The following is a 138,320-nucleotide window of genomic DNA, read 5'->3' as shown; positions in this document are numbered from 1 at the left end:
ATGGACGCATTTTGGTGTAAAAAGTCAAGATAAGCGCTGCTTTAACACATGGCTAGCTAGCTAGTGTTTTTTGCTACTTCTAAACGCTAAATGGTCCCTAGTGTGTGGATGTCGTCCGTCTATCCGTGTTGGCCCTGCGATGAGGTGGAGACTTGTCCAGGGTGTACGCCGCCTTCCGCCCGATTGCAGCTGAGATAAAAACCAGCAACCCCCGCGACTCCAAAGGGAATACGCGGTAGAAAATGGATGGATAAATCACTAATCCTGGCCTCCATGGCGACAAATACAAGTATTCCAAGTATTATTATCACTGGAGGAGGAGGAATAGCTAAACATGCTTCACTACACAGCGTAGGAGGATACAGTAGCTCACCGCCGTCACAATGTAAACAAATGTCATGGGTGGATCTACACCTGAGATCCACTGTAATGATACCAAGTTCCGGAGCGTAATCAGGCTGACCTAAGCCTGGATAACATCTCCAGGATTAAGATCACGGGTTCAACTAAGTTGGTTAAATATTTTTATTGAATAGGAGTACAAATCAAGAGTAAGATGACTACTGTAGTGTTAATGTGAGTGTGGGCCCCGGCCCCTGCTGTAGTGGAGAAGTTGTGTCAAAAAGGGGAGGAGCTTCTTGTCCAGTCAACCCTCTTTTGTTTGCTTTTGTAAACTTAAACAACTTAAAGTCTTGCATGCTTTTGTGTTCCTGGTTTTGGGTCATTTCTCGGTTCGGACGTTTGTTGGACCCTGGCCACAAGTATCAGTGCCTTTATCAGACTGTCCGCAGGTACCGGTATCAGACTGTCCACAAGTAGCAGTATCAGAAGGTTCGCAAGTAGCAAAATCAGACAAATCGCAGGAACCGGTAACAGACTGCTGCAGCTACCGGTATCAGACGGTTCGCAAGTAGCAGTATCAGACAGATCGCAAGTAGCAGTATCAGACGGTTCCAAGTAGCAGTATCAGACAGTTCGCAGGAACCGGTATCAGACTGCCGCGAGTAGCGGTATTAGACTGTCTGCCAGTACCGGTATCAGACGGTTAGCAAGTAGCAGTAACAGACGATTCCAAGTAGCAGTATCAGACAATTTGCAGGAACCGGTATCAGACTGCCGCAAGTACCGATATCAGACTGTCCGCAAGTAGCGGTATCATACTGTTTGCAGGTACCGATATCAGACGGTTAGCAGGTAGCAGTATCAGACGGTTCGCAAGTAGCAGTATCAGACGGTTAGCGAGTAGCAGTAACAGACGATTCCAAGTAGCAGTATCAGACAATTTGCAGGAACCGGTATCAGACTGCCGCAAGTACCGATATCAGACTGTCCGCAAGTAGCGGCATCATACTGTTTGCAGGTACCGATATCAGACGGTTAGCAGGTAGCAGTATCAGACGGTTCGCAAGTAGCAGTATCAGACGGTCCGCAGGTACCGGTATCAGACTGTCCGCAAGTAGCGGTATCAGACTGTCCGCAGGTACCGATATTAGACGGTTAGCAAGTAGCAGTATCAGACGGTTCCAAGTAGCAGTATCAGACGGTTTGCAGGAACCGGAATCAGACTGCCGCAAGTACCGATATCAGACTGTCAGCAGGTACCGGTATCAGACTGTCCGCAGGTACCGATATCAGACGGTTAGCAAGTAGCAGTATCAGACGGTTCGCAAGTAGCAGTATCAGACGGTTCCAAGCAGTAGTATCAGACAGTTTGCAGGAACCGGTATCAGACTGCCGCAAGTACTGAAATCAGACTGTCCGCAAGTAGCAGTATCAGACGGTTCGCAAGTAGCAATATCAGACTGTCCGCAGGTACCGATATCAGACAGTTAGCAAGTAGCAGTATCAGACGGTTTGCAAGTAGCAGTATCAGACGGTCTGCTAGTACCGGTATCAGACGGTCTGCAAGTAGAAGTATCAGACTGTCCGCAAGTAGCAGTATCAGACTGTCCGCAAGTAGCAGTATCAGACTGATTGCAAGTAGCAGTATCAGACGGTTCGCAAGTAGCGGTATCAGATGGTCCGCTGGTACCGGTATCAGACAGTCTGCAAGTAGAAGTATCAGACTGTCCGCAAGTAGCAGTATCAGATGGTTCGCAAGTAGCAGTATCAGACTGTCCGCAGATACTGGTATCAGACGGTCCGCTGGTACCGGTATCAGACAGTCAGCAAGAAGAAGTATCAAACTGTCCGCAAGTAGCAGTATCAGACGGTTCGCAAGTAGCAGCATCAGACTGTCCGCAAGTACCGGTATCACACTGTCCGCAGGTACCGGTATCAGACTGTCCGCAAGTACAGGTACCAGACTGTTCGGAAGTAGCAGTATCAGACGGTTAGCAAGTAGCAGTATCAGACGGTTAGCAAGTAGCAGTGTCAGACGGTTCGCAAGTAGCAGTATCAGACGGTTAGCAAGTAGCAGTATCAGACGGTTAGGAAGTAGCAGTATCAGACGGTTCGCAAGTAGCAGCATCAGACTGTCCGCAGGTACCAGTATCAGACTGTCTGCAAGTAGCAGTATCAGACTGTCCGCAAGTAGCAGCATCAGACTGTCCGCAAGTACCGGTATCAGACTGTCCGCAAGTACAGGTACCAGACTGTTCGCAAGTAGCAGCATCAGACTGTCCGCAAGTACCGGTATCAGACTGTCCGCAAGTACAGGTACCAGACTGTTCGCAAGTAGCAGTATCAGACGGTTAGCAAGTAGCAGTATCAGACGGTTCGCAAGTAGCAGTATCAGACGGTTAGCAAGTAGCAGTATCAGACGGTTAGGAAGTAGCAGTATCAGACTGTACGCAAGTACCGGTATCGGACTGTCCGCAGGTACCAGTATCAGACTGTCTGCAAGTAGCAGTATCACAGTGTCTGCAGGTATCAGTATCAAGACGGTTCGCGAGTAGCAGTATCAGACGGTCCGTAAGTAGCAGTATCAGAATATCTGCAGGTACCGGTATCAGACTGTCCGCAAGTAGCAGTATTTGTCTGCAAGTAACGGTATCCAACCGTCTGTAAGTAGCAGTATCAGACCGTCCGCAAGTAGCAGTATCAGACCGTTAGGTACCAGTATCAGACTATCCGCTGTTTTTTGATATTTATCTGTTTCTATATATATTTATTGTGAGAAATCATTAAGATGATCATTGTTTCCACAAAGATAAACATAATTAATTATTAATAATAACAAAGTTAGAGGTAAATTGAGCAAATTGGTTGTTTCTGGCAATTTATTGAAGTGTGTATCAAACTGGTAGCCCTTGGCATTAATCAGTACCCAAGAAGTAGTTCTTGCTTTCAAAAAGGTTGCTGACTCCTGATATAGATCGACTCCTGCAACATATGAGCCGAAAGAAGCGACTCGCGGACGAAAGACACATCAGCTCTGTTATTGTTCTTAAAGTGACACACACACACACTGAGTGTCACTGCTTGTGTTCTATAAGTCATGGATGCTTCCGGATGGTTTCAGGCCCCCTTTTATCTCCAAAGTGTCTAAAAGGAGGCGGTGCTGGGCTCTGGATTTGGACACCCCCGATGTAAACAGGAGAGCAGAACGCGTAAGGCAACTGGAGTTGTGTCGTCAACGTGTGTCGACTCTTTCTGATCCATATTTGTTGACATCTTGTCCACCGACACCTCATGTGAGCCCGGGTGGCAGAACAAACTATAGTAGGAACAAGGTGATAGTACAAACTATAGTAGGAACAAGGTGATAGTACAAACTATAGTAGGAACAAGGTGATAGTACAAACTATAGTAGGAACAAGGTGATAGTACAAACTATAGTAGGAACAAGGTGGCAGTACAAACTATAGTAGGAACAAGGTGGCAGAACAAACTATAGTAGGAACAAGGTGATAGTACAAACTATAGTAGGAACAAGGTGATAGTACAAACTATAGTAGGAACAAGGTGGCAGAACAAACTATAATAGGAACAAGGTGATAGTACAAACTATAGTAGGAACAAAGTGATAGTACAAACTATAGTAGGAACAAGGTGATAGTACAAACTATAGTAGGAACAAAGTGATAGTACAAACTATAGTAGGAACAAGGTGGCAGAACAAACTATAATAGGAACAAGGTGATAGTACAAACTATAGTAGGAACAAAGTGATAGTACAAACTATAGTAGGAACAAGGTGATAGTACAAACTATAGTAGGAACAAGGTGATAGTACAAACTATAGTAGGAACAAGGTGGCAGTACAAACTATAGTAGGAACAAGGTGATAGTACAAACTATAGTAGGAACAAGGGGATAGTACAAACTATAGTAGGAACAAAGTGATAGTACAAACTATAGTAGGAACAAGGTGACAGTACAAACTATAGTAGGAACAAGGTGGCAGTACAAACTATAGTAGGAACAAGGTGATAGTACAAACTATAGTAGGAACAAGGTGATAGTACAAACTATAGTAGGAACAAGGTGGCAGAACAAACTATAGTAGGAACAAGGTGATAGTACAAACTATAGTAGGAACAAAGTGATAGTACAAACTATAGTAGGAACAAGGTGATAGTACAAACTATAGTAAGAACAAAGTGATAGTACAAACTATAGTAGGAACAAGGTGATAGTACAAACTATAGTAGGAACAAGGTGGCAGAACAAACTATAGTAGGAACAAGGTGATAGTACAAACTATAGTAGGAACAAAGTGATAGTACAAACTATAGTAGGAACAAGGTGATAGCACAAACTATAGTAGGAACAAGGTGATAGCACAAACTATAGTAGGAACAAGGTGGCAGAACAAACTATAGTAGGAACAAGGTGATAGCACAAACTATAGTAAGAACAAGGTGATAGTACAAACTATAGTAGGAACAAGGTGATAGTACAAACTATAGTAGGAACAAGGTGATAGTACAAACTATAGTAGGAACAAGGTGATAGTACAAACTATAGTAGGAACAAGGTGATAGTACAAACTATAGTAGGAACAAGGTGGCAGTACAAACTATAGTAGGAACAAGGTGGCAGAACAAACTATAGTAGGAACAAGGTGATAGTACAAACTATAGTAGGAACAAGGTGATAGTACAAACTATAGTAGGAACAAGGTGGCAGTACAAACTATAGTAGGAACAAGGTGATAGTACAAACTATAGTAGGAACAAGGGGATAGTACAAACTATAGTAGGAACAAAGTGATAGTACAAACTATAGTAGGAACAAGGTGACAGTACAAACTATAGTAGGAACAAGGTGGCAGTACAAACTATAGTAGGAACAAGGTGATAGTACAAACTATAGTAGGAACAAGGTGATAGTACAAACTATAGTAGGAACAAGGTGGCAGAACAAACTATAGTAGGAACAAGGTGATAGTACAAACTATAGTAGGAACAAGGGGATAGTACGAACTATAGTAGGAACAAGGTGATAGTACAAACTATAGTAGGAACAAGGTTATAGTACAAACTATAGTAGGAACAAGGTGATAGTACAAACTATAGTAGGAACAAGGTGGCAGTACTAACTATAGTAGGAACAAGGTGATAGTACAAACTATAGTAGGAATAAGGTGATAGTACAAACTATAGTAGGAGCAAGGTGATAGTACAAACTATAGCAGGTGCAAGGTGATACTACAAACTATAGTAGGAACAAGGTGATAGTACAAACTATAGTAGTAACAAGGTGATAGTACAAACTATAGTAGGAACAAGGTGATAGTACAAACTATAGTAGGAGCAAGGTGATAGTACAAACTATAGTAGGAACAAGGTGATAGTACAAACTATAGTAGGAACAAGGTGATAGTACAAACTATAGTAGGAACAAGGTGATAGTACAAACTATAGTAGGAACAAGGTGGCAGAACAAACTATAGTAGGAACAAGGTGATAGTACAAACTATAGTAGGAACAAGGTGGCAGAACAAACTATAGTAGGAACAAGGTGGCAGTACAAACTATAGTAGGAACAAGGTGATAGTACAAACTATAGTAGGAACAAGGTGATAGTACAAACTACAGTAGGAACAAAGTGATAGTACAAACTATAGTAGGAACAAGGTGACAGTACAAACTATAGTAGGAACAAGGTGGCAGTACAAACTATAGTAGGAACAAGGTGATAGTACAAACTACAGTAGGAACAAGGTGATAGTACAAACTATAGTAGGAACAAAGTGATAGTACAAACTATAGTAGGAACAAGGTGACAGTACAAACTATAGTAGGAACAAGGTGGCAGTACAAACTATAGTAGGAACAAGGTGATAGTACAAACTATAGTAGGAACAAGGTGATAGTACAAACTATAGTAGGAACAAGGTGGCAGAACAAACTATAGTAGGAACAAGGTGATAGTACAAACTATAGTAGGAACAAACTGATAGTACAAACTATAGTAGGAACAAGGTGGCAGAACAAACTATAGTAGGAACAAGGTGATAGTACAAACTATAGTAGGAACAAAGTGGCAGAACAAACTATAGTAGGAACAAGGTGATAGTACAAACTATAGTAGGAAGAAGGTGGCAGTACAAACTATAGTAGTAACAAGGTGATAGTACAAACTATAGTAGGAACAAAGTGATAGTACAAACTATAGTAGGAACAAGGTGACAGTACAAACTATAGTAGGAACAAGGTGGCAGTACAAACTATAGTAGGAACAAGGTGATAGTACAAACTATAGTAGGAACAAGGTGATAGTACAAACTATAGTAGGAACAAGGTGGCAGAACAAACTATAGTAGGAACAAGGTGATAGTACAAACTATAGTAGGAACAAAGTGATAGTACAAACTATAGTAGGAACAAGGTGATAGTACAAACTATAGTAGGAACAAGGTGATAGTACAAACTATAGTAGGAACAAAGTGATAGTACAAACTATAGTAGGAACAAGGTGATAGTACAAACTATAGTAGGAACAAGGTGGCAGAACAAACTATAGTAGGAACAAGGTGGCAGAACAAACTATAGTAGGAACAAGGTGGCAGAACAAACTATAGTAGGAACAAGGTGATAGTACAAACTATAGTAGGAACAAGGTGATAGTGATAGTACAAACTATAGTAGGAACAAGGTGATAATACAAACTATAGTAGGAACAAGGTGGCAGAACAAACTATAGTAGGAACAAGGTGATAGTACAAACTATAGTAGGAACAAGGTGATAGTGATAGTACAAACTATAGTAGGAACAAGGTGATAATACAAACTATAGTAGGAAAAAGGTGATAGTACAAACTATAGTAGGAACAAGGTGATAGTACAAACTATAGTAGGAACAAGGTGATAGTACAAACCATAGTAGGAACAAGGTGATAGTACAAACTATAGTAGGAACAAGGTGATAGTACAAACTATAGTAGGAACAAGGTTATAGTACAAACTATAGTAGGAACAAGGTGATAGTACAAACTATAGTAGGAACAAGGTGATAGTACAAACTATAGTAGGAACAAGGTGATAGTACAAACTATAGTAGGAACAAGGTGGCAGAACGAACTATAGTAGGAACAAGGTGATAGTACAAACTATAGTAGGAACAAGGTGATAGTACAAACTACAGTAGGAACAAGGTGATAGTACGAACTATAGTAGGAACAAGGTGGCAGAACAGACTATAGTAGGAACAAGGTGATAGTGCAAACTATAGTAGGAACAAGGTGATAGTACAATCTACAGTAGGAACAAGGTGATAGTACAAACTATAGTAGGAACAAAGTGATAGTACAAACTATAGTAGGAACAAGGTGACAGTACAAACTATAGTAGGAACAAGGTGGCAGTACAAACTATAGTAGGAACAAGGTGATAGTACAAACTATAGTAGGAACAAGGTGGCAGAACAAACTATAGTAGGAACAAGGTGATAGTACAAACTATAGTAGGAACAAAGTGATAGTACAAACTATAGTAGGAACAAGGTGATAGTACAAACTATAGTAGGAACAAAGTGATAGTACAAACTATAGTAGGAACAAGGTGATAGTACAAACTATAGTAGGAACAAGGTGATAGTACAAACTATAGTAGGAACAAAGTGATAGTACAAACTATAGTAGGAACAAGGTGATAGTACAAACTATAGTAGGAACAAAGTGATAGTACAAACTATAGTAGGAACAAGGTGATAGTACAAACTATAGTAGGAACAAGGTGGCAGAACAAACTATAGTAGGAACAAGGTGGCAGAACAAACTATAGTAGGAACAAGGTGGCAGAACAAACTATAGTAGGAACAAGGTGATAGTACAAACTATAGTAGGAACAAGGTGATAGTGATAGTACAAACTATAGTAGGAACAAGGTGATAATACAAACTATAGTAGGAACAAGGTGGCAGAACAAACTATAGTAGGAACAAGGTGATAGTACAAACTATAGTAGGAACAAGGTGATAGTGATAGTACAAACTATAGTAGGAACAAGGTGATAATACAAACTATAGTAGGAACAAGGTGATAGTACAAACTATAGTAGGAACAAGGTGGCAGTACAAACTATAGTAGGAACAAGGTGATAGTACAAACTATAGTAGGAACAAGGTGATAGTACAAACTATAGTAGGAACAAGGTGATAGTACAAACTATAGTAGGAACAAGGTGATAGTACAAACTATAGTAGGAACAAGGTGGCAGAACAAACTATAGTAGGAACAAGGTGATAGTACAAACTATAGTAGGAACAAGGTGATAGTACAAACTATAGTAGGAACAAGGTGATAGTACAAACTATAGTAGGAAGAACTACAAGATGGGCAAGAATTCTTTTGGATTCCAAAAAGGCATGATGATGAAACATTTAGTCACATGCTTAGAACCTCCAGGGTGGTTCTAACCACACGTTCTAGCAAACAATGCATCTGGTAAACCACTAGGGGGCACTAGAGAACAGCAGGCAAGTACAACAGAAAAAAACATGATTTTTTTGTTGTTTTTTTAGTGTAACCCTTTAGAAGCCAGATCAATTTCCCTATGTGAGACAAGAACACATCTTTTTATTTTGTTTTAAATTGTAATATAAGGCTAACAATGTTGTGTCCAAAATCAATATGTGATGGGAAATATTCAACAAGTACTGGCGACTTTGTTATTGACAGGCGTTAACGTCGAGGAACTACTTTTAGCGGAAAAACAGTAATCGCAGAGCAAAGGGTGGCTATTTTGTAGAAACTAGAATATAAAAAGTGTTTTCTGTTATTTCATAACTCCACATGTGTTCATTCATAGTTTTGATGTGACTATCTACAATGTAAATAGTCATGAAAATAAAGAAAACACATTGAATATGGAGAAGGTGTATTTATGTTATTCACATGTGAATAAAACTGTATAATAGACTATTTATATGATTGAATAATGCTGTACAATAGACTGTATTTATGTTATTCACATGTGAATAATGCTGTATAATAGACTGTATTTATATTATTTACATGTGAATAATGCTGTATAATAGACTGTATTTATATTATTGAATAATGCTGTATAATAGACTGTATTTATGTTATTCACATGTGAATAATGCTGTATAATAGACTGTATTTTTGTTATTCACGCGTGAATAATGCTGTATAATAGACTGTATTTTTGTTATTCACGCGTGAATAATGCTGTATAATAGACTGTATTTATGTTATTCACATGTGAATAATGCTGTATAATAGACTGTATTTATATTATTTACATGTGAATAATGCTGTATAATAGACTGTATTTATATTATTGAATAATGCTATATAATAGACTGTATTTATATTATTGAATAATGCTGTATAATAGACTGTATTTATGTTATTCACATGTGAATAATGCTGTATAATAGACTGTATTTTTGTTATTCACGCGTGAATAATGCTGTATAATACTGTATTTATATTATTCACATGTGAATAATGCTGTATAATAGACTGTATTTATATTATTCACATGTGAATAATGCTGTATAATAGACTGTATTTATATTATTGAATAATGCTATATAATAGACTGTATTTATATTATTGAATAATGCTGTACAATAGACTGTATTTTTGTTATTCACACGTGAATAATGCTGTATAATAGACTGTATTTATATTATTGAATAATGCTGTACAATAGACTGTATTTTTGTTATTCACATGTGAATAATGCTGTATAATAGACTGTATTTATGTTATTCACATGTGAATAATGCTGTATAATAGACTGTATTTATATTATTGAGTAATGCTATATAATAGACTGTATTTATATTATTGAATAATGCTGTACAATAGGCTGTATTTTTGTTATTCACATGTGAATAATGCTGTATAACAGACTGTATTTTTGTTATTCACGCGTGAATAATGCTGTACAATAGACTGTATTTTTGTTATTCACACGTGAATAATGCTGTATAATAGACTGTATTTATATTATTGAATAATGCTGTACAATAGACTGTATTTTTGTTATTCACATGTGAATAATGCTGTATAATAGACTGTATTTATGTTATTCACATGTGAATAATGCTGTATAATAGACTGTATTTATATTATTCACATGTGAATAACGTTGACGTGACCAAATTAAGCACTAATGTAATAAAATATAATGCAAGTAACAATTTCAAATGCAGTATTTTCATGACAGTATTTTTAAACTATGGTAATTAGACAGTTGACTCAATATTTGTTGGCAAAAACTGCACTTTGACAAAAAAAAAACTGAACATGTCGAAGTGGGGTGGTTTGTTTTGTTGTCTTTTTGTTGGCAGTTGTCTGCTATTTTTTAATACCGCTGAACAATCTATTAAATGCTTTTTTAATGCCATTTTAAGGCCTTCAATTTGGCAAAATCAATGTAACGACTTTGAATGTTTTGGAAGGACTTGCAGACATGGAATAGTTCTTTGGGAGGATTGACTGACCAAAGGACTGGGAGTCTTTTATCCGAACCTGGTACGTATTTTTGTTTCTATTCTAATTGAAGAAATAGTTTTAATTGAACCAAAGGATGTGTGTCTCACTGGTAAATGCATCTTGGACTAAACTAACCCTGCATGGCCGAGAATCTTACTGACTTGCATGTATTGATCATGAATAGGGAAATGATGTACGATGACACGATTACGAACAATTGAAAAAAAAAAATGGTGAGGACACTTTTCGAGACCGACAACAGTGAGGCGACAACCAGCACATGAACATTAGCAACTCCACGTCACCGACATTAAAACGAAATCACGGCAGAGGCTTTGAATCAGTTCCTTCTCTTCCATTTTTCCACTTTTATAGAATATTTTCTTGCACGTACAGTACAGGCCGAAAGTTTGGACACGCCTTCTCCTCATTTAATGTGTGTCCTTTCATTTCGTGACTATTTACATTGTAGATTGTCACATCAAAACTATGAATGAACACATGTGGAGTTGTGTACTTAACACAAAAAAAAGGTGAAATAACTGAAAACAGGTTTTATATTCTAGTTACTTCAAAATAGCCACCCTTTGCTCTGATTACTGCTTTGCACACTCTTGGCATTCTCTCCACGGGCTTCAAGAAATGGTTTTCACTTTCACCCAAAACCGTTCTCATGGTGAGGGTGAGTGCATAATGCGCTAAATGGCTCAATGATTGTTATTTCTTTGTTAAATACTGTAGCTAAGTCGATCGTTTTCGTGAGATGAGGGTGAGTGCATAATGCGCTAAATGGCTCAGTGAATTTTATTTCCTTGTTAAATAGCTAAGTTGATCGTTTTTGCGAGATGAGGGTGAGTGCATAATGCGCTAAATGGCTCAATGACTGTTATTTCCTTGTTAAATAGCTAAGTTGATCATTTTCATGAGATGAGGGTGAGTGCATAAAGCGCTAAATGGCTCAGTGAATTTTATTTCCTTGTTAAATAGCTAAGTCGATCGTTTTCGTGAGATGAGGGTGAGTGCATAATGCGCTAAATGGCTCAGTGAATGTTATTTCCTTGTTAAATAGCTATGTTGATCATTTTCGTGAGCTGAGGGTGAGTGCATAATGCGCTAAATGGCTCAGTTAATTTTATTTCCTTGTTAAATAGCTAAGTCGATCGTTTTCTTGAGATGAGGGTGAGTGCATAATGCGCTAAATGGCTCAATGACAGTTATTTCCTTGTTAAATAGCTAAGTTGATAGTTTTCGTGAAATGAGGGTGAGTGCATAATGTGCTAAATGGCTCAATGACTGTTATTTCCTTGTTAAATAGCTAAGTTGATCATTTTCATGATGAGGGTGAGTGCATAATGCGCTAAATGGCTCAATGATTGTTACTTCTTTGTTAAATAGCTAAGTCAATCGTTTTCGTGAGATGAGGGTGAGTGCATAATGCGCTAAATGGCTCAGTGACTGTTATTTCCTTGTTAAATAGCTAAGTTGATCGTTTTCGTGAGATGAGGGTGAGTGCATAATGCGCTAAATGGCTCAGTGAATTTTATTTCCTTGTTAAATATCCAAGTTGATCGTTTTCATGAGATGAGGGTGAGTGCATAATGCGCTAAATGGCTCAATGACTGTTATTTCCTTGTTAAATAGCCAAGTTGATAATTTTCGTGAGATGAGGGTGAGTGCATAATGCGCTAAATGGCTCAGTGAATTTTATTTCCTTGTTAAATAGCTAAGTTGATCGTTTTCGTGAGATGAGGGTGAGTGCATAATGCGCTAAATGGCTCAATGATTGTTATTTCCTTGTTAAATAGCTAAGTTGATCGTTTTCGTGAGATGAGGGTGAGTGCATAAAGCGCTAAATGGCTCAGTGAATTTTATTTCCTTGTTAAATAGCTAAGTTGATCATTTTCGTGAGATGAGGGTGAGTGCATAATGCGCTAAATGGCTCAATGACTGTTATTTCCTTGTTAAATAGCTAAGTTTATCGTTTTTTTGAGATGAGGGTGAGTGCATAATGCGCTAAATGGCTCAATGACTGTTATTTCCTTGTTAAATAGCCAAGTTGATAATTTTCGTGAGATGAGGGTGAGTGCATAATGCGCTAAATGGCTCAGTGAATTTTATTTCCTTGTTAAATAGCTAAGTTGATCGTTTTCGTGAGATGAGGGTGAGTGCATAATGCGCTAAATGGCTCAATGACTGTTATTTCCTTGTTAAATAGCTAAGTTGATCGTTTTCGTGAGATGATGGTGAGTGCATAATGCGCTAAATGGCTCAATGATTGTTATTTCCTTGTTAAATAGCTAAGTTGATCATTTTCGTGAGCCGAGGGTGAGTGCATAAAGCGCTAAATGGCTCAGTGAATTTTATTTCCTTGTTAAATAGCTAAGTTGATCGTTTTCGTGAGATGAGGGTGAGTGCATAATGCGCTAAATGGCTCAATGATTGTTATTTCCTTGTTAAATGGCTAAGTTGATCGTTTTCGTGAGCCGAGGGTGAGTGCATAAAGCGCTAAATGGCTCAGTGAATGTTATTTCCTTGTTAAATAGCTAAGTTGATCCTTTTCGTGAGATGAGGGTGAGTGCATAATGCGCTAAATGGCTCAATGACTGTTATTTCCTTGTTAAATAGCTAAGTCGATCGTTTTCGTGAGCTGAGGGTGAGTGCATAATGCGCTAAATGGCTCAATGAATTTTATTTCCTTGTTAAATAGCTAAGTCAATCGTTTTCGTGAGATGAGGGCGAGTGCATAATGCGCTAAATGGCTCAATGACTGTTATTTCCTTGTTAAGAAAACTAAGTTGATCGTTTTTGTGGGATGAGGGTGAGTGCATAATGCGCTAAATGGCTCAATGACTGTTATTTCCTTGTTAAGTAGCTAAGTTGATCGTTTTCGTGAGATGAGGGTGAGTGCATAATGCGCTAAATGGCTCAATGATTGTTATTTCCTTGTTAAATAGCTAAGTTGATCGTTTTTGTGGGATGATCGTGAGTGCATAATGCGCTAAATGGCTCAATGATTGTTATTTCCTTGTTAAATAGCTAAGTTGATCCTTTTCGTGAGATGAGGGCGAGTGCATAATGCGCTAAATGGCTCAATGACTGTTATTTCCTTGTTAAGAAAACTAAGTTGATCGTTTTTGTGGGATGAGGGTGAGTGCATAATGCGCTAAATGGCTCAGTGAATGTTATTTCCTTGTTAAATAGCTATGTTGATCGTTTTCGTGAGATGAGGGTGAGTGCATAATGCGCTAAATGGCTCAATGACTGTTATTTCCTTGTTAAATAGCTAAGTTTATCGTTTTTTTTAGATGAGGGTGAGTGCATAATGCGCTAAATGGCTCAATGATTGTTATTTCCTTGTTAAATAGCTAAGTTTATCGTTTTTTTGAGATGATCGTGAGTGCATAATGCGCTAAATGGCTCAATGACTGTTATTTCCTTGTTAAATAGCTAAGTTGATCGTTTTCGTGAGATGAGGGTGAGTGCATAATGCGCTAAATGGCTCAATGACTGTTATTTCCTTGTTAAATAGCTAAGTTGATCGTTTTCGTGAGATGATGGTGAGTGCATAATGCGCTAAATGGCTCAGTGAATTTTATTTCCTTGTTAAATAGCTAAGTCGATCGTTTTCGTGAGTTGAGGGTGAGTGCATAATGCGCTAAATGGCTCAGTGATTGTTATTTCCTTGTTAAATAGCTAAGTTGATCGTTTTCGTGAGATGATGGTGAGTGCATAATGCGCTAAATGGCTCAATGAGTGTTATTTCCTTGTTAAATAGTTAAGTTTATCGTTTTTTTGAGATGAGGGTGAGTGCATAATGCGCTAAATGGCTCAATGAGTGTTATTTCCTTGTTAAATAGTTAAGTTTATCGTTTTTTGAGATGAGGGTGAGTGCATAATGCGCTAAATGGCTCAATGACTGTTATTTCCTTGTTAAATAGCTAAGTTTATCGTTTTTGTGAGATGAGGGTGAGTGCATAATGCGCTAAATGGCTCAATGACTGTTATTTTCTTGTTAAATAGCTAAGTTGATCGTTTTCGTGAGATGAGGGTGAGTGCATAAAGCGCTAAATGGCTCAGTGAATTTTATTTCCTTGTTAAATAGCTAAGTTGATCGTTTTCATGAGATGAGGGTGAGTGCATAATGCGCTAAATGGCTCAGTGAATTTTATTTCCTTGTTAAATAGCTAAGTTGATCGTTTTCGTGAGATGAGGGTGAGTGCATAATGCGCTAAAAGGCTCAGTGAATGTTATTTCCTTGTTAAGAAAACTAAGTTGATCGTTTTTGTGAGATGAGGGTGAGTGCATAAAGCGCTAAATGGCTCAGTGAATTGTATTTCCTTGTTAAATAGGTAAATTGATCGTTTTCATGAGATGAGGGTGAGTGCATAATGCGCTAAATGGCTCAGTGAATTTTTTTTCCTTGTTAAATAGCTAAGTTGATCGTTTTCGTGAGATGAGGGTGAGTGCATAAAGCGCTAAATGGCTCAATGACTGTTATTTCCTTGTTAAATAGCTAAGTTTATCGTTTTTTTTAGATGAGGGTGAGTACATAATGCACTAAATGGCTCAATGACTATTATTTCCTTGTTAAATAGCTAAGTCGATCGTTTTCGTGAGTTGAGGGTGAGTGCATAATGCGCTAAATGGCTCAATGAGTGTTATTTCCTTGTTAAATAGTTAAGTTTATCGTTTTTTTGAGATGATGGTGAGTGCATAATGCGCTAAATGGCTCAATGACTGTTATTTCCTTGTTAAATAGCTAAGGTGATCGTTTTTGTGAGATGAGGGTGAGTGCATAATGCGCTAAATGGCTCAATGACTGTTATTTCCTTGTTAAATAGCTAAGTTGATCGTTTTTGTGAGATGAGGGTGAGTGCATAATGCGCTAAATGGCTCAATGACTTATTTCCTTGTTAAATAGCTAAGTTGATCGTTTTTGTGAGATGAGGGTGAGTGCATAATGCGCTAAATGGCTCAATGACTTATTTCCTTGTTAAATAGCTAAGTTGATCGTTTTTGTGAGTTGAGGGTGAGTGCATAATGCGCTAAATGGCTCAATGATTGTTATTTCCTTGTTAAATAGCTAAGTTGATCGTTTTCGTGAGCCGAGGGTGAGTGCATAAAGCGCTAAATGGCTCAGTTAATTTTATTTCCTTGTTAAATAGCTAAGTTGATCGTTTTCGTGAGATGATGGTGAGTGCATAATGCACTAAATGGCTCAATGATTGTTATTTCTTTGTTAAATAGCTAAGTTGATCGTTTTCGTGAGATGAGGGTGAGTGCATAATGCGCTAAATGGCTCAATGATTATTTCCTTGTTAAATAGCTAAGTTGATCGTTTTCGTGAGATGAGGGTGAGTGCATAAAGCGCTAAATGGCTCAGTGAATTTTATTTCCTTGTTAAATAGCTAAGTTGATCGTTTTCGTGAGATGATGGTGAGTGCATAATGCGCTAAATGGCTCAATGGTTATTTCTTTGTTAAATACTGTAGCTGAGTCGATCATTTTCGTGAGATGAGGGTGAGTGCATAATGCGCTAAATGGCTCAATGACTTATTTCCTTGTTAAATAGCTAAGTTGATCCTTTTCGTGAGATGAGGGCGAGTGCATAATGCGCTAAATGGCTCAATGACTGTTATTTCCTTGTTAAGAAAACTAAGTTGATCGTTTTTGTGGGATGAGGGTGAGTGCGTAATGCGCTAAATGGCTCAATGAATTTTATTTCCTTGTTAAATAGCTAAGTCAATCGTTTTCGTGAGATGAGGGTGAGTGCATAATGCGCTAAATGGCTCAATGACTGTTATTTCCTTGTTAAATAGCTAAGTCGATCGTTTTTGTGAGATGAAGGTGAGTGCATAATGCGCTAAATGGCTCAGTGAATTTTATTTCCTTGTTAAATAGCTACGTTTTCATGGTAAATAAAAAGAGAATACAATGATTTGCAAATCCTTTTCAACTTATATTCAATCGACAAGATATTTCATGTTCACACTGAGATATTTTTGTTGTTGTTGTTGCAAATAATCATTCATTTTGAATTTAACGGCAGCGACATTGCAAACAAGTTGGCACATTTTTACCAGTGTGTTACATGGACTTTGGGAACTAAGGGAATTCAATGTTGGTTCTCAGCCTTGCCGCTTACGTGCAGAGAATTCTCTGAATATTTTGATGATATTACGGAGTGTAGATGTTGAAATCCCTAAATTCCCTGCAATAGCTGCTCAAAGCGGTGACCCTCGCCCCGTTCTTGTTTGTGAACGAGTGAGCATTTCACGGAAGCTGCTTTTGTGAAGTGAATTATATTTATATAGCGCTTTTCTCTCGTGACTCAAAGCGCTTTACATAGTGGAACCCAATATCTAAGTTACATTTAAACCAGTGTGGGTGGCACCGGGAGCAGGTGGGTAAAGTGTCTTGCCCAAGGACACAACGGCAGTGACTAGGATGACGGAAGCGGGAATCGAACCTGCAACCCTCAAGTTGCTGGCACGGCCGCTCTACCAACCGAGCCAATCACGGCACCCACCTGTTCCCAATCAGCCCGTTCACCAGTGGGATTTTCCAAACAATTCTTTGACGGGCATCCCTCAACTTTCTCCCTCTTTTTTGCCACTTGTGCCAACTTTCTTGAAACACGTCGCAGGCATCAAATTCCAAATGAGCTATTATTTGCAATAAAAAATAAACCAGTTCGAACGTGAAATATCTCGTCTTTGCAGTCTATTCAATTGAATTTAAGTTGTATTCTCTTTTTAATTAACATTTACACAACGTGACAACTTCACTGCTTTTGGGGTTTTGTAAATAGTCATGAAAAAAAAAAAGAACTTGCTATAAATGAGGAGAAGGTGTGTCCAAAATTTAGGACTGTACTGTCGGTCAATCGTCACTAGAAAAATAACCCACATGACACATTTTGTACCGGACTTGACGTCAGAGAAGAGCTACCCCTGCTCTTCAGACCGAGGACAGATCAGGAAGGTCTGTGCAAAGTGCTACTTTATGGTCTTGTCTTTGGAGATTAAAAAGAGATATTTTAAAAAGTACCACAACTTGGAACCCAACAGTTGAAATAACTTAATTATTGCAGTGCCCCACTTTTACTCACTGGCGTGGGATTCTCCCCAAATCAGGTTTAGTTGCGGACGTCTGAGCAAACGGCGCTTTAATGGGACGGCCGTCCAGGTTGCCCATGGTCTAGGTGCCCAGAGAGAGGACTAGAGGGCCGTCTCCGCCACGCTGTGAGCGGTCAGCTGACACAAGGGTCGACTCGCTCTGCTCTCCTCATCCTGGGCGCTGTCACTTTCCATTTCTTTGTCCTCCGTGACCGTGTCCTCTTTGCAGTACGCAGCGCCGTTCTCCCCGGTCTTGTCCCGCTCGTAAGGTGTGTTGACTTCTTTGGGCTGGTGAAGGAAGGAGAGAAAGACTTGAAAGGCAGTTTGGAACTTTAATGGCGAAGGGTGGAAACCTTTTTATGTCTCCAAAGGGATTTGTTGTTATTGGTATTTCCTTGTTAAATAGCTATTAGGATGTGGGTGAGTGCATAGCTTGCTAAATGGCTCCATCCATCCATTTTCTACCACTTATCCCTTTTGTGGGTCGCGGGAATGATAGCTATTTAACAAGGAAATAATCATTGAGCCATTTAGCGCACTATGCACTCACCCACATTGTGAAAACAATTGACTTAGCGATTTAACAAGGAAATAAAGTCGGTCGTTTTCATGTTGAGGGTGAGTGCATAGCGCACTAAATGGCTCAATGATTGTTATTTCTTTGGTAAATACTGTAGCTAAGTCGATTGTTTTTGTGAGATGAGGGTGAGTGCATAATGTGCTAAATGGCTGAATGATTAATTCCTTGTTAAATAGCTAAGTCGATAGTTTTCATGATGAGGGTGAGCGCATATTGCGCTAAATGGCTCACTGATTGTTATTTCCTTGTTAAATAGCTAAGTTGATCGTTTTCATGATGAGGGTGAGTGCATAAAGCGCTAAATGGCTCAATGATTGTTATTTCCTTGTTAAATAGCTAAGTTGATCGTTTTCATGGTGAGGGTGAGTGCATAGCGCGATAAATGGCTCAATGATTGTTATTTCCTTGTTAAATAGCTAAGTCGATCGTTTTCATGTTGAGGGTGAGTGCATAGCGTGCTAAATGGCTCAATGATTGTTATTTCTTTGTTAAATACTGTAGCTAAGTCGATCATTTTTGTGAGATGAGGGTGAGTGCATAATGCGCTAAATGGCTGAATGATTATTTCCTTGTTAAATAGCTAAGTCGATCGTTTTCATGATGAGGGTAAGTGCATAGTGCGCTAAATGGCTCAATAAATATTGATTTGTTAAATATCTAAGTCGATCGTTTATGGTGAGGGTGAGTGCATAATGCGCTAAATGAGTCGATTGTTTTCATGATGAGGGTAAGTGCATAGTGTGGTAAATGGCTCAATAAATATTGCTTTGTTAAATAGCGAAGTCAATCGTTTTCATAATGAGGGTGAGTGCATAATGCGCTAAATGGCTCACTGATTGTTATTTCCTTGTTAAATAGCTAAGTCGATCGTTTTCATGTTGAGGGTGAGTGCATAGCGCGCTAAATGGCTCAATTATTTATTTCCTTGTTAAATAGCTAAGTCGATCGTTTTCATGATGAGGGTGAGTGCATAGTGCGCTAAATGGCTCAATGATTGTTATTTCCTTGTTAAATACTGTAGCTAAGTCGATCATTTTTGTGAGATGAGGGTGAGTGCATAATGCGCTAAATGGCTGAATGATTGATTCCTTGTTAAATATATATAAGTCGATCGTTTATGGTGAGGGTGAGTGCATAATGCGCTAAATGAGTCGATCGTTTTCATGATGAGGCTTAGGTGCATAGTGTGCTAAATGTCTCAATAAATATTTATTTGTTAAATAGCGAAGTCGATCGTTTTCATGACAAGGGTGAGTGCATAATGCGCTAAATGGCTCAATTACTTATTTTCTTGTTAAATAGCTAAGTCGATCAATCGTTTTCGTGAGATGAGGGTGAGTGCATAGAAGGCTAAATGGCTCAATGATTGTTATTTCCTTGTTAAATAGCTAAGTTGATCGTTTTCATGATGAGGGCGAGTGCATATTGCGCTAAACGTCTCAATGATTGTTATTTCCTTGTTAGATAGCTAAGTCGATCGTTTTCGTGAGATGAGGGTGAGTGCCTAATGCGCTAAATGGCTCAATGATTATTTCCTTGTTAAATAGCTAAGTCGATCGTTTTCATGGTGAGGGTGAGTGCATAGTGCGCTAAATGGCTCAATTATTTATTTCCTTGTTAAATAGCTAAGTCGATCGTTTTCATGGTGAGGGTGAGTGCATAGTGCGCTAAATGGCTCAATTATTTATTTCCATGTTAAATAGTTAAGTCGATCGTTTTCATGATGAGGGTGAGTGCATAATGCGCTAAATGGCTCAATTATTATTTCCTTGTTAAATAGTTAAGTCGATCGTTTTCATGATGAGGGTGAGTGCATAGTGCGCTAAACGGCTCAATGATTGTTATTTCCTTGTTAAAAAGCCAAGTCGATCATTTTCATGATGAGGGTGAGTGCATAGCAGGCTAAATGGCTCAATGATTGTTATTTCCTTGTTGAATAGTTAAATCGATCGGGACGCCGTGGCGCAGTGGAAGAGTGGCCGTGCGCAACCCGAGGGTCCCTGGTTCAATCCCCACCTAGTACCGACCTCGTCACGTCTGTTGCGTCCTTGAGCAATACACTTCACCCTTGCTCCTGATGGGTGCTGGTTAGCGCCTTGCATGGCAGCTCCCTCCATCAGTGTGTGAATGTGTGTGTGAATGGGTAAATGTGGAAGTAGTGTCAAAGCGCTTTGAGTACCTTGAAGGTAGAAAAGCGCTATACAAGTACAACCCATTTATCATTTATGTCATGATGAGGGTGAGTGCATACTGCGCTAAATGGCTCAATGATTGAGTGCATTCGACTGAATTTCAACAATTTCATTGGTCCGCTTTGACCCGTTTGGTCGTTTCATCGGTGTGATGTGCAGAGCCTAAATTTATTGGCGAGCCTAGAAAAAAAAATCCGTAAATCAGACACGGCATTGTATTAGCCGCAGGGGTCAAAGCGTGGGGGAAAAGTTGCGGTTAATAGACGGTGTTTCATTTGAAGTTAAGTGATGGTATCGTGCAGAATGAGCTCCTCTAATGAATCTGTGTCCACTTTGTAAACATGTCAACGAGGCGGGCGATACCTCTGTAGTTCACTATTGTCACCGCAGCATGTCCTGTAGTCCTAGAACCGCACGGTGGATTAAAGGCAGGGTGTCAAAGAAACATACCTTTTGTGGCAGCGGGGTGACGCAGCACAGCTTCTCTTTGTATCGCTCAGACAGGAAGAAGAGCAGATTACCCAAAACCGGATAGACCGTTCCTGGGGTGAGCTGCTTCTCCTTCATCGGTCCTGTATGAAGGACGGTTTAGACGTGCAGGAAATAAAGCAGGATAAAAACAACAAAAACAAGAAATGAGTGTTAAGCCTTAAAGCATATTTTGAGTAAAATATGCTTGAAACTATTTTTGTCCAAGTGTCCAAAACACACCCAGCAATGGTGCACAGAAAAGCGGGGAAAAAGTCGGCCAAAATGTTCAAAAGTCCCAATTGTGTCCAAAATAGTTCCAGTCCCACGAGTCCCACACAAATCCCGGGATACAAAAAATGTCCAAAACGCACCCAGCAAAGTCCCACGGGAAGTAGGGGGGAAAAATGAGAAAAGTCGGCAAAAGTCCCCCCAAAATTTTCAAAATACCTACCCAGGTTCGAGTCCCAACCGGGTTCGAGTTTGAGTTTGAGTGCACACTCGGACCCAGGTGGGACTTTTGAACATTTCCCCGACTTTTCCCCCCACCTTCCCGTGGGACTTTGCAGGGCGCGTTTTGGACATTCTGGCATCCCGGCCGGCGACGGAACGTGTGGGACTTGAACCTGTGTAGGTATTTTGAACATTTTTGGGACTTTTACTGACTTTTCCAACTTTCATCCCCCCCCCGCCACATGGGACTCGGCTGGGTGTGTTATGGACATTTTGGGCATCCCGGGACTTGCGCGGCCATACATAAGATTTTATGTTAGAGTCTTTTACTTGTTTTAAGGGTTTTGCTCCTAAATGATCTCAGTAAGATACTACAGCTTGTTTCCGACATTTTATGACCTATTTTGAGTAAAATATGCTTGAAACTATTTTTGTCCAAGTGTCCAAAACACACCCAGCAATGGTGCACAGAAAAGCGGGGAAAAAGAGAGGGCCAAAATGTTCAAAAGTCCCAATTGTGTCCAAAATACCTCCCCGGGGTTCCAGTCCCACGAGTCCCACCGCCGGCCACACAAATCCCGGGATACAAAAAATGTCCAAAGCGCACCCAGCAAAGTCCCACGGGAAGTAGGGGGGAAAAAGGAGAAAAGTCGGCAAAAGTCCCCCCAAAATTTTCAAAATACCTACCCAGGTTCGAGTCCCAACCGGGTTCGAGTTTGAGTTTGAGTGCACACTCGGACCCTGGTGGGACTTTTGAACATTTCCCCGACATTTCTCCCCACCTTCCCGTGGGACTTTGCAGGGCGCGTTTTGGACATTCTGGGCATCCCGGCCGGCGGCGGAACTTGTGGGACTCGAACCTGTGTAGGTATTTTGAACATTTTTGGGACTTTTGCTGACTTTTCCAACTTTCATCCCCCCCCCGCCACATGGGACTCGGCTGGGTGTGTTATGGACATTTTGGGCATCCCGGGACTTGTGCGGCCATACATAAGATTTTATGTTAGAGTGTTTTACTTGTTTTAAGGGTTTTGCTCCTAAATGATCTCAGTAAGATATTACTGCTTGTTTCCGACATTTTATGACCTATTTTGAGTAAAATATGCTTGAAACTATTTTTGTCCAAGTGTCCAAAACACACCCAGCAATGGTGCACAGAAAAGCGGGGGAAAAGGCGGCCAAAATGTTCAAAAGTCCCAATTGTGTCCAAAATACCTCCCCGGGGTTCCAGTCCCACGAGTCCCACCGCCGGCCACACAAATCCCGGGATACAAAAAATGTCCAAAGCGCACCCAGCAAAGTCCCACGGGAAGTAGGGGGGAAAAATGAGAAAAGTCGGCAAAAGTCCCCCCAAAATTTTCAAAATACCTACCCAGGTTCGAGTCCCAACCGGGTTCGAGTTTGAGTTTGAGTGCACACTCGGACCCGGGTGGGACTTTTGAACATTTCCCCGACTTTTCCCCCCACCTTCCCGTGGGACTTTGCAGGGCGCGTTTTGGACATTCTGGGCATCCCGGCCGGCGGCGGGACTTGTGGGACTCGAACCTGTGTAGGTATTTTGAACATTTTTGGGACTTTTGCTGACTTTTCCAACTTTCATCCCCCCCGCCACATGGGACTCGGCTGGGTGTGTTATGGACATTTTGGGCATCCTGGGACTTGCGCGGCCATACATAAGATTTTATGTTAGAGTCTTTTACTTGTTTTAAGGGTTTTGCTGCTAAATGATCTCAGTAAGATACTACTGCTTGTTTCCGACATTTTATGACCTATTTTGAGTAAAATATGCTTGAAACTATTTTTGTCCAAGTGTCCAAAACACACCCAGCAATGGTGCACAGAAAAGCGGGGAAAAAGAGGGGGAAAAGTCGGCCAAAATGTTCAAAAGTCCCAATTGTGTCCAAAATAGTTCCAGTCCCACGAGTCCCACACAAATCCCGGGATACAAAAAATGTCCAAAGCGCACCCAGCAAAGTCCCACGGGAAGTAGGGGGGAAAATGAGAAAAGTCGGCAAAAGTCCCCCCAAAATTTTCAAAATACCTACCCAGGTTCGAGTCCCAACCGGGTTCGAGTTTGAGTTTGAGTGCACACTCGGACCCGGGTGGGACTTTTGAACATTTCCCCGACTTTTCTCCCCACCTTCCCGTGGGACTTTGCAGGGCGCGTTTTGGACATTCTAGGCATCCCGGCCGGCGGCGGGACTTGTGGGACTCGAACCTGTGTAGGTATTTTGAACATTTTTGGGACTTTTGCTGACTTTTCCAACTTTCATCCCCCCCCCGCCACATGGGACTCGGCTGGGTGTGTTATGGACATTTTGGGCATCCTGGGACTTGCGAGGCCATACATAAGATTTTATGTTAGAGTCTTTTACTTGTTTTAAGGGTTTTGCTGCTAAATGATCTCAGTAAGATACTACTGCTTGTTTCCGACATTTTATTACCTATTTTGAGTAAAATATGCTTGAAACTATTTTTTTCCAAGTGTCCAAAACACACCCAGCAATGGTGCACAGAAAAGCGGGGAAAAAGAGGGGGAAAAGTCGGCCAAAATGTTCAAAAGTCCCAATTGTGTCCAAAATAGTTCCAGTCCCACGAGTCCCACACAAATCCCGGGATACAAAAAATGTCCAAAGCGCACCCAGCAAAGTCCCACGGGAAGTAGGGGGGAAAATGAGAAAAGTCGGCAATAGTCCCCCCAAAATTTTCAAAATACCTACCCAGGTTCGAGTCCCAACCGGGTTCGAGTTTGAGTTTGAGTGCACACTCGGACCCGGGTGGGACTTTTGAACATTTCCCCGACTTTTCTCCCCACCTTCCCGTGGGACTTTGCAGGGCGCGTTTTGGACATTCTAGGCATCCCGGCCGGCGGCGGAACTTGTGGGACTCGAACCTGTGTAGGTATTTTGAACATTTTTGGGACTTTTGCTGACTTTTCCAACTTTCATCCCCCCCCGCCACATGGGACTCGGCTGGGTGTGTTATGAAAATTTTGGGCATCCCGGGACTTGCGCGGCCATACATAAGATTTTATGTTAGAGTCTTTTACTTGTTTTAAGGGTTTTGCTGCTAAATGATCTCAGTAAGATATTACAGCTTGTAGCTGAGATTTGATGACCTATATTGAGTAAAACATGCTTGAAACGAGAATATCAACACTCACAAGTATAAAACTACTTTTTAAAGTAATAATTTATTATTTCAAGAATTTAAAACAAAATCGTGACTTTGACAAAGGCCACGCCCACTCCAGCTCCGTTAGAACCTGACTCAATGTTGTGACGCTCTTAAACAGGACAATACTGCCATCTACTGTACATAGAATAGAATGTAAATATATTCTACATTTAAGTGCAGTCAAGGAACATGCATTAGGGAGTCTGTTCTGAAGCCCACAGTAAAGAGACGTAACTTCATCACGTCGCCTGGTTATTGACTCCAAACAGATATATTACACCGTCAACGAGCAAAATGAAGAAATACGCTTGCAAGTTCCAGAACGATTGGAAACAAGAATTTCAGTTTATCCAGGAGAGTTCGAAGGGGAAGGGGTATGTTGCCTGTAAATGTTGTAGAACAGACCTCTTCATTGAACACGGCGGCCGAACGGATATACTCAGTCATGAACGGTCAGCGAAGCACAAAGCGTCCGCAGCGCAGCATCGTTCACAACCCAGTATTATGGGCCGCCTCGCAAGATGGAGACCCGATGGCGATATATGTTCCCGGATTCGGAGATCGCTCGCCAATACGCAAATGGCAGAACAAAGGTTACTCAACTAGTGAAAGGTAAGTGTTGTTGTTGTTTTTTTAGTAACCAGCAAGCACAGTACAGTTAGTAGAAGAACTGTGTTTTTATTACTGTGTATTTGACAGGTGCCATCTGAAATTCAACTTTTTCTTTTATTTATATATATAATAAAATAAATATATATAGCAAGAATTCACTTAAAGTCAAGTATATCATTCATATATATATTTATATATATGAAATACTCAAGTTGGTGAATTATACGCCACCCCGCTTAACCACGCCCCCTGCCCCAACCACGCCTCCAATACGCAAATGGCAGAACAAAGGTTACTCAAATAGTGAAAGGTAAGTGTTGTTGTTGTTTTTTTAGTAACCAGCAAGCACAGTACAGTTAGTAGAACAACTGTGTTTTTATTACTGTGTATTTGACAGGTGCCGTCTGAAATTCAACTATTTCTTTTATTTATATATATAATCAAATAAATATATATAGCAAGAATTCACTTAAAGTCAAGTATATCATTCATATATATATTTATATATATGTATATGAAATATGTATGAAATACTCGAGTTGGTGAATTATACGCCACCCCGCTTAACCACGCCCCCTGCCCCAACCACGCCTCCAATACGCAAATGGCAGAACAAAGGTTACTCAAATAGTGAAAGGTAAGTGTTGTTGTTGTTCTTTAGTAACCAGCAAGCACAGTACAGTTAGTAGAACAACTGTGTTTTTATTACTGTGTATTTGACAGGTGCCGTCTGAAATTCAACTATTTCTTTTATTTATATATACAATAAAATAAATATATATAGCAAGAATTCACTTAAAGTCAAGTATATCATTCATATATATATATATATATGAAATACTCGAGTTGGTGAATTATACGCCACCCCGCTTAACCACGCCCCCTGCCCCAACCACGCCTCCAATACGCAAATGGCAGAACAAAGGTTACTCAAATAGTGAAAGGTAAGTGTTGTTGTTGTTTTTTTAGTAACCAGCAAGCACAGTACAGTTAGTAGAACAACTGTGTTTTTATTACTGTGTATTTGACAGATGCCGTCTGAAATTCAACTATTTCTTTTCTTTATATATATAATAAAATAAATATATATAGCAATAATTCACTTAAAGTCAAGTATTTCATTCATATATATATGAAATATATATGAAATACTAGAGTTGGTGAATTATACGCCACCCCACTTAACCACGCCCCCTGCCCCAACCACGCCTCCAATACGCAAATGGCAGAACAAAAGTTACTCAAATAGTGAAAAGTATGTGTTGTTTTTTTTTTTTTTGTAACCAGCAAGCAGAGTACAGTTAGTAGAACCACTGTGTTTTTATTACTGTGTATTTGACAGGTGCCGTCTGAAATTCAACTATTTCTTTTATTTATATATATAATAAAATAAATATATATAGCAAGAATTCACTTAAAGTCAAGTATATCATTAATATATATATTTATATATATATACATCTATGAAATATATATGAACCACTCGAGTTGGTGAATTATACGCCACCCCGCTTAACCACGCCCCCTGCCCCAACCACGCCTCCAATACGCAAATGGCAGAACAAAGGTTACTCAAATAGTGAAAGGTAAGTGTTGTTGTTGTTTTTTTAGTAACCAGCAAGCACAGTACAGTTAGTAGAACAACTGTGTTTTTATTACTGTGTATTTGACAGGTGCCGTCTGAAATTCAACTATTTATTTTATTTATATATATAATAAAATAAATATATATAGCAAGAATTCACTTAAAGTCAAGTATATCATTAATATATATATATATATATGTATGAAATACTTGAGTTGGTGAATTATACACCACCCCGCTTAACCACGCCCCCTGCCCCAACCACGCCTCCAATACGCAAATGGCAGAACAAAGGTTACTCAAATAGTGAAAGGTAAGTGTTGTTGTTGTTTTTTTAGTAACCAGCAAGCACAGTACAGTTAGTAGAACAACTGTGTTTTTATTACTGTGTATTTGACAGATGCCGTCTGAAATTCAACTATTTCTTTTATTTATATATATAATAAAATAAATATGTATAGCAAGAATTCACTTAAAGTCAAGTATATCATTCATATATATGTATATATATATATATGAAATACTCGAGTTGGTGAATTATACGCCACCCCGCTTAACCACGCCCCCTGCCCCAACCACGCCTCCAATACGCAAATGGCAGAACAAAGGTTACTCAAATAGTGAAAGGTAAGTGTTGTTGTTGTTTTTTTAGTAACCAGCAAGCACAGTACAGTTAGTAGAACAACTGTGTTTTTATTACTGTGTATTTGACAGATGCCGTCTGAAATTCAACTATTTCTTTTATTTATATATATAATAAAATAAATATATATAGCAAGAATTCACTTAAAGTCAAGTATATCATTAATATATATATTTATATATATATATATCTATGAAATATATATGAACCACTCGAGTTGGTGAATTATACGCCACCCCGCTTAACCACGCCCCCTGCCCCAACCACGCCTCCAATACGCAAATGGCAGAACAAAGGTTACTCAAATAGTGAAAGGTAAGTGTTGTTGTTTTTTTAGTAACCAGCAAGCACAGTACAGTTAGTAGAACAACTGTGTTTTTATTACTGTGTATTTGACAGGTGCCGTCTGAAATTCAACTATTTCTTTTATTTATATATATAATAAAATAAATATATATAGCAAGAATTCACTTAAAGTCAAGTATGTCATTCATATATATATGAAATATATATGAAATACTAGAGTTGGTGAATTATACGCCACCCCACTTAACCACGCCCCCTGCCCCAACCACACCTCCAATACGCAAATGGCAGAACAAAAGTTACTCAAATAGTGAAAGGTAAGTGTTGTTGTTTTTTTTAGTAACCAGCAAGCACAGTACAGTTAGTAGAACAACTGTGTTTTTATTACTGTGTATTTGACAGGTGCTGTCTGAAATTCAACTATTTCTTTTATTTATATATATAATAAAATAAATATGTATAGCAAGAATTCACTTAAAGTCAAGTATATCATTCATATATATATATATATATATATATGAAATACTCGAGTTGGTGAATTATACGCCACCCCGCTTAACCACGCCCCCTGCCCCAACCACGCCTCCAATACGCAAATGGCAGAACAAAGGTTACTCAAATAGTGAAAAGTATGTGTTGTTGTTTTTTTTTTAGTAAACTTAGGTCTCAAGGTTGGCAAGTATGCCTTTGGTAAGCGCCCTGAGTGAGAAGAAAATGCGGTAATAATGTGTTCATTCCACGACTGCATATATCGGTATCGGTTGGTATCGGAATCGGTAATTAAGAGTTGGACAATATCGGCAAAAAAGCCATTATGGGACATCTCTAATAATGTGTATTTTACCTGTGAGCAGGCTGACAATCAGACCCACCACCACCACAACGGTGGAGTTGTGAGCACTGTACCACATGTAGGACAAGGAATAAAGTGCTTCTACGCCTGAGGGCCTGACAGGTGAGAGGAGGAGAGAGAAAAAAAAAAGGGGGGATATTGACATATTAGTGATGTTCCGGCACAAGGTAGAGTGTTGGGATGCAGTACCTGGGTCTGGGGGTGGTAGCGTTGACCAGCGAGGTCAAGACCGCAGTGGTCACGTTCTCAAAAGAGGGCGGAGCCACGGTGCCGAGCGGCGAGACCGAGGTCGGCGCGCGCGTCAGGAAACTGCCGATGCCGACCCAGAAAGCCATGGTGAGGCCCGCTGCCAGTCCCACCAGCGCCCCCTGGAGGGGGAGGAGAAGGCGGACACATGTCTAGCATTAAAAGATTACAGTTGGTACAAAATGCGGCTGCTAGACTTTTGACAAGAACAAGAAAGTTTGATCACATTACGCCTGTACTGGCTTCCTGTGCACTTAAGATGTGACTTTAAGGTTTTACTACTTACGTATAAAATACTACACGGTCTAGCTCCATCCTATCTTGCAGATTGTATTGTACCATATGTCCCGGCAAGAAATCTGCCTTCAAAGGACTCCGGCTTATTAGTGATTCCTAGAGCCCAAAAAAAGTCTGCGGGCTATAGAGCGTTTTCATTTCAGGCTCCAGTACTCTGGAATGCCCTCCCGGTAACAGTTTGAGATGCTACCTCAGTAGAAGCATTTAAGTCTCACCTTAAAACTCATTTCTATACTCTAGCCTTTAAATAGACCTCCTTTTTAGACCAGTTGATCTGCCGCTTCTTTTCTTTTTTCCTCCTATGTCCCCCCCCCTCCCTTGTGGAGGGGGTCCGGTCCGATGACCATGGATGAAGTACTGGCTGTCCAGAGTCGAGACCCAGGATGGACCGCTCGCCTGTATCGGTTGGGGACATCTCTATGCCGCTGATCCGCCTCCGCTTGAGATGGTTTCCTGTGGACGGGACTCTCGCTGCCGTCTTGGATCCGCTTTGAACTGAACTCTCGCGGCTGTGTTGGAGCCACTATGGATTGAACTTTCACAGTATCATGTTAGACCCGCTCGACATCCATTGCTTTCGGTCCCCTAGGGGGGGGGGGGGGGGGGGGGTTGCCCACATCTGAGGTCCTCTCCAAGGTTTCTCATAGTCAGCATTGTCACTGGCGTCCCACTGGATGTGAATTCTCCCTGCCCACTGGGTGTGAGTTTTCCTTGCCCTTTTGTGGGTTGTAGTCGTAATGATTTGTGCAGTCCTTTGAGACATTTGTGATTTGGGGCTATATAAATAAACATTGATTGATTGACTGACCACGCTGACTGACATGGTGGGACGGAGACTTGCCGACTTACCGTTGGGTTGGCCCAGGGGAAGAACATCCCCAGACAGAAGACACCCAGCAGGGGGCCGCCCACCATCCCAAAGATGCTCAAGGCGGCCTGAGAGTGGAGAGGAGGGTAAGTCACAAGTGTCTCATACAACAATGAGTGCTTTTTTCAAATAAAATCCATCCATCCATCCATCCATCTTCTTCCGTCTGAGGCCGGGTCGTGGGGGCAGCAGCCTAAGCAGAGAAGCCCAAAGCCACATTGTCCAGCTCTTCCCGGGGGATCCCGAGGCGTTCCCCGTGACCTCCTACCGGTCGGACGTGTTGCATCCTGACCAGATGCCCGTACCATTCGGCTCCTCTCCATGTACAAAATAAAATCTATTATTATCATTGTCCGGCTTCCATACTCCTTTTTATGCACTTTACAAGAAATACATTGGGGGTAAACTTGCTAGCTTTCTGAGACTCTTATTTTGTTAGCGCCGGCAGGGTGGATGGAGCAGGGCTTTTATTGTGAAGACAGGAACTGTGCAGTTGGTCTTTAGAGTTTTGACAGAGTCCGTTGAAATAAAAAAAGTGTTTCTGGCCTTCCTGTCGGTCATTTTTTCTTAATAATGATCCGGCAGCGGCCGGCGTCATCTCTCAAGACCCTCGGGTGCCGTGAATGTCTATCAAGTGACGTCTTGGTGAAGACTCATGAGCCATCATTTTTAACTTTATTTTTTATTGCCTGGCTCGCAATCGATGTAATGGGAACCCCAAAGATTGTTATTTCCTTGTTAAGTAGCTAAATCGATCGTTTTTTAATGAGGGTGAGTGCATAGCGTGCTAAATGGCTCAACGATTGTTATTTCCTTGTTAAATACTGTAGCTAAATCGATCCTTTTTGTGAGATGAGGATGAGTGCATAATGTGCTAAGAAATGAGTCGATCGTTTTCATGATGAGGGTTAAGTGTATAGTCATGTGTCCTGTACGGTGCAGAATGTATACTGTGATGGGGGATATAATCCTGAACTTCTCATATGGATTAAAGATACCTAATTTGGAAACGAATGCCCTCTAGTAGGTTTATATTGCAGGGCAAAGCCCAAAAGCGCAGGATTTAAGGCCGAACAAGATGGTGTGACTTTTCATGAGATGGTGTGACTTTTCATGAGGGTGAGTGCATAGCGTGCTAAATGGCTCAACGATTGTTATTTCCTTGTTAAATACTGTAGCTAAATCAATCCTTTTTGTGAGATGAGGGTGAGTGCATAATGTGCTAAGAAATGAGTCGATCGTTTTCATGATGAGGGTTAAGTGTATAGTCATGTGTCCTGTACGGTGCAGAATGTATACTGTGATGGGGGATATAATCCTGAACTTCTCATATGGATTAAAGATACCTAATTTGGAAACGAATGCCCTCTAGTAGGTTTATATTGCAGGGCAAAGCCCAAAAGCGCAGGATTTAAGGCCGAACAAGATGGTGTGACTTTTCATGAGATGGTGTGACTTTTCATGAGGGTGAGTGCATAGCGTGCTAAATGGCTCAACGATTGTTATTTCCTTGTTAAATACTGTAGCTGAATCGATCCTTTTTGGGAGATGAGGGTGAGTGCATAATGCGCTAAATGGCTCAATGATTTGTATTCCCTTGTTAAATAACTTAAGTCAATCGTTTTCATGATGAGGGTAAGTGCATAGTGTGCTAAATGGTTCAATAAATATTGATTTGTTAAATAGCGAAGTCGATGGTTTATGGTGAGGGCGAGTGCATAATGTGCTAAGAAATGAGTGGATCGTTTTCACGATGAGGGTTAAGTGTATAGTCATGTGTCCTGTACGGTGCAGAATGTATACTGTGATGGGGGATATAATCCTGAACTTCTCATACGGATTAAAGATACCTAATTTGGAAACGAATGCCCTCTAGTAGGTTTATATTGCGGGGCGAAGCCCAAAAGCCCAGGATTTAAGGCCAAAAAAGATGGTGTGACTTTTCATGAGATGGTGTGACTTTTCACGAGGGCGAGTGCATAGCGTGCTAAATGGCTCAATGATTGTTATTTCCTTGTTAAATACTGTAACTGAATCGATCCTTTTTGTGAGAGGAGGGTGAGTGCATAATGCGCTAAATGGGTCAATGATTTGTATTCCCTTGTTAAGTAACTTAAGTCAATCGTTTTCATGATGAGGGTAAGTGCATAGTGTGCTAAATGGCTCAATAAATATTGGTTTGTTAAATAGCGAAGTCGATTTTTTATGGTGAGGGCGAGTGCATAATGTGCTAAGAAATGAGTCGATTGTTTTCATGATGAGGGTTAAGTGTATAGTCATGTGTCCTGTACGGTGCAGAATGTATACTGTGATGGAGGATATAATCCTGAACTTCTCATGTGGATTAAAGATACTTAATTTGGAAACGAATGCCCTCTCGTAGGTTTATATTGCAGGGCGAAGCCAAAAGCGCAGGATTTAAGGCCAAAAAAGATGGTGTGACTTTTCATGAGATGGTGTGACTTTTCATGAGGGTGAGTGCATAGCGTGCTAAATGGCTCAACGATTGTTATTTCCTTGTTAAATACTGTAGCTGAATCGATCCTTTTTGGGAGATGAGGGTGAGTGCATAATGCGCTAAATGGGTCAATGATTTGTATTCCCTTGTTAAATAACTAAGTCAACCGTTTTCATGATGAGGGTAAGTGCATAGTGTGCTAAATGGCTCAATAAATATTGATTTGTTAAATAGCGAAGTCGATTGTTTATGGTGAGGGCGAGTGCATAATGTGCTAAGAAATGAGTGGATCGTTTTCACGATGAGGGTTAAGTGTATAGTCATGTGTCCTGTACGGTGCAGAATGTATACTGTGATGGGGGATATAATCCTGAACTTCTCATACGGATTAAAGATACTTAATTTGGAAACGAATGCCCTCTCGTAGCTTTATATTGCGGGCGAAGCCAAAAGCGCAGGATTTAAGGCCAAAAAAAGATGGTGTGCGGAAATGTTGCAGGCTTTATGATAATGAGCTTTGGGTCATGACCGAAAGGATAAGATCACGGGTACTAGCGGCCGAAATGAGTTTTCTCCCTTAGAGATAGGGTGAGAAGCTCTGCCATCCGGGAGGAACTCAAAGTAAAGCCGCTGCTCCTCCACATGGAGAGGAGCCAGATGAGGTGGTTCGGGCATCTGGTCAGGATGCCACCCCAACGCCTCACTAGGAAGGTTTTTAGGGCACGTCCAGCTGGTAGGAGGCCACGGGGAAGACCCAGGACACGTTGGGAAGACTATGTCTCCCGGCTGGCCTGGGAACGCCTCGGGATCCCCCGGGAAGAGCTAGACGAAGTGGCTGGGGAGAGGGAAGTCTGGGCTTCCCTGCTTAGGCTGCTGCCCCCGCGACCCGACCTCGGATAAGCGGAAGATGATGGATGGAAAATTCCGATCTCCACAAGGAGTTATAAAAACTAATAATGTAGTGAAGTGAAGTGAATTATATCTATAGCGCTTTTCTTTAGTGACTCAAAGCCAATATCTAAGTTACATTTTTTTCTTTAAAGCCGTGTGGGTGGCACTGGGAAGGTGGGTAAAGTGTCTTGCCCAAGGACACAACGGCAGTGACTACGATGGCGAAAGCGGGGATTGAACCTGCAAAACTGAAGTTGCTGGCACAGGCGCTCTACCAACCGAGCTATACCGCTTTATTCCTACTATGTAGTTGTTACACCTGTCCTGCTGTTCGGTCCGGTGCAGACTGTAGTGGAGGACCACAGTGGAGACATTCCCTTCAGGGTCGATACCATTTCAATTTCTTTTAATTTGTGGGGCGGTAAACGTTGATTAGGTGGCAGATATATATTTGCAAGGCCATTTTCAAGAGGGATATTTAAAGAGAAACTACATCTTGTGAGACCATGTCGGTCATGAAATGGGGAAATGATTGCCATTTCCACTTGAACTTGGGGCGGTTTGGTAGGGTGGCCGTGCCAGCAACTTGAGGGTTGCAGGTTCGATCCCCGTTTCCGCCATCCTAGTCACTGCCGTTGTGTCCTTGGGCAAGACACTTTACCCACCTACTCCCAGTGCCACCCACACTGGTTTGAACGTAACTTAGATATTGGGTTTCACTATGTAAAGCGCTTTGAGTCACTAGAGAAAAAGCGCTATATAAATATCATTCACTTCACTTAGTTTCCATTTTAACCTTGTAAAATTGTCCGTTGACTGTGAGTGTTTAAAGTAGTGATATTTTCTATGAAAATTAAGCCAATATTGACATTTTTCGCATTTCGAAAAGTAACGATATACATTTTGGTATTGGTACTAAAATATTGGTATCAGAATAACCGTAGCTCGTAGTTATACAAGATACATGTGATGACGTACATCTCCAGCCAAAAAGCATGTTTTTTTTGCCCCGACTCTAAAATAAATTCTCTAAAAGCTCGGATTTTATTGACAAAAACCTAAGGACCAAAGAAAAAATTTATATTTGTAATGGCCTTAAAGTACTTTTATTAGCAATGTCCACTCCTGCTTGCATTGGAGAGAAGTGTGAATAATGTTACCTGCAACACGGAGCCCATCAGGGAGGCAAGGTAGGCCATGGCCAGACATACGAGACCATAGGCCAGAGCTGTGGGGGGCATGAAGCATACATTAAAACACATCAGGCAAAAATGGAACAAAAACATGCAATCAAAATCATTAAACCTATACAGCAGACCAGGGCTAATTAAGGCTCGTTAGGCTTTTCAATCTGGCCCTGCCGGACATTCCCAAATCATTTTTCTAGATGTTTAAGATGGAAAATGTATGATGTGCACTCATCTATTCTAACTTGAACGATACAAATTATTTCAATGGTTGGAATCTGTGTTTTTGCATGATAAACTACTCGTTACTAAAATCACAGTGGGGTTAAAAAGTACCTAGTCAGCCACGGATTGTGCAAGTTCTCCCACTTCAAAGGATGACAGAGATCTGTAATTTTCATCATAGGTACACTTCAACTGTGAGAGACAGAATGTGAGAAAAAAAATCCAGGAATTCACATTGTCGGAATTTTAAATAATTTATTTGTGAATTATGGTGGAAAACAAGTATTCGGTCAATAACAAAAAATCATATAAAACCTTTGTTGGCAATAACAAAGGTCAAATGACTACTATAGGTCTTTCCCAGGTTTGCACACACAGTAGCTGGTATTTTGGCCCATTCCTCTATGCAGATCTTCTCGAGAGCAGTGATGTTTTGGAGCTGTCGCCGAGAAACATGGACTTTCAACTCCCTCCACAGATTTTCTATGGCAGAGGTGCTCACACTTTTTCTGCAGGCGAGCTACTTTTCAATTGACCAAGTCGAGGAGATCTACCTCATTTATATTTATGCCCGATTGTAGCTGAGATAGGCGCCAGCGCCCCCCGCGACCCCGAAAGGGAATAAGCGGTAGAAAATGGATGGATGGATATTTATGAAAGAGACATTTTTGTTAACAAGTTAATGGTGTTTAATGATAATACAAGCATGTTTAACACACATAGATTCCTTTCTTTCATGAAGACAAGAATATAAGTTGGTGTATTACCTGATTCTGATGACTTGCATTGATTGGAATCAGACAGTGGTGCTGATAACGTCCGCATTTTCAAATGGAGGAAAAAAAAAAAGTCCTCCTTTCTGTCCAATACCACATGAAAGTGGTTGGATTTGGCATCTCATTTGTCCAACTTGCATACTGGTTTTAAACACTTTGTTATGAGAGTAGCATATGTGTGTGGCCCTTTAATGTCTGGCAGCAGGTGAGTGACGTCAGTGACTGTGCGGGTGGGCAAGCAAGTGAGAAAGCGGTCGCTGAGGGCGGGGGGAGAAATACATTGGCATCAAACTCCGTAGCTTGCTAGCTTTCTGAGACTCTTATTTTGTTAGCACCGGCAGGATGAAACAGGTCTTTTATGGTGAAGACAGGAACTGTGCAGTCGGTCTTTAGAGTTTTGACAGCAGGTACGGAGTCTCTAGAAATAAAATGTGTTTCTCTGCGTCCGCCCTGTTAGTGATTTTTTTTCTTAAATATGAGCTCGCAGCAGCCAGCGTCATCTCACAAGATCCTCGGGTGCCGAGAATGTCAAACAACTGACGAAAGTGAAGTCTTGGTATGATTGCTCATTTTTATGTCTATTTTTTAATGCCTGGCTTGAGATCGACTGACACACCCTCCGAGATCGACCAGTCGATCGCGATCGACGTAATGGGCACCCCTGTTCTATGGGGTTGAGGTTTGGAGACTGGCTAGGCCACTCCAGGACTTTGGGATCATTGTCATGCTGGAAGACCCCAGCCACGTTTCATCTTCGAAGTTCTCACTGATGGAAGGAGGTTTTGGCTCAAAATCTCACGATACATTCATTCTTTCCTTAACACGGATCAATCGTCCTGTCCCCTTAGCAGAAAAAACGCCCCAAAGCATGATGTTTCCACCCCCATGCTTCACAGTAGGTATGGTGTTCTTGGGATGCAACTCAGTATTCTTCTTCCTCCAAACAGTTGAGTTTATACCAAAAAGTTGTATTTTGCTTTCATCTGACCACATGACATTCTCCCAATCCCCTGCTGTATCATCCATGTATCCATTTTGGTATCAACTCAACTGGTGGTGTTTGGAGGAAGAAGAATACTGAGTTGCATCCCAAGAACACCATACCTACTGTGAAGCATGGGGGTGGAAACATCATGCTTTGGGGCGGTTTTTCTGCTAAGGGGACAGGACGACTGATCCGTGTTAAGGAAAGAATGAATGGGGCCATGTATCGTGAGATTTGGAGCCAAAACCTCCTTTGAATGGTTGACCAAATACTTATTTTCCACCATAATTTACAAATAAATTATTTTAAATTCCTACAATGTGAATTCCAGGATTTTTTTTTTCACATGGCCCCATTCATTCTTTCCTTAACACGGATCAATCGTCCTGTCCCCTTAGCAGAAAAACAGCCCCAAAGCATGATGTTTCCACCCCCATGCTTCACAGTAGGTATGGTGTTCTTGGGATGCAACTTCCTCCAAACAGTTGAGTTTATACCAAAAAGTTGTATTTTGGTTTCATCTGACCACATGACATTCTCCCAATCCTCTGCTGTATCATCCATGTATCCATTTTGGTATAAACTCAACTTGTCGTGTTTGGAGGAAGAAGAATACTGAGTTGCATCCCAAGAACACCATACCTACTGTGAAGCATGGGGGTGGAAACATCATGCTTTGGGGCTGTTTTTCTGCTAAGGGGACAGGACGATTGATCCGTGTTAATGAAAGAATGAATGGGGCCATGTATCATGAGATTTGGAGCCAAAACCTCCTTTGAGTGGTTGACCAAATACTTATTTTCCACAATAATTTACAAATAAATTCTTTAAAATTCCTACAATGTGAATTCCTGGATTTTTTTTTCCACATTCTGTCTCTCACAGTTGAAGTGTACCTATGATGAAAATTACAGACCTCTTTCATCCTTTGAAGTGGGAGAACTTGCACAATCGGTGGCTGACTGAATACTTTAGACCTGCCCTATAGTGACTAACATCTATTCTCAAAAATAACAACTTTCAACTAAAACAGGGGTCCCCAAACTACGGCCTGCGGGCCAAATCCGGCCCGCCAGCGTTCGAAATCTGGCCCGCGGGAAGTCCCAAGTTAAAAATGTGTTTTTATTTTTTTAGGGTCCTTGGCCCATGGCAAAGGACTCCACGGGAGTCCTTTGCCATGGGCCAAGGACCCTATTGAAACTGCTGTGTTTTATTATTATTCCGCACCTACGCGCCGTAATTTGACCCCCTTAACATGCTTCAAAACTCACCAAATTTGACACACACGTCGGTATAGCAAACCTTCCCAACATATTAAGCAACCAATCCCCCAAAATGAAAATTGCACTCTAGCGCCCCCTAGGAAAAAATTACAGACAAGACTGCATGTAACTTCTGTTAGGAATGTCATAGCGACATGAAACAAAAACTCCTATGTAGGTCTGACTTAGACCCAATTTTCATACACTCACTTCTTTCAGCAAAAATCTACAGGAAGTTGGCAAAAACCCCTTCAACATAAAATTTTCGCCAAAAATGCCATTTTTGCCTCTTTGCGCTGTAATTTGACCCCTTTAAAATGCTTCAAAAGTCACCAAACTTGGCGCACACATAAGGACTGGCGAATATTGCGATCTAATGAAAAAACCAAAACCCAAAACTCAAAAATTGCGCTCTAGCGCTATTTTTGAATAAAACACTGAAAAAACTGCTCCTAGGAAGAAAACACAGACAAAACTGCTTGTAACTTCCGGTAAGAATGTCAGAGAGACATGAAACAAAAACCTCTATGTAGGTCTCGCCTAGACCTACATTTCCTAGATTGACAACCCCCAACAAAAATCAACAGGAAGTTTGCAATCCCCCCTTCAAAACAAAAGTTTTGTAAAAACCGGTCACCTTTCTTCAAACATTATCTCCTCTGAGTGCGTTTGTTGTTTTGGCTTCAAACTCGCACAGGAGAGAGATTGAACCCTTCTGATTAAAAGTATAGAACAGAGTTTTGATAAGTTCTCAGGTTTTGATTTTATGCGCCGTCAAAGAACCCCTGTGCAAAGTCTCCTAAAAAATGTCATTTTTGCCTCTTTGAGCTGTTATTTGACCCCCTTAAAATGCTTCTAAACTCACCAAACTTGACACACACATCAGGTCTGGCAAAAATTGCGATCTGATGAAAAAACCTAACCTCAAAACTCAAAAATGCGCTCTACCGCCCCCCTAGGAATACAACACGGACAAACTGCTCCTAGGAAGAAAACACAGACAAAACTGCTTGTAACTTCCGGTAGGAATGTCAGAGAGACATGAAACAAAAAACACTATGTAGGTCTCACTTAGACCTACATTTTAATAATCAACATACTTTAGCAAAAATCAACAGGAAGTTTGATAATTTCACTTCAATACAACAACTGCATTACTTTCACAATGCATTAGATTCTCAAAATAGTGGCTCCAAGGCGTCTTCTAACGCTTATCCGGCCGTGGGTCTCGGGGGCAGCAGCCAAAGGCGGACCCGACCAACGCTGCTTGCAGCTTTAATTTTTGTCTAATCTTTCTTTTTTTTTGGAACCTTTTTAAAGTCCAACTGTGCCATTTTTCCACTGGTCTTAAAACGTCAAACAAGAGTGGTATTAAATGTGAACTTAAACTTCATTGGATCATTCAGAGAGCAATTCCGATCATACAGATGTTCGTATTTACCAAGTCCTTTGGACAGAAACGTGGCTTTGGACTCGGTCATGTTTGGAAAATGCGGTTTAATGAGGTCCTCCATGGTTACTGTTGCCAGGGAGTTGAAGGCTGATGAGATGGTGCTGGGAAGGAAATGAGACACATGAATGATAGCACTTCACAATATCTGCAACCAGAGTCAATAATGCAGTAGAACTTCCATTTACAAACCCTCGTTGTGCAAACTTTAATCTTTACAAACTGTGGTCCGAATAAAAAATATGCTATTAAAAGTGAAGGTTTTGATTAGAAACTGAGTGCACCACAGGACTAGTGACCGTGTGTCTGTGTGTAAAGATAAGTAACAAAAGTTACTTCAATGTGTGTTTTTTTTGGCTTTGTTACTTAATAAAATAGTTTTTTTGATATACAGTACTGTGTATGATTTATATTGTGTTCAAAGTGTGCCAACTTTTACAAAAAATTTGACTTTTTGTTGATACCATAACCCACGATTAATAATGACATTGTTATGGAGAAATGTGCTTAAATTTTTTGAACGTTTCGGGTTTGTAAATTGAGATTTCAAACAAACCAACAAGGTAAAGTTATTTTGTAATTCCTCTTAAATGTAGCGAATTCGCTATTAAAAGAAAAGTAGTTTTGTGATTTGAAACTGAGTGCACCACAGGACTAGTGACAGTGTGTTTGTGTGTAAAGATAAGTAACACAAGTTACTTCAATGTGTTGTTTTTTTGGCTTTGTTACTTAATAAAATAGGTTTTTTGATATACAGTACTGCGTATGATATATAGTGTTCAAAGTGTGTCAACTTTTACGAAAAATTGTACTTTTGTTAAGGCTGAAACCCATTATTAATAATGACATTGTTTCTTATGGAGAAATGTGCCTTAATTTATGAATGTTTCGGTTTAAGAACCTTGTTCAATTGAGATTGTAAATTGAGATTTCAAACACACAGGTAAAATTATTTTATATTCCTCATAAATGTAGCGACCTAGCTATTAAAAGTGAAGGAGTTTTTTGATTAGAAACTGAGTGCACCACAGGACTAGTGACAGTGTGTCTGTGTGTAAAGCTAAGTAACAAAAGTTACTTCAATGTGTTGTTTTTTTTGGCTTTGTTACTTAATAAAATAGGTTTGTTTGATATACAGTACTGGATTTGATTTATATCGTGTTCAAAGTGTACAAACTTTTACAAAAATTTGGAATTTCGTCGAGGCTGGAACCCATTATTATGGAGAAATGTGCTTCAACTTACAAACTCCGTTTCCTTATGAGTTGGGAAATTGTGTTAGATGTAAATATAAACAGGAATACAATGATTTGCAAATCATTTTCAACCCATATTCAGTTGAATATGCTACAAAGACAACATATTTGATGTTAAAACTGATAAAAAAATTTTTTTGCTGCAAATAATCATTAACTTTAGAATTTGATGCCAGCAACACGTGACAAAGAAGTTGGGAAAAGTGGAAATAAATACTAAAAAAGTTGAGGAATGCTCATCAAACACTTATTTGGAACATCCCACAGGTGTGCAGGCTAATTGGGAACAGGTGGGTGCCATGATTGGGTATAAAAGCAGCTTCCATGAAATGCTAAGTCATTCACAAACATGGATGGGGCGAGGGTCACAAATTAGTAAGCAAATTGTCGGACAGTTTTAGAACAACATTTCTCAACGAGCTATTGCAAGGAATTTAGGGATTTTACCATCTACGGACTGTAAAATCATCAAAAAGTTCAGAAAATCTGGAGAAATCACTGCAAGTAAGCGATAATATTACGGACTTTTGATCCTTCAGGACAAACAGACAAAAGTTAGTTCAATATGTAGTTTTTTTGGCTTTGTTACTTAATAAAATAGGTTTGTTTGATATACAGTACTGTGTATGATTTATATTGTGTTCAAAGTGCACCAACGTTTACGAAAAATTTTACTTTTGTCGAGGCTGAAACCCATTATTAATAATTACATTGTTTCTAATGGAGAAATGTGCTTCAATTTATGAACGTTTTGCTTTACAAACCTTGTTCAAGAACCAATTGAGTTGGTAAATCAACCAAAGTCACAATGATTTATTTATATTGTGTTCAAAGTGTACCAACTTTTACAAAAAATTGGACTTTTGTCGAGGGTGGAACCCATTATTAATAATTACATTGTTTATGGAGAAATGTGCTTCAATTTATGAACGTTTCGGTTTAAGAACCTTGTTCCAAGAACCAATTGAGTTGGTAAATCAACCAAAGTCACAATGATTTATATTGTGTTCAAAGTGTACCAACTTTTACAAAAAATTGGATTTTTGTTGAGGGTGGAACCCATTATTAATAATTACATTGTTTATGGAGAAGTGTGCTTCAATTTATGAACGTTTCGGTTTACAAACCTTGTTCAAGAACCAATTGGGTTGGTAAATCAACCAAAGTCACAATGATTTGTATTGTGTTCAAAGTGTACCAACTTTTACAAAAAATTGGACTTTTGTCAATGGTGGAACCCATTATTAATAATTACATTGTTTATGGAGAAGTGTGCTTCAATTTAAGAACGTTTCGGTTTACAAACCTTGTTCAAGAACCAATTGAATTTGGAAATCAACCAAAGTCACAATGATTTATATTGTGTTCAAAGTGTACCAACTTTTATAAAAAAATTGACTTTTTTCGAGGGTGGAACCCATTATTAATAATTACATTGTTTATGGAGAAGTGTGCTTCAATTTATGAATGTTTCGGTTTACAAACCTTGTTCAAGAACCAATTGAGTTGGTAAATCAACCAAAGTCACAATGATTTATATTGTGTTCAAAGTGTACCAACTTTTACGAAAAATTGGACTTTGTCGAGGGTGGAACCCATTATTAATAATTACATTGTTTATGGAGAAGTGTGCTTCAATTTATGAACGTTTCGGTTTGCAAACCTTGTTCAAGAACCAATTGAGTTTGGAAATCAACCAAAGTCACAATGATTTATTTATATTGTGTTCAAAGGTTACCAACTTTTATAAAAAATTGGACTTTTGTCGAGTGTGGAACCCATTATTAATAATTACATTGTTTCTAATGAAGAAATGTGCTTCAATTTATGAACATTTTGCTTTACAAATCTTGTTAACGAACCAATTGAGTTGGTAAATCAACCAAAGTAACAATGATTTATATTGTGTTCAAAGTGTACTAACTTTTATAAAAAAAAATTGACTTTTGTCGAGGGTGGAACCCATTATTAATAATTACATTGTTTATGGAGAAATGTGCTTCAATTTATGAACGTTTCGGTTTACAAACCTTGTTCAAGAACCAATTGGGTTGGTAAATCAACCAAAGTCACAATGATTTATATTGTGTTCAAAGTGTACCAACTTTTACGAAAAATTGGACTTTAGTCGAGGGTGGAACCCATTATTAATAATTACATTGTTTATGGAGAAGTGTGCTTCAATTTATGAATGTTTCGGTTTACAAACCTTGTTCAAGAACCAATTGAGTTGGTAAATCAACCAAAGTCACAATGATTTATTTATATTGTGTTCAAAGTGTACCAACTTTTACAAAAAATTTGACTTTTGTCGAGGGTGGAACCCATTATTAATAATTACATTGTTTATGGAGAAGTGTGCTTCAATTTAAGAACGTTTCGGTTTACAAACCTTGTTCAAGAACCAATTGAGTTGGTAAATCAACCAAAGTCACAATGATTTATATTGTGTTCAAAGTGTACCAACTTTTACAAAAAATTTGACTTTTGTCGAGGGTGGAAACCGTCATTAATAATTACATTGTTTATGGAGAAATGTGCTCCAATTTATGAACATTTCGGTTTACAAACCTTGTTCAAGAACCAATTGAGTTGGGAAATCAACCAAAGTCACAATGATTTGTGTTCAAAGTGTACCAACTTTTACAAAAAATTGGACTTTTGTCGAGGGTGGAACCCATTATTAATAATGACATTGTTTATGGAGAAGTGTGCTTCAATTTATGAACGTTTCGGTTTACAAAGAACCAATTGCGTCTGTAAATCAACCTGAAGAGCTGCAGCCCGCCACCATAGCCCCCCCACTCCCTCCCCTCTGTTGCAAGTCTGGAGATGTATGTTGTGATACGTATATATGCTTTGCTCTGGAGTTTGTTTTTTTTTCTCCCCATAGCTGTTCTGTGACCCTTAAACACTGTTTGTTTGTCTAATCAAATCAATCAGTCAATCAACAAAGTTGTGTTGTACTTGGGCAATAACAATACTTAACTACGTCCATAATTACACTGGTAATCAAAATATACCGCACCTGTTCAAGAAGTCGCATTCATGATAAGAAGTATCTACCTCAGTAGAAGCATTAAAACTCATCTGTATACTCTAGCCTTTAAATAGACCTCCTTTTTAGACCAGTTGATCTGCCGCTTCTTTTCTTTCTCCTATGTCCCCCCCCCTCCCTTGTGGAGGGGGTCCGGTCCGATGACCATGGATGAAGTACCGGCTGTCCAGAGTCGAGACCCAGGATGGACCGCTCGCCTGTGTATCGGTTGGGGACATCTCTACGCTGCTGATCTGCCTCCGCTTGAGATGGTTTCCTGCGGACGGGGACTCTCGCTGCCGTCTTGGATTCGCTTTGAACTGAACTCTCGCGGCTGTGTCGGAGCCACTACGGATTGAACTTTCACAGTATCATGTTAGACCCGCTCGACATCCATTGCTTTCGGTCCCCTAGAGGGGGGGGGGTTGCCCACATCTGAGGTCCTCTCCAAGGTTTCTCATAGTCAGCATTGTCACTGGCGTCCCACTGGGTGTGAGTTTTCCTTGCCCTTTTGTGTGGTTCTTGCCAGGATGTCGTAGTCGTAATGATTTGTGCAGTCCTTTGAGACATTTGTGATTTGGGGCTATATAAATAAACATTGATGGATTGATTGATTGATATTTGATTTATTATTGGTTAGCTTCAGTCAATCAATCAATCAATGTTTATTTATATAGCCCCAAATCACAAATGTCTCAAAGGACTGGCTGTCCAGAGTCGAGACCCAGGATGGACCGCTCGCCTGTGTATCGGTTGGGGACATCTCTACGCTGCTGATCCGCCTCCGCTTGAGATGGTTTCCTGCGGACGGGGACTCTCGCTGCCGTCTTGGATCCGCTTTGAACTGAACTCTCGCGGCTGTGTCGGAGCCACTACGGATTGAACTTTCCCAGTATCATGTTAGACCCGCTCGACATCCATTGCTTTCGGTCCCCTAGAGGGGAGGGGGTTGCCCACATCTGAGGTCCTCTCCAAGGTTTCTCATAGTCAGCATTGTCACTGGCGTCCCACTGGATGTGAGTTTTCCTTGCCCTTTTGTGGGTTCTTCCGAGGATGTCGTAGTCGTAATGGTTTGTGCAGTCCTTTGAGACATTTGTGATTTGGGGCTATATAAATAAACATTGATTGATTGATTGATTGATATTTGATTTATTATTGGTTAGCTTCAGTCAATCAATCAATCAATGTTTATTTATATAGCCCCAAATCACAAATGTCTCAAAGGACTGGCTGTCCAGAGTCGAGACCCAGGATGGACCGCTCGCCTGTGTATCGGTTGGGGACATCTCTACGCTGCTGATCCGCCTCCGCTTGAGATGGTTTCCTGCGGACGGGGACTCTCGCTGCCGTCTTGGATTCGCTTTGAACTGAACTCTCGCGGCTGTGTCGGAGCCACTACGGATTGAACTTTCCCAGTATCATGTTAGACCCGCTCGACATCCATTGCTTTCGGTCCCCTAGAGGGGGGGGGTTGCCCACATCTGAGGTCCTCTCCAAGGTTTCTCATAGTCAGCATTGTCACTGGCGTCCCACCGGGTGTGAGTTTTCCTTGCCCTTTTGTGGGTTCTTCCGAGGATGTCGTAGTCGTAATGGTTTGTGCAGTCCTTTGAGACATTTGTGATTTGGGGCTATATAAATAAACATTGATTGATTGATATTTGATTTATTATTGGTTAGCTTCAGTCAATCAATCAATCAATGTTTATTTATATAGCCCCAAATCACAAATGTCTCAAAGGACTGGCTGTCCAGAGTCGAGACCCAGGATGGACCGCTCGCCTGTGTATCGGTTGGGGACATCTCTACGCTGCTGATCCGCCTCCGCTTGAGATGGTTTCCTGCGGACGGGGACTCTCGCTGCCGTCTTGGATCCGCTTTGAACTGAACTCTCGCGGCTGTGTCGGAGCCACTACGGATTGAACTTTCACAGTATCATGTTAGACCCGCTCGACATCCATTGCTTTCGGTCCCCTAGAGGGGGGGGGGGGGTTGCCCACATCTGAGGTCCTCTCCAAGGTTTCTCATAGTCAGCATTGTCACTGGCGTCCCACCGGGTGTGAGTTTTCCTTGCCCTTTTGTGTGGTTCTTGCCAGGATGTCGTAGTCGTAATGATTTGTGCAGTCCTTTGAGACATTTGTGATTTGGGGCTATATAAATAAACATTGATTGATTGATATTTGATTTATTATTGGTTAGCTTCAGTCAATCAATCAATCAATGTTTATTTATATAGCCCCAAATCACAAATGTCTCAAAGGACTGGCTGTCCAGAGTCGAGACCCAGGATGGACCGCTCGCCTGTGTATCGGTTGGGGACATCTCTACGCTGCTGATCCGCCTCCGCTTGAGATGGTTTCCTGCGGACGGGGACTCTCGCTGCCGTCTTGGATCCGCTTTGAACTGAACTCTCGCGGCTGTGTTGGAGCCACTACGGATTGAACTTTCACAGTATCATGTTAGACCCGCTCGACATCCATTGCTTTCGGTCCCCTAGAGGGGGGGGGGGGTTGCCCACATCTGAGGTCCTCTCCAAGGTTTCTCATAGTCAGCATTGTCACTGGCGTCCCACCGGGTGTGAGTTTTCCTTGCCCTTTTGTGTGGTTCTTGCCAGGATGTCGTAGTCGTAATGATTTGTGCAGTCCTTTGAGACATTTGTGATTTGGGGCTATATAAATAAACATTGATTGATTGATTGATTGATTGATATTTGATTTATTATTGGTTAGCTTCAGAATAACATAAATAAAATAAAAAAATGCATTATATTATATGGCTCGCACGGAAGTACATTTTCAAATATTTGGCTTTAATGGCTCTCTCAGCCCAAAAAAAGGATCCTGAGTGGTTTACCTTAGGGCTCCACTGAAGAGACAGGCCACAAACAGGCCAGGAAGCCCGGGAAGATCCTGGAACACATCCATCACAAAGTACAACACCATCTGTGCCCAAACACACACATGATGATGTATCTTTTACTCTGCTGCAAAGACTTCTTTTTTTTTTTGATCAATAAATAAATAAATAAGAGGTCACCTGATCATTGGTTTTGACGTAGCCTTTATCTAAAGGACTGTCTTCTCCATAGCGGGCAAACATGACCAGACCCATCAGACACCCTAAACATAGGACTATCTGCTGGCACGGGAAAACCACATAGCAGGACCTGCGGGAAGACCGTAAGTTGAATGCAATAAAGATTAAAAAAAAAAAAGAGGCAACATGGCACTCACATGACAGCCTCTTTCTCCGTGCGGGAACTGAGGTACCGCTGGACTTGGGCCTGGTTGACCCCGTACAGGGCCAGCATCAGGAAGACCCCACCCACGCCCAGCGTCCAAAAGGTGTGGCGCTCCAAAGGATCGGGATTCAGGCTGCAAAGAAAGCACACCAATGGGTTGAAAAAAAACGTGCAAACGAGACATTTAGCTGAATTTTGTGGTGAAAAATGTAAACAGAAGCTTGTGGATGGCTACCAAAAGTACCTTTTTGCAGGTAAACTTGCCAAAGGGTCATGTAAGCAAATATGAACATTGCTGTACGTATACTTTTGATTGCTCTGCGACTTTTCCTTTCTCTCGACGTGTCTCTCTCTCGCTCCCACTCCCACCACGTGTCTCGTGCCGGCTGCTGCTAATAAAGGTAAACTTGCCAAAGGGACATGTAAGCAAATATGAACATTGCTGTACGTATACTTTTGATTGCTCTGCGACTTTTCAGTCCTTCTCTCGGCGTGTCTCTCTCTCGCTCCCACTCCCACCACGTGTCTCGTGCCGGCTGCTGCTAATAAAGGTAAACTTGCCAAAGGGTCATGTAAGCAAATATGAACATTGCTGTACGTATACTTTTGATTGCTCTGCGACTTTTCCTTTCTCTCGACGTGTCTCTCTCTCGCTCCCACTCCCACCACGTGTCTCGTGCCGGCTGCTGCTATTGCAGGTAAACTTGCCAAAGGGTCATGTAAGCAAATATGAACATTGCTGTACGTATACTTTTGATTGCTCTGCGACTTTTCCTTTCTCTCGACGTGTCTCTCTCTCGCTCCCACTCCCACCACGTGTCTCGTGCCGGCTGCTGCTAATAAAGGTAAACTTGCCAAAGGGTCATGTAAGCAAATATGAACATTGCTGTACGTATACTTTTGATTGCTCTGCGACTTTTCAGTCTTTCTCTCGGCGTGTCTCTCTCTCGCTCCCACTCCCACCACGTGTCTCGTGCCGGCTGCTGCTGATAAAGGTAAACTTGCCAAAGGGTCATGTAAGCAAATATGAACATTGCTGTACGTATACTTTTGATTACTCAGATAATAAATTCATTAAAATAAGCATGAATGTTATGATTTTTTTTGTTTTGTTTTTCCCGTCCTGTCCAGTTTCTCAGGCAAATCATGAGCCCGGTAGTCAGGTTTGAGCATTGTTTTATCCGATCACAGGCCACAGCCCAGTTCTGCGACTTTTCCGTTTTTCTCTCGGCGTGTCTCTCTCTCGCTCCCACTCCCACCACGTGTCTCGTGCCGGCTGCTGCTAATAAAGGTAAACTTGCCAAGGGTCATGTAAGCAAATATGAACATTGCTGTACGTATACTTTTGATTGCTCGGATAATAAATTCATTAAAATAAGCAAACTTCATGAATGTTATGATTTTTTTTTGTTTGGTTTTTACCGTCCTGTCCAGTTTCTCAGGCAAATCATGAGCCCGGTAGTCAGGTTTGAGCATTGTTTTATTCGCTCGCAGGCCACGGCCCGGTTCTGCGACTTTTCAGTCTTTCTCTCGGCGTGTCTCTCTCTCGCTCCCACTCCCACCACGTGTCTCGTGCCGGCTGCTGCTATTGCAGGTAAACTTGCCAAGGGTCATGTAAGCAAATATGAACATTGCTGTACGTATACTTTTGATTGCTCGGATAATAAATTCATTAAAATAAGCATGAATGTTATGATTTTTGTTTTGTTTTGTTTTTTCCGTCCTGTCCAGTTTCTCAGGCAAATCATGTCAGGTTTGAGCATTGTTTTATTCGCTCGCAGGCCACGGCCCAGTTCTGCGACTTTTCAGTCTTTCTCTCGGCGTGTCTCTCTCTCGCTCCAACTCCCACCACGTGTCTCGTGCCGGCTGCTGCCAATAAAGGTAAACTTGCCAAGGGTCATGTAAGCAAATATGAACATTGCTGTACGTATACTTTTGATTGCTCGGATAATAAATTCATTAAAATAAGCATGAATGTTATGATTTTTTTGGTTTAGTTTTTCCCGTCCTGTCCAGTTTCTCAGGCAAATCATGCTCAGGTTTGAGCATTGTTTTATTCGCTCACAGGCTACAGCCCAGTTCTGCGACTTTTCAGTCTTTCTCTCGGCGTGTCTCTCTCTCGCTCCCACTCCCACCATGTGTCTCGTGCCGGCTGCTGCTAATAAAGGTAAACTTGCCAAGGGGTCATGTAAGCAAATATGAACATTGCTGTACCTATACTTTTGATTGCTCGGATAATAAATTCATTAAAATAAGCATGAATGTTATGATTTTTTTTTTTTTTGGTTTTTTCCGTCCTGTCCAGTTTCTCAGGCAAATCGTGTCAGGTTTGAGCATTGTTTTATTCGCTCGCAGGCCACAGCCCGGTTCTGCGACTTTTCCGTCTTTCTCTCGGCGTGTCTCTCTCTCGCTCCCACTCCCACCACGTGTCTCGTGCCGGCTGCTGCTAATAAAGGTAAACTTGCCAAAGGGACATGTAAGCAAATATGAACATTGCTGTACGTATACTTTTGATTGCTCAGATAATAAATTCATTAAAATAAGCATGAATGTTGTGATTTTTTTTGTTTTGTTTTTTCCGTCCTGTCCAGTTTCTCAGGCAAATCATGAGCCCGGTAGTCAGGTTTGAGCATTGTTTTATTCGCTCACAGCCCACAGCCCAGTTCTGCGACTTTTCCGTCTTTCTCTCGGCGTGTCTCTCTCTCGCTCCCACTCCCACCACGTGTCTCGTGCCGGCTGCTGCTATTGCAGGTAAACTTGCCAAAGGGTCATGTAAGCAAATATGAACATTGCTGTACGTATACTTTTGATTGCTCGGATAATAAATTCATTAAAATAAGCATGAATGTTATGATTTTTTTTTGTTTTGTTTAGTTTTTCCCGTCCTGTCCAGTTTCTCAGGCAAATCATGTCAGGTTTGAGCATTGTTTTATTCGCTCGCAGGCCACAGCCCTGTTCTGTGACTTTTCCGTCTTTCTCTCGGCGTGTCTCTCTCTCGCTCCCACTCCCACCACGTGTCTCGTGCCGGCTGCTGCTATTGCAGGTTAACTTGCCAAAGGGACATGTAAGCAAATATGAACATTGCTGTACGTATACTTTTGATTGCTCGGATAATAAATTCATTAAAATAAGCATGAATGTTATGATTTTTTTTGTTTTGTTTTTCCCGTCCTGTCCAGTTTCTCAGGCAAATCGTGTCAGGTTTGAGCATTGTTTTATTCGCTCGCAGGCCGAAGCCCAGTTCTGCGACTTTTCCGTCTTTCTCTCGGCGTGTCTCTCTCTCGCTCCCACTCCCACCACGTGTCTCGTGCCGGCTGCTGCTATTGCAGGTAAACTTGCCAAAGGATCATGTAAGAAAATATGAACATTGCTGTACGTATACTTTTGATTGCTCGGATATTAAATTCATTAAAATAAGCAAACTTCATGAATGTTATGATTTTTTTTTGTTTGGTTTTTTCCGGCCTGTCCAGTTTCTCAGGCAAATCATGAGCCCGGTAGTCAGGTTTGAGCATTGTTTTATTCGCTCGCAGGCCACAGCCCAGTTCTGCGACTTTTCAGTCTTTCTCTCGGCGTGTCTCTCTCTCGCTCCCACCACGTGTCTCGTGCCGGCTGCTGCTATTGCAGGTAAACTTGCCAAAGGGTCATGTAAGCAAATATGAACATTGCTGTACGTATACTTTTGATTGCTCGGATAATAAATTCATTAAAATAAGCATGAATGTTGTGATTTTTTTTTTGTTTTGTTTTTTCCGTCCTGTCCAGTTTCTCAGGCAAATCATGTCAGGTTTGAGAATTGTTTTATTCGCTCGCAGGCCGAAGCCCAGTTCTGCGACTTTTCAGTCTTTCTCTCGACGTGTCTCTCTCTCGCTCCCACTCCCACCACGTGTCTCGTGCCGGCTGCTGCTATTGCAGGTAAACTTGCCAAAGGGTCATGTAAGCAAATATGAACATTGCTGTACGTATAATTTTGATTACTCGGAGAATAAATTCATTAAAATAAGCATGAATGTTATGATTTTTTTTGTTTTGTTTTTCCCGTCCTGTCCAGTTTCTCAGGCAAATCATGAGCCCGGTAGTCAGGTTTGAGCATTGTTTTATTCGCTCGCAGGCCACGGCCCAGTTCTGCGACTTTTCAGTCTTTCTCTCGGCGTGTCTCTCTCTCGCTCCCACTCCCACCACGTGTCTCGTGCCGGCTGCTGCTAATAAAGGTAAACTTGCCAAGGGTCATGTAAGCAAATATGAACATTGCTGTACGTATACTTTTGATTGCTCGGATAATAAATTCATTAAAATAAGCATGAATGTTATGATTTTTTTTGTTTTGTTTTTCCCGTCCTGTCCAGTTTCTCAGGCAAATCATGTCAGGTTTGAGCATTGTTTTATTCGCTCGCAGGCCACAGCCCAGTTCTGCGACTTTTCCGTCTTTCTCTCGGCGTGTCTCTCTCTCGCTCCCACTCCCACCACGTGTCTCGTGCCGGCTGCTGCTATTGCAGGTAAACTTGCCAAAGGGTCATGTAAGCAAATATGAACATTGCTGTACATATACTTTTGATTACTCATATAATAAATTCATTAAAATAAGCATGAATCTTATGATTTTTTTTTTGTTTTGTTTTTTCCGTCCTGTCCAGTTTCTCAGGCAAATCATGTCAGGTTTGAGCATTGTTTTATTCGCTCGCAGGCCACGGCCCAGTTCTGCGACTTTTCCGTCTTCTCTCGGCGTGTCTCTCTCTCGCTCCCACTCCCACCACGTGTCTCGTGCAGGCTGCTGCTAATAAAGGTAAACTTGCCAAGGGGTCATGTAAGCAAATATGAACATTGCTGTACGTATACTTTTGATTGCTCGGATAATAAATTCATTAAAATAAGCATGAATGTTATGATTTTTTTTGTTTGGTTTTTCCCGTCCTGTCCAGTTTCTCAGGCAAATCATGAGCCCGGTAGTCAGGTTTCAGTTCTGCGACTTTTCCGTCTTTCTCTCGGCGTGTCTCTCTCTCGCTCCCACTCCCACCACGTGTCTCGTGCCGGCTGCTGCTAATAAAGGTAAACTTGCCAAGGGTCATGTAAGCAAATATGAACATTGCTGTACGTATACTTTTGATTGCTCGGATAATAAATTCATTAAAATAAGCATGAATGTTATGATTTTTTTTGTTTTGTTTTTCCCGTCCTGTCCAGTTTCTCAGGCAAATCATGAGCCCGGTAGTCAGGTTTCAGTTCTGCGACTTTTCCGTCTTTCTCTCGGCGTGTCTCTCTCTCGCTCCCACTCCCACCACGTGTCTCGTGCCGGCTGCTGCTAATAAAGGTAAACTTGCCAAGGGTCATGTAAGCAAATATGAACATTGCTGTACGTATACTTTTGATTGCTCGGATAATAAATTCATTAAAATAAGCATGAATGTTATGATTTTTTTTGTTTTGTTTTTCCCGTCCTGTCCAGTTTCTCAGGCAAATCATGAGCCCGGTAGTCAGGTTTGAGCATTGTTTTATTCGCTCGCAGGCCACAGCCCGGTTCTGCGACTTTTCCGTCTTTCTCTCGGCGTGTCTCTCTCTCGCTCCCACTCCCTCCACGTGTCTCGTGCCGGCTGCTGCTATTGCAGGTAAACTTGCCAAGGGTCATGTAAGCAAATATGAACATTGCTGTACGTATACTTTTGATTGCTCGGATAATAAATTCATTAAAATAAGTATGAATGTTATGATTTTTTTTGTTTTGTTTTTCCCGTCCTGTCCAGTTTCTCAGGCAAATCATGAGCCCGGTAGTCAGGTTTGAGCATTGTTTTATTCGCTCGCAGGCCACGGCCCAGTTCTGCGACTTTTCAGTCTTTCTCTCGGCGTGTCTCTCTCTCGCTCCCACTCCCACCATGTGTCTCGTGCCGGCTGCTGCTAATAAAGGTAAACTTGCCAAGGGTCATGTAAGCAAATATGAACATTGCTGTACGTATACTTTTGATTACTCAGATAATAAATTCATTAAAATAAGCATGAATGTTGTGATTTTTTTTGTTTAGTTTTTCCCGTCCTGTCCAGTTTCTCAGGAAAATCATGCTCAGGTTTGAGCATTGTTTTATTCGCTCGCAGGCCACGGACCAGTTCTGCGACTTTTCCGTCTTTCTCTCGGCGTGTCTCTCTCTCTCGCTCCCACTCCCACCACGTGTCTCGTGCCGGCTGCTGCTATTGCAGGTAAACTTGCCAAAGGGTCATGTAAGCAAATATGAACATTGCTGTACGTATACTTTTGATTGCTCTGCGACTTTTCAGTCTTTCTCTCGGCGTGTCTCTCTCTCGCTCCCACTCCCACCACGTGTCTCGTGCCGGCTGCTGCTATTGCAGGTAAACTTGCCAAAGGGTCATGTAAGCAAATATGAACATTGCTGTACGTATACTTTTGATTGCTCTGCGACTTTTCAGTCTTTCTCTCGGCGTGTCTCTCTCTCGCTCCCACTCCCACCACGTGTCTCGTGCCGGCTGCTGCTATTGCAGGTAAACTTGCCAAAGGGTCATGTAAGAAAATATGAACATTGCTGTACCTATACTTTTGATTGTTCGGATAATAAATTCATTAAAATAAGCAAACTTCATGAATGTTATGATTTTTTTTTGTTTTGTTTTTTCCGTCCTGTCCAGTTTCTCAGGCAAATCATGTCAGGTTTGAGCATTGTTTTATTCGCTCACAGGCCACAGCCCAGTTCTGCGACTTTTCCGTCTTTCTCTCGGCGTGTCTCTCTCTCGCTCCCACTCCCACCACGTGTCTCGTGCCGGCTGCTGCTAATAAAGGTAAACTTGCCAAGGGTCATGTAAGCAAATATGAACATTGCTGTACGTATACTTTTGATTGCTCGGATAATAAATTCATTAAAATAAGCATGAATGTTATGATTTTTTGTTTTGTTTTGTTTTTTCCGTCCTGTCCAGTTTCTCAGGCAAATCATGAGCCCGGTAGTCAGGTTTGAGCATTGTTTTATTTGCTCGCAGGCCACAGCCCAGTTCTGCGACTTTTCAGTCTTTCTCTCGGCGTGTCTCTCTCTCGCTCCCGCTCCCACCACGTGTCTCGTGCCGGCTGCTGCTATTGCAGGTAAACTTGCCAAGGGTCATGTAAGCAAATATGAACATTGCTGTACGTATACTTTTGATTGCTCGGATAATAAATTCATTAAAATAAGCAAACTTCATGAATGTTATGATTTATTTTGTTTAGTTTTTCCCGTCCTGTCCAGTTTCTCAGGCAAATCATGAGCCCGGTAGTCAGGTTTGAGCATTGTTTTATTCGCTCACAGGCCACGGCCCGGTTCTGCGACTTTTCAGTCTTTCTCTCGGCGTGTCTCTCTCTCGCTCCCACTCCCACCACGTGTCTCGTGCCGGCTGCTGCTAATAAAGGCGACGTGATTACCATGAATTGGGACAGCATGGCGCAGTGGGAGAGTAGCCGTGCGCAACCCGAGGGTCCCTGGTTTAATTCCCACCTAATACCAACCTCGTCACGTCCTTTTGTGTCCTGAGCAAGACACTTCACCGTTGCTCCTGATGGGTGCTGGTTAGCGCCTTGCATGCCAGCTCCCTCCATCAGTGTGTGAATGTATGTGTGAATGGGTAAATGTGGAAGTAGTGTCAAAGCACTTTGAGTACCTTGAAGGTAGAAAAGCGCTATACAAGTACAACCCATTTATTTATCATTTAATTGATTAACGTGGACCCCGACTTAAACAAGTTGAAAAACTTATTGGGGTGTTACCATTTAGTGGTCAATTGTACGGAATATGTACTGAACTGTGCAATCTACTAATAAAAGTATCAATCAATCAATCAATTAGATGATCAGTCCCAGCTGGGCAATCTACTCACCTGCCGCTGGTGAGTAGATTGCCCAACCCGCTCCGCGGCAGGCCCACAGACCACGCCACCCTCCACAATAATTATATATATTAATATGTATGTATATATTTTCTCTTGTTGCCTTATTTGTATTTGACTTTACTAAATGTTTGGCGACAATTTTATTAAAAAAAAAAAACAGTTGTCTCTTAAGTAATATAGAAATGGATCTATTTCATGGAGGAATATAGTTAAATAAGTTATATAACTAGTACCCAATGTCATTAAAAAAAATTATTGATTTTGAATAGAGAATCGTTTTGAATAGAGATTCGATTCCAAAATTAATCGAATCTTTACCCCCCGAGAATCGAACCGAATTGTGTGGTTTCCAAATATTCGCAGCCATACCCGCTTTATTTTCTTTCCTTCCCTCCTACGCTTTCAGATATAAATTAGTGACTAGAAATCTAACGTGGACTAGTGTTAGTAGAAAGAAGAACACAGTAAGAATGATGTTTTACTCACTCCAGTCCAGCGATGCGGCTTCCGTTCACCGCTTTCCTCCAGACCTCGGCGATGCCCCCGGCCTGGTGAGCCCCGACAATGATGACGGACAGCTGTCCGGCAAACATGACCACGGTCTGGAACACATCGGTCCACATCACCGCCTTCAGGCCGCCCTGATCACACGGAATTAATTTTCATATCTTTAATTCCGCCGGACAACTTCACCGCTTTTTGTACATTCGGTAAGCGTTTAGCCTTTGCTGACTCACCAGAGCGGTATAGAGGGTGCACACGAGTCCCATGGCAAGAACTGCTCCCCACAGGTCAAAACCAGTGACTGCAAGGCAAGGAAACAACACCATAGAACACATGTGTCAGAATAATTCTATAGAAGTTATCACACAACTTGTTTGCGATGAGTTCAGGTTGCCAAGCATGAAGACAAAAACTGTCTCTGATCTTATCAAGCATTGTAAACCTCAACTGTGTGCCATGGAATGCGCCATAGAGGTGTCGGTTTCTCAGATCTTGGACAAGGACCCTAGCCGGAAATCTACAGTTGTTCTAAAGCAACAATACATATATGTAATGATAACTAGCGATACTAAAGAATGCAGAAAAATGGAGGGGAAGAAAGAGAAGCAACCTATTTTAACCTTGTAGATTGTTATAGTAACAATAGGCTAACCTGACGTTAACCAGACTGTGATTGTCACTCCAAAGTGAGTATCCAATCACAAGTTGCAATTTCCTGAAGCAGGAATTGTTGCGGGGTAGCCAGAAAAAATCACTTTTTTAACCCACAAAGTAGGAGAACAAAACGTTGATTAGGTGGCAGATATATATTTGCGAGGCCGTTTTCAAGAGGGATATTTAAAGAGAAACTACATCTTGTGAGACCATGTCGGCCATGAAATGGGGAAATGATTGCCATTTCCACTGGAACTTGGGGCGGTTTAGCCCGGTTGGTAGAGTGGCCGTGCCAGCAACTTGAGGGTTGCAGGTTCGATTCCTGCTTTCGCCGTCCTAGTCACTGCCGTTGTGTCCTTGGGCAAGACACTTTACCCACCTGCTCCCAGGGCCACCCACACTGGTTTGAATGTAACTTAGATATTGGGTTTCACTATGTAAAGCGCTTTGAGTCACTAGAGAAAAGCGCTATATAAATATAATTCACAAGTTGCAATTTCCTGAAGCAGGAATTGTTGCGGGGTAGCCAGAAAAAATCACTTTTTTAACCCACAAAGTAGGAGAACAAAACGTTGATTAGGTGGCAGATATATATTTGCAAGGCCATTTTCAAGAGGGATATTTAAAGAGAAACTACATCTTGTGAGACCATGTCGGCCATGAAATGGGGAAATGATTGCCATTTCCACTGGAACTTGGGGCGGTTTAGTTGGTAGAGTGGCCGTGCCAGCAACTTGAGGGTTGCAGGTTTGATTCCCGCTTCTGCCAACCTAGTCACTGCCGTTGTGTGCTTGGGCAAGACACTTTACCCACCTGCTCCCAGTGCCACCCACACTGGTTTAAATGTAACTTAGATATTGGGTTTTACTATGTAAAGCGCTTTGAGTCACTAGAGAAAAGCGCTATATAAATATAATTCACAATTCACGAGTTGCAATTTCCTGAAGCAGGAATTGTTGCGGGGTAGCCAGAAAAATCACTTTTTTAACCCACAAAGTAGGAGAACAAATCGTTGATTAGGTGGCAGATATAGATATTTGCAAGGCCATTTTCAAGAGGGATATTTAAAGAGAAACTACATCTTGTGAGACTATGTCGGCCATGAAATGGGGAAATGATTGTCATTTCCACTGGAACTTGGGGCGGTTTAGCCCGGTTGGTAGAGTGGCCGTGTCAGCAACTTGAGGGTTGCAGGTTTGATTCCCGCTTCTGCCAACCTAGTCACTGCCGTTGTGTCCTTGGGCAAGACACTTTACCCACCTGCTCCCAGTGCCACCCACACTGGTTTGATTGGAACTTAGATATTGGGTTTCCCTATGTAAAGCGCTTTGAGTCACTAGAGAAAAGCGCTATATAAATATAATTCACAATTCACAAGTTGCAATTTCCTGAAGCAGGAATTGTGGCGGGATAGCCAGAAAAAATCACTTTTTTAACCCACAAAGTAGGAGAACAAAACGTTGATTAGGTGGCAGATATATATATTTGCAAGGCCATTTTCAAGAGGGATATTTAAAGAGAAACTACATCTTGTGAGACCATGTCGGCCATGAAATGGGGAAATGATTGCCATTTCCACTGGAACTTGGGGCGGTTTAGCTCGGTTTGTAGAGTGGCCGTGCCAGCAACTTGAGGGTTGCAGGTTCGATTCCCGCTTCTGCCAACCTAGTCACTGCCGTTGTGTCCTTGGGCAAGACACTTTACCCACCTGCTCCCAGTGCCACCCACACTGGTTTGAATGTAACTTAGATATTGGGTTTCACTATGTAAAGCGCTTTGAGTCACTAGAGAAAAAGCGCTATATAAATATAATTCACAAGTTGCAATTTCCTGAAGCAGGAATTGTTGCGGGGTAGCCAGAAAAATCACTTTTTTAACCCACAAAGTAGGAGAACAAATCGTTGATTAGGTGGCAGATATATATATTTGCAAGGCCATTTTCAAGAGGGATATTTAAAGACAAACTACATCTTGTGAGACCATGTCGGCCATGAAATGGGGAAATGATTGCCATTTCCACTGGAACTTGGGGCGGTTTAGCTCGGTTTGTAGAGTGGCCGTGCCAGCAACTTGAGGGTTGCAGGTTCGATTCCCGCTTCTGCCAACCTAGTCACTGCCGTTGTGTCCTTGGGCAAGACACTTTACCCACCTGCTCCCAGTGCCACCCACACTGGTTTGAATGTAACTAAGATATTGGGTTTCACTATGTAAAGCGCTTTGAGTAACTACAGAAAAGCGCTATATAAATATAATTCACAATTCACAAGTTGCAATTTCCTGAAGCAGAAATTGTTGCGGGGTAGCCAGAAAAATCCCTTTTTTAACCCACAAAGTAGGAGAACAAATCGTTGATTAGGTGGCAGATATATATTTGCAAGGCCATTTTCAAGAGGGATATTTAAAGAGAAACTACATCTTGTGAGACCATGTCGGCCATGAAATGGAGAAATGATTGCCATTTCCACTGGAACTTGGGGCGGTTTAGCTCGGTTTGTAGAGTGGCCGTGCCAGCAACTTGAGGGTTGCAGGTTCGATTCCCGCTTCTGCCAACCTAGTCACTGCCGTTGTGTCCTTGGGCAAGACACTTTACCCACCTGCTCCCAGTGCCACCCACACTGGTTTGAATGTAACTTAGATATTGGGTTTCACTATGTAAAGCGATTTGAGTCACTAGAGAAAAAGCGCTATATAAATATAATTCACAAGTTGCAATTTCCTGAAGCAGGAATTGTTGCGGGGTAGCCAGAAAAATCACTTTTTTTAAACCACAAAGTAGGAGAACAAAACGTTGATTAGGTGGCAGATATATATTTGCAAGGCCATTTTCAAGAGGGATATTTAAAGAGAAACTACATCTTGTGAGACCATGTCGGCCATGAAATGGGGAAATGATTGCCATTTCCACTGGAACTTGGGGCGGTTTAGCTCGGTTGTTAGAGTGGCCGTGTCAGCAACTTGAGGGTTGCAGGTTCGATTCCCGCTTTTGCCGTCCTAGTCACTGCCGTTGTGTCCTTGGGCAAGACACTTTACCCACCTGCTCCCAGTGCCACCCACACTGGTTTAAATGTAACTTAGATACTGGGTTTCACTATGTAAAGCGCTTTGAGTCACTAGAGAAAAAGCGCTATATAAATATAATTCACAATTCACAAGTTGCAATTTCCTGAAGCAGGAACTGTTGCGGGGTAGCCAGAAAAATCACTTTTTTAACCCACAAAGTAGGAGAACAAATCGTTGACTAGGTGGCAGATATATATATTTGCAAGGCCTTTTTCAAGAGGGATATTTAAAGAGAAACTACATCGTGTGAGACCACGTCGGCCATGAAATGGGGAAATTATTGCCTTTTCCACTGGAACCAAGTGACTACGAGGGGTACCACTGGAATGGGTCCTACAAATTGTGAGTTCAAATGTTTTTTGTTTCTTTATTTTTTCACATTTAATATGCTTTGAGCAGTTTTAATTTTGACAGAACCACATAATGTTTTAATCGCTGATGCGGGTTTACTGATTTTTAAATGCGTCAGAAAATAACTCGTTTTGTACACTGTTGATGTTCTTCAATGCGCAGTAAATATATTTCTGTATACTATTTCTCCAGCAATAGTGAGATCAATTGTGATATTTTGAGAGGTCATCATTGAAGTGGGACATCACTGAAGGCCTAGGTGGGAAACGCACGGTTCAAAACCCATTCTAACCAACTACGATCCACTTTGAGGTTTTTTATAAGAGTGTTAAGGTAAATGTGTTGATTCATTATTATGAAGAAGTGTACTGTAGTTCCATCTGTGATTACTTGCAAGAAAAAAGGACAGGTGTGTCTCACCTGCATTGAGGGCCAAAGCAGGAGCATAAAGGACCACGCCCATATAGATGACCTACAGGTGCAGGGGAAACATGTTAGCGCATGAAGTTAAGTGTTTTGTCTAAGTCAGGGGTCACCAACCTTTTTGAAACCAAGAGCTACTTCTTGGGTACTGATTAATGCGAAGGGCTACCAGTGTGATACACACTTAAATACATTGCCAGAAATAGCCAATCTGCTAAATTTACCTTTAATAAATAAATCTATTTATATATATATATATATATAAAAAAATGGGTATTTCTGTCTGTCGTTCCGTCGTACATTTTTTTTTCCTTTTACGGAAGTTTTTTTGTCGAGAATAGATGATGAAATAAACACTTAATTGAACGGTTTAAAAGAGGAGAAAACACGAAAAAAATGACAATTAAATTTTGAAACATAGTTTATCTTCAATTTCGACTCTTTAAAATTCTAAATTTAAACGAAAAAAATTAAGAGAAAAACTAGCTAATTTGAATCTTTTTTTTGGAAAAAAATAAAAAAAGAATTTATGGAACATCATTGGTAATTTTTTCTGGTTAAGATTAATTTTAGAATTTTGATGACATGTTTTAAATAAGTTAAAATCCAATCTGCACTTTGTTAGAATATATAACAAATTGGACCAAGTTATATTTCTAACAAAGACAAATCATTATTTCTTCTAGATTTTCCATAACAAAAATATTTAAAAGAAATTCAAAAGACTTTGAAATAAGATTTAAATTTGATTGTAAGGATTTTCTAGATTTTTTTAATTTTAATCATAATTTTGAAGAATTTTTACACAAATATTCTTTGTCGAAAAACAGAAGCTTAAATGAAGAATTCAATTAAAATGTATTTATTATTCTTTACAATAAAAAAATTACTTTACTTAGACATTGATTTAAATTGTCAGGAAAGAAGAGGAATGAATTTAAAAGGTAAAAAGCTATATGTGTTTAAAAATCCTAAAATCATTTTTAAGGTTGTATTTGTTCTCTAAAATTGTCTTTCCGAAAGTTTTAAGAAGCAAAGTAAAAAAATAAATTAATTTATTCAAACAAGTGAAGACCAAGTCTTTAAAATATTTTCTTGGATTTTCAAATTCTATTTGAGTTTTGTCTCTCTTAGAATTAAAAATTGAGGCAGCTCACTGGTAAGTGCTGCTATTTGAGCTATTTTTCAAACAAGCCAGCGGGCGACTAATCTGGTCCTTATGGGCGACCTGCGGGCACCGCGTTGGTGACCCCTGGTCTAATTATTAACACTAAAACAAAACAACTAAAACCGCATCCCGCCAAAATAAAAAAAACAAAGAAACCCCACTTTGAACTATTTAAACCTATATTTGATTTTAATATATTTTTAATGCCTTCATATTTCAAGTAGTATTTGACAAGACAATTGAACTGAAACAGGATAAAAAAAAAGTGCGTGCATACCATCTGAAAGATGAAGGTGATGGTCCCACATATGCGGACTGTCTTGTTGAAGCGAAGCTCCAGATACTGTTGGGGAGGAAAACAAGACGTGAACGTTCATGACGCTAAAGTTGATGACGGATAAATCGGGTTTTACAATAAACAACGTGGCTGTAAACAACTAAAAGGTTGCCTGGTTGTCAACATGAAAGATATCAGATCATACAGTCATGGAAACTATTCATCCCCTGCTAATTTTAGTTGATTACAACCTTACTCAGACATGAAAAGTCCAGATTTTTTGTGGCCATATTGCAGTCTACATGTATCTCTTATGTGTGACTGCCATCATATTGCAGTCTACATGTATCTCTTATGTGTGACTGCCATCATATTGCAGTCTACACGTATCGTTTATGTGTGACTGCCATCATATGGCAGTCTACACGTATCTCTTATTTGTCACTGCCATCATATTGCAGTCTACATGTATCTCAAATGTGTGACTGCCATCATATTGCAGTCTACATGTATCTCTTATGAGTGACTGCCATCATATTGCAGTCTACATGTATCTCTTATGTGTGACTGCCATCATACTGCAGTCTACATGTATGTCTTATGAGTGACTGCCATCATATTGCAGTCTACATGTATCTCTTATGTGTGACTGCCATCATATTGCAGTCTACACGTATCTCTTATGTGTGACTGCCATCATATTGCAGTCTACACGTATCTCTTATGTGTGACTGCCATCATATTGCAGTCTACACGTATCTCTTATGTGTGACTGCCATCATATTACAGTCTACATGTATCTCTTATGTGTGACTGCCATCATATTGCAGTCTACACGTATCGTTTATGTGTGACTGCCATCATATGGCAGTCTACACGTATCTCTTATTTGTCACTGCCATCATATTGCAGTCTACATGTATCTCAAATGTGTGACTGCCATCATATTGCAGTCTACATGTATTTCTTATGAGTGACTGCCATCATATTGCAGTCTACATGTATCTCTTATGTGTGACTGCCATCATATTGCAGTCTACATGTATCTCAAATGTGTGACTGCCATCATATTGCAGTCTACACGTATCTCTTATGTGTGACTGCCATCATATTGCAGTCTACATGTATCTCTTATGTGTGACTGCCGTCATATTGCAGTCTACACGTATCTCTTATGTGTGACTGCCATCATATTGCAGTCTACACGTATCTCTTATGTGTGACTGCCGTCGTATTGAAGTCTACACGTATCTCTTATGTGTGACTGCCATCATATTGCAGTCTACACGTATCTCTTATGTGTGACTGCCGTCGTATTGAAGTCTACACGTATCTCTTAAGTGTGACTGCCATCATATTGCCATCTACACGTATCTCTTATGTGTGACTGCCATCATATTGCAGTGTACACGTATCTCTTAAGTGTGACTGCCATCATATTGCAGTCTACACATATCTCTTATGTGTGACTGCCATCATATTGCAGTCTACGCGTATCTCTTATGTGTGACTGCCATCATATTGCAGTCTACATGTATCTCTTAAGTGTGACTGCCATCATATTGCAGTCTACACGTATCTCAAATGTGTGACTGCCATCATACTGCAGTCTACACGTATCTCTTATATGTGACTGCCATCATATTGCAGTGTACATGTATCTCTTATGTGTGACTGCCGTCGTATTGAAGTCTACACGTATCTCTTATGTGTGACTGCCATCATATTGCAGTCTACACATATCTCTTAAGTGTGACTGCCATCATATTGCAGTCTACACGTATCTCTTATGTGTGAACGGCATCAAATTGCAGTCTACGCGTATCTCTTATGTGTGACTGCCATCTACTGGTAACACTTATCATAACACCATGTATCAAATAAAATAGCTTCGAGGTCGGTAAGCACAACCAGAATTATTACATACATTAGGCGCACCTGGTTTAAGGCGCACTGTCCATTTTTGAGAAAATGAAAGGATTTTAAGTGCGCCTTATAGTCGGGGAAAAATACGTTTTGTTTTGATCCTTACCTCATAGGCGCTGGAGAGCCGCAGTCGGTAGAAGACCGGTATAAAAACGTGCGCCGGGATGAGTAGACCCAAGAAGTAGGAGCAGCCCAGGAACCAGTACTGAGTCCCGAAGGTGTACACTTCGGACGGCGCGCCCAGAATCGCCACGGCCGACTGGAAGGTGGCGAGCAGAGACAAAGACACGGGAAGGCAGCTCATGGAGCGGTCGGCCATCAGGAACTCCTGTTGGGGGGGAAAAGATGTCAACGATAATGGGACTGAAACCTGACTTGCATCTTTTTTTTCCCCCCGCCGCCGCCGGCCCACCTGAGTGGTGCGTTGGCGTCCGCCGGAGAAGGCGTAAAAGAGGCCGATGCCGGCCGAGGCCACCAGCAGCAAGGCAAAGATGACGTAGTCCACCGTGGTGAAGTGCATATGGACTACTTCCCCCATCGTGACTCTGCAAGGGAGTCCCGGGCTGAGGTTTTTTGTGGAGGAGGCCCTTCTAGCGGCGGGCCCTCGAGGACGCTCACAACGCTACATGGGCCGTTGTGGGAGTTGGAAAGCTGGAGAAAGAGAAATAGGGATTAAAAAAACACTTTGGTACATTCAATGGGGGTCTGGCGGCAGACACTTTCTCATCTTCTTGCCAGTGGTGCAACTTGAATCCCTCCCTGTTATGATGTCTCCAAGGTTCCAAAAAATAGTCGAAAAAACGAAAAATAACAGAGCTGAGACCAGGTTTTTGTAATGTGAAAATGAAAATGGCGGGTGTGTTACCTCGGTGACGTCATCTCTAAAAGAGCGATAAACAGAAAGGCGTTTAATTTGCCAAAATTCACCCGTTTAGAGTTCGGAAATCGGTTAAAAAAATGCATGGTCTTTTTTCTGCACCATCAAGGTATATATTGACGCTTACATCGAGAGGAGCCAGATGAGGTGGTTCGGGCATCTGGTCAGGATGCCACCCGAACGCCTCCCTAGGGATGTGTTTAGGGCACGTCCAGCTGGTAGGAGGCCACGGGGAAGACCCAGGACACGTTGGAAAGACTATGTCTCCCGGCTGGCCTGGGAACGCCTCGGGATCCCCCGGGAAGAGCTAGACGAAGTGGCTGGAGATAGGGAAGTCTGGGCATCCCTGCATAGGCTGCTGCCCCCGCGACCCGACCTCGGATAAGCGGAAGATGATGGATGGATGGATGGCATAGGTTTGGTGATAATGTTCCCCTTTAAAGCAAGAGCTTGGCTCTGTTTACTCTGAGGGTTAATCTCCAGGGCAAAGTCCGTGTCGTTAGTCCGCCATGATTATCAAGGCAAACGACGCCAGTGTGCATGCGCCTGACTTCCTGTTGCCTAAAATGCAGTTTTTCGGTAATTAAACAACAGACTTATTGTATTACTAACCGTTTAGAATTTTATCGCAAGTTATCATTATACCGTTTATTGTTACATCCTTCGTTCATTAAGAAGGTAAAAAAGTCAAAGGCGGTCACGGCGTGCTCTTGACGCAAATTTTGGTCAATTTTTTTAGGGCTTGACCGCAAATGACGAGGGCGGTCGCGGTTTTTCCCGAGCCCTGCATGTCCACTATCACCCACTCATCGGTTTTTTTAATCCCTATTTCTCTTTCTCCAGCTTTCCAACTCCCACAACGGCCCATGTAGCGTTGTGAGCGTCCTCGAGGGCCCGCCGCTAGAAGGGCCTCCTCCACAAAAAACCGATGAGTGGGTGATAGTGGACATGCAGGGCTCGGGAAAAACCGCGACCGCCCTCGTCATTTGCGGTCAAGCCCTAAAAAAATTGACCAAAATTTGCGTCAAGAACACGCCGTGACCGCCTTTGACTTTTTTACCTTCTAAATGAACGAAGGATGTAACAATAAACGGTATAATGATAACTTGCGATAAAATTCTAAACGGTTAGTAATACAATAAGTCTGTTGTTTAATTACCGAAAAACTGCATTTTAGGCAACAGGAAGTCAGGCGCATGCACACTAGCGTCGTTTGCCTTGATAATCATGGCGGACTAACGACACGGACTTTGCCCGGGAGATTAACCCTCAGAGTAAACAGAGCCAAGCTCTTGCTTTAAAGGGGAACATTATCAGCAGACCTATGTAAGCGTCAATATATACCTTGATGGTGCAGAAAAAAGACCATGCATTTTTTTAACCGATTTCCGAACTCTAAATGGGTGAATTTTGGCAAATTAAACGCCTTTCTGTTTATCGCTCTTTTAGTGATGACGTCAGAACGTGACGTCACCGAGGTAACACACCCGCCATTTTCATTTTCACACTACAAACACCTGGTGTCAGCTCTGTTATTTTCCGTTTTTCGACTATTTTTTGGAACCTTGGAGACATCATGCCTCGTCGAGGGTGTAACAACACTAACAGGGAGGGATTCAAGTTGCACCACTGGCAAGAAGATGAGAAAGTGTCTGCCGCCAGACCCCCATTGAATGTACCAAAGTGTCTTCACATTTGACCGTCGATGCTAAGACAGACATGGCACAGAGATGTATGGATAACCTGCAGATGCATTTGCAACGATAAAGTCAACGAAATCACAAAGGTGAGTTTTGTTGATGTTGTTGACTTATGTGCTAATCAGACATATTTGGTAACGGCACGACTGCCAGCTAATCGATGCTAACATGCTACGCTAATCGATGCCCATCCATCCATTTTCTACCGCTTATTCCCTTTCGGGGTCGCGGGGGGCGCTGGCGCCTATCTCAGCTACAATCGGGCGGAAGGCGGGGTACACCCTGGACAAGTCGCCACCTCATCGCAGGGCCAACACAGATAGACAGACAACATTCACACTCACATTCACACACTAGGGCCAATTTAGTGTTGCCAATCAACCTATCCCCAGGTGCATGTCTTTGGAGGTGGGAGGAAGCCGGAGTACCCGGAGGGAACCCACGCATTCACGGGGAGAACATGCAAACTCCACACAGAAAGATCCCGAGCCTGGATTTGAACCCAGGACTGCAGGACCTTCGTATTGTGAGGCAGATGCACTAACCCCTCTGCCACCGTGAAGCCGCTAATCGATGCTAACATGCTATTTACGCTAGCTGTATGTACATTTGAAACTAGATACCGACATTTAATGCGAAACAAACACTTACCAATCGACGGATTTAAGTTGCCCCAGTGTCACAAGATGCGAAAGTCCTGATCGTTTGGTCCGCACATTTTACCGGCGATGCTAATAAGGCAGCCATGCTATGGGCCACTTCATTAGGTACACCCACGCTATGGCCGAATAGCGTCAATAGCGCCTCCATGCTCCGACCATCTGTTTCAATACATGCGTAATCTGTTGAATCGCTTAAGCCGCTGAAATCCGAGTCTGAGTCCGAGCTAATGTCGCTATATCTTGCTGTGGTAACCGCCATGTTGTTTACATTGGCAGCACTGTATGACGTCACAGGGAAATGGATAGTGGTTTCGAAGATAGCGAAAATAAGGCACTTTAAAGCTTTATTTAGGGATATTCTGGGACCGGTAAAATTTTGAAAAAAACTTCAAAAAATACAACAAGCCGCTGGGAACTGATTTTTATTGTTTTTAACCCTTTTGAAATTGTGATAATGTTCCCCTTCAACCACATTTTCCCTCACTTCCCGCCCTGCGTTTAAGTGCGCACTGCTATGTTTGGATGGAGACACGGGAAGTGGACAATATTGAAGACACTTGTCCCCACACTAAAAGTACACAGAAAACTACCGTATTTCCTTGAATTGCCGCTGGGTATGTAGTATGCACCTGCTTAGAATTACTGCCGGGTCAAACTTGCTTCGCAAAATAATTAGCGCATGCTTAGTATTACCGCCGGCTCAAACTCGTCACGTCACGAGTGACACTTCCCCTGTCATCATTTTCAAAATGGAGGAATCTGATAACAATACCGGTAATTTGAAATCGCATAAAGGGAAGAAGATTAAGAGCTATTCAGTAGGATTTAAGGTCCAAGCTATTGAATATGCTAAAAAGAACAGTAAGCAGCTATGTTTTATTAGTATACCGTAGCTGCGTGTGTCAAATACGAGTCATTAAATGACTCCCGGCTCCTGGTGGTAGAGGGCGCTAGTGATCCTTCTTGCGACTACTCGGCTGCAGAAGAAGTGACAACGAGTGACGTGATATGTGCTGGGATGGATATGACGGGGGAGGGGTGCACGACGGACCTAATAGGATGTAACATCACTATTCCTATGCTGGCTATGTAAACAACCGGGCTGAAACAAAGCATGTTCCAGTCCTAAATACCCAGTGTATTATTTATCAATCAATCAATCAATGTTTACTTATATAGCCTTAAATCACTAGTGTCTCAAAGGGCTGCACAAACCACCACGACATCCTCGGTAGGCCCACATAAGGGCAAGGAAAACTCACACCCAGTGGGACGTCGGTGACAATAATGACTATGAGAACCTTGGAGAGGAGGAAAGCAATAGATGTCGAGCGGGTCTAACATGATACTGTGAAAGTTCAATCCATAATGGATCCAACACAGTCGCGAGAGTCCAGTCCAAAGGGGATCCAACACAGCAGCGAGAGTCCCGTTCACAGCGGAGCCAGCAGGAAACCATCCCAAGCGGAGGCGGATCAGCAGCGCAGAGATGTCCTCAGCCGATACACAGGCAAGCAGTACATGGCCACCGGATCGGACCGGACCCCCTCCACAAGGGAGAGTGGGACATAGAAGAAAAAGAAAAGAAACGGCAGATCAACTGGTCTAAAAAGGGAGTCTATTTAAAGGCTAGAGTATACAAATGAGTTTTAAGGTGAGACTTAAATGCTTCTACTGAGGTGGCATCTCAAACTGTTACCGGGAGGGCATTCCAGAGTACTGGAGCCCGAACGGAAAACGCTCTATAGCCCGCAGACTTTTTTTGGGCTTTGGGAATCACTAACAAGCCGGAGTCCTTTGCAACAACACTTCATGGTGGCAGCAGTGGGATAAAGAGATCACCCGCGGAGCAGAACGGGAGGGGGAGTTGTCCGAGGATAATTCTGTCGTCGCCCGCACGTGAGGAGCCGAGCTAACTCTCCCGTCCAAAAGCATAACCTAGTAACTCACTTCAAGAGATACTAGGTTTTTCTGTTGTATCCACGCGGTTATGTGGCGCGTAACAGCTTACTTACGGAAAAAATGACAATATCGCATACACTGATGTAAAGCATATCACCTAGTAACTCCGAAATTATTACTGAGTTACTGGGTTTTGCCTTTGGACTGGAGAACTGATAGAAGCGGTCTGATAGCAGTTTTTGCAGGAGCAACATGCTTTGTATTTAACATGCGGGCAAGTTGTCTTTTTATGCGTAATGGCCAATTATGGAGATTGGATGATGGTGTCATCTGGAATAGAGATTGAATCCTGTGGGAAACACTAATAGTCATTCCATTCTGGATAGTGAATGTACTTTAGTGAAGTGAAGTGACTTATATTTATATAGCGCTTTTCTCAAGTGACTCAAAGCGCTTTACATAGTGACACCCAATATCTAAGTTACATTTAAACTAGGAGCAGGTGGGTAAAGTGTCTTGCCCAAGGACACAACGGCAGTGACTAGGGTGGCACAAGCGGGAATCGAACCTGCAACCCTCAAGTTGCTGGCCCGGCCGCTCTACCAACCGAGCTAAACCAAAGGTGCCCTAAATCAATGTAATTCATGAGGCTGAAAATGTCTGGACGTTCCACTCTAAAGGTCCCGTTTCCCAGGCAACGCTCAGTCTAGTCCTCCTTGCATCCACCTTTATATTGTTATTTTTTTTTTAAATACAACACCTGTGACGATTACATTCGCGTGACATTTAGTTGCAGTAAGACTTGAGGTTTCTTTCTTTTTTTGGGGCATTTTGCCTATCGTTGTTAGAGACAACAAACCCCCCCCCCCCCCCCCCCCCCCAAATAGTAGAGATAAAAGTAAATCTAATGGGAGTCCATCGTGTTGCCTTCAAAGACCTCGAAAACAATTTCAAAAAACCCTCCATTAAAGTTTTATACACAGGCTGTAAGTACAACCCCCGTTTCCATACGAGTTGGGAAATTGTGTTTGATGTAAATATAAACGGAATAAAATGATTTGTAAATCATTTTCAACCCATATTCAGTTGAATATGCTACAAAGACAACATAATTGATGTTCAAACTCAGGGGTCGGGAACCTTTTTGGCTGAGAGAACCAAAAAGCCAAATATTTTAAAATATATTTCCGCAAGAGCCGTATAAATTTTTTTTTAACACTGAACACAACAAAACACGTGCATTTTTAAGTAAGACCAACATTTCTAGAGTATAATAGGTCTCTTATTCTTTGTAATAACTTTGTTATTCTGAGGCTAACTGTGGAGGGGGCGTGGCCTGCGGGCTTACAGCGAACTGGGATGTGCCAGTACCGGCTTTGAAATCAGCGACAGGTGCGTAGATGGCCCAGCTGGGCCTTGTTATCTAATCACCTGTCGCTCTGTTATAAGCAGCAGCCAGGAGGAGAGACGGGGTTGGGGCTGGAGCCAGAGCGCGAGTGAGACCGAAAGAGAAAAAGACAATTGCTGGAAAGCAACTGAGAGACTTATTGAAGAATAAAACAATATCGTAACCCTGAAAGAGGCTCTCATGTCGGTGCTTGGTGCTCCGAAGAACCCCCAGGAGGGCAAGCCCCACACTAACCAAAAATAAATAAATCATTTCTTACCATTAACGCAACTTCTTGAACAGGTGCGGTAGAAAACGGATGGATTAAAAATGCATGAGAATGTTTTATATTTTTAACGTTATTTTTAACACTTTGATTACAAGTGGAATTATTCATTACTTATTGTTTTAAGCAACGTCAGGTCAGATTTATCCGCGTGACAAAGAAGTTGGGAAAGGTGGCAATAAAATACTGATAAAGTTGAGGAATGCTCATCAAACACTTATTTGAAACATCCCACAGGTGTGCAGGCTAATTGGGAACAGGTGGGTGCCATGATTGGGTATAAAAGCAGCTTCCATGAAATGCTAAGTAATTCACAAACAAGGATGGGGTGAGGGTCACCACTTTGTAAGCAAATAGTCGAACTGTTTTAGAACAACATTTCTCAACGAGCTATTGCAAGGAAATTTAGGGATTTTACCATCTACGGCCCGTAAAATCATCAAAAAGTTCAAAGAATCTGGAGAAATCAATCCACGTAAGCGATGATATTACGGACTTTTGACCCCTCAGGCGGTACTGCATCAAAAACCGACACCAGTGTGTAAAGGATATCACCACATGGGCTCAGGAACACTTCGTAAAACCACTGTCAGTAACTACAATTGGTCGCTACATCTGTAAGTGCAAGTTAAAACTCTACTATGCAAAGCCAAACCCATTTATCAACAACATCCTGAAACGCCGCCGGCTTGGCTGAGCCCCGGCTCACCTAAGATGGACTTATGCAAAGTGGAAAGGTGTTCTGTGGTTTGACGAGTCCACATTTCAAATTATATATGGAAACAGAGCACGTGGTGTCCTCCGGAACAAAGAAGAAAATAACCATTCGGATTGTTATAGGCGCAAAGTTGAAAAGCCAGCATGTGTGATGGTATGGGGGTGTATTAGTGCCCAAGGCATGGGTAACTTACACATCTGTGAAGGCACCATTAATGCTGAAAGGTCCATACAGGTTTTGGAGCAACATATGTTGTCATCCAAGCAACGTTATCATGGACGCCCCTGCTTATTTCAGCAAGACAAGTGTTACAACAGCGTGGCTTCGTAAAAAAAAGAGTGCGAGTACTTTCCTGGCCCGCCTGCAGTCCAGACCTGTCTCCCATGGAAAATGTGTGGCGCATTATGAAGCGTAAAATACGAGAGCGGAGACCTCGGACTGTTGAAGGACTGAAGCTCTACATAAAACAAGAATGGGAAAGAATTCCACTTTCAAAGCTTCAACAATTAGTTTCCTCAGTTCCCAAACGTTTATTTAGTGTCGTTAAAAGAAAAGGTGATGTAACACCGTGGTGAACATGCCCTTTCCCAACTACTTTGGCACGTGTTGCAGCCATGAAATTCTAAGTTAATTATTATTTGCCAAAAAAAATTAAGTTTATGAGTTTGAACATCAAATATGTTGTCTTTGTAGCATATTCAACTGAATATGGGTTGAAAATGATTTGCAAATCATTGTATTCCGTTTATATTTACATCTAACACAATTTCCCAAATCATATCGAAACAAGGTTTGTATATACTGTCAATTCCTAACTATGAGTCGCTACCTTTTTTCCCAACGCTTTGAATCCTGCGGCTCATAAACAGGACGCGACTTGTTTATGGGGTTTTCATCGCAAAAATGGCCAAAATTCAACAGTATTAATAACAGCCACTGACTATATAACTGTGTTGTTTTTTGTGCTGTGGCGCCATCTTTAGACCACGTAAATGAAGTACAGTTGGCAATTTTGAAATACATTGCTCCCATTAGCAGCAAGCTAATTATTACAAATAAGAATGCAAAAAAAGTACAAATAAAGTGTGTATGTTTTTTTACAAGTACCATTATCACTGGAGGACGAGGAATAGCTAAACATGCTTCACTACACAGCATAGGAGGATACAATAGCTCACCGGCGTCACAATGTAAACAAATGCCATGGGTGGATGTACACCTGACATCCACTGTAATGATACCAAGTACAAGAGCGTATTTAGTCAATACTACTATGATTACATCGATATTTGTTATCGCCACAAAATATTTTATTTAATTTAAATTCATATTATGTTCATAAAGTCAGTAAATACGTCCCTGGACACATGAGGACTTTGAATATGACCAATGTATGATCCTGTAACTACTTGGTATCGACATGATCCATACCTAAAAGTGTGGTATCACCCAAAACTAATGTCAAGTATCAAAGAAGAGAAGAATAAGTGATTATTACATTTTAACAGAAGTGTAGATAGAACATGTTCAAACAGAAAATAAGCAGATATCAACAGTAAATGAACAAGTGGATTAATGATACATTTTTTACAGTTTGTCCCTCACAATGTAGACAAAATAATAGGTAGATAAATTACACAATATGTTATAATATAATATAATAATATGATACATTTTTACAGTGCTTGTCTTGGCTCCAGGGTTGTCTCGATACCAATATTTTGGTACCAGAACCTAAATGTATTTCAATACTTTTAGATACTTTTCTTAATCAAGGTGACCACAAAAATGTCTTTATTGTCTTTATTGTAACAACAAATGTTAGTGTACATGAAACATGTGTTTATTATTGTCATTTAGTCCTTCAATAAAATGTTGAACATACTAGACAACTTGTCTTTTAGTAGGAAGTAAACAAACAAATATACACCTTATTTTATAAAGGACAAACTGTAAAAATGGACTATCAATTCACTTGTTCATTTACTGTTAATATCTGCTTATTTTCTGTTTTAACATGTTCTATCTACACTTCTGTTCAAATGTAATAATCACTTATTCTTCTCTTCTTTGATACTTGACATTAGTTTTGGATGATACCACACATTTAGGTGTGGATCATGTCGATACCAAGTAGTTACAGGATCATACATTGGTCATATTCAAAGTCCTCGTGTGTCCAGGGATGTATTTACTGACTTTATAAACATAATATGAATTAAAAAAATATTAATGTAATCATAGTAGTATCGACTAGGTACGCTCTTGTACTTGGTATCATTACAGTGGATGTCAGGTGTAGATCCACCCATGGCATTTGTTTACATTGTGACGGCGGTGAGCTAATGTATACTCCTACGGTGTGTAATGAAGCATGTTTAGATATTCCCCCTCCTCCAGTGATAATGATACTTGTAAAAAACTAAATTTATTTGCACTTAAGCAGCTCTTCCTGTGTTTTTTTCAGTGTTATAACTTCACCTTTATCTTGACTTTTTACACCAAAATGCGCCCAATCTCCCTTTTCTGTCTACACACTGTGTATGCTTGTAAGTACTCTGTATGTGTGCGCTGCCGAACATGCTCCTCTGCTCGTAAAAAAATACATTGGAAACCGGTACTTTGCAAACAGAGTATAGTACCAATTTTGAGTCATGAGTACGGCGATACTATACTAGTACCGGTATACCGTACAACCCTAAACTGGACAATTCACTCCATCCGACAGAAGATACAACTTTAGTCATGATGACCTCCAGCCAGTTTTACTCATGCAGCTAAATAAAACAAAAGCAGGACATTTCAGAGGCCATGTTTCAGCAAACAAAAACACAAATCTGGTTCTGTTATCGTAATAGAGACTATGTTATTCCTTCACTATTTCAATGTATGGGAGATTTATTTGTATTATTCCGTTTGACACCCCCCACTGTGCTCAGCGGAGGCAAAACTCTTATATTTCCCTGAAGCAACATCACCCCCCTGCCATGTACTGGACATGCTGATGAAAAGCCAGCGGGTGCTGTTGAGAGGTAGACGTGGGAAAGTAGATTGAGAATCAATCATGTCGTCCTTGCCGTTGTAGGGCTGCACAAATAATCCCGTCGCAATCGCGGGTTTTGGCTGCCGCGATTAAACGACGGTGATTGTCGGCGATGTTAACATTTAAAAAGCGGGCCGCGTCGCATATCAAATCAAGCACTTTCACGATGCATTGCATAGTGTTGAAGCCGAGCGTCTTGTGGAGTGTTTTTGAACCTTTTTGGAGCCAAGGCACATTTTTGTTCATTGAAAAATGTATTGACTCATATTTGACACACGCAGCTACGGTATATTAATAAAACATAGCTGCTTACTGTTCTTTTTAGCATATTCAATAGCTTTGAGCTTAAATCCTACTGAATAGTTTCACCCGGCGGAAATCCTAAGCATATGCTAATTATTTTGCGAAACGAGTTTGACTCGGCGGAAATTCTAGACATGCGCTAATAAAAATAATATTTTGCGAAACGAGTTTGACCCGGCGTTGATCCGCATGCGCGGCATAGCTCGGTTGGTAGAGTGGCCGTGCCAGCAACTTGAGGGTTGCAGGTTCGATTCCCGCTTCCGCCATTCTAGTCACTGCCGCTGTGTCCTTGGGCAAGGCACTTTACCCACCTGCTCCCAGTGCCACCCACACTGGTTTAAATGTAACTTAGATATCATCAATCAATCAATCAATGTTTACTTATATAGCCCTAAATCACTAGTGTCTCAAAGGGCTGCACGAACCACTACGACATCCTCGGTAGGCTCACATAAGGGCAAGGAAAAAAGATATTGGGTTTCACTATGTAAAGCGCTTTGAGTCACTAGAGAAAAGCGCTATATAAATATAATTCACTTCACTTCACTAATTATTCGGCAAAACGATTTTGACCCGGCAGTAATTCTAGTCAGGCGCATACTATATACCTCATACGGTACATTTTTAATGGCTTTCATTAAAAAATATATGCATCATAGCATATAATGTGATGATGTCATATAGACCACGCCCCCAGCACCACCAATCTAGGCACAGTATCTTCAGTGCCATTGTCCAACGTTCCGGATAATTCCTTTTATTAAAAAAAAAAAACTATTAAGTCTGTGTTTGAATAAGGATTTTCATAATTGAATTTGATTCCTGACATTTTTTTCTATTTAAAAAAAAAAAAAAAAATCAAAAGGTCTCAGCAATAGGAATGGAAAAAAAGGATTATGACGGAAATACAAGATTTTTGATGAGAAGAGACAAGGGAAATCTATGAGTCACTTTTAAATGGAAATGGTGTGTGTGTGTGTGTGTGTGTCTTCACACAAAAGATTACAAGGTCACGCAGCAGCACACGGTTGCCTGGCAACACAGGGACAATAGTTGTCCATTTCCAGCAGGGGGCTGAACATGTGGTGTGTTTTCTGTAGGCTACCTAAAAAACATGGACATCTTTTTATGCAGGATGAAAGAGGCGTACTTGACAGATATATCAAAGTAAACAGCTGGCAAGAAACAGCAATGCACACACGTATGTATCCTCATCCATCTTTTATCCAACTGCTTCCAGGCATGACCATGCAAAACACATTGAAAAGTAGTTTCTGGACCATAAAGCGCACCCCTGATGAGTGAATATTCAGGTCTGTTTTCATACAAAAGGCGCACCGCAATAAAGGAGTCATATTATGATTGTTTTCTAAATGTAACAGACTTCCTTGTGGTCTACATAACATGTAATGGTGCTTCTTTGCTCAAAATGTTGCATGAATGTTTTACACATAATCTTCAACTCACTTTCTGACAGTCTCTTGAGGATTCACCGTCTTTTTTACGTGCCTCCTCTTGGACAGCCTCTTCTCCTTGTTGTAGCGGTGTAGCGTGCAAGGACGGGAGTGGAAGAAGTGTCAAAAGATGGCGCTAACTGTTTCAATGACATTCAGACGTCAATCAATAACGGAGCAGCATCTCCTCATCCGTGGCAACAACAACGCCCGGAATGTTTCCCGTGACCGGAACTCTCTAATAAATAAAGTTCCTTGGGTGAATAATGTCAACTCACCACACCGGTATGTTTTAGCGCTTTCATGGGGAGTTTACTGACAGATATAAGTAAGAACTTTACACTACTTTATATTAGAAATGGCAACAGTGGAGGATGAATGTCACATAACAAGAAGATAGAGAAAAAGAAGATGATTATCCACTACAGTGTCGTCATAGACTACAAAGGCGGATGTGCACAATTTTTCAGGACTTATGCAGATCCCAAATACAGATCAGCAGGTACCAGAATGTAAGAACATTTGTTTTTGCATAATATTGCGAAACAAAACAGCAGATAATATGTCTTACCTTATACACACACCATAATAATACTCCTATGTTGAAGCACAGAACAATCCATCAAGCGGTGTGGCTTCATAGCTTACCAAAGTCCTACTAAAACATTTTGATGGATTTTTGAGCAACATGTGTAATGTTCTATATTTTCAATGGAACATATAAAATGTTGGGTGTTGTTTACGTGAGTCATATTGCAGTCTACACGTATATCTTATGTGTGACTGCCATCATATTGCAGTTTACACGTATCTATTATGTGTGACTGCCATCATATTGTAGTCTACACGTATCTCTTATGTGTGACTGCCATCATATTGCAGTCTACACGTATCTCTTATGTGTGACTGCCATCATATTGCAGTTTACACTTATCTCTTGTGTGACTGTCACCATAAAGCAGTCTACACATATCTCTTATGTGTGACTGCCATCATATTGTAGTCTACACGTATCTCTTATGTGTGACTGCCATCATATTGTAGTCTACACGTATCTCTCATGTGTGACTGCCATCATATTGTAGTCTACACATATCTCTTATGTGTGACTGCCATCATATTGTAGTCTACACCTATCTCTTACGTGTGACTGCCATCATATTGCAGTCTACACGTATCTCTTATGCGTGACTGCCATCATATTGCAGTCTACACGTATCTCTTATGTGTGAAAGCCATCATATTGCAGTCTACACATATCTCTTATGTGTGACTGCCATCATATTGCAGTCTACACGTATCTCTTATGTGGGACTGCCATCATATTGTAGTCTAAACCTATCTCTTATGTGTGACTGCCATCATATTGCAGTTTGCACTTATCTCTCATGTGTGACTGTCATCATATAGCAGTCTACACATATCTCTTATGTGTGACTGCCATCATATTGCAGTCTACACGTATCTCTTATGTTAGACTGTCATATAACAGTCTACAAGTATCTCTTATGTGTGACTGCCATCTACTGGTCACACTTATCACTACCCATTACACCATGTACCAAATAAAACAGCTTCAAGGTCGGTAAGCACAACCAGAACTATTCCGTACATTAGGCGCACCGGGTTATACGGCGCACTGTCGAGTTTTGAGAAAATGAAAGGATTTTAAGTGAATTAATGAAGAATATATACCCGTAGAAACGCTATAAATGGCTATTAGACGGAAGGGCACTTGTACTTTCGGTTGAAAGCAGTAAAGGAAAGAAACACCGTATACGTGCAGTGAGCAAACTCGTTATATAGCCATGGCACAAACAATAACACATATTAAATGTCTCTAAAACTATTTGCATTATGGCCGTTCGCAAAGAAAAATCCATTAATTAGCCGCACTTCTTCATAAGTCGCAGGGTTCAAAGCGTAGGAAAAAAGTAGTTTATGATCGTCAGTCAGCTTTACACTCGCTTTACTCAATATAGATGGATTCCATTGTGTCGTACGCTAGATTACAGTACTCACTTCTAGCCAGGAGGATCCTCCTAACATCATTGCTATATAAAACGAGACCACAAAGTGGAAAAACATTGTCACATGCTGGGTCATTTTACTTAAAATTGGGTTTTATTTAATGAGCTGAAACCGCAGGCAGGTGTTCTGCAAAAAACCTGGGGTCAATTTCAGGGTCACAGCACATATAGCAGCGGCCATTAGCCGTGTTGTTAGCATTCCGTGTTCCCCAACTGTCATCCCGCACGTTAAAGTCTGGCCAACGTCCTTTGTTTTTCATGTCAAAGATGAAGGACCCCAACACACACGGCTGCTGACACGTCTAGTTGTTGTCTGCTGATATGGGCTCATGTCCCAATGTGGAGATAAGTTGTTGATGAGGCAGGGCTCCAAAAGTCCTTCTGCCAAAAGTTGATTGCAGCATCAAGATTAGCAGCCACATTCTTTCTTAGCATTGTGCATTCACCCTTAACCCGGAAACCACCTTTAAACCGTCGCCACAACGTAGTAAAAGAAGAGAATACACTGCGAAGAGTCAGTGTTCAAAATACAAAAACCAAAAAAAATACAAAAGTTAGGGGCATTTTACTTGAACTAAGCAAAATGATCTAGAACAACAACATTTAGCTTGTCAAGACTTTTCAAAAGAAGTCAAATTATATGTTGAAAAATATTCTTGGATTAAATAAATGCTAGTGCCAGTATGTTGACATAATGATATAACGTGACATCATCGCGCCAAATGTGTGCTCTTTCAGTCAATTAGTGCGAAAGGAATATATATATATATATATATATATATATATATATATATATATATATATATATATATATATATATATATATATATATATATATATACACACACTTCGGGGGCTTCACGGTGGCAGAGGGGTTAGTGCATCTGCCTCACAATACGAAGTTCCTGGGTTCAAATCCAGGCTCAGGATCTTTCTGTGTGGAGTTTGCATGTTCTCCCCGTGAATGCGTGGGTTCCCTCCAGGTACTCCGGCTTCCTCCCACTTCCAAAGACATGCACCTGGGGATAGGTTGATTGGCAACACTAAATTGGCCCTAGTGTGTGAATGTGAGTGTGAATGTTGTCTGTCTATCTGTGTTGGCCCTGCGATGAGGTGGCGACTTGTCCAGGGTGTACCCCGCCTTCTGCCCGATTGTAGCTGAGATAGGCGCCGGCGCCCCCCGCGACCCCAAAAGGGAATAAGCGGTAGAAAATGGATGGATGAATGGACATACACACACTAGTATGTGTATATATGTTTATATATAAGTGTGTGTGTATATATATATACACACATACATACATATATATATATATATATATATATGTATGTATGTGTATATATATACACATATATACACACACTTATATATATATATATATATATATATACATACTAGTATACATACAAATATACACATACATACATATATTTACATACATACATACATGTATACGCACATATATAAACACAAATATATATTTATATATACATATATTTACATACATACATATATTTACATACATATATACATACATGTATACATTTATATGCACATATATAAACACAAATATATATTTATACATACATATATACATATATTTATATACATACATATATACACAAATATATATATATTAGGGATGCACCGATTAATCGGTAACCGAATATATTCGGCCGAATATGGCAAAAAAAGCCCCATTCGGCCTTCGGTGGAATGAGTTAAAAACAAGGCCGAATAGTGGCGTGTGACGCAATTTTTTGACGCGGTTTTCTTCCTCGGGGGCGCTAGAGCGCAATTTTGAGGTTTGGTTTTTTTATTAGATCGCAATTTTCGCCAGTCCTGATGTGTGTTGGTGAGTTTTGAAGCATGTTAAGGGGCTCAAATTACAGCTCAAAGAGGCGGCGGAATAGTAATAAAGAATAATAATAAAACCTTAGAAATTTAATAGGGTCCTCAGTCCCAAAGGGACGTCGGTCCCTAACAAGTAAAAGACTAACATAAAATCTGCTTAGTGAGAAGAATGATCTCATCAGAGAAAAAATAAGCAAATATCAGCCTTATCTGAGATATTTCAGTTGAAAAAGATGCAATTTTGAGACTAGTTATTAATGATAATAGACTCACCTATGTATTGAAAGTAAATGACTATTTCTTTTGGAATGCAGGTGCACTTTGTCATGGCTGGATCAGGACTATTTTCTAGTCATGCTAATCTTTGTGTTGCTAAGATGCTTAGAGGATATTTGCTCAGTGTTTGATTATTACTTGCTTAATCTTCAACAAAATGTGCCTGTTATAAATCACACAAGTGGGGGAAATCACAACAGTTTGGCAATCTTTGCAAAAATTTCCCAAAATATCATCGAAGGCCCGGGAGGAAGTAGTGACTTCTGTGTGACGACAAAAAAAAAGTTGTAAAGCTAAGCTGGAATTTAAGCAAGGCAACCGCCCTCGTCATTCGCCGTCATGCCCTAAAAAAATTGACCAGCATCGGAAGCAAAAACATGGCGTTGACTTTTTACATGTTAAAGAACGAGGGATGTAACAATAAACATAATTAAAGCTGCAAGCAGCGTTGGTCGGATCCGCCTTTGGCTGCTGCCGCCGCTACTCAAGCCCTGGTCTGAGTCAGACCAACATAGAGGTTTTTATTTCATGTCTATACGACATTTCTAACAGAAGTTACATGCAGTTTTGTCTGGGTTTTTTCCTAGGGGGCGCTAGAGCGCAATTTTGATTTTTAGGGTTTGGTTTTTTATTAGATGGCACTTTTCGTCAGTCCTGATGTGTGTGCAAAATTTGGTGAGTTTTAAAGCATGGTAAGGGGGTCAAATTACAGATCGGCGTTTCTGGATGTTGTTGATAAATTGCTTTCGCTTTGTATAGTAGAGCTTTAACTTGCACTTTGAAGCATTTTAAAGGGGTCAAATTACAGCTCAAAGAGGCAAAAATTAAATTTTTTAGGTAACTTTGCGCAGGGGTTCTTTGAAGGCTTGTAAAATCAAAACCGGAGCAGTAATCAAAACTCTGTTCAATACTTTTAATCAGAAGGGTTCAATCTCTCTCCTGTGCGAGTTTGAAGCCGAAACGACAAACGAGCTCAGAGGAGATAACTTTTGAAAAAAGGTGACGGGTGTTTACAAAACTTTTATTTTGAAGGGGTAATTTTTAACTTCCTGTTGAATTTTGCTGAAGGATGTCGATAATTAAAATGTAGGTCTAAGTGAGACCTACATACAAGTTTTTGTTTCATGTCTTTCCGGCATTCCCACCGGAAGTTACAAGCAGTTTTGTCTGTGTTTTCTTCCTCGAAGCAGTTTTTGCTGTGTTTTGATCAAAAATTGCGCTAGAGCGCAATTTTGAGTTTTTTTTTTTTTTTTTCATTAAATCGCAATTTTTGCCAGTCCTGATGTGTGTGCCAAGTTTGGTGAGTTTTGAAGCATTTTAAGTGGGTCAAATTTCAGCTCAAAGAGGCAAAAATGGAATTTTTTGCAAAAATTTTGTTTTGAAGGGGTTTTTTTTTTCCAACTTCCTGTTGATTTTTGCCCTAGAAGGTAGAATTATGAAATGTAGGTCTAAGTTAGACCTACGTGACAGTTTTTGTTTCATGTCTGTACAACATTCCTAACGGAAGTTACAAGCAGTTTGTTTTTCTTTCCTTCCTAGGGGGCGCTAGCGCGCAACACAACAAAAGGTAGGATCTAACAAATGTATTAACAAAAAAGGTGAGCTCTGAACAAAAACACTGGAGCTAATAAAAAGGGAAACAAAAGACGCTAGCGTGAGCGCTAGGAAAAATAAAGAACTAAGACTTGGCGTGAAGGCGTAAAAAGTAAAAACAAAGTTGATTAGCATGTGAGCTAAAGATGACTAGGTGGCCGAGCTAATAAGCTAGCGAGAAAAGCATAACTGACGTTACGTTGCGTGAAAACCAACTAGAGTCCCAGAAAGAATAAACAGAAGAGGCTGGCTTATGAAGGGAAGGTGATTAGCAGAGAACAGGTGTGCAGGAACCGGGAGTTACAGCTGAAACTAATAAGTAACCATGGTGATGGACTAAACGGGAAATAAACGGATCAATCGGAGAATGAGAACAAAGATGGAAAAACAAACAATAATATTTGAAGATCCGAGTCACGGATCGCAACAAATACATTTAATGAAGGTGCTTGCAACGTCCTGGGCCAATCTTCCAAATATCCCCCCGTGCCATAATATCACATAATCAGCTTGACCCGTCGGGCCCCCATTCGTGCAAATGTCTCATTAAAGACAATAAGGCGACTGACAAAGAAGTTCCGATTGGTCCCTTGAGATACTAGGTTTTTCCGTTGTATCTACGCGGTTATGTGGTAGTTGCTAGGTCCTGCCATGCACGTAACTGCTTACTTACGGAACAAATTACAATATCGCATACACCAGGGGTGCCCGTTACGTCGATCGCGAGCTACCAGTCGACCGCGGGGGGTGTGTCAGTCGATCTCCAGCCAGGCTTTTAAAAAAAATAGACCTAAAAATTAGTAATCATCAATCTTCACCAAGACGTCACTTAAATGACATTCACGGTACCGGAGGGTCTTGTGAGATGACGCTGGCTGCTGCAAGATCATTATTATGAAAATATGACAGAGAAAGGCCAGAAACACTTTTTATTTCAACAGACTCTCGCGCCGTACCTTCCGTCAAAACTCTAAAGGCCGACTGCACATTTCCTATCTTCACAATAAAAGCCCTGCTTCATGCTGCCTGCGCTAACTAAATACAGAGTCTCGGAAAACTGGCGTGCACAAGCGATCCCTCAGAAAGCTGGCGTGCACATCACTTGTGCACGCCAGCTTTCCGAGAATCTTATTTTGTTAGCGCAGGCAGCATGAAGCAGGGCTTTTATTGTGAAGATAGGAAATGTGCAGCCGGCCTTTAGAGTTTCGACGGAAGGGACGGCGCGAAAGTCTGTTGAAATAAAAAGTGTTTCTCGCCTTCCTCTCTGTCATTTTTTCATAATAATGATCTTGCAGCAGCCAGCGTCATCTCACAAGACCCTCCGGTGCCGTGAATGTCATTTAAGTGACGTCTTGGTGAAGATTGATGATCACTCATTTTTAGGTCTATTTTTTTTAAAAGCCTGGCTCGAGATCGACTGACACACCCCCCGCGGTCGACTGGTAGCTCGCGATCGAAGTAATGGGCATCCCTGATCTAGATCTCATACATGAACACTATTTTTATCTATATTGACAAAAAAGTCAGTTACATTTTATGGCCATCAGGTGGCATCTTTACACACTCATATACACTACATCCTGCCTGGACATTAAACAATGATTGTCTTGGTGTCCTCAAATAATGAGCGCTACTTTCCGGCAACATTTGCCTTGAGGCGGAGTTTGGTGGTAGCAGGGGTGTATTATGTAGCCCGGAAAAGTTAGGGATGCATGGGATTCTGGGTATTTGCTCTGTTGTGTTTATGTTGTGTTACAGTGCGGATGTTCTGCCGAAATGTGTTGTTTGGTGTGGGTTCACAGTGTGGCGCAGGTTAGTAAGTGTTAAAGTTGTTTATATTACCACCCTCAGTGTAACCTGTATGGCTGGTGAGCAAGTATGCCTTGCAGTCACTTACGTGACCGGCCGGCACGCAGATAGCATGGTGCAAAAGCTGGCGCGACGACATGTTTTGTTTTGTCCGGGTGAAAAACGGAGAAAGTGTACCCCGAATGATGAAACTGAAATACGGAAACCTCCCGGAAAAATCGGCAAGCATGCAGCTGAACGACATCAGAGTGATCAAAGACCACATCAGAGTGATCAAAGACCACATCAGAGTGATCAAAGACCACATCAGAGTGATCAAAGACCACATCAGAGTGATCAAAGACCACATCTGAGTGATCAAAGACCCCTGACTTAAACAGGAAAATAGCATTTATGTCCAAATATATTGGTTTTCTTTAGGGTTGTACGGATTATTGAATCAAAAACAGTACTATACTGAAAAGTACCAGTTCCCCGTTTATTCAATTATTTATTTTCAACGGGCATGACTGTCATGTTCAAACTCTGATGACATTTATTAAACGGGACGAGAAGCAAAGAATCAAACAGAGACAGAATTCAATTTGGCTCAGTGAGGAAAAACCTGGACATCTGTACCCTTGCACGGTGTCATCACACTCTGCCAAAAGATTGCACGCCTCCTTTTATGTAGACCTTCCCTGACCACATGGCAACAGCTGCTTCCAAAGGGGACGGGGTCGTAAACAACCATCGCCTTTGATTACTAAACAGTTCAAAAGAAAAGGTCGGTTCAAAAAAAGAGATCGTAAAAGAGTTCAAGAAAGAGGTTTGTAAAAGAGTTTTAAAAAAGCGGTGCCTGGAGGGGAGTCGGGCCCTGCTTCCTCTCCGCTTTGTAGTTCTTGGGTCACGACTGATTGATTGAAACTTTTATTAGTAGATTGCACAGTACAGTACATATTCCGTACAATTGACTACTAAATGGTAACACCCGAATACGTTTTTCAACTTGTTTAGGTCTGGGTCCACGTTAATCAATTCATGGTAATGAAAATATCTTTCTGTTGATTACAATACATGAAAGAAACAAACACCTTCATGTTGCTTCCCCCCCTACACAGTGGAGTTTTCTTCTCGGTAGGTTCAAAGACAGCTTTTGCTCATTTCAACACAAAGTTTTTGTGATAACTTAGATAAAATTACTCTAACAGTGACATTGCTGGTTTTAGGAGCAGAGGAGCATGTTGGGCAGCGCACACACACAGAGTACTTCAAGCAAACACAGTGTGTAGACAGAAGAGGGAGAATGGACGCATTTTGGTGTAAAAAGTCAAGATAAAGGTGAAGTTATAACACTGAAACACCACATGCCGGATTTTTTCAACGGAAAAAAAAACGTGCTTTGACTCAAGAAGGTTGAAAAACACTAAATTTAATAGTTCTTAAGCACATGCCTGCGTTAACTTAAGATGCATTTAGAAGTCGATGGGAAAACTAAAGCCATTAAAAGTTTAGGCTTGTCAAAACGTGGACTATTGGGTTTGTTTTTCCGGAAGGCAAAGAAGACGTGAATGCAAGTACATATTTTATTTTAACCCTAACAAACTACAAAAAAGGAAGCAAAACAAAAGGCGCGCACAATGGCGGAGAACAAACGTGACTATCCATCCATCCATTTTCTACAGCTTATTCCCTTTTGGGGGCGCTGGCGCCTCTCTCAGCTACAATCGGGCGGAAGGCGGGGTACACCCTGGACAAGTCGCCGCCTCATCGCAGGGCCAACACAGATAGACAGACAACATTGACTAATGAAAACAAAAAGTTGCACAAAGGCAGAACTATGGGCAAAAGGCAAAACTTAATAACTGTGATATAAAAACCAAAAACTTACGTGGCATGGGCAGGAGGGAAACTAAGGACGGTATGAGTGACAGGCAGGGCATGGCATGAAGTAGAGGTAGCACACGGCATGACGTGGGTAAAGGTAAAGTCGCCAGCCTGACTGCCTGGCATAGCTCGGTTGGTAGAGTGGCCGTGCCAGCAACTTGAGGGTTGCAGGTTCGATTCCCGCTTCCGCCATCCCAGTCACTGCCGTTGTGTCCTTGGGCAAGACACTTTACCCACCTGCTCCAAGTGCCACCCACACTGGTTTAAATGTAACTTAGATATTGGGTTTCACTATGTAAAGCGCTTTGAGTCACTAGAGAAAAAGCGCTATATAAATATAATTGACAATTCACAAGTTGCAATTTCCTGAAGCAGGAATTGTTGCGGGGTAGCCAGAAAAATCACTTTTTTAACCCACAAAGTAGAAGAACAAAACGTTGATTAGATGGCAGATATATATATTTGCAAGGCCATTTTCAAGAGGGATATTTAAAGAGAAACTACATCTTGTGAGACCACGTCGGCCATGAAATGGGGAAATGATTATCATTTCCACTGGAACGCTATATAAATATAATTCACTTCACTTCACTTACCTGGAAATTACAGGTTTAAATAATGCTGTGGTGATTAGTGACAGGTGTGCGACAGGTGCGTGACATAAGGACAGGTGAAAACTAATGGGTAGTCATGGAAACAAAACAAACAAGGAAGTGCAAAAACAGGAACTGAGTGTCCAAAAACAAAACCGAACATGACTAAAACAAAACATGATCACACGGACATGACAAGGCTTTAAAATCTGACTAATCGTTAAGAAGTGGTTGACTATCAAAATGATGGTTCATACTTCATAGCAGCCCTATCGGAAAGGTGACAAGTTCAAAGCCCCATCATGTTATGACCTACTAAAGACTGGACATAATGCAGGATGTATTTTTTGACCCCACAGATACAAAAAGGCCACAATCATCAAGACATCAAAGAAACCAAAGGCCATAAAAGACATCCAAGCAGCACAGAGCTGATGCAACCAGCTACCAAAATAAAACAAAACTTAAAATTGAGCAATAAATAATTCAATTATTTATTTCCCTGCTTAGGCTGTTGCCCCCGCGACCCGACCTCGGATAAGCGGAAGATAATGGATGGATGGAATTTATTGCAAAAATCTGATTGTTCGATCGATCGAACATTTGTATAAAACCATTTAATAAAAATAGGGAAATGGGAAAATAGTGGGAATCAACATATTTTTGTTTGCCACAACCTTCATTAGTTTTCTAATAAATGTACATCAACAGTATTCAAATTGCATTTGTAACATGTGTTTATGAATAAAAAAATGTATTAAAAAACCCCAGCAGCTGTTCGCCACCACACACATATCACGCCACCGCTCTCATGTACGCTCTATTGCAGAAACTATGTCCGTGCATTTTAAGTTCCGGGCACTCCATGAGGTCTGGATTTAATCAAAGCAAAAGATTATATAACTCACTTTTCTTTCTTCACATGAACGCTAACGCAAGACTTTTTAGTACAGCTCTTTGACTCTCTGTGACACAAACTGCCAATTATTTGAGCAATTATTAAACCCCCGAGTTGAACCCTGGCCCCAAAACAACTCTCTGAACTGTCAGTCATGGCCATCACTACAAAGTTGACTGGGTTGTGACCACAGACACTGAATATGAATTTATAAATGCAAATATGTTAACTACATGTGAATAATGCTGTGTAATAGACTATATTTATATTATTCACATGTGAATAATACTGTATGATACACTATTTATATTATTCACATGTGAATAATGCTGTATAATAGACTATATTTATGTTATTCACATGTGAATAATGCTGTAAAATAGACTGTATTTATATAATTCACATGTAAATAATGCTGTATAATAGACTGTATTTAGTGTATATTATTCACATGTGAATAATACTGTATAATAGACTGTATTTATATTATTCACATGTGAATAATGCTGTACAATAGACTGTATTTATATTATTCACATGTGAATTAAACTGTATAATAGACTGTATTTAGTGTATATTATTCACATGTGAATAATGCCGTATAATAGACTGTATTTATATAATTCACATGTAAATAATGCTGTATAATAGACTGTATTTAGTGTATATTATTCACATGTGAATAATGCTGTATAATAGACTGTATTTATATTATTCACATGTGAATAATGCTGTATAATACTGTATTTAGTGTATATTATTCACACGTGAATAATGCCGTATAATAGACTGTATTTATATTATTCACATGAGAATAATGCTGTATAATACACTATATTATCCACATGTGAATAATGCTGTATAATAGACTGCATTTATGTTATTCACATGTGAATAATGCTGTATAATAGACTGTATTTATATTATTCACATGTGAATACGGCTGTATAATAGACTGTATTTATGTTATTCACATGTGAATAATGCTGTATAATAGACTGTATTTATATTATTCACATGTGAATATTGCTGCATAATAGACTGCATTTATATATTCACATGTGAATAATGCCGTATAATAGACTGTATTTAGTGTATATTATTCACATGTGAATAATACTGTAGAATAGACTGCATTTATGTTATTCACATGTGAATAATGCTGTATAATAGACTGTATTTATATTATTCACATGTGAAAAATGCTGTATAATAGACTGTATTTATGTTATTCACATGTGAATTAAACTGTATAATAGACTGTATTTAGTGTATATTATTCACATGTGAATAATGCTGTATAATAGACTGTATTTATGTTATTCACATGTGAATAATAGACTGTATTTATATTATTCACATGTGAGTAATGCTGTATAATAGACTGTATTTATACTATTGACATGTTAATAATGCTGTATAATAGACTGTATTTAGTGTATATAATTCACATGTGAATAATTGCCGTATAATAGATTGTATTTAGTGTATATTATTCACATGTGAATAATGCCGTATAATAGACTGTATTTATATAATTCACATGTAAATAATGCTGTATAATAGACTGTATTTAGTGTATATTATTTACATGTGAATAATACTGTATAATAGACTGTTTTTATACTATTGATATGTTAATAATGCTGAGCAATAGACTGTATTTATATTATTCACATGTGAAAAATGCTGTATAATAGACTGTATTTATATTATTCACATGTGAATTAAACTGTATAATAGACTGTATTTAGTGTATATTATTCACATGTGAATAATGCCGTATAATAGACTGTATTTATATAATTCACATGTAAATAATGCTGTATAATAGACTGTATTTAGTGTATATTATTCACATGTGAATAATACTGTAGAATAGACTGCATTTATGTTATTCACATGTGAATAATGCCGTATAATAGACTGTATTTATATAATTCACATGTAAATAATGCTGTATAATAGACTGTGTTTAGTGTATATTATTCACATGTGAATAATACTGTAGAATAGACTGCATTTATGTTATTCACATGTGAATAATGCTGTATAATAGACTGTATTTATATTATTCACATGTGAATAATGCTGTATAATAGATTGTATATAATGTATATTATTCACATGTGAATAATGCTGTATAATAGACTGTATATAATGTATATTATTCACATGTGAATAATGCTGTATAATAGACTGTATTTATATTATTCACATGTGAATAATGCTGTATAATAGACTGTATATAATGTATGTTATTCACATGTGAATAATGCTGTATAATAGACAGTATTTATATAATTCACATGTAAATTATGCCGTATAATAGACTGTATTTATATAATTCACATGTAAATAATGCTGTATAATATACTGTATTTGTATTATTCACATGTGAATAATGCTGTATAATAGACTGTATTTAGTGTAAATTATTCACATGTGAATAATACTGTATAATACACTATATTATCCACATGTGAATAATGCTGTATAATAGACTGTATTTATATTATTCACATGTGAATAATGCTGTATAATACACTATTTATATTATCCACATGTGAATAATGCTGTATAATAGACTGTATTTATATTATTGACATGTTAATAATGCTGTATAATAGACTGTATATAAAGTATATTATTCACTTGTGAATAATGCTGTATAATACTGTATTTATATTATTCACACGTGAATAATGCTGTATAATAGACTGTATTTATATAATTCACATGTAAATAATGCTGTATAATATACTGTATTTGTATTATTCACATGTGAATAATGCTGTATAATAGACTGTATTTAGTGTATATTATTCACATGTGAATAATACTGTATAATACACTATATTATCCACATGTGAATAATGCTGTATAATAGACTGTATTTATATTATTCACATGTAAATAATAATGTATAATAGACTGTATTTATATTATCCACATGTGAATAATGCTGCATAATAGACTGTATTTATATTATTCACATGTGAATAATGCTGTATAATAGACTGTATTTATATTATCCACATGTGAATAATGCTGTATAATAGACTGTATTTATATTATTGACATGTTAATAATGCTGTATAATAGACTGTATATAAAGTATATTATTCACATGTGAATAATGCTGTGTAATACTGTATTTATATTATTCACATGTGAATAATGCTGTATAATAGCCTGTATTTATATTATTCACATGTGAATAATACTGTATATTAGACTGTATATAATGTATATTATTCACATGTGAATAATGCTGTATAATAGACTGTATTTATGTTATCCATCCATCCATTTTCTACCGCGCTACCGCTTATTCCCTTTTCGGGGTCGCGGGGGGCGCTGGCGCCTATCTCAGCTACAATCGGGCGGAAGGCAGTGAATATTGCTGCATAATAGACTGTATTTATATATTCACATGTGAACAATGCTGTATAATAGACTGTGTTGCTGGGTATGGTTTGGTTTTGGAATTTGATTGCATTGTTATGGTATTGCTGTGTAGTGGTTTGTTGGATTGATAAAAAAAAAATAAAAATAAAAAACAAAAAAAAAAAAACATTTTTTAAAAATGAAAATCGATTCTGAATCGTGATTCATATTCGAATCGATTTTTTCCCACACCCCTAATATATACACAAACATATATTCGTATATATACACACACACACATATATAAACACATGCATCCATTTTCTACCGCTTATTCCCTTTTGGGGTAGCGGGGGGTGCTGGCGCCTACCTCAGCTACAATCGGGCGGAAGGCGGGGTACACCCTGGACAATTCGCCACCTCATCGCAGGGCCAACACAGATAGACAGACAACATTCACACTCACATTCAAACACAAGGGCCATTTTAGGGCCAATCAGTTGCATGTCTTTGGAAGTGGGAGGAAGCCGGAGTACCTGGAGGGAACCCACGCATTCACGGGGAGAACATGCAAACTCCACACAGAAAGATCCCGAGCCTGGATTTGAACCCAGGACTGCAGGACCTTCGTATTGTGAGGCAGACGCACTAACCCCTCTCCCACCGTGAAGCCCACATACATGTGCACACATATATATGTATATACATATACACACATACACATAAACATACATGTGTATGTGTATATATATATATATATATATATATATATATATATATATATATGTATATATATATATATATACATATTCATTTAGATATCCATCCATCCATCCATTTCTACCGCTTATTCCCTTTCAGGGTAACGGGGGGCGCTGGCGCCTATCTCAGCTACAATCGGGCGGAAGGCGGGGTACACCCTGGACAAGTCGCCACCTCATCGCAGGGCCAACACAGATAGACAGACAACATTCACACTCACATTCACACACTAGGGCCAATTTAGTGTTGCCAATCAACCTATCCCCAGGTGCATGTCTTTGGAAGTGGGAGGAAGCCGAAGTACCCGGAGGGAACCCACGCAGTCACGGGGAGAACATGCAAACTCCACACAGAAAGATCCCGAGCCTGGATTTGAACCCAGGACTGTATTTAGATATATATATATTCATTTATTTGTTGCGGCCCGCCACGAAAGAATTACGGCCGCCACAAATAAAATAAAAAAATAAAAATAAATAAATAAAAAATAAAATAAAATTTAATTAAAATAAATAAATTTAAAAATATATATATATATATATATATATATACATATATATATATTTTATTTTTTATTTTTATTTTTTCCCGGCTTTTGACTCGCTCGACCACTCATAAATGCAATGGGACTCTGTCTGTGAATGGAGCTTGTAGTTACATATTATATAAATATGTAAATATTATATAAATATGTATATAAATATGTACATAAAGGGTTGTAATTATATTCCAACTCCGCGTTCTTCTTGGTCATCGCCGCTGACACCCAACCCCCCCCCGCCGCCCGACCACACCACCACAAATAGATGCCTGACCTGTGGGAAACACTGTTTGTACATACATATATATATATATATATATATATATATATATATATATATATATATATATATATATATACATATATGTATATATATATATATATATATATATAGGTAAATGCATGTAAACAAGGCATGTGATCAAATACTTTGATTCTGACAGACACTCCACAGTCCTTTCATTATCTCAACATTGATTTTTTGTTTCTTCCTCTCTCTTTGACATGTACAAAGTATATATGTGGGAAGGGGTAGGCATTATAAGCCTACACCTTTTTGCTCAGGGAAGGTAAACCCATACTTTCATTTATTTATCCGCCATGCACGGGAAGTGTACCGTTTACAATCAAACGATCACCAAATTAAAAAAAAAAATACAACATTGAATAGGAGGAGAATAATGTCACGCTGTCTGTTATGACTCCTGTCCAGACAGCCTTGGATAGCAACATGTTTGCTGATGCTAACACTATCTTTATATGATAACACTATCTTTCACGAGCAGATGATTATACTTACATATCAGTACACGGGTCAGCTTGCTACTCCTCAGCACCATAAACACTTTCACCTCCAAATGCCGTTAAGTCTTTGTAAAAGCATCCCATGACTACTGCGTACCTCCACTACCTATTCACACTTAGACTTAGACTAACTTTATTGATCCAGGATAATGCGGGTATAAAAGTAGACAAAAATGTACCATAGTAGCAATATAAATTAAAGCTGCAAGCAGCGATGGACGCGCTTTGGCTGCTGCCCCCGCGACCCAAGCCCAGATAAGCGGTAGAAGATGGATGGATGGACTATTACACAGAGAAAAAGTTGTATACACACATGTGCGCGTGACGTCACGGGTTGTGGAGCTCCTCACATCTGAACATTGTTTACAATCATGGCCACCAGCAGCGAGAGCGATTCGGACCGAGAAAGCGACGGTTTCCCCATTAATTTGAGCGAGGATGAAAGATTCGTGGATGAGGAAAGTGAGAGTGAAGGACCAGAAAAAAGAAAAAAAAAAAAGACGAGGGCAATGGGAGCGATTCAGATGTTATTAGACACATTTACTAGGATAATTCTGGAAAATCCCTTATCTGCTTATTGTGTTGCTAGTGTTTTAGTGAGATTATAAAGTCGTACCTGAAAGTCGGAGGGGTGGGGCGACTGCCAGTGTCTTCGAGGGAAGCCACGTTTCTCGACCGGGCTGAGATATTTAATTTTTTTCCCTCCAACGAGGAAGCATCCGAGAAAAACTAGCTAGTTCGAATCTTTTTTGGAAAAAAAAAAATTTATAAATTTATGGAACATCATTAGTAATTTTTCCTGGTTAAGATTTATTTTAAAATTTTGATGACATGTTTTAAATAGGTTAAAATCCAATCTGCACTTTGTTAGAATATATAACAAATTGGACCAAGTTATATTTCTAACAAAGACAAATCATTATTTCTTCTAGAATTTCCCGAACAAAATTTTTAAAATAAATTAAAAAGACTTTAAAATAAGATTTAAATTTGATTGTAAAGATTTCCTAGATTTGCCAGAATAATTTTTTAGAATTTTAATCATAATAAGTTTGAAGAAATATTTCACAAATATTCTTTGTCGAAAAAACAGAAGCTAAAATGAAGAATAAATTAAAATGTATTTATTATTCTTTACAATAAAACATTTTTTTTGACTTGAACATGGATTTAAATTGTCAGGAAAGAAGAGGAAGGAATTTAAAAGGTAAAAAGGTGTTTAAAAATCCTAAAATCATTTTTAAGGTTGTATTTTTACTCTAAAATTGTCTTTCCGAAAGTTTTAAGAAGCAAAGTCAAAAAATAAATTAATTTATTCAAACAAGTAAAGACCAAGTCTTTAAAATATTTTCTTGGCTTTTCAAATTCTATTTGAGTTTGGTCTCTCTTAGAATTAAAAATGTCGAACAAAGCGAGACCAGCTTGCTAGTAAATAAATAATATTTAAAAAAAATTGAGGCAGCTCACTGGTAAGTGCTGCTATTTGAGCTATTTTTAGAACATCCATCCATCTTACATTATTTTAAAAAGCATACACAATCTGTGTAAATATATCAGTCTGTGGGTAAAAGGACTTGAAAGCACACTTTTCCAGTCTTGACTCGAGACTTGAGACTTGGTCTCACCTCTGAGTCTTCCTTATCTTTCTTCAGTTTTAAAAGTCTCTCAGTCTGGATGGAGATCTTCCTTTATTACCTCCTGCTTTGATTGAAAGTCCAGTTTAAAAAAAAACTGTCTAATTTTAGATATGTAATCCTCCATGTTAAAAGTGCAATACAGTAAATAATATTTACTGGTGTCGCCCACCGCTTTATTACATACTCTTACTATATTGGTAAATCATTGAAGCCACGTGATCACATAAAGGTTGTCTGCTATTGGCTGAGCCATACACGGTGCGGTGCCATTCAATACAGCGACGTTCACGTGCTACCGGTTTTTTTTACAAACGTCCAATGTGATTATTAAGAAATTCAACGTTAGCATTTTTTTTATTTTAATGAAATCCAGCAATGACAGCTGAACGCAGCAACAACGTGGTCCTGTTTGGCTCAGTGTGAAACGTATGAAACCGCTCATAGCGACCATGTTCTCAAGCGAATAAACACAAATAGTCACTTACTTGCTGTTGTTCCCCCAAAATGCGGTAGAAAGTGTTCGCCTGCTAGCCTCGGCTGGGCTTCGTGCTAGTGAACACGTGACAGCAACATTCGTCCACCCGGAAGTGTGACCGTTAAAGGACCGCCCATTCTCCTTGGCAAAACGTTGCGTTCGAGGACACTGCGTAAACCGGCGCTTCGCGTCGAATTTTGGTGCGTTTGTCGCCATCTAGTGTTTTTTTTGGTGGGGCTCAGCAGCATGCCTGGTTTTCGGATACTACACCAGGTGTCACCAACGCGGTGCCCCCCATAAGGACCAGATGAGTCGCCCGCTGGCCTGTTCTAAAAATAGCTCAAATAGCAGCACTTACCAGTGAGCTGCCTCTATTTTTTTTAAATTGTATTTATTTACTAGCAAGCTGGTTTCGCTTTGCGCGACATTTTTAATTCTAAGAGAGACAAAACTCAAATAGAATTTGAAAATCCAAGAAATTAATTTAAAGACTTGGTCTTCACTTGTTTGAATAAATTAATTTATTTGTTTTACTTTGCTTCTTATCAATCAATCAATGTTTACTTATATAGCCCTAAATCACTAGTGTCTCAAAGGGCTGCACAAACCACTACGACATCCTCGGTAGGCCCACATAAGGGCAAGGAAAACTCACACCCAGTGGGACGTCGGTGACAATGATGACTATGAGAACCTTGGAGAGGAGGAAAGCAATGGATGTCGAGCGGGTCTAACATGATACTGTGAAAGTTCAATCCATAATGGATCCAACACAGTCGCGAGAGTCCAGTCCAAAGCGGATCCAACACAGCAGCGAGAGTCCCGTTCACAGCGGAGCCAGCAGGAAACCATCCCAAGCGGAGGCGGATCAGCAGCGCAGAGATGTCCCCAGCCGATACACAGGCGAGCAGTACATGGCCACCGGATCGGACCGGACCCCCTCCACAAGGGAGAGTGGGACATAGAAGAAAAAGAAAAGAAACGGCAGATCAACTGGTCTAAAAAGGGAGTCTATTTAAAGGCTTAAAACTTTCGGAAAGACGATTTTAGAGAAAAAATACAACCTTAAAAATGATTTTAAGATTTTTAAACACATTTTTACCTTTTAAATTCCTTCCTCTTCTTTCCTGACAATTTAAATCCATGTTCAAGTAAATTTGTTTTTTTATTGTAAAGAATAATAAATACATCTTAATTTAATTCTTTATTTAAGCTTCTGTTTTTCAACAAAGGATATTTGTGAAATATTTCTTCAAACTTATTATGATTAAAATTCTGGCAAATTTAGGAAATCTTTACAATCAAATTTAAATCTTATTTCAAAGTCTTTTGAATTTATTTTAACATTTTGGTTCTGGAAAATCTAGAAGAAATAATGATTTGTCTTTGTTAGAAATATAACTTGGTCCAATTTGTTATATATTCTTAACAAAGTGCAGATTGGATTTTAACCTATTTAAAACATGTCATCAAAATTCTAAAATTAATTTTAATCAGGAAAAATTGCTAATGATGTTCCATAAATTAATTTTACATTTTTTTTTCAAAAAAAGATTCGAATTAGCTAGTTTTTCTCTTAATTTTTTTTCGGTTGAATTTTAAAGAGTTGAAATTGAAGATAAACTATGTTTCAAAATTTAATTTTCATTTTTTTTCGTGTTTTCTCCTCTTTTAAACCGTTCAAATAAGTGTTTTTTTCATCATTTATTCTCGACAAAAAACCTTCCGTAAAAGGAAAAAAAATGTACGACGGAATGACAAACAGAAATACCCATTTTTTTTTATAGATATAGATTTATTTATTAAAGGTAAATTGAGCAAATTGGCTATTTCTGGCAATTTATTGAAGTGTGTATCAAACTGGTAGCCCTTTGCATTAATCAGTACCCAAGAAGTAGCTCTTGCTTTCAAACAGGTTGGTGACCCCTGGACTACACTTTGTTTCTGGAAATAATCTCGTTTTTCGCCCTTTAATCAAAGGAAATATATATATACTTTTACTTATTTGTTAACATTTCCCTAAAAGACCCACAAAAAGTCGAATTACTGCATGTTTTCTTGACAGGAAGTCAACAACGGCTGTTTTATTTTGACAGCGCTGACCAAAGCCGCATTGCATGATGGGTAACAAGTCTTCCTGGTCTGGCACGCAGTCAATGCTGTGATTTGTAGTTTTTTGTCCTTCATACGCTTCAGAAAGTAAGTAAACATCTAAGAGTTAAAGTGACAAAAAATATCTCACTTTTATTTGTCATACGTGCATTATTGGAGACCGTTTTTTGTAGCTTATTGACTGCTGCTATATCAACCGGTGAACGCATGTAATGCGCGTTTGTCGCCATCTAGTGGTCAGTTCGAGTTTTGCACCCTGCCTGCTCTTCTAATGCAACTCATACCAATGCAGAGTAATGCATGACGTCATCATATCTGAAAAGTAAACAAGTGTTTGGATCCTTTTAAATATTACACTTACACAACTCTTTTCTTGCTCAAAATACACATAATTATAAATCTGTGCTCACTTGAAGTATTTTTTTGATGTCAAATAGCACTTTTAACGTTTTATGACGCATTAAAGTGTGTTTTTACACAGTTTTTCCTTCCCACTGGCATACTTGCCAACAGGGGCGCTGCTAGGGATTTTGGGCCCCAGGAAAATAATCTTTACAGGAACCCCTCTGTATTATAATTTCATCATTATTAGGGGCCTCTCTTGGCCCCCTTCCATCATGGGCCCCTAGAATCCATCTCCTTTTCGGCGCCCCTGCTTGCCAATCTTGAGACCTCCGATTTATGTAGTTGGGGGGCGTGGTTAAGAGGGGAGGAGTATATTTACAGCTACAATTCACCCAGTCAAGTATTTCATATATATATATATATATATATATATATATATACATATATATAAATATATATATATATATAATTAAATTAAATAAATACTTGAATTTCAGTGTTCATTTATTTACACATATACACACACATAACACTCATCTACTCATTGTTGAGTTAGGGGTTGAATTGTGAGTGTGAATTATATTTATATAGCGCTTTTCTCTAGTGACTCAAAGCGCTTTACATAGTGAAACCCAATATCTAACATTTAAACCAGTGTGGGTGACCCTGGGAGCAGGTGGGTAAAGTGTCTTGCCCAAGGACACAACGGCAGTGACTAGGATGGCGGAAGCGGGAATCGAACCTGCAACCCTCAAGTTGCTGGCACGGCCGCTCTACCAACCGAGCTGTGCGTGTGTGTGAATTGTCCAGCCTTGTTCTATTCCATCCATTTCCTACCACTTATTATTCCCTTTGGGGTCGCAGAGGGCGCTGGTGCCTATCTCAGCTGCAATCGGGCGGAAGGCATTGTACACCCTGGACAAGTCACCACCTCATCGCAGGGCCCCTTGTTCTATTCTCTGTCACTATTTATCCAACCATATGCATGTACAGTAGATGGCAGTACTGTCCTGTTTAAGAGTGTCACAACATTGCTGTTTACTGTAGACGAAAATGTGACTGCTGTTGTTGTGTGTTGTTACCGCACTGGGAGGGGGTTAATGAAAGTGCCTAACAATAAACCCGCATAAGAAACCAAGAACTCACCCTCGATCATTCTACAGTTATAACGTCATTGGGCAGCCACGCTGTTTATATTGTGGGAACGCGGAAGTGAAAACAGGCTGGCCTCACTCAGGCCACGCCCCCTCCAGCTCCGCCTGAATTTCGGGAGTCTCCCGGAAAATCCGGGAGGGGTTGGCAGGTGAAAAGGAATGACAGAATTTAGTGCTGAAAAGACACTTTTGTGACATTAAAACTAAATAAATTGGTGTTAAAAATGAACACTTAAGAGTGAAATGGAATAACACAATTCAGTGTGTCTAAACAACACAGAAAGTGTCAAAATATTAACACAATATTGAAAGTGTTATTTTAACTCAAAATCCGTGAGAATGATATCAACTCAGGAAAAGTGTTGATTTTAACTCCCGTTTGAGTTGAAACAACACCCCGGAAAATATCCATCAAATTGTACAACAGATTGGAGGGTGGAAGCGCATATTATGGGATGTCAGTAGTTGTCATTTACAGTCCATGGAAAAAAACGCTGCCGATTTTTTTATGGTAGAAACAAACAAACTTGCAGTTCAGTTGCCAAAATTAATAAACAACATTGTTTTTCCATGTCCAGTAATATGTTGTAAACATTCATTTTACAGTACAATTCTGTTCACTGAGCTGACAGTTTTTATCCGTAAAAAACCCCCAAAAAAACAGTGGTACTGGTATTTCCTTTTACCGTAAATTTTGGACAATTCCATGCTCCCAGCCTTGTGGGAACAGTTTGGAGCGGGCCCCTTCCTCTTCCTACATGACTGTGCACCAGTGCACAAAGCAAGGTCCATAAAGACATGGATGACAGAGTCTGGTGTGGATGAACTTGACTGGCCTGCACAGAGTCCTGACCTGAACCTGACAGAAACCCATTGGGACGAATTACAACGGAGACTGAGAGCCAGGCCTTCAGTGTGTGACCTCACCAATGCGCTTTTGGAAGACTGGTGGAAAATTGCTATAAACACACTCTGCAACCTTGTGGACAGCCTTCCCAGAAGAGTTGAAGCAGTAATAGCTGCAAAAGGTCATATTGAACCTACTGGGTTAAGAATGGGATGGCAATTCAAGTTCATATGCGAGTCAAGGCAATATAGTGTGTATACAGTATGTGTAAATATAAGGGCAGCACGGTGGACCATGGGTTAGTGCGTGTGCCTCCTGGGTGCTGGGTTCGATCCCCGGGCTTGGAGTTTGCATGTCCTCCCCGTGACATGCGCGTGGCGATAGGTTAAATGGCAACACTAAATTGTCCCCAGTGTGTGAATGTTGATCCTGTGTTGGCCCGGCGATGAGCTGGCGACTTGTTTAGCCTCACACTTCTTCTGTTCCAGACTGTCATTACTGCCACAAGTGGTGGAAAAGTGTATTACAAGTGAGTAACCCTCAGGCCCTGTTAGAATAATGTGTATGTTATCACACAACTCTTATGCTTAAAGGCCGTTACTATGGTTAGTATCAATTGTGCTGAAGTTGTACTTTTATATCTGTGCAAAGGGACAACTTGCAATCTGGATTGCGAGTCGTCTTGTATCAGTGTTTGTGTCCGGAACATCGAGTGCCGTGACGCAGACAAAGCAGAGACAGGGCGATATCACGAGTGTCAACACATTGTGTCTGAGTGGGGTTGCTGAGATTTCTCCCCCCATTTTGTTCAGAAGCAGCCTCAGTGATGTAACCAGGGACCTCCCAAATAAATAGAGGAGCACATGGGACTGTTACCTTAGAGCAGGGGTAGGGAACCTACGGCTCTTGAGCCAGATCTGTCTCTCAGATAAATCTTAGCTGACATTGCTTAACACGATAGTTCGGGTAGTAATCATGTTAAAAATAACGTTCAAAATATAAAACATTCCCATGCATTTTAATCCATCCATCCGTTTTCTACCGCACCTGTTCAAGAAAAAACAATGTTATTAAAAAGAATTAGAGACTTATTATACTCTGAAAATGTTGGTTTTACTTAAAAAATGCACGCATTTAGTTGTATTCAGTGTTAAATAATACAATATGGCTCTCACGGAAATACATTTTCAAATATTTGGCTTTCAAGGCTCTCTCAGCCTTAGAACGTGGTGGGAGATTGTAACTGAGTGTGCAGCCCCAAACGTCTCTCCTCATTGAGCCAAATTGAACTCTGTCTCTGCATGATTCCTTGCTTCTTGTCTGTTTAATAGATATCTTCGGTGTTTGAACCTGACAGGCCCATAGCATTCTGTCCACTAAAGACGCTGAGATCATTATCCATGCGTTTGTTACGTCTCGTCTCGATTACTGTAACGTATTATTTTCCGGTCTCCCCATGTCTAGCATTAAAAGATTACAGTTGGTACAAAATGCGGCTGCTAGACTTTTGACAAGAACAAGAAAGTTTGATCACATTACGCCTGTACTGGCTTCCTGTGCACTTAAGATGTGACTTTAAGGTTTTACTACTTACGTATAAAATACTACACGGTCTAGCTCCAGCCTATCTTGCCGATTGTATTGTACCATATGTCCCGGCAAGAAATCTGCCTTCAAAGGACTCCGGTTTATTAGTGATTCCCAAAGCCCAAAAAAAGTCTGCGGGCTATAGAGCGTTTTCATTTCAGGCTCCAGTACTCTGGAATGCCCTCCCGGTAACAGTTCGAGATGCTACCTCAGTAGAAGCATTTAAGTCTTACCTTAAAACTCATTTGTATACTCTAGCCTTTAAATAGACCTCCTTTTTAGACCAGTTGATCTGCCGCTTCTTTTCTTTCTCTCCTATGTCCCACTCTCCTGTGTGGAAGGGGTCCGGTCCGATTCGGTGGCCATGGATGACGTACTGGCTGTCCAGAGTCAGGACCCAGGATGGACCGCTCGCCTGTGTATAGGCTTGGGGACATCCCTGCGTGCGCTGCTGATCCGCCTCCGCTTGGGATGGTTTCCTGCTGTGAACGGGACTCTCGCTGCTGTGTTGGATCCGCTTTGGACTGGACTCTCGCGGCTGTGTTGGATCCATTATGGATTGAACTTTCACAGTATGAGGTGGCGACTTGTCCAGGGTGTACCCCGCCTTCCGCCCGATTGTAGCTGAGATAGGCGCCAGCGCCCCCCGCGACCCCGAACGGGAATAAGCGGCAGAAAATGGATGGATGGATGGATGTTAGACCCGCTCGACATCCATTGCTTTCCTCCTCTCCAAGGTTCTCATAGTCATCATTGTCACCGACGTCCCACTGGGTGTGAGTTCTCCTTGCCCTTATGTGGGCCTACCGAGGATGTCGTAGTGGTTTGTGTTGTGGTTTATGCAGCCCTTTGAGACACTAGTGATTTAGGGCTATAAAAGTAAACATTGAGTGATTGATTGATTGATAGCAGAGAAACATTTTGGCAGTTCTAAAAGGGCCCCTAGCCCTATGGTTAAAAAACACTCTACTCAAGGTAGAACAGTGAATATTCACAGCATGTGGAGCGACAAAATAGCACCATTTTTGGGGGCATGTTTTGACAAATGATCCCCATTTTGTGCTCCAGGAGTGGATCAGATGATGATTTAATTAAATCCATAAAAATCCTCCCAAAAACTCAAAAGGTATCCAACATTTAATATACAAGCATGATAGCAAATCTTAAACCAACATTAAGAGGGTAGAACATGTGTCCAAGTCTGTGAGACATGAATACTAAATATGTGGTGACGGCACCTGTACCTCCACAAGGTGTCAGGCTTCAATGTCCGGGTGGATTCTTCCTCAGTTCAGCTGCCTGATGATGGTGTTAATGTCCGTGCCGCGAAATCCAGGGTTTCCGAGGTCCTTGAGGAGCCCGGCCTTGTCCTTGGCAGCATGACGGGCCACTGACAGCTTGAAAGGCTTTAGGAAATTGTTGGCTTGCTGGAAGCCTCGTCCGACTGAGTAGATCTCGTGGATCAAGTCCTCCAAACATATGATGCCATGTTTGCCTGAGGACAGAGAGACAGTTTGAGGGTGTGGACACACCAGACTAGTCGCACTGTGCTTGGGCTCCAGTTCGGTTTGTTAGGCTATGTCGACACCAACCTGGATAACCCCTTAAAGCAGGGGTGTCAAACTCATTTTAGATCAAGGGCCACATGGAGAAAAATCTGGTTAAATCACGGCACAATAACTTAACAATAAAGACAACTTCAGATTGTATGCTTTGTTTAAAAATAAAACAAGCACAATTCTGAAAATGTACAAATTATGTTTATTTTTTTACACTTACTTACATCCATCCATCCTTTTTCTACCGCGTATTCCCTTTTGGGGGTTGCGGGGGTCGCTGGCGCCTAGACTTACATGTTGCGGTTAATAGTATTATATCTTTACTTGTCATTATTAGGGATGTCCTATAATATCAGGCTGCCAATATTATCGGCCGATAAATGCTTTAAAATGTAATTTCGGAAAGTATCGGTATCAAAATGTAAAATTTATGACTTTTAAAAACACCGCTGTGTACACGGACAGAGGGAGAGGTACAGAGCGCCAAAAAAACCTTAAAGGGACTGCCTTTGCGTGCCGGCCCAATCACATATCTACGGCTTTTACACACACACACACACACAAGTGAATGCGAGGCATACCTGGACCACAGCCATACAGGTCACACTGAGGGTGGCCGTATAAACAACTTTAACACTGTTACAAATATGCGCCACACTTTGAACCCACACCAAACAAGAATGACAAACACATTTCGGGAGAACATCCGCACTGTAACACAACAAACGACAGAACAAATACCCATAATCCCATGCATCCCTAACTATTCCGGGCTACATTATACACCCCCCCCCCGTGCGTCGGTTGAGGTGGGCGGAATCTGTACGTTTGACACCCCTGCCTTAAAGGAATAATTATTTAGCTTAAGACCCCCTTTCAGCCACAAAAAACTATCGTTTAAGGTTCCCTTTCTCTGACGTTTTTTTTACAGGCGGCATGGCGTAGTGCAGGGGTAGGGAACCTATGGCTCTAGAGCTCTTTTGATGACTGCACCTGGCTCTCAGATCATTTTAGCTGACATTGCTTAACACAGGGGTGCCCATTACGTCGATTGCGATCGACTGGTCGATCTCGGCGGGTGTGTCAGTCAATCTCAAGCCAGGCATTAAAAAATAGACATAAAAATGAGCAATCATACCAAGACTTCACTTTCGTCAGTTGTTTGACATTCTCGGCACCCGAGGATCTTGTGAGATGACGCTGGCTGCTGCGAGCTCATATTTAAGAAAAAAAATCACTAACAGGGCGGACCCAGAGAAACACATTTTATTTCTAGAGACTCCGTACCTACTGTCAAAACTCTAAAGACCGACTGCACAGTTCCTGTCTTCACCATAAAAGACCTGTTTCATCCTGCCTGTGCTAACAAAATAAGAGTCTCAGAAAGCTAGCGTGCACAAGCTAGCAAGCTACGGAGTTTGATGCCAATGTATTTCTCCCCCGCCCTCAGCGACCGCTTTCTCACTTGCTTGCCCACCCGCACAGTCACTGACGTCACTCACCTGCTGCCAGACATTAAAGGGCCACACACATATGCTACTCTCATAACAAAGTGTTTAAAAACGAGTATGCAAGTTGGACAAATGAGATGCCAAATCCAACCACTTTCATGTGGTATTGGACAGAAAGGAGGACTTTTTTTTTTCCTCCATTTGAAAATGCGGACGTTATGTCTAATTCCAATCAATGCAAGTCATCAGAATCAGGTAATACACCAACTTATATTCTTGTCTTCATGAAAGAAAGGAATCTATGTGTGTTAAACATGCTTGTATTATCATTAAACACCATTAACTTGTTAACAAAAATGTCTCTTTCATAAATAAATAAATAAATATAAATTATAAATAGGAATGAGGTAGATCTCCTCGACTTGGTCAATTGAAAAGTAGCTCGCCTGCAGAAAAAGTGTGAGCGCCCCTGGCTTAACACGACAAGTAATGAATAATTCAGCTAGTAATCACAGTGTCAAAAATAACGTTAAAAATACAATCCGTTCTCATGCATTTTCATCCATCTATCCGGTTTCTACCGCACCTGTTCAAGAAGTCGGATTAATGGTAAGAAGTATTTTATTTATTTTTGGTTAGCCTCAGAATAACAATGTTATTAAAAAGAATAAGAGACGTATTATACTCTAAAAATGTTGATCTTTCTTAAAATGCACGCATGTAGTTGTATTCAGTGTTAAAAAAATGTATGGCTCTCACGGAAATACTTTTAGAAATATTTGGCTTGTATGGCTCTCTCAGTTAAAAAGGTTCCCGACCCCTGGCGTAGTGGGTAGAGCGGCTGTGCCAGAAACCTGAGGGTTGCAGGGTTCGCTTCCCACCTATTGACATCCAAATGGCTGCCGTTGTGTCCTTGGGCAGGACACTTCACCCTTTTCCCCCGGTGCCGCTCACACCGGTGAATGAATGATGAATGAATTATTGGTGGCAGCCACGCTTCTGTCAGTCTACCCCAGGGCAGCTGTGGCTACAGATGTAGCTTACCACCACCGAGGTGTGAATGAATGATGGGTTCCCACTTCTCTGTGAGCAATTTGAGTATCTATCCATCCATTTTCTACCGCTTATTCCCTTTTGGGGTCACGGGGGGCGCTGACGCCTATCTTAGCTACAATCGGGCGGAAGGCGGGGTACACCCTGGACAAGTCGCCACCTCATCGCAGAGCGCTTTGAGTATCTAACAATAGAAAAGCGCGATATAAATCTAATCCATTATTATTATTATTATTTTTATTAAATGTATTTCTTGAATCTCCACCTCCTAGCTTTGTATGGACTCCGTGATTGTTTACAAACCGAGTTCGGAGACGGAGTGACGCCAGAAAGAACACGCCTCAAACAGGAAGTGACGTCAGAAAAAACGTGCCACAACCAGCTTCATAATATAGCTGGTTTCGTAACTTGGAGCTAACCACTGGAAATATGGAGGTGAGTCATCCAGACATGCCTGTGATCTTCCTCCTACATGTACAAGCCATTGCAGCTATTTGGGATACAACACTTCTCAGACGACAATGTCCAGGTCAGCTGTGATTCTATTTAGCCAAAAACGTTGTCCATTTGTCGAAGGAGAGACAACGAGAATGCGATCTCCCGTGGATGTGATAAAAAGGCAGCGTGTGCTTTGTATTACCTGGCCGTCGAGGAAAACAGCGAATGCATTTGGACTGGCAGAGCAGACTGTATCAGTTATTGTTCGCCATGTATGTCAAAAACTCAACGTCTAGGTCCAGAGTCACCAAAAAGGAATGGACAATGAAGGTGACGGCAAAAGAGGAGTGTCCCGACCAGATATCTACATCCCTAGATTGATTGATGTAAAATGTTGTAAAGCAGGGGTGTCTACAAGAAGCTGAGCCTCACAGTCTTTTTCAATCAGTTTAATTGTTGCTCGTTATGGTTCTAATCACATCTACAGGTGTTTTCAACACCTGATTGAAACGACCTTATTCAAATTCCGTTCTTAAGAGTTATGATCTTCAAGGGGTTGAATAATTTTGTCAATGAGATATTAAGAGAAATGACACTGTTTGGTATGTTACAAAATATAATGTTGTAATTCGGTCCTTGGCCCTGCACTCTTCAGCATCTACATGCTGCCACTAGGTTACATCATACGCAAATACGGTGTTAGCTTTCACTGTTATGCTGATGACACCCAACTCTACATGCCCCCAAAGCTGACCAACACGCCGGATTGTAGTCAGCTGGAGGCGTGTCTTAATGAAATTAAACAATGGATGTCCGCTAACTTTTTGCAACTCAACGCCAAAAAAACGGAAATGCTGATTATCGGTCCTGCTAGACACCGAACTCTATTTAATAATACAACTCTAACATTTGACAACCAAACAATTAAACAAGGCGACACGGTAAAGAATCTGGGTATTATCTTCGACCCAACTCTCTCCTTTGAGGCACACATTAAAAGCGTTACTAAAACGGCCTTCTTTCATCTCCGTAATATCGCTAAAATTCGCTCCATTCTGTCCACTAAAGACGCTGAGATCATTATCCATGCGTTTGTTACGTCTCGCCTCGACTACTGTAACGTATTATTTTCGGGTCTCCCCATGTCTAGCATTAAAAGATTACAGTTGGTGCAAAATGCGGCTGCTAGACTTGTGACAAGAACAAGAAAGTTTGATCACATTACGCCTCTACTGGCTTCCTGTGCACTTAAGATGTGACTTTAAGGTTTTACTACTTACGTATAAAATACTACATGGTCTAGCTCTATCCTATCTTGCCGATTGTATTGTACCATATGTCCCGGCAAGAAATCTGCGTTCAAAGAACTCCGGCTTGTTAGTGATTCCCAAAGCCCAAAAAAAGTCTGCGGGCTATAGAGCGTTTTCCGTTCGGGCTCCAGTACTCTGGAATGCCCTCCCGGTAACAGTTCGAGATGCCACCTCAGTAGAAGCATTTAAGTCTCACCTTAAAACTCATTTGTATACTCTAGCCTTTAAATAGACTCCCTTTTTAGACCAGTTGATCTGCCGTTTCTTTTCTTTTTCTTCTATGTCCCACTCTCCCTTGTGGAGGGGGTCCGGTCCGATCCGGTGGCCATGTACTGCTTGCCTGTATATCGGCTGGGGACATCTCTGCGCTGCTGATCCGCCTCTGCTTGGGATGGTTTCCTGCTGGCTCGGCTGTGAACGGGACTCTCGCTGCTGTGTTGGATCCGCTTTGGACTGGACTCTCGCGACTGTGTTGGATCCATTGTGGATTGAACTTTCACAGTATCATGTTAGACCCGCTCGACATCCATTGCTTTCCTCCTCTCCAAGGTTCTCATAGTCATCATTGTCACCGATGTCCCACTGGGTGTGAGTTTTCCTTGCCCTTATGTGGGCCTACCGAGGATGTCGTGGTGGTTTGTGCAGCCCTTTGAGACACTAGTGATTTAGGGCTATATAAGTAAACATTGATTGATTGATTGAATTCAAGTTGCATATGTCTATTTAATGCATCTTTATTTGATATGACTATATACAAAATACGGAATAAATGTCCAACTTGCTGAAACACCAAAATTGTGTGAGGGTCGAATAATTTTGATCACAACTGTACGTACACTTTTGACCAGGACTGTATTTTGTCACATTGATTAAATTACAAGATTAGTCCATACCTTAAAAAAGGTAAACAGAGGTGTGAAGCAGACTTACCCATGTGTTCCTCAATTAAGGTGTTATCTGTTAAAGCAACCACCTTCTTGCCAATCCTGGTCTGTCCCCTCCTCAGAATGAGCTCACGGACGGACTTGAGGTTGGGATACCTGAGGGGTACGTATGCAAGTGTTACTGGGATGCCGAGCAAGCTTTGCACCAAAGCGGGCGTCCGTACTCACCCCCAGGCCACGTACGGCTCCACAACCCGCAACATGGTCAGGGACGTCTCGCTGATTTTCACAAAGGCCCCGCTGAAGATTTTCCTCAGCCTCAACATTTGGATCACCTTCATCACTCTGGAGCTGACGCCTTTGATCCTAACAAGACCGGTCATGCAAAACACTTGCTGAGAACATTTCCACAGAGGGAAACATCAAAAGGATTCATGGGGTATTTCAATAGCTTTGATAGGGTAATAACAACAATAAATGTCGATAGAAATTTTTTAGACACTTAATGGGCCAGAAAATTTTGATGGGCATGCTATCTGTGCCCTGGACCAACGTATTTTTAAGATGGTACCAAAGGTCTGAATCCGAGCGTTTTAGGTGTAAATGTACAAAAAGAGCCACAGAGCTCGCCTCAAACAGTCACATGTTTACATAAAAATGCTAACACTTAGCATGTGTGCTAACGATTGCATGATAACAGTCAGCGTGTTTCATATACCAAGTTATATGAGTCACATTAAAAAATAAAAGGTGTAAAAATAGATAAGTTAAGAAGCCTAAGTTAGCTTGCTTCCATGCTATCGTTTGCATGCTAGCAATAACCAAGTGTCACTCCGGGCTAAACGGTAGCAAAAGTAACTCAAAAAGTTAGCATGCTAATGTTACCATGCTAGCAAGCTAACGTGAGCATGATAATTGTTAGCTTGTGTCACATAAGTTGAGTTAAAGTAACCCTTTGAGCTACTTTAGCTAGTGTTTAGGCCAAAATCACATCTTGGTATGTGACACTTGTCAACTGCTAGCATGCAAACGATAGCATGTTAGCAAGCTAACATGATAATAGTTAGCTTGTGTCACATACGTTTTATGACCAAAAGGTGTATGGCTGCGGAAATGTGAAAAAAAATAAAAAGGTGTAAAAATGGACAAAAAGTTAAGAAGTCTAAGTTAGCTTGCTAACATCAATCAATCAATGTTTATTTATATAGCCCCAAATCACAAATGTCTCAAAGGACTGCACAAATCATTACGACTACAACATCCTCAGAAGAACCCACAAAAGGGCAAGGAAAACTCACACCCAGTGGGCAGGGAGAATTCACATCCAGTGGGACGCCAGTGACAATGCTGACTATGAGAAACCTTGGAGAGGACCTCAGATGTGGGGAACCCCCCCCCCCTCTAGGGGACCGAAAGCAATGGATGTCGAGCGGGTCTAACATGATACTGTGCCAGTTTGCATGCTAACAGTTAACAAATGACACACGGTAGCAAAAGTAGCTCAAAAAAATTAAAATGCTACTTTTAGCATGCTAAAAATGGACTTGGGACCATTGCAAAATGATGTGTGTCCCAAAGTCACTAGCCTTGGCGTCACTATAGACAGCCATTTTAAAGTAGACAAACAAGTCAATGGCGTTTTAAAATCGTGTTTTTATCACTTTCGTCTTTTAGTAAAGGTTAAACCGTTTTTATCTTTTAACCTTTTTGAACAAGTCGTGCATGCTTTTATTTCAAGTGGCCTGGACTACTGCAATGCACTTTATGCTGGCATTAGCCAAAAAGCTCTCTCCCGGTTGCAGTTAGACCAGAACGCGGCAGCCCGACTTTTAACAGGGGCCAGGAAACGCCAGCATACAACCCCAATTCTTCAGAGTTTGCACTGGCTCCCTGTTCATTTTAGAATCGATTTTAAAACATTGTTGTTTGTTTTTAAATCTTTACATGGACTGGCACCTCAATATATCTCGGACCTCATCCAAATTTACATTCCTGCGCGCGCTCTGAGGTCCGAGAGCCACTTCCAGCTCGTGGTGCCCAAGACCAGACTTAAGACCAGGGGAGACAGGGCCTTCTCTTTGGTCGGCCCTAAGCTCTGGAACACTCTGCCGCTCCCATGTTCAAACTGCTTCCACAGTGGAGTGTTTTAAGTCTCGTCTTAAGACCCACTTTTATTCTTTGGCTTTTAACACTACGTGAGTTGTGTGGTCCTCTGTGTTTTTTATACACTTTGATTTTATTTTACTGTTTTGATTTTACCCTTTAAAATAGTTTTTAATCATGTTTGTTTTTATTTTTATTTATTTTTTGTTTTATTCAGTCATTGGTGGAGCATAATATTGTTTTTAACATGGCTGTGCAGTACATTGGAAACATTATTGTTGTTTAAATGTGCTATATAAATAAAGTGGATTGGATTGGATTGCTCGCAAGCTAACGTGAGCATGCTAATGGTTAACTCGCGTCACGTAAGTTATATGACTCTAAGGTGTATGCCAGAGGAAAATGCAGGAAATACTTTTTCTTGTCGATATCGGCTGCAGAGTTTCATTTTTTTTAGGTTTTCTGCTCGAGTTGTGCCTCCGGATTTTATTTTTTCAATGAAAAAAAAATGTAGTTTGGCTCAGAAAAGGTTGAAAAACACTGTTGTAGACCACAAGGAAGTGCTTTCAATGTAGAAAAAAAATCCTAATACGACCTCTAAGTGTTCATTTGGGTATAAATTATTAGCTTGTTGTCATAGGAACAGAATTTGTGCTTAGCCAGAGGACATCTGTGTGTGTGTGTGTGTGTGTATATATATATATATATACACACATATATATATATATATATATATATATATATATATATATATATATATAGGTGGAATCGCATATACTCACTCTCTAATGCGGACAGCAAAGACTAATTTGTGTTTTTCAGGTAGTCGGGTGGGTGGTTTGTGACCGAGTCGCCTTAAGCGACTGTCATCACGATGTTTCTTATGGCTGTCCTTCAAGAAGTCCTCTAGTCGCTTGAACTTTATGGGCTTGCCTTTGGAAACCTTGGGGGGGAAAAAAAGAGACTTTGTTAATACATTTAACACAACTTTTTACTTGAGAATCACATACAAATGAAGGTATAATCTTTAAAAGTGTATTTTTCCCTTTCAAACTTACATTATCAGCCAGGGAAGCAATTATTTAGCCCACTTTATAACTACTGTTGAATATAAACAAATACTTCTCCGATTACCACTACTCAAGTTAACATAATGCTTGCCATTTTTTTATTTTTTGTCACGTCATTGCTGTGAATAAGTCTGACTGAACTAATTAGAAAAGGACAAAACTCATATGTGATGTGGGAATAAAACTGTCTGCAAAGTGTACAAATAATTACACAACTGTTAATTGCAGAATTATCTGTGACAGTTGCTTTTTGTTCTGTATATTTATTTGCATATCTACAAAGCATCAAACAAGCATTTGTCATTGTGAGTTGATCACTACTACATTTGTACAAAGCGTAGTCCAAACCAAAACTTATTTTTCTCTATTTTCTTGTTATGGGACATTCATCTTCCACTGTTGCCATCTCTAATATAAATTTGTGTAAAGTTCTTACTTATATCTGTCAGTAAACTCACCATGAAAGCACTAAAACATACCGGTGTAGTGAGTGTACATTATTCATCCAAGGAACTTTAGTTATTAGAGATTTACGGTCACGGGACACATTTCGGGCATTGTTGTTGCACTAGTGAGTAACGGATGAGGAGATGCTGCTCCGTTATTGACTGAAATACAGTCTGAATGTCATTAAAACAGTTAGCGCCATCTTTTGACACTTCTTCCACTCCCGTCCTTGCACGCTACACCGCTACAAAAAGGAGAAGACACTGTCGAAGTGGGGCACGTAAATAAGTGTGCCCACAAAACAGTGCATCCTGAAGAGACTGTCAGAAAGTGAGTTGAAGATGTGTAAAACATCATCTATGCAACATTTTGAGCAAAGAATCACCATTACATGTTATGTAGACCACAAGGAAGTCTGTTACATTTACAAAAAATAATAATATGAGTCCTTTAATGCGCCTTATAATCCGGTGCGCTTAATATATGAAAAAAGATTAAAAAAATAGACCATTCATCGGCAGTGCGCCATATGGTCCGGAAAATACTGTATATTTGCCAGGTGTAATTATTCATTATTGGTCAACTTCAAAGTAATGCACTTTACATACATGTCACACTGAGGGTGGCTGTATAAACAACGCCAACACTGTCATAAACATGTGCCATATTGTGAAACCACACTTAACAACAATGACAAACACATTTCGAGAGAATATATACACAACATAAACACAACTGAATAAATAACCAGAATTTCCTGCCGTACCAACTCTACCGGAACACTACACTATTTTATTTGGTACAGGGTGTAAGTATACGTGTAACCAGTAGTCGGCAGTCAAACATTAACAGCTAAGTCTCAAGTAAACACCAAGATTTTAACTGTCCATTCATCCATTTGGGGTGGCGGGGGGGTGCTGGTGCCTATCTCAGCTACAATCGGACGGAAGGCGGGGGACAGCCTGGACAAGTCGCCACCTCATCGCAGGGGCCAACAGAGATAGACAGACAACATTCACACACTAGGGACCATTTAGTGTTGCCAATCAACCTATCCCCAGGTGCATGCCTTTGGAGGTGGGAGGGTCCTGTCCCCAGGTGCATGTCTTTGGAGGTGGGAGGGGCCTATCCCCAGGTGCATGTCTTTGGAGGTGGCTAGGGCCTATCCCCAGGGGCATGTCTTTGGAGGTGGGAGGGGCCTATCCTCAGGTGCATGTCTTTGGAGGTGGGTGGGGCCTATCCCCAGGTGCATGTCTTTGGAGGTGGGTGGGGCCTATCCCCAGGTGCATGTCTTTGGAGGTGGGAGGGGCCTATCAGCAGGTGCATGTCTTTGGAGGTGGGAAGGGCCTTTCCCCAGGTGCATGTTTTTGGAGGTGGGAGGGGCCTATCCCCAGGTGCATGTCTTTGGAGGTGGGAGGGGCCTATCCCCAGGTGCATGTCTTTGGAGGTGGGAGGAAGCCGGAGTAGAACCCACGCAGGCACAGGGAGAACATGCGAACTCCACACAGAAAGATCCCGAGCCCGGGATTGAACCCAGGACTACTCAGGACTTTCCATTGAAAATATAAAACATTACACACGGCGCTCCAAAAAATATCAAAATGTTTTAGTAGTAAATGTTTTAGTGCAATTTGTAATATAAAGTAGTGTAAAGTTTTCACTTATATCTGCCAGTAAACTCGCCATGAAAGCACTAAAACATACCGGTGTAGTGACTTTACATTATTCACCCAATGAACTTTATTTTTATTATTGGTCGACTTCAAAGTAATGCACTTCCCAGTACAGTTTCTTAAATTTTGATTTGCCGAAAGCTTTATCGATCACAATTACTGCATTTGTTTTCTTTTGTGTTATATTTTTAATGAATGAAGTAACGTTTATGACAGTCTTTTTCCTAAACACAATATAGATTGTGAGACATAACAGGACAATAAATACATTTTTCATTTGTTTTAAAAACGTTTACAAAAAAGCTCATGACTTGATGGGGTCCCTGGGACCCCATTTTGGAAATTCCTAGCACCAACTGTGGTTCACACAATGAACTTAGTGATTAGTTTACTGCAGTACATTTAATTTGATCCACAAAGACCACACGACTTACTCTTCTCTTCTGAAGTAGTGCAAGCTTGGCTTGGTTTGCTTTAATGGCCTGGTACGCTTTCCTCTTCTTCAGGAGATACTCTGGAACTAACTTGATGACTTTTTTGGATCTGGGGAGGAGGAAAAGGCAACAAATTATCCAGAAATATGTGACTTTCGGGCTGACATTTTTAAATTCCATCAATGTGGGAATCCCGAGCAGGCAATGTGTTATGTTAGCACTATTCAGGAGTTATTCACCACGTTGTTTATCATGTTAGTTGCCATACTTAGTCCAAAATCTTTGCATTAACGTCCAAACACATGACATTATTGCACCGTGTGACATTGCTTATGTACGGAAAAAGATAACTAAGAGCTTTTTTATATTAAATAAGGTAAAATATGTGTTAGATTGTAGGGCAATGCATACCGTATTTCCTTGAATTGCCGCCGGGTATATAATATGCGCCTGTCTAGAATTACTGCCGGGACAAACTCATTTTGCAAAATAATTAGCGCATTCTTAGTATTACCGCCGGCTCAGGATTAACGCCGGGTAAAACTCATTTCGCAAAATATTATTTTTATTAGCACGTCTAGAATTTCCACCGGGTCAAACTCGTCACGTCACGAGTGACACTTCCCCTGTCATCATTTTCAAAATGGAGGAGGCCGAGTTCAATAATTTGAAATCGCATAAAGGGAAGAAGATTAAAAGCTATTTAGTAGGATTTAAGGTCCAAGCTATTGAATATGCTAAAAAGAACAGTAAGCAGCTATGTTTTATTAATATACCGTAGCTGCGTGTGTCAAATATGAGTCATTAAATGACTCCCGCCTCCTGGTGGTAGAGGGCGCTACTGATCCTTCTTGCGAAGAAGTGACAACAAGCAGCAAGAGTGAGCAGCCATCCTTTATTTTTTCCTCTCGCTTTCACTTTTAACATGGAGGATTACATATCTAAAATAAAGCAGTTTTCTAAACTGGACTTTCAATGGAAGCAGGAGGTAATAAAGGAAGATCTCCATCCAGACAGAGAGACTTTTAAAACTGAAGAAAGATAAGGAAGACTTCCATAAACAAGTTATCGATGCTTTTGATCAGAAGGAGCTGCGCATGGACTTCATTTATAAGTAAAGGTAAGACCATAATAATGTTTTTTTTATTAAAAATATGCTTTTCATGATGGGTTTCCTTACATCACACTCAAATTTATAAGCGCTAGCCTAAATTTACCGCATGCCTTTGGTAAGAAGAGGTTTTAAATTAATTAGCGCAAGGAAATACAGTATATTATATTATGCACTTATATTGCCGTATATAAGCTACTGTGTGGAAGATTATCGAGAAAACACTAACGTACTATTTAATAATTCCGGTTTATTAACAGGAGCTAGTAAAGTTACAGACATTATGTGTTATGTTTAAGGGCTAACAGTAAAACATTACCAGCAAATATACAACAAATGTTTGTCATCACTTCTGAGAATGAAGAGCTTAGAAGAAAATGTCATTTCAAACATCAATATTTAAGGACAACTTTAAAACAAATGTGTGTATCAGTGGTGGGGGTTCAACTATGGTAGTGTTTTTCATTGAAAAATTCCTGAAGCACTCCAACAGCAGAGACCCTTAGTCGCAATTGTTGGATATGACTTTAAAGGACATCGTTGATTGTCATGTTATGTACGGATGTACTTTGTGGACGCCGTCTGCTCCACACGCTGTAAGTCTTTGCTGTCGTCCAGCATTCTGTTTTTCTTTACTTTGCAGCCAGTTCAGTTTTAGGTTCGTTTAGCATAGGACATCGTTGATTGTCATGTTATGTACGGACGTACTTTGTGGACGCCGTTTGCTCCACACGCTGTAAGTCTTTGCTGTCGTCCAGCATTTTGTTTTTGTTTACTTTGCAGCCAGTTCAGTTTTAGGTTCGTTTTGCATAGCCATGCCTAAGCTTCAATGCCTTTTCTTAGGGGCACCCGCCTTTTGCACTATGGACTGGACACTCACAATATTATGTTAGATCCACTCGACATCCATTGCACTAAACTTTGATTGATCTTTATTATTGGTTAAAACATAAAACCCTTTATTACCTGCAAGCTGCCTACCGCAGTCGTCTGCATATTGTGATCATAACACGACGTCTTTTTGACATCTACGAAGCAATTAGCTACGTTCTGCCACCTACTGATACGGAAGGGTATTACACGGTTACTCTGCCAAGCTCTAGACAGCACAGACACTTAACAACAGCAAATTATTTACGGTTTATAGTTACTTGTGCGCAAAAATTATTTTTAACCCAAGTGGGGGAGTTCAAGTACCTCAGTCTTGTTCACGATCGACAGGCGGATCGGTGCGGCGTCTCCAGTAATTCGGACGCTGTATCGATCCGTTGTGGTGAAGAAGGAGCTGAGCCGGAAGGCAAAGCTCTCAATTTACCGGTCGATCTACGTTCCCATCCTCACCTATGGTCATGAGCTTTGGGTTATGACCGAAAGGACAAGATCACCCTTAGAGATAGGGTGAGAAGCTCTGCCATCCGGGAGGAGCTCAAAGTAAAGCCGCTGCTCCTCCACATGGAGAGGAGCCAGATGAGGTAGTTCGGGGCATCTGGTCAGGATGCCACCCCAACGCTTCCCTAGGGATGTGTTTAGGGCACGGGTAAGACCCAGGACACGTTGGGAATACTGTGTCTCCCGGCTGGCCTGGGAACGCCGCGGGATTCGTCGGGAAGAGGGAAGTCTGGGCTTTAAGTCTCACCTTAAAACTCATCTGTATACTCTAGCCTTTAAATAGACCTCCTTTTTAGACCAGTTGATCTGCTGCTTCTTTTTTTCTCCTATATTTCCCCCCCTCCCTTGTGGAGGGGGTCCGGTCCGATGACCATGGATGAAGTACTGGCTGTCCAGAGTCGAGACCCAGGATGGACCGCTCGTCGGGACCCAGGATGGACCGCTCGCCTGTATCGATTGGGGACATCTCTACCCTGCTGATCCGCCTCCGCTTGAGATGGTCTCCTGTGGACGGGACTCTCGCTGCTGTCTTGGATCCGCTTTGAAATGAACTCTGGCGGCTGTGTTGGAGCCACTATGGATTGAACTTTCACAGTATCATGTTAGACCCGCTCGACATCCATTGCTTTCGGTCCCCTAGAGGGGGGGTTGCCCACATCTGAGGTCCTCTCCAAGGTTTCTCATAGTCAGCATTGTCACTGGCGTCCCACTGGATGTGAATTCTCCCTGCCCACTGGGTGTGAGTTTTCCTTGCCCTTTTGTGGGTTCTTCCGAGGATGTTGTAGTCGTAATGATTTGTGCAGTCCTTTGAGACATTTGTGATTTGGGGCTATATAAATAAACATTGATTGGTTGATTGATTCCCTGCTTAGGCTGCTGCCCCCGCGCCCCGACCTCGGATAAGCGGAAGAAGATGGATGGATTGGGTGAAATGACAATCTCCCACGGCACACCAGACTGTTTACTATAGGGACGACGTGGCGCAGAGGTATAGTGGCTGTGCGCAACCCGAGGGTCCCTGGTTCAATCCCCACCTAGTACCAACCTCGTCATGTCCGTTGCGTCCTGAGCAAGACACTTCACCCTTGCACCAGATGGGTGCTGGTTAGCGCCTTGCATGGCAGCTCCCTCCATCAGTGTGTGAATGGGTAAATGTGGAAGTAGTGTCAAAGCGCTTTGAGTACCTTGAAGGTAGAAAAGCGCTATACAAGTACAACCCATTTATCATTTATTTACTACCACTAGTGTGCCGCGGCACAGTGGTTGAAAAACACTGAACTATGGAATTCTGTTTACAATGAGATAAAAGGTTGTAGATAAATATTCCAATTGAAAATATACACAAAGACAGAACTAGGTCATATGGACAACCGGAAGTGTTTACATTTTGCTTTATATTTATTATTTTTTGTCTGGTTTTGTATTTGTTTTGTAACATCCGGTGACGTGTTTATTACTTTTTTTTGTTTGGGTTGTACTTCATGAAGTTTTGCACTTGTTTTTTATTTGTTTTCATTATATTCGGATATATTTGTTAGGTTTGTATGCTTGTGAATCTGCGCTATCCATGAAGTACTTATTGTGGTGAAGAGGGCAGGAAATATAAGATTTTCTTCATCCTGTTCCTTCTCAAGGCGTGTAATATGTATTTAGCTGCGAAATTTTAATTGCGTTATTGATCAAAAATGCACAATAATGAAGGAGATAAATAAAAACAAATGAAATGAAACCATGTGACACATTTACAGTTTTTTGAACAATCTACCTTCTCGATAATAAAAATACAACCCGTAACACAAACAAAAGGTTTTGTTGACCAATTCGGCGTAAAGCAATGTTATATTTCTGGCACGACAAACACGGATGGAGGATGATAGCAGTTGGATATTTACTTACTCGGATTCCGCCATGGTGGATTGTTGGTCGTGCGGAAATCGGCGTCGCGACACGACCGGTCCACGCATGCGCGAATGTACGTCACTTCCATGACTTGCAATTTTTTTTAACGTTCTGTGATATCTAGAATGTTTTATTAATGTTTTGTATTAAAAATGGCTTACTTTGGAGTGAGAAGGAGCAATAATATAAGCACGAACAAAAAGTAGATTTAAACAAATCAGGGATAAAGCTGGGTTGCAATCACGTGACCTAGAAGCACATCCGGGTTTCACGCGATGGTAAGCCCTGTTTAGTTCCTGCCTCAGGCGGCACATTTTAATCAATCAATCAATCAATCAATGTTTACTTATATAGCCCTAAATCACTAGTGTCTCAAAGGGCTGCACAAACCACCACGACATCCTCGGTAGGCCCACATAAGGGCAAGGAAAACTCACACCCAGTGGGACATCGGTGACAATAATGACCCAGTGGGACGTCGGTGACAATGATGACTATGAGAACCTTGGAGAGGAGGAAAGCAATGGATGTCGAGCGGGTCTAACATGATACTGTGAAAGTTCAATCCACAATGGATCCAACACAGTCGCAAGAGTCCAGTCCAAAGCGGATCCAACACAGCAGCGAGAGTCCCGTTCACAGCGGAGCCAGCAGGAAACCATCCCAAGCGGAGGCGGATCAGCATCGCAGAGATGTCCCCAGCTGATACACAGGCAAGCAGTACATGTCCACCGGATCGGACCGGACCCCCTCCACAAGGGAGAGTGGGACATAGAAGAAAAAGAAAAGAAACGGCAGATCAACTGGTCTAAAAAGGGAGTCTAAGTTAAATGAAGTGAATTATATTTATATAGCGCTTTTCTCAAGTGACTCAAAGCGCTTTACATTGTGAAACCCAATATCTAAGTTACATTTTTTTCTTTAAAGCTGTGTGGGTGGCACTGGGAGCAGGTGGGTAAAGTGTCTTGCTCAAGGACACAACGGCAGTGACTAGGATGGCGGAGGCGGGGATCGAAACTGAAACCCTGAAGTTGCTGGCACAGCCACTCTAAAAACCGAGCTATACCACTTTATTCCTTGTCCTGCTATGTAGTTTTTACATCTGTCCTGCTGTTCGGTTCCGGTGCAGACTTTAGTGAAGGAGCACAGGGGAGACGTTCCCTTCAGGGTCGATGCCATTTCAGTTCCTTTTAATTTACATTTTAACCTTGTAAAATTGTTCTTTGACTGTAAATGTTTAATGTAGTAATATTTTCTGCTAAAATTAAGCCAATATTTACATTTTTCGTACTTGGAAAAGTATCAATATACATTTTGGTACCGGTACTAAATTATTGGTATCAAGACAACCCTTGCTTGTAGTTATACAAGATATGTATGCAGACATACATCTCCAGCCAAAAAGCATGTTTTTTTTGCCCCGACTCTAAAAACAATTATCTAAAAGCTCTGATTTTATTGACAAAACCCTAAGGACTAAAGAAAAGTACTTCTATCAGCAATGCCCACACCTGCTTGCATTAGACAACAGGCACTTTGCTCTAACATAAGGCCACAAGTTTGGAAACACTTTTTCATTCAGTGCGTTTTCTTTATTTTCATGACTATTTACATTGCAGATTCCACCCATCCATCCATTTTCTACCGCTTGTCCCTTTCTGCTTTGCACACTCTTGGCATTCTCTCCATGAGCTTCAAGAGGTAGTCACTTACAATGGTTTTCACTTCACAGCTCATGGAGAGAATGCCAAGAGTGTGCAAAGCAGTAATAAAAGCAAAGGGTGGCTATTTTGAAGAAATTACAATATAAAACATGTTTTTAGTTATTTCATTTCTACAACTCTTATGTTTTTGTGATGGAGTGATTGGAGCACATACTTGTTGGTCACAAAAAAAAAAACATTAATGGAGTTTGCTTCTTTTATGCATTTATTATGGCTCTACTGATTTAATCTGACCACAGAACTTTCCTCCAGAAGGTCTTATCTTTGTCCATGTTGATGTCAGATGAAACAAAAATGGAGCTGTTTGGCCACAATACCCAGCAATATGTTTGGAGGAGAAAATCCCAGGAAAACCATTCCTACCATCCAGTATGGTGGTGGTAGTGTTATGCTCTGGGCCTGTTTTGCTGTCAACGGAACTGCTGCTTTAAATGAGACAATGAAAAAGGAGGATTAGCTCCAAATTGTTCAGGACAACCTACCTAAATCATCAGCCCGGAGGTTGGGTCTTGGGCACAGTTGGGTGTTCCAACAGGACAATGACCCCCAAACACACCTCAAAAGTGGTAAAGGAATGGCTAAATCAGGCTACAATTAAAGTTTTAGAATGGCCTTACCAAAGTCCTGACTTAAAGGTGTGGACAATGCTGAAGAAACAAGTCCATAACAGAAAAGCAACACATTTAGCTGAACTGCAGCAATTTTGTGGTGAAAAATGTAAACAGGAGCTTGAGGATGGCTACCAAAAGCGCCTTATTGAAGGCAAACTTGCCAAGGGACATGTAAGCATTGCATTTTGATTGCTCACATTTTCAGTAGAGCCATAATAAATTCCTAAAAGAAGCAAACTTCATGAATGTTTTTTGTGAGCAACAAGTATGTGCTCCAATCACTACATCACAAAAAAATAAGAGTTGTAGAAATTATTGGAAAGTCAAGACAGCCATGACATCATGTTCGTTACAAGTGTACGTACACTTTTGACCACCACTGTATAAACGTATATATGTGTGTATATATATATATACACACATATATATGTATGTGTATATATGTGTATATACATACAGACATATATATGTGTATATATATGTGTGTGTATGTAAATATATATATATATATATATATATATATATACACATATATACATATATATACATACACTGCCACTGTGTGACATCACCTTTCTTTTCTTTTAACAACACTCAATAAACGTTTGGGAACTGAGGAAACTAATTGTTGAAGCTTTGAAAGTGGAATTCTTTAACATTCTTGTTTTATGTAGAGATTCAGTCGTTCATATATATACATATATATATATATATATATATATATATATATATATACACATATATATATATATATATATATATATATATATATATATATATATATATATATATATATATATATATATATATATAGGCCCTGCGATGAGGTGGCGACTTGTCCAGGGTGTACCCTGCCTTCCGCCCGATTGTAGCTGAGATAGGCGCCAGCGCCCCCCGTGACCCCGAAAGGGAATAAGCGGTAGAAAATGGATGGATATATATATATATATATATATATATATATATATACACAAATACATATTGTAGAAACATACCGTTAAAAACAACATTATTTTCGCCTTCTTTACCGATCCATACTTAAACACAAACAAAGAAAAATGATAAAACAATATTAAATCACAAATTAGGTGGCGGTACGAATGTACTTATATCACGGTTTAGAAAATATGAGTAAGTAAGTCATAATTACAGTAAATCATTGAATTATTACTTCAACCATATGGCATCTACGCAGCAACCACTGAACTGAATTATATTATATATATTATTGTATTATATATTGTAGGGAATAAGCGGTAGAAAAATGGATGGATGGATATTGTAAATATATATTGTATATGTATAGGGGTGGGACCTAAAAAGTTTACTTCTTCCCACTCCCTTTTGAGCCAATCTTGACATCTACAAAAGGTTAGTCACATGTAATGTTTTCAATGTGGATGTAAAAATAATGTATTTATATATTTATTTTGTATTTAATGTCATTCTCTTGTTTTGTTTGCATGGCTCAAAATAAACCATTCGTTCATTCATTCATTCAAAACCAGCGGTTCTGCATTCAGACTGAAGATGGCGCTCTATGACAAGTTCAAAAGAAATCCAATGGACGGCAAAAACTGCTTGTCAAGTGGGACCATTTCTCTTTCACACTATAAACAATGAAACTACTACGACAGGTGACCTACAACCACGACATATTTATTTCATGAATGTATTTGTGCAGTCATCCAGTCTCTCATCTGGTACCCGCCCACTATTTCAAGCCACTTTGTGATTGGCTAGACGTACTGCCAGTCAACAGAAATGCCACATTCGGCGACCACGTGTAAAAGTCTGCTTTCCGGAACAACGTCACCAGAACTGAATTAAAACAAATAATTTAAAACATTATACACATGTGGCCTGATAAGAAAACACAAATTATTCATATTAGGATGTATAATCCGTTCCATAAATAGAGACATTGATGAGTTCGTGTGTTTATTCTGCCTGTGTCAGATATGTCCCACGTCCCGTGAAGGCAGCGTCGACAGTCTCACTATGGCCCTGCAGAGCTAACGCCGTCACACACACACACACACACACACACACACACACACACACACACACACACACACACACACACACACACACACACACACACACACACACACACACACACACACAGTTAGTGTCTGATGGCCACCACAGCATCAGCATCAGCCTTCACTCCACTTCTCTTACTCTCTCTGGACGCACGGTGGAATTTAACGTTTTGGATTATTGACAGCACATGAACGGGTAAGAATTCATTCATTCATTCATTTTCTGCCAATTATAAAAAAAGCAACATAATGACTTATCAATCAATCAATCAATCAATCAATCAATTTCCTTCATTTAACGAGGTAGAGACTCACTGGGATTAAAATCTCTTCTTCAAGAGCGACCTGACAAAATGTTTGTAATGTTTGTTCGTTTAATATAAGCCTGCTGGCTTACTATATTGTTTTGTAGCTGTAGTTAGGAAATTGTGTTAGATGTAAATATAAACAGAATACAATGATTTGCAAATCAATTTCAACCCATATTCAGTTGAATATGCTACAAAGACAACATATTTGATGTTCAAACTCATAAACTTTATTTTTTATTGCAAATAATAATTAACTTAGAATTTCATGGCTGCAACACGTGCCAAAGTAGTTGGGAAAGGGCATGTTCACCACTGTGTTACATCACCTTTTCTTTTAACAACACTCAATAAACGTTTGGGAACTGAGGAAACTAATTGTTGAAGCTTTGAAAGTGGAATTCTTTCCCATTCTTGTTTTATGTAGAACTTCAGTCGTTCATATATATATATATATATATATATGTATGTATGTCCAAAGTCGGGACCTAGGGTGGACCACTCATCTGTGCATCAGTTGGTGACGTCTCTGCGCTCCTGACCTGTGTCCGCTCAAAATGATCTCTTGCTGGTCCCACTATGGACTGGACTCTCACTATTAAGTTAGATCCACTATGGACTGGACTCTCACTATTATTTTAGATCCGCTATGGACTGGACTCTCACACTATTAAGTTAGATCCACTATGGACTGGACTCTCACTGTTATTTTAGATCCACTATGGACTGGACTCTCACACTATTAAGTTAGATCCACTATGGACTGGACTCTCACTATTATGTTAAATCCAATATGGACTGGACTTTCACTATTAAGTTAGATCCACTATGGACTGGACTCTCACTATTATGTTAAATCCACTATGGACTGGACTCTCACACTATTATGTTAGATTCACTATGGACTGGACTCTCACACTATTATGTTAGATCCATTATGGACTTGACTCTCACACTATTATGTTAGATCCACTATGGACTGGACTCTCACTATTGTGTTAGATCCACTATGGACTGAACTCTCACTATTAGGTTAAATCCACTACGGACTAGACTCTCTCACTATTATGTTAGATCCACTATGGACTGGACTCTCTCACTATTATGTTAGATCCACTATGGACTGGACTCTAACACTATTATGTTAGATCCACTATGGACTGGACTCTCACACTATTATGTTAGATCCACTATGGACTGGACTCACACTATTATGTTAGATCCACTATGGACTGGACTCTCACTATTAAGTTAAATCCACTATGGACTGGATTCTCACACTATTATGTTAGATCCACTATAGACTGGACTCTCACTATTAAGTTAAATCCACTATGGACTGGACTCTTACTATTAAGTTAGATCCACTATGGACTGGACTCTCACTATTATGTTAGATCCACTATGGACTTGACTCTCACACTATTAAGTAGATCCACTACGGATTTGCACATCTGCGGTCCCCTCCAAGGTTTCTCATTGTCATCCCATTGTGTTGAGTTTTTCCTTGCCCTGACGTGGGATCTGAGCCCAGCATATCGTTGTGGCTTGTGCAGCCCTTTGAGACACTTGTGATTTCGGGCTATATAAGTAAACATTGATTGATTGATTGATGTCTTCACTTGTCCACAGTATACATTTCCTTCTCCATGTCTCAAGAAGACTAGAAACACAAGTACTCACCCTTTCCTGGCGGACAATTTTGATTTGATATCATTAATCATTAAAAAAAAATGATGGTATCGTTCCTTATCATATTTTTGTGTTTGAAAACTGGTTGCAAACACTCAGATCTACGACACCCGGGGTCCGTCTTTAAAGGTGAAGTCATGTGTCGGCCATCGCCTAGGCAACCACAGCTGCAGACATCCTTGGTGAAGCTGTAATCCTCCAAATGCTTCAACTTTATATAACATCTAATCCATGTTACTCAAGAATCCCCCCCCCCCCCCCCGCCCCCACCGAACATCTTAAACCCAAACTCAGCGGTGCCAAGTTTAATTTGTTCTCTGACAAGATTCTACATTTGTTTATTCGTCTCCCTTTAGAGAAACTTGGGTCCGGGACATTTCACATAGAACAATAGAACAATATAAAGTGCTTTACATGACATTACCAGAGGTGGGCCACGCCCCCTCCAGCTCCATGCGGACCTGAGTGACGTGTCGACAGCCTGTTTTCGAGTCCGCTTTCCCATGTCTGCCCAATGACTTTATAACTGTAGAAGGATCGAGGGCGAGTTCTTGGTTTCTTATTGACCACACACAACAACAGCAGTCACGTTTTCGTCTACCGTAAAGCAGTTTGTCTGCCGTAAACAGCAATGTTGTGACACTCTTAAACAGGACAATACGGCCATCTACTCTACATGCATATAGTTAGACAAAAAAGGATGGACCATTCAACCCTTAACTCAACAATGAGTAGATGAGTGTTGTGTGTGTGTAAATGTGTAAATAAATGAACACTTAAATTCAAGTATTTCTTTTATATATACATATATATATATATATATATATATATATATATATATATATATATATATATATATATATATATATATATATAAAGAGTGTGTGAAGTACAATATGGAGATATGTGGACTAAAAAACTAACAATAAAAACTACAATTCTACTGGTTAATAAAGAGTGTGTGAAGTACAATATGGAGGTATTTAGGCTTCAAAACTAACAATAAAAACTACGATTCTACTGGTCGATAAAGTGTGTGAACTACTATATAGAGGTACTTGGACTTAAAAACTAACAATAAAAACTACAATTCTACTGGTTAACAAAGCGTGTGGTGAAGTACTATATAGAGGTACTTGGACTTAAAAACTAACAATAAAAAATACAATTCTACTGGTCAATAAAGAGTGTGTGAAGTACAATATAGAGGTATTTGGATTGAAAAACTAACAATAAAAACTACAATTTTACTGGTAAATAAAGAGTGTGGTGAAGTACAATATGGAGGTGTTTGGACTAAAAAACTAACAATAAAAACTAAAATTCTACTGAATGATAAAGAGGGTGGTGAAGTACAATATGGAGGTATTTGGACTGAAAAACTAACAATAAAAACTACAATTTTACTGGTTAATAAAGAGTGTGGTGAAGTACAATATGGAGGTGTTTGGACTAAAAAACTAACAATAAAAACTAAAATTCTACTGAATAATAAAGAGGGTGGTGAAGTACAATATGGAGGTATTTGGACTGAAAAACTAACAATAAAAACTACAATTTTACTGGTTAATAAAGAGTGTGGTGAAGTACAATATGGAGGTATTTGGACTAAAAAACTAACAATAAAAACTACAATTCTACTGGTTAATAAGACAAAGTGAAGTACAATATGGAGGTATTTGGACTAAAAAAATAACAATAAAAACTACAATTCTACTGGTTAATAAAGAGGGTGTGAACGACAATATGGAGGTATTTGGACTAAAAAACTAACAATAAAAACCAAAATTTTACTGAATAATAAAGAGGGTGGTGACGTACAATATGGAGGTATTTGGACTAAAAAACTAACAATAAAAACTACAATTCTACTGGTTAATAAAGAGGGTGTGAACGACAATATGGAGGTATTTGGACTAAAAAACTAACAATAAAAACTAAAATGTTACTGAATAATAAAGAGGGTGGTGACGTACGATATGGAGGTATTTGGACTTTAAAACTAACCATAAAAACTACAATTTGACTGGTCAATAAAGAGTGTGTGAAGTACAACATGGAGGTGTTTGGACTAAAAAACTAACAATAAAAACTAAAATTCTACTGAATGATAAAGAGGGTGGTGAAGTACAATATGGAGGTATTTGGACTGAAAAACTAACAATAAAAACTACAATTTTACTGGTTAATAAAGAGTGTGGTGAAGTACAATATGGAGGTGTTTGGACTAAAAAACTAACAATAAAAACTAAAATTCTACTGAATAATAAAGAGGGTGGTGAAGTACAATATGGAGGTATTTGGACTGAAAAACTAACAATAAAAACTACAATTTTACTGGATAATAAAGAGTGTGGTGAAGTACAATATGGAGGTATTTGTACTTTAAAACTAACAATAAAAACTACAATTCTACTGGTTAATAAAGAGGGTGTGAACGACAATATGGAGGTATTAGGACTAAAAAACTAACAATAAAAACTACAATTCTACTGGTTAATAAAGAGTGTGTGACGTACAATATGGAGGTATTTGGACTAAAAAACTAACAATAAAAACTACAATTCTACTGGTTAATAAAGAGTGTGTGAAGTACAATATGGAAGTATTTAGGCTTCAAAACTAACAATAAAAACTACAATTCTACTGGTCGATAAAGTGTGTGAACTACTATATAGAGGTACTTGGACTTAAAAACTAAAATTCTACTGAATAATAAAGAGGGTGGTGAAGTACAATATGGAGGTATTTTGACTGAAAAACTAACAATAAAACTACAATTCTACTGGATAATAAAGAGTGTGGTGAAGTACAATATGGAGGTATTTGGACTTTAAAACCAACAATAAAAAAATACAATTCTACTGGTTGGTAAAGAGTGTGTGAGGTACAATATGGAGGTATTTGGACTAAAAAACTAAGAATAAAAACTACAATTCTACTGGTTAATAAGACAAAGTGAAGTACAATATGGAGGTATTTGGACTAAAAAAATAACAATAAAAACTACAATTCTACTGGTCAATAAAGAGTGTGTGAAGTACAATATGGAGGTATTTGGACTAAAAAACCAAGAATAAAAACTACAATTCTACTGGTTAATAAGACAAAGTGAAGTACAATATGGAGGTATTTGGACTAAAAAAATAACAATAAAAACTACAATTCTACTGGTCAATAAAGAGTGTGTGAAGTACAATATGGAGGTATTTGGACTTTAAAACTAACAATAAAAACTACAATTCTACTGGTTAATAAGACAAAGTGAAGTACAATATGGAGGTATTTGGACTTAAAAACTAACAATAAAAACTACAATTCTACTGGTTAATAAAGAGTGGGAGATCTTGCCCCAAGTGGAGGAGTTCAAGTACCTAGGAGTCTTGTTCACGAGTGAGGGAAGAGTGGATCATGAGCTCGACAGGTGGATCGGTGCGGCGTTTTCAGTAATGCGGACGCTGTATCGATCTGTTGTGGTGAAGAAGGAGCTGAGCCGGAAGGCAAAGCTCTCAATTTACCGGTCGATCTACGTTCTCATCCTCACTTATGGTCATGAGCTTTGGGTTAAGACCGAAATGATAAGATCACGGGTACAAGCGGCCCAGATGAGTTTCCTCCGCCGGGTGGAACTCAGAGTAAAGCCGCTGCTCCTCCATATGGAGAAAAGCCAGAAGAGGTGGTTCGGGCATCTGGTCAGGGAGGTGTTTAGGGCTCGTCCGACCAGTAGAAAGACCCAGGACACGTTGGGAAGACTATGTCTCCCGGCTGGCCTGGGAACACCTCGGGACACCTCGGGAGGAGCTGGACCAAGTGGCTGGGGAGAGGGAAGTCTGGGCTTCCCTGCTTAGGCTGCTGTCCCCGTGACCTGACCTCGGATAAGCGGACGGGTTTTGACGTTGATTTCCCCGTTGAATTTTGGAGATTTTCCAACCAATATTCTACAAAAATAACGTTGAAACAACATGCTTTTTGACGTTTAATCAAAGTTGGGTTTTGACGTTGATTTCCCTGTTGAATTTTGGAGATTTTCCAACCAATATTCTACAAAAATAACGTTGAAACAACATGCTTTTTGACGTTTAATCAAAGTTGGGTTTTGACGTTGATTTCACTGTTGAATTTTGGTGATTTTCCAACCAATATTCTACACAAATAACGTTGAAACAACATGCTTTTTGACGTTTAATCAAAGTTGGGTTTTGACGTTGATTTGATCGTTGAATTTTGGAGATTTTCCAACCAATATTCTACAAAAATAACGTTGAAACAACATGCTTTTTGACGTTTAATCAAAGATGGGTTTTGACGTTGATTTGATCGTTGAATTTTGGAGATTTTCCAACCAATATTCTACAAAAATAACGTTGAAACAACATGCTTTTTGACGTTTAATCAAAGTTGGGTTTTGACGTTGATTTGATCGTTGAATTTTGGAGATTTTCCAACCAATATTCTACAAAAATAACGTTGAAACAACATGCTTTTTGACGTTTAATCAAAGATGGGTTTTGACGTTGATTTCACTGTTGAATTTTGGTGATTTTCCAACCAATATTCTACACAAATAACGTTGAAACAACATGCTTTTTGACGTTTAATCAAAGTTGGGTTTTGACGTTGATTTGATCGTTGAATTTTGGAGATTTTCCAACCAATATTCTACAAAAATAACGTTGAAACAACATGCTTTTTGACGTTTAATCAAAGATGGGTTTTGACGTTGATTTCACTGTTGAATTTTGGTGATTTTCCAACCAATATTCTACAAAAATAACGTTGAAACAACATGCTTTTTGACATTTAATCAAAGTTGGGTTTTGACGTTGATTTCACTGTTGAATTTTGGTGATTTTCCAACCAATATTCTACACAAATAACGTTGAAACAACATGCTTTTTGACGTTTAATCAAAGTTGGGTTTTGACGTTGATTTGATCGTTGAATTTTGGAGATTTTCCAACCAATATTCTACACAAATAACGTTGAAACAACATGCTTTTTGACGTTTAATCAAAGTTGGGTTTTGACGTTGATTTGATCGTTGAATTTTGGAGATTTTCCAACCAATATTCTACAAAAATAACGTTGAAACAACATGCTTTTTGACGTTTAATCAAAGATGGGTTTTGACGTTGATTTCACTGTTGAATTTTGGTGATTTTCCAACCAATATTCTACAAAAATAACGTTGAAACAACATGCTTTTTGACATTTAATCAAAGTTGGGTTTTGACGTTGATTTCACTGTTGAATTTTGGTGATTTTCCAACCAATATTCTACACAAATAACGTTGAAACAACATGCTTTTTGACGTTTAATCAAAGTTGGGTTTTGACGTTGATTTGATCGTTGAATTTTGGTGATTTTCCAACCAATATTCTACAAAAATAACGTTGAAACAACATGCTTTTTGACGTTTAATCAAAGATGGGTTTTGACGTTGATTTCACTGTTGAATTTTGGTGATTTTCCAACCAATATTCTACACAAATAACGTTGAAACAACATGCTTTTTGACGTTTAATCAAAGTTGGGTTTTGACGTTGATTTGATCGTTGAATTTTGGAGATTTTCCAACCAATATTCTACAAAAATAACGTTGAAACAACATGCTTTTTGACATTTAATCAAAGTTGGGTTTTGACGTTGATTTCACTGTTGAATTTTGGTGATTTTCCAACCAATATTCTACAAAAATAACGTTGAAACAACATGCTTTTTGACATTTAATCAAAGTTGGGTTTTGACGTTGATTTGATCGTTGAATTTTGGAGATTTTCCAACCAATATTCTACAAAAATAACGTTGAAACAACATGCTTTTTGACGTTTAATCAAAGTTGGGTCTTGACGTTGATTTGACCGTAGAAGAACTGCAGCCTAACCTAACTAGTCTTGATTTTCAAAACGTTACATCGGGTCTTGTGTGGCAGAACTTTGCTTCTATAGAAATGTTCCCCTTTTTTTTCCTGCAAGGCCGCTGGCATGCCTGCTAAATGAAGCCTGAGAGCGCTTGCACTGTCAGCTCATTTCAAGAAAGGAAAAGAAGGACAACAGCCATGCAGGACTATAAAGTTTGAGACATCTTTGGGCTGATTCTACAAAATAATCCAATTAGCAGTTTTCAAGGCAACACGCCGATGATATCAAACATGGCATCATCAGCCAGCTCGCTACACCTCCCATAGTTGGTCTCCATGTGCCGCTTTTCAATTTGCTGGTGAAGAAGAGGTTTCTTCTAGAAAGAATGGCCGTTGCTCATTTAAATGTGGCGGGAAGGCCAGGCAGGGTAGTGTGTGAAGGAAGGGCTTCCACTCATAATTACTCATTTCCTTTTTTGGTGTTTGAAATTTTAATCCTAAACCCAACCTTAACTCTAACCCATGGCTATTTTGAAGAAAGTAGAATATAAAACATGTTTTCAGTTATTTCACTTTTTTTTGTCAAGTACATAACTCCACATGTGTTCCTTCATAGTTTGGATGTGACAATCTACAAAGTAAATAGTCATCAAAATAAAGAAAACACTTTGAATGAGGAGAAGGTGTGTCTGAACTTTTGGCCTGTACTATACATATATATATATATATATATATGTAGGTTTGGGAAAAAAATCACAAGACTACTTCATCTCTACAGATCTGTTTCATGAGGGGTTCCCTCAATCATCAGGAGATTTTAATGGAAGCATTCACATACAATGGTTTATATAGAGCACAGAGTGGGTGGGTACAGGCAGGCGTAGGGTGTGGTGATTGGCTCATGTGTTACCTAGGAGGTGTTTCCGTCTGTGGCGGCATGTTGAAATGATTTCACTGCGCTTGTTGAGGGATGATAAATCTGGATGATATATATTAAACAGTTTCTCTTTTAAGCATAGGTTGCATCTTTTATTACCACTGTTGTAAGGTGAGCTGGATGCAAGAATTTGCCATGTTATTGAATATTCAACATTATTGTCTTTGAGGTTCCAAATGTGTTTGCTGAGTTCTGTAGAATTCTGCAAAGTCTGGTTTCTAAAGGAGGCGTTGTGATTATTCCATCTTGTTTTGAACGCTCCTTCGGTTAATCCTACGTACGTGTCGGATGTGTTAATGTCCTTGCGTATTACCTTTGCTTGGTAAACGACTGGTGTCTGTAAGCACCTTCCGTTGAGAGGGCAATCAGGTTTCTTGCGACAGTTACATTCATTATTGGTTTCAGAGTCGTTTAGTCCGGGGGTAGGCAGTCCTTTTGCAATTGCTTTGTTGTGGTTTGAAATGATTTGTTGCATGTTATTCATACAGCTGTAGCTCAATTTAATGTTGTTCTTGTTGAATATTTTTCTTAGGGTGTTGCCTTTGGGGAAGTGTTTGTCGATCAGAGTGAGGAACTTGCGGCCGATGTTGGTTGAGACGTTTTTGCTGAATGGCGGATTATACCAGATGATGTTGTTTCGTTTTCTGCTCTTTTTTGGTTGGTTTCCTGGAGTGGGTTCATAGGTGAGGGTGAAGTTGTATCCGCTTTCATCAAGTGCTTTCTGGTACGGGGGGGGTTGCTTGGTCGAATTCAGCTTTGCTGGATGACAGCATTGATAGCCTTTTATTAATTCCGGTAGGTATTCTTTTTGTGGTGGTGGGTGGGTGGTGTGTGTGTGTGTGTGTGTGTGTGCGTGTGTGTTTGTTACATGGATATGTTGGATATGTAATTGATATAATTGGATATCAGGGATACTAAAAGTTTTTGAAAGTTTGACTCCTAGCTGGTTTAATTTTGTGACAACCTCGTTAAAGTTTTGTAATCAATTAGAAATATCAAGCGGCTAAAATGCACCAAACATGCGTGGAATATGGAGAGAGAGTTTTACATTTTCCCATCATGCACTCTAATAAATTGAAATGGGCGTCACTTGTTCAGTAATGTTCAGTCAGCAGGTTGTGGGTTTTTTTTTGCACCATGACTAAGGAAGGTTGTTTGGACTACACCATATGAGTAAATGCTGTGCCAGTATATTAAAGTACTTTCATAGGTCTTGGATCTGATTTACTCCAATTGTCCACAAGATGGCAGCAAATATGTCGTGTTCAGAAGCTGCCTGGTAGTCAAGATTATTCTGGAAGTTCTCGGTGTGAAGATGTGGTCTTTGGTGAGGTTTGTTTTCCCGTGGTGTAAAGCGATTGAACCGGACACAACGTGAAGGTAATGAGATCTTTTAATTATTTGATCAAAAAGTGAAAACAAAAGGCGCTCACAGCGGAGGTACAAAACTTGGCTAAGAAAACAAAAACTATTACTATAACGTAAACTATGGACATGAAAACATGAACTAAAAAACTGACTTAACTGTGACTCGAATTAACCAAAAAACTTACGTGAAAAGAAAAGAGCAGCATGAACTTTGACCCGGACAGAGTACTCAGTGTCAAGAGTGCAGAGCATGAATGTGAATTGACTGCCTGGCAACTACAGGCTTAAATAGTGGTGACATGATTAACAACAGGTGCGTGAGTCCAAATGAATCAGGTGCGTGACATGAGGACAGGTGAAAACTAAAGGGTTGTCTTGGAAACAAAACAGGGAGTGAAAAAACAGGAACTGACAAAATCCAAAAACCACACAGAACATGGTCACCAAGACATGATACTTGCCGGGCTCGACGCCGATGGACCGCACTTGGCCCACGGGCTGTAGTTTAGATACCATTGCACTAAACTCAACCTCACTAAAACCTAAGCAGATTAAACTATCAAATCCTTCCTCGTATGGACAATCGTAAAAGAAAAAGTCGATGAATTAATGCGTCACTTGTCCAGTGAGTGATGAATGATGAATGTCTCCGACAGTACAGCGTGACTCCTCCAGTAACAATGGTCGTGTTTGTCACGCAGCTGCAGAAAAATATGGAGGTATTTGGGCTTCCAAACTAACAATAAAACTACTATTCTACTGGTTAACAAAGAGGGCGTGAAGTACAATATGGAGGTATTTAGAATAAAAAATAACCATCAAAACTACAGTTTTACTGGTTAAGAAAGAGGGTGTGAACGACAATATGGAGATATTTGGACTAAAAAACTAACAATAAAAACTACAATTCTACTGGTTAATAAAGTGTGTGAAGTACAATATGGAGGTATTTGGACTAAAAAACTAACAACAAAGACTACAATTCTACTGGTCAATAAAGAGTGTGTGACATACAATATGGAGGTATTTGGAATAAAAAATTAAACATAAAAACTACAATTTTACTGGTCAATAAAGAGGGTGTGAAGTACAATATGGAGGTATTTGGACTAAAAAACTAACAATAAAAACTACAATTTTACTGGTCAATAAAGAGGGTGTGAAGTACAATATGGAGGTATTTGGACTAAAAAACTAACAATAAAAACTACAATTCTACTGGTTAATAAAGAGGGTGTGAAGTACAATATGGAGGTATTTGGACTAAAAAACTAACAATAAAAACTACAATTCTACTGAATAATAAAAAGGGGGTGACCTACAATATGGAGGTATTTGGACTAAAAAACTAACAATAAAAACTACAATTCTACTGGTTGATAAAGAGTGTGTGAAGTACAATATAAAGGTATTTAGGCTTCAAAACTAACAATAAAAACTACAATTCTACTGGTCAATAAAGAGGGTGGTGACGTACGATATGGAGGTATTTGGACTTTAAAACTAACCATAAAAACTACTATTTTACTGGTTAATAAAGAGTGTGTGAAGTACAATATGGAGGTATTTGGGCTAAAAAAATAACAATAAAAACTAAAATTCTACTGAATAATAAAGAGGGTGGTGACGTACAATATGGAGGTATTTGGACTAAAAAAACTAACAATAAAAACTACAATTTTACTGGTCAATAAAGAGGGAGTGAAGTACAATATGGAGGTATTTGGACTAAAAAACTAACAATAAAAACTACAATTCTACTGGTTAATAAAGGGTGTGTGAAGTGCAATATGAAGGTATTCAGGCTTCAAAACTAACAATAAAACTACAATTCTACTGGTCAATAAAGAGTGTGTGAAGTACAATATGGAGGTATTTGGACTAAAAAACTAACAATAAAAACTACAATTCTACTGGTTAAGAAAGAGTGTGTGAAGTACAATATGGAGGTATTTGGACTAAAAAACTAACAATAAAAACTACAATTCTACTGGTTAAGAAAGAGTGTGTGAAGTACAATACGGAGGTATTTGGACTAAAAAACTAACAATAAAACTACAATTCTACTGGTTAATAAAGAGGGTGTGACGTACTATATGGAGGTATGTGGACTAAAAAACTAACAATAAAAACTACAATTTTACTGGTTAATAAAGAGTGTGTGAAGTACAATACGGAGGTATTTGGACTAAAAAACTAACAATAAAAACTACAATTCTACTGGTTGATAAAGAGTGTGTGAAGTACAATATGAAGGTATTTAGGCTTCAAAACTAACAATGAAAACTACAATTCTACTGGTCAATAAAGAGGGTGGCGACGTACGATATGGAGGTATTTGGACTAAAAAACTAACAATAAAAACTACAATTCTACTGGTTGATAAAGAGTGTGTGAAGTACAATATGAAGGTATTTAGGCTTCAAAACTAACAATGAAAACTACAATTCTACTGGTTGATAAAGAGTGTGTGAAGTACAATACGGAGGTATTTGGACTAAAAAACTAACAATAAAAACTACAATTCTACTGGTTGATAAAGAGTGTGTGAAGTACAATATGAAGGTATTTAGGCTTCAAAACTAACAATGAAAACTACAATTCTACTGGTCAATAAAAAGGGTGGCGACGTACGATATGGAGGTATTTGGACTAAAAAACTAGCAATAAAAACTACAATTCTACTGGTTAAGAAAGAGTGTGTGAAGTACAATATGGAGGTATTTGGACTAAAAAACTAACAATAAAAACTACAATTCTACTGAATAATAAAAAGTGTGGTGACGTACAATATGGAGGTATTTGGACTAAAAAACTAACAATAAAAACTACAATTCTACTGGTTAAGAAAGAGTGTGTGAAGTACAATATGGATGTATTTGGACTAAAAAACTAACAATAAAAACTACAATTCTACTGAATAATAAAAAGGGTGGTGACGTACAATATGGAGGTATTTGGACTAAAAAACTAACAATAAAAACTACAATTCTACTGAATAATAAAAAGGGTGGTGACCTACAATATGGAGGTATTTGGACTAAAAAACCAACAATAAAAACTACAATTCTACTGGTCAATAAAGTGTGTGAAGTACAATATGAAGGTATTCAGGCTTCAAAACTAACAATAAAAACTACAATTCTACTGGTCAATAAAGAGGGTGTGAAGTACAATATGGAGGTATTTGGACTAAAAAACTAACAATAAAAACTACAATTCTACTGGTTAATAAAGAGTGTGTGAAGTACAATATGGAGGTATTTGGACTAAAAAACTAACAATAAAAACTACAATTCTTCTAGACAATAAAGAGTGTGTGAAGTACAATAAGGAGGTATTTGGACTAAAAAAACTAACAATAAAAACTACAATTTTACTGGTTAATAAAGAGTGTGGTGAAGTACAATAAGGAGGTACTTGGACTAAAAAACTAACAATAAAACTACAATGTTACTGGTAAATAAAGAGTGTGTGAAGTACAATATGGAGGTACTTGGACTTCAAAATCAACAATAAAAACTACAATTCTACTGTCAGGTTGATTTGACGTTGAAATTCGGCCATTTTCCAACCAATATTCTACAACACAAACACGACATTGAAACAACTTGCTTTTTGACGATGTTTAATCAACGTTGAGTTCCGACGTTGATTTGACCGTTGCAGAATATTCATGCTACAACACAAACACAACGTTGAATCAACTATTTTGCAACATTGTTTCAAAGTCCATTTTTTAAAAGACCATGTTTGTATCATCAGCGTTGTACAAACCCCGTTTCCATATGAGTTGGGAATTTGTGTTAGATGTAAATATAAACAGAATACAATGATTTGCAAATCCTTTTCAACCCATATTCAGTTGAATATGCTACAAAGACAACATATTTGATGTTCAAACTCATTAACTTTATTTATTTTTTGCAAATAACAATTAACTTAGAATTTCATGGCTGCAACACGTGCCAAAGTAGTTGGGAAAGGGCATGTTCACCACTGTGTTACATCATCTTTTCTTTTAACGACACTCAATAAACGTTTGGGAACTGAGGAAAATAATTGTTGGAGCTTTGAAAGTGGAATTCTTTCCCATTCTTGTTTTATGTAGAGCTTCAGTCCTTCAACAGTCCGGGGTCTCCGCTGTCGTATTTTTACGCTTCATAATGCGCCACACATTTTCCATGGGAGACAGGTCTGGACTGCAGGCGGGCCAGGAAAGTACCCGCACTCTTTTACTATGAAGCCACGCTGTTGTAACACTTGTCTTGCTGAAATAAGCAGGGGCGTCCATGATAACGTTGCTTGGATGACAACATATGTTGCTCCAAAACCTGTATGGACCTTTCAGCATTAATGGTGCCTTCACAGATGTGTAAGTTACCCATGCCTTGGGCACTAATACACCCCCATACCATCACACATGCTGGCTTTTCCACTTTGCGCCTATAACAATCCGAATGGTTATTTTAATCTTTGTTCCGGAGGACACCACGTCCTCTGTTTCCAAATATAATTTGAAATGGGGACTCATCAAACCACACAACACCTTTCCACTTTGCATCAGTCCATCATAGATTATCTCGGGCCCAACCAAGCCTGCGGCGTTTCAGGGTGTTGTTGATAAAAGACTTTGGATTTGCATAGTAGAGTTTTAACTTGCACTTACAGATGTAGCGACCAATTGCAGTTACTGACGGTGGTTTTATGAAGTGGTCCTGAGCCCATGCGGTGATATCCTTTACACACTGATGTCAGTTTTTGATGCAGTACAGCCTGAGGTGATCAAAGGTCCGTAATATCATCGCTTACGTGCAGTGATTCGTCCAGATTCTCTGAAGATTTTGATGTTTTTACAGACAGTAGATGGTAAAATCCCCAAATTCCTTGCAATAGCTCGATGAGAAATGTTGTTCTAAAACTGTTCGACAATTTGCTTAAAAAATTTGTGATCCGTCTTCCTCCTCCTCCTCCTGGGGCGGACTCCCAAAAAGTGTCAGCCTACTCATTACGGCGTTGGTCAGCTGGGTGGAGAGGAAGTAGGAGGGAAGTCACGCTGACAGGACAAGACGCCAGGATGGCAATTTTGCTGTTCAAGAAGACGCAAATCATATGTTTCACTGCTACTGAGGACTGCAGGGTTATTTTGGGATGGCGACCCGACTAAATACCTCAACTTTGTTCATACAGTCAATGAACTGAATTATATTTCAAGCTTCTTTTTGATTGACCGTATTTTTCAGACTACCAGGCGCACTTAGAATGCTTTCATTTTCTCAAAAATCGACAGTGCGCCTTATAACCCGGTGAGTCTAATGTACGGAATAGTTCTGGTTGTGCTTACCCACCTCGAAAACGTTTTATTTGGTACATTGGGTAATGATAAGTGTGACCAGTAGATGGCAGTCACACATAAGAGATACGAGTAGACTGCAATATGATGGCAGTCACACATAAGAGATACGAGTAGACTGCAATGTGATGGCAGTCACACATAAGAGATACGTGTAGACTGCAATATGATGGCAGTCACACATAAGAGATACGTGTAGACTGCAATATGTTGGCGGTCAGACATAAGAGATACATGTAGGCTGCAATGTGATAGCAGTCACACATAAGAGATACGTGTTGACTGCAATATGATGGCAGTCACACATAAGAGATACGTGTTGACTGTAATTTGATGGCAGTCACACATAAGAGGTACATCTAGACTGCAATATGATGGCAGTCACACATAAGAGATACGTGTAGACTGCAATATGATGGCAGTCACACATAAGAGGTACGTGTAGACTGCAATATGATGGCTTTCACACATAAGACATACGTGTAGACTGCAATATGATGGCAGTCACACATAAGAGATACGTGTAGACTGCAATATGATGGCAGTCACACATACGAGGTACATGTAGACTGCAATATGATGGCAGTCACACATAAGAGGTACGTGTAGACTGCAATATGATGGCAGTCACACATAAGAGGTACATGTAGGCTGCAATATGATGGCAGTCATACATAAGAGGTACGTGTAGACTGCAATATGATGGCAGTCACACATAAGAGATACGTGTAGACTGCAATATGATGGCAGTCACACATAAGAGGTACATGTAGACTGCAATATGATGGCAGTCACACATGGGAGATACGTGTGGACTGCAATATGATGGCAGTCACACATAAGAGATACGTGTAGACCGCAATATGATGGCAGTCACACATAAGAGGTACGTGTAGACTGCAATATGATGGCGGTCACAGATAAGAGATATGTATCGACTGCAATATGATGGCAGTCACACATAAGAGATATGTGTAGACTGCAATATGACTCAAGTAAACAACACCAAAACTTTAAATGTTCCATTGAGAATATAGAACATTACACATGGAATTCAAAAATCGGTCAAAATGTTTTAATAGGATTAGGTATATTATGAAGTGTTAGTTAGAACTTTTGAACTTTTTCTCGTTTGTTGTTGTTCTTTTTCTTACATTTTTACATTTTATATTTATAAAATAATCATAATAATATGACTCCTTTAATGCGCCTTATAACTCTGTGCACCCTATGGTCCGGAAAATCTGCTGGTTTTGGACTTACTATTGAACTTAAAACGTCTAGTATTGGTTGGAAGGGAGACGACTGACAGTTTGGTCACGTTTGTGTTTTCTTAGTTTTTGGAATTCCAGTTCCTGTCTAGCGCTCGTATTTCTAGTGTCTACTTAATTCTGTTCATAACTTTTTATGGACAGAATTTTTAGGCGCAGTCAAGGCGTTGAAGGGATCCGGT

At 40.0% G+C, this 138,320-nt stretch overlaps 3 protein-coding genes across 5 annotated transcripts in view; 1 reads left to right on the top strand and 2 right to left on the bottom strand.

Annotated features, from left to right (window-relative positions):
* Nucleotides 1–17,018: 17,018 nt before the first annotated feature.
* On the bottom strand, nucleotides 17,019–94,206 carry slc5a6a (solute carrier family 5 member 6a). The gene is made up of 17 exons (XM_061894124.1): nucleotides 94,113–94,206; nucleotides 63,654–63,892; nucleotides 63,348–63,569; nucleotides 61,316–61,381; nucleotides 59,868–59,919; nucleotides 55,616–55,683; nucleotides 55,365–55,519; nucleotides 47,014–47,154; nucleotides 46,817–46,946; nucleotides 46,634–46,722; nucleotides 39,482–39,594; nucleotides 34,766–34,833; nucleotides 30,238–30,324; nucleotides 29,035–29,213; nucleotides 28,837–28,940; nucleotides 21,199–21,320; nucleotides 17,019–18,264 (listed from the first exon to the last, which is right to left on the bottom strand). The coding sequence occupies exons 2-17, from the start codon at nucleotides 63,777–63,779 to the stop codon at nucleotides 18,079–18,081; spliced, it is 1,908 nt and encodes a 635-aa protein (XP_061750108.1). The 5' UTR covers nucleotides 63,780–63,892; nucleotides 94,113–94,206; the 3' UTR covers nucleotides 17,019–18,078.
* A 7,060-nt stretch (nucleotides 94,207–101,266) lies between these two features.
* rpl7l1 (ribosomal protein L7-like 1) lies at nucleotides 101,267–117,114 on the bottom strand. Its single transcript, XM_061894122.1, has 6 exons — nucleotides 116,966–117,114; nucleotides 112,570–112,678; nucleotides 109,728–109,888; nucleotides 107,071–107,208; nucleotides 106,889–106,998; nucleotides 101,267–101,642 (listed from the first exon to the last, which is right to left on the bottom strand). The coding sequence occupies exons 1-6, from the start codon at nucleotides 117,031–117,033 to the stop codon at nucleotides 101,434–101,436; spliced, it is 795 nt and encodes a 264-aa protein (XP_061750106.1). The 5' UTR covers nucleotides 117,034–117,114; the 3' UTR covers nucleotides 101,267–101,433.
* A 4,199-nt stretch (nucleotides 117,115–121,313) lies between these two features.
* Nucleotides 121,314–138,320, top strand: part of LOC133549043 (tyrosine-protein kinase Fyn-like) — a 97,949-nt gene continuing 80,942 nt past the window's right edge. Inside the window, exon 1 of one of the 3 annotated variants that reach the window (XM_061894121.1) lies at nucleotides 121,314–121,544. The gene's annotated coding sequence lies outside the window, so the exon portion shown is untranslated. The remainder of the gene's footprint in view (nucleotides 121,545–138,320) is intronic. The other 2 variants (XM_061894120.1, XM_061894118.1) reach the window with 2 other exon arrangements.

The sequence above is a fragment of the Nerophis ophidion genome, linkage group LG03 (assembly GCF_033978795.1).
Source record: "Nerophis ophidion isolate RoL-2023_Sa linkage group LG03, RoL_Noph_v1.0, whole genome shotgun sequence".
Taxonomy (NCBI): domain Eukaryota; kingdom Metazoa; phylum Chordata; class Actinopteri; order Syngnathiformes; family Syngnathidae; genus Nerophis; species Nerophis ophidion.
The sequence above is the reverse complement of the archived record's forward strand: the minus strand, read 5'-3'. Positions and strand labels throughout refer to the sequence as shown.

Bases quoted from the DNA above. Each gene is read 5' to 3' on its own strand.
- slc5a6a (XM_061894124.1), bottom strand. From the start codon at position 63,779: ATGGGGGAAGTAGTCCATATGCACTTCACCACGGTGGACTACGTCATC. The intron at 61,382-63,347 runs GTAAGGATCAAA...CCTCCCCAACAG, and splicing joins GGCTCTCCAGCGCCTATGAG to TATCTGGAGCTTCGCTTCAA. The intron at 46,723-46,816 runs GTGACCTCTTAT...GTTTGGGCACAG, and splicing joins ACGTCAAAACCAATGATCAG to ATGGTGTTGTACTTTGTGAT.
- rpl7l1 (XM_061894122.1), bottom strand. From the start codon at position 117,033: ATGCGTGGACCGGTCGTGTCGCGACGCCGATTTCCGCACGACCAACAA. The intron at 107,209-109,727 runs GTGAGTATATGC...CGGTCTTGTTAG, and splicing joins TTTGCTGTCCGCATTAGAGA to GATCAAAGGCGTCAGCTCCA. The intron at 101,643-106,888 runs GTAAGTCTGCTT...CTCTGTCCTCAG, and splicing joins CTTAATTGAGGAACACATGG to GCAAACATGGCATCATATGT.